General features: G+C 39.4%; 5 protein-coding genes and 1 long non-coding RNA gene across 10 annotated transcripts; 4 read left to right on the forward strand and 2 right to left on the reverse strand.

Annotated features, from left to right (window-relative positions):
- The first annotated feature begins 37,036 nt into the window (after positions 1–37,036).
- On the forward strand, positions 37,037–49,837 carry gnl2 (G protein nucleolar 2). The gene is made up of 16 exons (XM_042490719.2): positions 37,037–37,257; positions 37,628–37,712; positions 37,823–37,917; positions 39,385–39,524; positions 41,807–41,991; positions 42,122–42,188; positions 42,296–42,454; positions 42,574–42,687; positions 44,345–44,473; positions 45,952–46,056; positions 46,658–46,816; positions 47,722–47,829; positions 47,927–48,405; positions 48,766–48,848; positions 49,133–49,212; positions 49,353–49,837. Exons 1-16 carry the CDS (start codon positions 37,194–37,196, stop codon positions 49,494–49,496), a joined length of 2,196 nt encoding a protein of 731 aa, XP_042346653.1. The 5' UTR covers positions 37,037–37,193; the 3' UTR covers positions 49,497–49,837.
- Positions 49,838–49,840: 3 nt separating this feature from the next.
- Positions 49,841–53,069, reverse strand: dnali1 (dynein, axonemal, light intermediate chain 1). 2 transcript variants are annotated; one of them, XM_042490720.2, is made up of 6 exons: positions 52,879–53,069; positions 51,196–51,332; positions 50,947–51,116; positions 50,519–50,697; positions 50,086–50,250; positions 49,841–49,978 (listed from the first exon to the last, which is right to left on the reverse strand). In XM_042490720.2, exons 1-6 carry the CDS (start codon positions 52,957–52,959, stop codon positions 49,943–49,945), a joined length of 768 nt encoding a protein of 255 aa, XP_042346654.1. In that variant the 5' UTR covers positions 52,960–53,069; the 3' UTR covers positions 49,841–49,942. The 2 variants fall into 2 exon arrangements, with proteins under 2 accessions (XP_042346654.1, XP_087940397.1); XM_088084271.1 differs by having other exon boundaries at positions 49,864–50,250.
- A 610-nt stretch (positions 53,070–53,679) lies between these two features.
- snip1 (Smad nuclear interacting protein) lies at positions 53,680–56,878 on the forward strand. The gene is made up of 4 exons (XM_042490090.2): positions 53,680–53,997; positions 54,283–54,418; positions 55,406–55,941; positions 56,144–56,878. The coding sequence occupies exons 1-4, from the start codon at positions 53,837–53,839 to the stop codon at positions 56,397–56,399; spliced, it is 1,089 nt and encodes a 362-aa protein (XP_042346024.1). The 5' UTR covers positions 53,680–53,836; the 3' UTR covers positions 56,400–56,878.
- Positions 56,879–59,194: 2,316 nt separating this feature from the next.
- LOC121945592 (mitogen-activated protein kinase kinase kinase 5) lies at positions 59,195–81,823 on the forward strand. The gene is made up of 28 exons (XM_042489839.2): positions 59,195–59,685; positions 59,780–59,919; positions 61,464–61,651; positions 61,829–61,997; positions 63,035–63,141; positions 63,315–63,485; positions 65,004–65,116; positions 65,751–65,910; positions 66,105–66,255; positions 66,512–66,616; positions 66,979–67,028; positions 67,618–67,713; positions 69,265–69,349; positions 69,717–69,850; positions 70,872–70,999; positions 72,010–72,146; positions 72,271–72,376; positions 72,495–72,652; positions 73,962–74,163; positions 74,399–74,567; positions 75,319–75,484; positions 76,754–76,939; positions 77,049–77,154; positions 77,257–77,503; positions 77,805–77,917; positions 80,391–80,488; positions 80,589–80,665; positions 80,874–81,823. The coding sequence occupies exons 1-28, from the start codon at positions 59,349–59,351 to the stop codon at positions 80,968–80,970; spliced, it is 3,996 nt and encodes a 1,331-aa protein (XP_042345773.1). The 5' UTR covers positions 59,195–59,348; the 3' UTR covers positions 80,971–81,823.
- Positions 81,824–94,598: 12,775 nt separating this feature from the next.
- map7d1a (MAP7 domain containing 1a) lies at positions 94,599–141,930 on the forward strand. Of its 4 annotated transcripts, XM_042489644.2 has the most exons (19): positions 94,599–95,005; positions 112,513–112,719; positions 118,262–118,330; positions 119,121–119,141; positions 122,327–122,490; positions 122,780–122,891; positions 126,185–126,289; positions 127,598–127,720; positions 127,836–127,981; positions 128,393–128,523; positions 130,350–130,588; positions 132,528–132,810; positions 133,581–133,761; positions 135,346–135,450; positions 136,978–137,028; positions 137,118–137,178; positions 138,310–138,385; positions 138,736–138,971; positions 140,948–141,930. In XM_042489644.2, exons 1-19 carry the CDS (start codon positions 94,936–94,938, stop codon positions 140,956–140,958), a joined length of 2,391 nt encoding a protein of 796 aa, XP_042345578.1. In that variant the 5' UTR covers positions 94,599–94,935; the 3' UTR covers positions 140,959–141,930. The 4 variants fall into 4 exon arrangements, with proteins under 4 accessions (XP_042345578.1, XP_042345579.1, XP_042345580.1 ...); XM_042489645.2 differs by lacking the exon at positions 119,121–119,141; XM_042489646.2 differs by lacking the exon at positions 126,185–126,289 and having other exon boundaries at positions 94,600–95,005.
- Positions 120,265–127,731, reverse strand: LOC148188256 (uncharacterized). Its single transcript, XR_015777918.1, has 2 exons — positions 127,592–127,731; positions 120,265–122,451 (listed from the first exon to the last, which is right to left on the reverse strand). It is a non-coding gene; the product is annotated as an uncharacterized LOC148188256 (long non-coding RNA).
- Positions 141,931–144,179: the final 2,249 nt, after the last annotated feature.

Raw genomic sequence — 144,179 nt, forward strand, 5'->3', positions numbered from 1 at the left:
CCAGTGGCAGATCTTGCTACAGGCAATATATATATAAAGTAACATTAGGTAAAAATGATCTACATGATCGGCCTGTAGTCGGGGTACCTCACATAGATGTTTAAAGAGAACTGGGTACAGCTTTGAACACGGGGCCCACCTGAGAGTAGCTTAGTGGCGCATGAAGCCAAATTGGTTTAGTTAATGCATTAAAAAATGCACTACACAATATGGAGTTCCTTACGTATTGTGCTGCCCATAGAGCAGGCGCACTAGAGACTTGTGATGGCCGAGTGTAGCAGAATACTTCTGAGTATTCCCAAGTGCAGCCAAGTATGATCGAGTGAGGCCAGGTGGCGAACTTGTGCCAATCCAACAGTTAACTTGGATGAGGACTTTTGAAAAGTTACTGGACCAAACTGATCAATTCCTTATGGTGAAACGAATCATTTCGCAGGGTCTGTGATAATCAAAAACTTTAGCCACTGATTTACAGATGTCTCTTTTGCCATGTAACTGAATGGGGGGGAAAAGTATTTTTGGGCTGCAAGGCATCACATGTTGGTGTAATTACACTGTTTGGCCACAACAAAACTGGGCTTCAAAGCCCAGTGCACTTTGGGGCCTGGTGCCAAGTGGCACTGTTAAGTACACCCCCTGTAGAGTCCCACAGCCCAAACAGGAACCGGCCCTACCGATTATTATGAAAAAGATTAATTTTAGTTGGAATTTTAAAATAGTTTTTATTATTATTTTTCTTAAACATTATAGGATGCACGTCTTCATATCAAAGCCATTATTAAAATAAAACAACATTTAACAAATGTTTAAAAAAATCTTTGCTGGTCCATAGTTTTTTTTTTGTTGTTTTTGTGGGGCCAGGCCAGGGCCTCAAATGTGCTAGGTCCGGCTCTGCCACCACCTAACATTGTGCATTCAGACACGCTATTTATCTTCAGTTTGAATAACCTCTTACTGCCTTAAGAGGAATTTTAAAAGTAATGAAAGTGACTCCTATTGGAGCAGCAGAAGGAATCTCATCATAAATGAAGTTTAATGCTACTATTTTACATTAAGAAGGTAAATGACAAGTGGCGCTTCTGAACTGGCTTTTAGGACTTTATTCTTAAAGGATTTCTGAGTCACCTTGACAGCCCGTTAAGTCATGAAGACATCCACCGCCTGCCAAGAGACGGCCCATGGGAGCCCTAAAACAGAGCCAGACAGTCTTTTTGTATCAGCTGTAAGATGCTTATGCATGCAAATATTGCAGAGTCAACTTTATTGAGGTCATAATTTCTGTCATAACCGAAAAGCCAAGGGTAGTTATGGGCGATCTAAAACCTCCAGAGCAGACTGCAGAGCAGCCAGTTTCAAGAGAGACCTGGGGATTAATGATGACTAATGATAGGTTTATGACTTCAACATTGTGACTGTGCAGAACGGGGAGAACGTCATAAGAAGAAATACGGATGTTCTTCATATCCATCATCCAAAAATAAAAATAATACCACTGTCCCGTAAAAGAATTATAAATCAAAAAAAGAACCGGTTTTCAAACCATATAATACGTTGCATTTGGTCATCAATCAAACTGCACATCATACAGTTTTTAAACTAAACAAAAGTTTGAGGATGTACATGACAGGATTTCCCCTCACTGTCCTCAACTGTAAAAACAAAATTCAGATCAGAGATCTGTCTTCATGCTGTCTTTCTTCAGTGTAAAGGGGAGAGATCATCTTTCATAATTTATGCTATGGACATGTTAATTTGCTTCTGAAAACTGATAATCTTGACAGGGTGATCTTGATTTAATTCCTACTGAAGCACAGGATGTCAGTGAGGTCCTTTATCTTTATCACTCCAATAACGTCTTTGATTTTCTGTTTCTGTACGGTGCTGAAAAGCTTCATGTCTTTATACCCACTGTATAAAGCTATTTTATGGATAACTTTGGGATAAAATAATTAACTGGGAACACAGTACAAATTATTATAATCCTATTGGAATTAGGAATTAAGTGTCCATGAAAAATATGCTTAAAAAACCCCTACCAAAACCAACCTCAAAATTGGCATTACTCTCAAGGCATTCCTTTCTTCCAACACATTTTCATACCCCGTAAAAAATTATTTCAGACTTGGCAAGTCTTGCAGGATGTGTCAAACATAAATGGTTGAGTTAAACAGGGGTTTTGCATATTTTGCGTGTGTGCCATTCTGCGCTGTAACGTGTCACAAACTCCTCATCCAACAGCTCTTTACCACATTCAGTTCCCTCCTGCCTGACAAAACCACAGCAGAGGCCCGCTCCAAAGTCAATTATCTCCCCAGTCATCTGTGCAGAAATCCTCATGACCCCCGGGCTATTGTGTCCAGAGTACACATGAACTGTAGCTCAGTTACAATGTGCATTTTACACAGTGTTTAGATGGACTGCAACCAAATGCTTTAAAATAAGATAAAAAAGTGAAAAAAATAAGACAGTATTTGTGAGGAGAATACAACTTAAACAATAATACACAAATCAGGACAGAAAAAAACAGGAAAAAACTGACTGAAAGTACTCTAACATATGAGGGAATTACTGTGTGTACTTTCCAATGTATTATTCATTATCAAAGCGGCCTTTCATTACCGTTTCATCTTTTTGACAGCTTAAAATGTAAATCAAATGTGGTGTACTATTACATAGAACAAGCAGTACCCACTGTCACCAACTGCTTTATTTCATCAAGTGACAGTCTGGATGACATTAAAATCTCACACGGAGTGGTGTTTTCTACGTTTTCTACTTTTAAAGAGTGAAACCAAACAGCCACAATTTTGGCTGGAAATATTACCGGCATCTGTGCAGCAAATGATAGAATTATTTCAGATGGAATAAAACACACAGAGGAAGGACAGGCCCGGGCAGGCAGCCACTCACCATAAAGCTTTATAACTCAACATCATGAAACAAAATCCACATTATCATCAGCAAACAGTCACACTGCCTATGCTCATATTAATGGTGAATATCTAACTTTGTGCTTAGTGGACAGTAATGCCACTGCACAAATTGCATCTTGATAGCTTGACACATGAGACTAAATTATGAAATGTTCTGGTGTTGATTGAGATCAGTCTGACTGATTAATTACCACTGAGTCATTGACTGAGCAGATGTTTGTCACAGCTGTACATTAAGCTATTTTTCTCTGCTGATTCTTTGCAGTGCAAATCCAAAAAGTAAGAGCTTAATGTCAAAACCAACTCATTTGATTAAGTCAATAGATCAGTTGCAATGCTGAAGGGGCTGTATAGAGCCTGAGAAAACAATAATAGGATTCAAAACAAAAGCGTACAGCTTGTCAAAAGAAAAAAATGGCGTTAGGAGCTGTAATCTGTCTCTCTCTCTCTCTCTCTCTCTCTGTATGTCTCCAGGCGAGTATGACTACTTTATTGGACTGTCGGCAGTACTAAAATAATCACAGGGATCAGAATTTTCTGTGTTTGACAAACAGACAGAAGACAGAAAACTTTGATTATGGAATTTCAAAATAAGAGGGATACTTACCGCTATGCAGCTCCACTGTAACTTTATAAGTAAACAAAGAAAGATATCCTGAAATGTTGGCTGTTGTTTATTGTTACACCAGTCTTCTTGTCTACTCTGTCCTGGTGAAGTGCAGACACAATAATCCACCCTGGGAGAACCCACACCATTTTTGCCATAGTGTTGATAGATGGGTGGTTACATGCTGTAATCCTAGATCTCTGAAAACAGCAAGAGACTGCTAACAGGACTGCAAATATTGACCACTCATCCTCATGGATGTTAGGATCAACTAAAAAGTTGCATGTACCATAATGATATAAGCACAATGCATGCATTCACTTAGCTTACATCTTGGGGTCAAGCAGCAGCGCAACAGAATTGTGACTGGCCCTGGTGCAAATATTTTTCTTGGGCCCTTCTCGTGTGCACACATTTGCATGGACATGGAAAACTGTTTCAGACAATTGCGAGACAGATCATATCTATGTCACCATGGAGAGCCTCACCACGCAACTCCCATCCTGCAAACCAGCCTTTAATCAGCACCACGGACAGCAGCCAAAGCGCCAAATTTAGCAGTGCTAATCAAACAGCTGGACACTAACCACAATCCAATCACCAAAAAGGTAGTTTACACAGTATTTTACTACAACAAATAGCCGAGAAGGCCAGCCCACCTACAGTGCAAATGTAAAAATGCAGCAAAGAATCAGTTTCCTACCTGACAGTCTATGCCATTGAACTCATGTCCCTGGCATTCATTCATTCATTCATTTTCCGTAGCCGCTTGTCCTCATAGGGTTCGCGGCGGGGGGCTGGAGCCAATCCCAGTCGTCATCAGGCGGAAGGCGGGGTACACCCTGGACAGGTCGCCAGACTATCGCGGGGCCGACACATATAGACAGACAACCGTACACGCTCACAGTCACACCTACGGGCAATTTAGAGTCACCAATCAACCTGAGCTGCATGTCTTTGGACTGTGGGAGGAAGCCTGAGACCCCTGAGAGAACCCATGCACACACGGGGAGAACATGCAGAACCTGGTATTCTTAGACGAAAAATAGCTACACACTTCTATCTGGTTCCTACTTCCTTTATTTTGACGGCATCATCTGTGAAGTGGAAAATTGATAACGCTGATGTGTCAATGACAACATGTTCTGTTATTACTTATTTTCTTGGTTTTTGGGTTTCAGTTTACTGTGTTTTTTCCCTCCTGTGTTTATTTGCTGCCTGTCACTCATCTACCTGTCCTGCATCAGCCTCGCTAGTCCTTCCCTGCTCCTCATTTTCTCCCAGCCAATCAGCTCCCTGCCTGTTCCTCTGCCTCATCACCTTATTCCCCTGACCTGAGCTTCACCGCCTTTTTTTCCTTCACCTGCACTTCATCTCCATGTGAGTGTAGTTTGTATTTAAGTCCTGGTTTTCAGTTCAGTCCTTGTTTGATCCTTAATTTAGTCATGTGGTTTTCTGTTTACTGTTTCCCTGCACCAACCTAGAATTAAGAGTTTTCTGTTTGAGTCCCTGTTCTCTGCTGTCTTCTACATTCGGATTTACCTGCTCTGAATCTCATGACATCAGGTCTGTTTGTGCTGTAAATCAGGGCTTTGGGGATTTACCTTAGGATGGCTAGTTTGGTCAAAACATCATCTTTTGGATGTAGATTAACACAGCACCTGCAAGAAAATCTACAGAACTATACCATCCCCCTGAGGATTTTTTTTTAGAAACATCATACTTTTGTGATTTCCTTTTTTTGTTGCATTTTCACTGTCATTTTGACACATAAAGCATCCAATTCATAAAAGCAAATTTAATCTTTAAAAACAGCACATAAAACAAGTATCTTGGGCAAAGGTGCAAATACATTCCTCAGAATTAAAATCCAGTTGCCAAAACAAATGTTGGCATTGTATGTTTTTGCAAACCATATGGCATTTGTAAGTTGTTATATAGAGGATATATTGAAACTTAACATTTCAACAACACTGTTGATTATGTTGATTAAAAACACTTGGTTATGGTTAGGAAAAGTCAAGTTTGGACTCAAATTACCCAGTTTTGGTGGCACAATCACAATCAAAAATTCCACAGATGTCTTAAAAACACCCGCTTTTCTCAAACAGTGATCTGCAGCTGGGCAGTCTCAGCTAGGTGCTATGCCATCCCGCATTCCCTCTGACTTCTGAGAAGTCGGCTCTTATACATGTTATGAAAACAATGTCACTTTGGAAATCTTGATACGAGAGAGATGGAATAAAAAACTCTCAGTGCCAGCTGAATTGTTGTGATGGGTTATGGAGTCGTGGTGCTAATGTGAGGGCATTATTTGTTGTTTCTTTGTTATTGGCTCCGTGGGTGACTACATCATTTGTTTGGAGACAAAATGTTAACAGATCTTATCTTTTTTGATGACTCTCAAATCGTGAAAATAACTGTTGTGTTTGTAAAATGTAGTATTTTGTTTATGATAAGGCTTTTGTTTGAAAAATAATTCTCCACTTGAACCTCAATCTTAACTCTAACTCTACTGAAACCCTGTCAAAGCTATGTTTACTAAAGAAGAGAACTCTCCCATATTTGGACCTGCGATACATTCATGGCCATCTAAAGAGTCACAACATGTGCACAGCAATTCATCACGACAATGTCGTCAACATCAACATTATGATTGAGAATGCTTCACTATAAGCCGTCCTGTCAAGTGAATACAAGATGTATGTGTAGCTCAAATGTTATGGGAAGCGTTTTCTTTGAAACTCTTCCCGCTACTTGAAAAAAAAAAGATTGATCACATTTGAAACAACGTGCCCAGAGAGTTAGCTGCTGCCAACATGTGTTTGCCATATTGGTGTTCAAATGAGCAACCAGAATATCACCTTATTTTTATACACGCGAGGCATGTGGTTCTTTTAAAAGGATGTGCAATGCCAATCACCGCATGCTCTTTACAAGATAGCTTATATATTGCACATGCCTACATTGTACGGTTAAATCTGTAGCAAATATTATCTGCACTATTATCTTAATGTAAAAATGTCAAATTCATAGGCTGTAATTTTGTGTATAAGAGACCAGTTTCTTTTAAAGTCTGGCATGTTTGTGGGAAGACTCAATGTTAGCATGCAAATATATAATGAATGTCTTTTTATTTAGGAAAAAAACAACTCCAGAAAGTATTTTAGAGCCTCTTATATTACAAGAGGAATATTCACTTATTTTGAATTCCCTTTGGAACATCTTCTTGGATGACACATAAACATTTTGTGTTATTCTCAGACAATATGAACCAGGTGAGCTGCGTGCTCTAAGATTTCAACTGAGAGAAAAGTCCCAAAGTAAACAAATTTAATTTACTCACTACAAAGGATTCTAAATACTCATCTGCAATTTGATCTTGCTCCGTATGATTTGAATTACGGTAAAGATAAGTTTTATTTTCAGGGTGTCAGCCAATGTTAGCTAAGACCAGGTGAAAGAGTCTCATGTCATGAAGATTTGAGACATAACATCATTGAGCCAGAGAGTGAAAGAGGCCTGCAAATACACAAGACGAATAGCTTGACTTCAACAGATGTTTGAACAATCCAGATGTGAAATATAGACATTGTAGGTGCTCTCAGAAAACTGGAGATGGAAACTCCTCTGCTTTAAGTTATAAAGTTTCTTTCATGATTCAGTGATAGCCAGAGAATGTATTTGCATTGAATAATAGTTTTTTTTTATTTTTTATTGTTACTGGGGGAGTTTTCCCCTCCTGTGGAGTGTTCCTGTTTTCCTTTTTTAAACAATATGACGTAATGAATTTCTCGGTCAAGCGTTTGTGTGGGTGCCTTGTAAACAGTTACTTCTCTTATGTGGCATTTCTGACAGAGTAGCAGCTTAAAGGGTCACTTAACACCAGGCTAAAGAGCAGTGATTCACTGCCCTTCATGAAAGATTGAAGTCTGTTTCACCTCTGATGACACAGCATCACTTTTTAAAATGGCTGGGTGTGGTCAGAAAAGTAGTCTTTTGCTCGTGTAAACACCCAGTGGTGATGTCACTGTGTACTGACCACAGCCAGGAGACACTTCTGTGTCAATGCAGCAGGGTAAGAAGTTCAACCATTTTCTGGGTGTATTAAGTTGTGCTTTAGCATGTACCTACTGACCCTAATGGTCAAAACAAGTACCCCTTTATACAGAACTCTGTATTACTAAAACACACTTATCAACAGCATTATCAACAGTAACCACAGGTGCTGCTAAATCAGTCAGGCTGTTCTCATGCACTGTTCATATATATACCTACGAAAAGTAATGTGGCAGAATATAACCCACGTCATCATGTGCCAGTAATTCATGTCTAACCCACGTAATCAGAGAGGCTGCAATGTGCTTAAGAGAGTAAGGAAGGAAGTATATATGTAGTGAAAATCCACATAATGGGACAGCGTGGGGTGGTCAAACAAACACAGGACTTAACCATGGAAGAAATCACCATGTTTCTTTCACTAAACTTAGCCTATGTAACTGTAGGCTACATTGTGTGGTGGGTTGGAGCTCAAATAGTCTTGGATTAACTTGTGTATGTTTACTTGAAGAGGAAAAATCTTCTACAGGACTCAAATTAAAAAATAAGGATAAAACAAAGTACTTAAATCCACAGTTTTGTGATCTTTACAGGAGTAATCAAATCAAGTTGTCCTAATCAATAAACTATAATACAAATAGAAACCCATATGGCTCACTCCCAGATTGAGCCTCAACAGCCTGATTTCCCCTTGAAGCAAAAATGTTTAAAAAAAAAAAACAAAGAAAAAAACCCCTCTCTCTCTCTCTCTTAAAATGACAGTCACTTCACTGCCAGAAAGCTACCATAATACTTTCTTTTACAGAATATCTCTTGAATCAATACAAATTACATTAAAAGATTTTAGGTGACTTTAAACACATTTTCAAGGGCTTAACTTAGTCAATGAACTCAGCGATTTATTTCTATTAACATGAACTTTCAAACAAAAATACATACAAAAATTGTACTTATTGGCCAGCAATGTGTTGGAGTCACTTAACTTGGCTCCCGCACATTGCTAAACCTATCGGATATAAATTTTCTTGCCTGAATCTACCCTACATAACTTTACATTAAGTAGTTTAAATACATACCATAGTGACACCCAACCATGCTTCTTTTTCTGAAACTATAACTTGTCTAAACCTAACCTACAAAGCTTTATAATAAGTATGTCACTTTAGGGTGTCATTTGTAGGGAAGCTAAATCATTTGATGTCGTACAAATTGTTATATGAGGGTTCTTTAATATAAAGGATTATTATTTTTTTTTTAGATCTATTAGCAATCAAATGAGTAATGAAAGTACATTTCCCTTTGTATGCTGTATGTATCATTTTAGGATCTTTCAGCTAGTTGTCTTGGTTTTATGACCCACAAGTGCTGCATGCTTAACCAAATAGTAGACAGTTGAAGTTAGTTGGTGTGAAGACCAAAACAGAGCTAAAAGGAATGTGGAAATGTGTAAGGTGGACAGAAACATGACTCTAGGTTAATGTTGATATTGCTCTCTTGTCTGCTGGATGTTTAGATTGACAGCCATTTGTTGATACAAAAACAATAAGCAATGAGCTTTATAAGGTGATAGTATGTCAGTGTTATGTTTACAGCTTGTTCTGCTGCCCCAAGTGGCCAAAAACAAACAGTATCCCTTAATTCAGATTAAGGGATACTGTCTCCTCAAATAGCAACAGTCTATACAGAAGTGTTGGCTTTTTTACATCTTGTCAAATTGATTTTATTTGACATATTTGTAAAATCTACGAAAAGGAATGTCATATCTGCCTTAACACAAAAAGTGGCTCAAAACAACAAACCCATCATCTAATTTCATTTACAGCAGAGAAGTACCAGATGATGTACTATGAGCAAGAACCACTGGGTGCAACTTTTTTGACTGACAGATCCAAAGCAAAGAGAAAGGTATTTTAAGGTGAGCATGGTCACGGAGGTCAAAGCCATAAACCTGCAGTTGTGGTCTGGCAGGTGCACAAAAAGATGATGTATATTAGCCAGCGGAACATAAAACAATAGTTCTTTGGGATTTTATGCAAAATTGATGAAGGCACAGCTAATCGCTGGTTAACATTTATTCCATTGATCATAAAAAGAAACATGTGAACTGACAAGTTGGCTGCTGGCTGCTGCCGAGATTCCAGTCAGTCTCATATCACTAAATCTTGTTTTCATTTTTATACCATCCAGAAACCAGCTTGAGACAATCCTCCCAGGCACTCTTTAATGAATGTGTTTATTTTACTTTATACTTTCCTCTTGAGTCCTCTGAGTCTACTGAAAAGTGGACATGTAACATTAAATTTGCGTCTATCAAAAATGATCAAGAGTGGAAAACTCTTTTGCTTGATGGCCATCTTCACGGTGGTGTGAGTAAAGCACTTCATCAGAGAGCGCACATCTGAAATGAAGCAAATATCGCTGCTATGTTCCTAATAAACAGCATCAGTTGTATCTGATGGTTGATTTGATATGGTCGAAATACATTTCATATGTGGTCTGTAAGTTTAAAAGGCCTGTTTAAATTGAAATAAGATGCCAATATTTGACCGAATTTCACAGAGCAGTCATACTTATCCATAAAACAAGTATGCAACATGAAATGTAAGCCCTTAATAGCCATATTGGATGGAGTTTTAAAATATGTGCAGTGTCAACGAGTGCTGTTGCAGTCTCCTTCCATGTTTAGCTGTGATGGATTTTACAGAGGATCAAACTGGGAATGCTAACATCTGTTAGGTCTGTCAGAGGAAAGACTGATTTGATCCAGTAATCTTTACAAAGATGTCGTTTCAATTTGCCTGCTGGCGAATTCGTTTTCCCTTATCTGCGTCATTAAAAAAATGTGCTACAGATCAATACAAAAGCAAATAAGACTTTCAAGAGAGGAGATGGCAGTTGTCTGTGTTGGATTGAACATTTGATGTTTTTGGATTTGAAGAAGTGAATGCTTTAAATGATCAGACAAGCCCGCAAGTTTGTCCTCCGTTCTTTCTATTATGATTGCACTTCACTGAGCCACTAGAACACTCAGTTCTTCAGTTTAATGGATGTCCACGTCTAAATTTTACTAGAATGAGCTCAAAGAAGAAAAAATATTGCATTACAATTATGATCCTTTTAACCATAATTTGTAGTTCTCCATTCTTGTAACAGACTGCTGTCGCCACGGATACTACTACCAAATACTGTGTTTTAGATTTAATAATAATCCCTTGTGAAGCTGGAAGCACCGTGAATGATCATTTATAGTTAAAAAAAAAGTTTGATATCAACCCCTCGCCCCTTATGGTTTTTGGGTTCCAGTTTACTGTGTTTTCCCCCTCCTGTGTTCCTGTGCTGCCTTTCCCTCATTTTCCCATCTACACACCTGTCCTGCATCAGTCTAGTTAGTTTCTCCTTGCTCCTGAGTTCTCTCAGCCAATCAGCTCCCTGCCTGTTTTCCTGCCCCATCACCTTATTCCCGTCACCTGAGCTTCTCCGCCCTTTTTCTCCATCTGCACTCCATCCCCTCGTCAGTCTAATTTGTATTTAAGTCTTGGTTTTACAGTTCAGTTTTTGTTGGATCATTGTTTTAGTTGTGTGATGTTCAGTTGTTGTTCCTGTGGATTAAAGGATGAGGTCCACCTGCTCCACATTACATGAAAGAGGCCTATGAGGAAATTAAGTTGTTCCACAAAAAATAACAATAGGATGCAGTCAAATAAAATTTAATCAAAATCAAATTGACTCTAAGCAAGTATATAGCAAATAATTATATGAATATACACAACAGTTCCAACAAAATAATGCATTAAGCAAAAGAGAAATTGCAGTTGCTTAGCTGTTCTACCGCAAATCAGGATAATTGCCATAACAGTATAATTTGTATCAATAAATACTTTCATAACTCACTAAACAAGAACCCATTTTCATACACAATGTTACAAAATATGCTGTTGCCCAGACACACTATTGGCGTATCCAATAAAAATTGCTGGATACAAGCTTTGCCAGACACTATTGTTTCTTGATGTGCCACAAATGTTGTGTCATGAACATTTTTGCCCTGTTAGATATCCCCAATATTTTTCTCAGATAAAAATGAATTAATTGGCTGATTTTACATACACAGATAAAGTCAAGTCTGAATAATGGCTCCAGTGACTATAGGCCCTGCAGCTGAGAAGCATTTAAAAAGAAAAAAAAACTTAATTTAACAAAGTCATTTACTTTCTGTCAAATAAGTATCCAGATGCTATGCAAGAAGACTAATTGTTTTATTCAATAACATGTAAATAATAATTGTGTCTGACGCAACCTGTATTTTTTTAATGGTGCACTAAAAATTTGAATAATTTAAGAGCCTCTGAGGGGCACATTAGGAGATTATACGGTTATATATCTTGGTTTTTGCAAAACTTCTCTTTGTCTGCCTCTGCTGCTTCACTCTCTCTGCCGTTCGCTCTCATCCCCTCTCCCTGCATGGTGCATGGATTACGCTGCTCCAGTCGTGTTTCTACTCTCTGACCAATATTGTTTATGTTTCACTCGACCGTGATTCGCCTCCCACAGATGTTCTGGAACTGTCCAGGGTGTTAATCACAAGTAACATCCTCCATAGTGTAAAGGAGCCTGGCGTCATTTCAACCTTCCCCAAACGTCTCTATAAGGCCGATGTGTTTTTCTTATCCAGAGGCTAATGAGTTCATTAATGCTTGAAACTGAGAGGGGCCCCTTAAAGTGTCTGAACCTACTAGACAAAAGACTTATTACTGACATCAGTCACTAATGTAGAATATAACAGTGTTTTTCTGCAATATGTTAGGTGTAAAAAATGACTTAAAAAGACTTGCCAGTACGCATGCCTGGGATTTCTATTTAGAATTTTTATTCCAATGTCTTTATAATGTCCACTGCTGTCGTTTTTCGTTCTAATATTTTTACCAAAACATTATGATGCTATTATTCCTGTTTGAAATTGATTTATCAATGCCATAATCTTAAAACTTGACACAAACCAAGCTATTGTCCTTTAAAAATACTAGAATTACCAAAAGTTACCAAATGTGTCCCCTTCTATTCTGGGGCTGTGATGTTGAACAGTGGCCAGAAGGGTCTTTTTGCAGAACATTATGATTAGCACGTGAATTCTTAAGTTACGGAAAAAAACATGTTTTGTGAACATTAGTTTCTGTAAATACATTATGACAATATACTGAATGCCTTGAGATTTTTTTTAAAGTTCTTTGAATACTTCAGTATTTTTAAAAAGAGGTACTCCAGTACTTTAACTTAAGTTATTATTTTATTGCAGTAATATTTGACCAGAAGTATCTGTACTTTGGTTCTTTGTCCACCACTGCATGTCTGATTTAGAAGATAGAATAAGGTTTATTTTCTTCCTAGCTAATGAGATATTTTTCACATTTTCTGAAGCATGTAAGCACCAGTCCCAACTACAATTCCCATGAACCCAGTTCTATAAATTTATTTAAAAAAAAACATGTCACAGATGTATTGTATCACTGTTGTGTCACTCATCAAAGGGCACATTTGGCCTGTAGTTCTGACATTTAACAAGAACCATTCAAATAAATAATCTGAGTTTCGGTGTTTACAGCTCAATAATTGGCTTATAGAGTTAGTCAGCTGAAAGACATGAGCAGCTGTGAGATTCGTGTTGAACTGCAGCCTCCCAATACTGCTTGACTAGGCAACAGACAAGAAAAGCAACCAGAGTGAAAAGTTTTATTTGAGATCCCTAATGGCATGGTCTGATGATGTCAACATAAAGACATTGGATTTGCCTTGCGTGACTTTGCGAAATTGCTGTCAGTTATGTAACTTCCACCCCTCTGATAGCTTGAACGACAACCAGAAGCCACAGGTCTGGTGCACACCATGGTTCTATGAGCCATGTCTGGAAAGCTGTTCTCATTAGGGTTGAATTGTGATTTAGGGAACATTGAGGACAGACGATATGGCTGCTGGAAATGTGGTAAGACCCCCACGCACTGTGCGGGCAAGAGAAGGCCAAGTGGATCTGCAGAGACATGCAGTTTGAAAGAAACTCGTATAAAATATTTGTAAGGAACCCTTTCCAACAGTTAGTTCAATAGTTCCAGATTGATTTATTTGAATCAAAAAAGGGACATTTTTAAGGAATCAAGGAACATTACAGCTGTGATTATATTTGATTCATGAGAAAATCAAGCATTTATGTTGACACTACAGATCGTGGAAGGATTACTGTACGGGCCAACTGGACAAAGGCCCAGGGGCCCAATGTGTAAGAGGGGGGGCCTGGCCCTCACCTGCAAAATGTCACTCAAAATTACATGTGCTGACAAGGAGGAGAATCAAACTGACGAAAAAGAGCTGCAAGTAAAATGCAAAGAGACACAAAATAACTACAAAAATGAGGTAAAACAACCACAAAGAGTGACAAAATGACCGAACAAGACACAAAATTATCTTAGAACGACTACAAGAAACACAAAACCTCAAAAACGATGCAGTACAACTAAAATGTGCTGCAATACAATGACACAAAAAGAGGCTAAACAACTATAAAGTGTGTGTGTCTTGCTCCTAGGTAGGAGAGGTGAGGGGGCCCTTGTATATCTATGCTCATCAGGGTCTGATGTAAGGAGTGCGGAGACATTTTTTTTTACCTTTTCAGTCCACTTTCTGGTGCTACTAATCACAGCCTGGTCATGCTCAGGTTTTATACGACACTTTTGTTGCAAGTGAAAATTAATTGTGCTATTTCACAGCTATTACTGGCGTTTATAGCCCACAAGATAAATCATAGCAGCATGTATCTGTTTGAAGCCAGCGGTGGTGCATGTCTTGCACATTTGCACCCATCATCAAATTGTAAAAAGGGTTGACACTCAATAACTCTTTTACAGCAGAGCATCCAGATGGAACAAATGCATCTGTAGCTATTTAATGGCTTCCACTTGTCACATGTTGTCAGTGTCTTCATCGTGATCAAATAGGTAGAACCTGCTCAGGGAACGTGCTTGAGAATACACATCTTGGGACAGCTACCGCTGACTTACTCAGTTAAATATGTAGCCACCATTCACGTGGCTGTATCCTCATATGCCCTCCATTTCCAGGATGACCTTGTTCTCCCACAAATTGTTTTAATTTCCCACAAAATAAGGCACTGGAGAGAGAGCAGCATCATAATAGAAAATCACTTGTGTCAGCGGCCTTGAGCTCTTTTAAGTCTTGGCAGGGGACACTGTTGGTGTTCCCCACTGTGGAAGCTTAGGTTACCTTACTGGAGTTATCTTTGAACTAGAAATATTCCATCCTTGAGCTCTCTTCAGTACCAGTTATTGGGATGTTCTTGCCAGTTTTGACTTCCACAATTTACAACAGTGTCTAGATATGAGTAGCTAATTTTGAGATAATTGTATTTTTTCATGTTCTTTTGGAATCAGAGGGAAGACTGTAACAAAGTTTGACTAATGCGATCTCAAAGGCCACATGGTAAAAATAGCAGGATATGACTCACAGAGATAGCCATAACATTTTTAAAAAATGGGTAATATCATGTTTTAAGCTGTTTATTGAAGATGACATGAGATGATTTGTGACTGGGTAGATTTTGCCAGAGGCAAATGTGTTCACCGTCATCTGGTCTTAAACAACTTTCAGGAAAAACATTCTGGTTTGATATGAAGTTATCTTTATCTCTAAAGTGTAGAGAATAATTTGCTGTTAAAATTGTTATAAATTTTAGCCCTGCTAAGAGCAGGTCTCTTGGGATGTCAGTCTCTCAGTTGTAGTTAATCGGTCCACCACATTATTCCAGACTGAAATATCACAACAAATATTGAATGAATTACAAAATTACATTTTGTTGGTATTCATAATCCCCAGAAGATGAATCCGGCTGGTGATCCACCAGTGATATATCTCAGCATCTACAGTATAAAATGGATTGGTGCCAAATTTCATAGACATTTATGTTTCCCAGATGATGCTCTGACTTTGGGATCCCCTGATGTTTCCTCAAGTGCCATGCATCATGTTGACATTTCTGGCAAAATATCTCAAAAACTATTGGATGGATTACCATGTAATTTAGTACATATATTCATGTCTCCTGATGGATGAAATACAGACTCAGAGTTATTAGCATGGCTATAGGCACAGAGGTCAATTCATGGTTGGCACGAGGGTCCATGTGGCATAAATTTCATCATCTGCCCACAAAGTTCAGCAATGCCAGTAGCATACTAGCTGTGCAGGCACTAGAAAGGCAAACTGGATGCTTGTTTTGTGTTATGAAGCACTAGTGAAAGTTTAGTCAGTCACCTTCTTGGTTAGCCTATCATCTTGCTGCTTTTTGTTTTAAATATGGTTCTCCATCAGCGCCTAGTCTTCACAGATTCATCAGCATCATCAGCCACCAACACAAGTGTCTGAACTCTATGGGGGATTTCTGTTGTTTGGTTACAAAAGGTCCAAGGACCAAACTCTTTCTGTCAAATCATCTGTTAATCTGTACACCTATTTCTCCTGATTGAACTGTATATATGGTCTTTATTCTCAATCCATGGTCCTATTCTTGTTAAGTGGCTACACATACCTTTTTTAAAAAGATTTTTTTCTTGTTGTTCAGCTCAACACAAAAAAATCAAAGGAGCTCTTTTTCTTGCTGTTTTGAGGTTGCCATCTTCTTCTCAAGTGCGCATGTTTTGGAAAGTGTACACGGACTCCCAACTGTAGTGTGTAACGTGTACATGTCTGCTGTGACATGCCAGTCTGTTGCTGTCCATGTCCATATTGAAGCGTGGTCAAAGCGTTGCTTCAGTATGACTTACAAATACCACATACCTATTGTTCACATAAAAATATCAGTTTAATTAGCTTTCATCTGACTGATTCCTAATTTGCATTAGTATTTTTCATAGAAATCTCGATCTCGTAGAAAACAGCTACAAGAAAAAAATGCATTTTGTGCTCTTTGTCCAGCCTCTGTATCCTCTGAAACAGGTTTTGGGCAGATCGAAATAGTATAATATTTCTTTATTTCTAAACTCAGCTGTTAATCATAGGAAACACTTTAAATATTCATGCTTTGTTGATAATGTAGTGATAAGGAATGAATGATAGTAATGTGGAAATGGCCCTGATCATGAGGCTAAGCGCTCGGCCCTCTGTTGAGGGAAGCTGTGACTCACACTTATCCTTTTCTCAGATACGAGATCTAAACTTGAATTTGAGTTAAATTGCTCCTGAACTGTGGGGTTATTTTATCATTCCTGTCTATTTCTGTGTCTTATTAAAGCACACTGATCGTCACTGATACTAATCTCTGTGTTCAAACATTAAAAACAAATAGCATGTGAGATTCCAGCATTTTTCAGTTTCCGATTTTTTTGAGTAGGTTTCAGGAACATTTCAGAGTTCTGCTTTGTTAAGCCAAAGGTCCAAAAAACACTCCTTGAAAAAGTGATCCTCGAGGAAAAAAAAAGGCCAAAATGATTCATACCAAATTGTGCATTTGACTGCAGCACAGCATTCATTATATGCCATGAAATTATATCTAACCACCCTGTGTTGTTCTTTTGTGTATTAACAAAATGTAAGTACACTGCCACTCAGCGTTGAAATGTTTTCTTTCTGTGGTAAGGCCATGCATTTTAGGACCACTAATTTGCAATAAAATGTCTTTTAAAGTACTTTTGAAAACATGTTTCTTATTCTGTGCGATCACATCTTTGAGCAGGTCTGGAGGCAGCACTGTGCAATTTACCTGTCTGTTGCATATACTTGACAACTTGTTAGGATTGGAAAGACCATCGAAAACACATTCCAAAATAAACACATTTTTGTAGGTTAAGTCCTTTTCTTGGTTGAGCCAGGAACAGATGTACAATCTGGCTGATGAATCGGAACCATCTGAAACAACTCTTTTAGCCTCAGTTCAATAAATATACCTTTCAACACGTTCGCAGGAAAAACATGTGGAGTCACAACACAGGCTTTGCTTTTGTGGAAGCCCGTACCTGTAACCTGCAGAGTTCTTATGAAGTAAATTGCTTGCCTATTAATAAATATAGTGTATATTGTGTTTTTTAAACATTTATCTAGCTCTATAGAAACCGTGAAAAACTTTTTAAAAATCTCAGTTGACACCATCACCGAAAACACGCTTGTAATCGACCGTTTATAGGATTTTCACGCCAACTGTTAAACAAGAACAGAATTTTGAGTGCTGTGGTGGTGTCTCCTCAGGCAATGGAAGGAGAAGAGAGTTCTTTTCTGTCTTTCATTTGACATGGCTCTTCCCTGTTCATCGCTGTTGACTTCTCTCTGTTGAACCAGTGTAAGACATGTCAAACAGACATTTTTGTATTTTCTGCATCTGTGGTCTAAAGACACTGTTTTGAGGGCCAACGCCATTCCAGACTCTCCTCTAAATGTACAGCTTCTCTGTACATTTTTATTTCCACTAAACAGAAACAGTCTTAAGAGTGATTTACACTGCCTGTTTAATGCAGTGTATATGGCCTTTCTTTATTAAAGGTACAATTGTGGAAGTTTGGAGTTGGATTACCAACTTTGAAAGTTGCCATCAAAATCCAAGTTGGCTGCTCAGCGCAACAACAGTAGTGAAAGCTGCAGTAATATACTAGCTAATATTAGCACTTCTGTCTTATATGTGTACAGCCCAGTGCAATTCAGTACAGTCCAACCTCTATCTGTGGACATCTTGCTGGTGTCTGTATGCACAAAATGCAGCGTAATGCAGTGTTATCAACTATGATTGCTAACAATGGCTTACCTAGAACCGGTATTGCAAACAACATCTTGGTTTTCCAACTTGTTGTACTGGGGCACCATCATCTTGGGTGTGACATCATTCCCAACTCCGAACCTTAGACTGTGAACTTCTGAGTTAAATGGAGCGCAGCATTATTCCACCATTGGTTGATTCTGCATAGAAATGCAAAGGAGGCATAAAGAGGGGACTTTGTAGCAGCCTTATAGCATGATCTCTGTATAAATAGGGCTTTAGTAAAGGGTTGGATCGAGTGCTACAGGTGTTTCACACTGAGGGAAGCATGATTTATTTTATGTAAACAGCAACCATTACCAGCTGTGCATTTGAAAGTGTTAGTATGCACGTGTGTGTGTATGTTTTGAGAAAAAATAAATGATCCATATGCTACAGACTCACTCTTTGAAGATGCACATGTCTCCCACTCAAAAGACGTTTGGTAGCAGAAGTCATTAATGGGACTTGTTTCCCATCTGCACAAGTAAAACAGAAGAGGAGCTGCATGTTGGAAATCTGAATGTGCTAGTGATTTAGGATGTCACTCTGCAGTAAACACCATGATTCAAAACCCCATACGACCCCCTACCGTGCAGAACTCAGAGCTGATCACACATCTACTGCCGACATATGCACCCCCAATGACCCTTAAATAAACACGCCACATTTGTCCTAACAACTCCTTATCGACCCTCAAAGAATGAGTTTGATTTGATTTGCATGTGAGTTTGTAAGTACGGGGAAGGGAAAGAAAAGAGGAAAATCTCTGACAAGATTCGGTTTCTCCCAAAGGGCTTGAGAGTCAGTTAAACTGTCTACAAATTGCTCACAGCCCAATAATTGAGCTCAAGTGCTCCAGTAGGAGACAGACCCTATGGAGGATCAAATAACTGATTACTTAGGAAAAGAAAGTGAGGGTGCCAGTGAAGATTTGTTGAGGAACCAAAAGATCAGTTTGTGTAACAAAAGATATGGCACAGACTAGAAATTCCTCAGAATCAAATGTGTATGAGATGAAAGTTTGGGAGAAGTACGCAGGAACGGGTGCCATCGCTGCTGTTGCACAACTTCTGTAGAATGTTTTGGAGTCTAGAGCGGTTCTTGCTTCCTTAGACAAATACGTTATTGTCAGCTTTCACTTAAATGTATTAATTGGCTATTTAATAGGAATTTTATGCCACTGCAAATCACCACAGAAATGGTCATGACTACAACCAGCCCGGCACGGCAATCTCAATAAGTGATTGACCCTCGAAACCTGGAACAACATCAATTTTCTCGTGCCGCTGTAACACAACTTTCACATACATTTAAACCTTTGAAACCTGAGCAAACTAGTTTGATTTCTATTGAAACCATGCCTGAAAAGGCAATGAGAAACTTGGCAAAAATGTCCTACAAATTGCAAGAAATTAGAGGGAAAAAAAATGACCAGAAAATTTCTTTAGAGAGAGAGAAATTATCAGAACAGACAAAAATGTTGGCATCTTACATTTCAGCAAAACCACTGATACGTTAGATCCTGTAACATTTTACATATGTAACATATGTTACATGTTTCATATGTATCTTATCAACATTTCTAAAGTAAAGTAGCCTTCCAAGGTGCAGACCACTGCTCAAGACCAACAAAAAACAAAGCTGATTGTTTGTGGCAAGTCATCACAACATTTTCAGGACCTTTTTTTTTTTTTAACACAAAATGTGGGTGGATTTTAGCCACCAGTCAATGTTCCTTCACCAGGGCTAGTGCCATGAAAAATGTTTGTTTTTTTTAACTGAGACCTGCTGCTTTTCTTGATGGGATTGTGCCATCAAAAGTGGGTATATCAAGTCAAAACATGATCTTTTCCTAACCATAACAAAGTGTTCTTTGTGGCTAAGCCAAACCACACGCTAACCACACTCTGTTGAAAAGTAAAAACGAAACCAAAAAAATCATGTTTTCACATATCTTCTACACAATTAAGTTCAAATTTAGCATATCTGTGATTAGCAAAAATGCACAATGTCAACATTTACTATGGCAATTAAATTGCTGACAAGTGATAAGCACAGATTTATTTGGGTGAGCAAAGGATTTCTGTTCTACAGATATGAATGAAAAGATACAATCAGTGCAAAAACAGAATAAAACACAAAGGCGCTGAGACATCAATGAAATCCCAGACTTGCACACAAAAGAACAACAGGACACTGATCCCAGCTTTGCCAAAATTCATCCCAGCTGTCTCAAATGGAACCACTACTTTGTTGCTAAAGACAATTCAATATCCTGAAACATGGGCTGAATAGACTGAAAAAGCATTTTTACACGTCTCATATGCAGAGACCTTTGACCCAGTGCTTCCTTTAACATACATGTGGACTGATGGTATCTGCTGGGAGGATCAGCGCTCTGCATTCTGATCATTAAAGTCTCCTCTTTGAAAGAGAATTGGACAGCTATTAAGTAGTTTGACGATTCTCATGTAGTAGTTGGACACCTTGTGACTGTTAAATGTGGGGAAAAACCAATTTGAAATGGTTGTGCATGTTTAGGGAATTAAGGAATGAGGTGGATAGATGTTCGCTTCAACTGCTTCTTTCCCAAATACAATTTGGTAAGCTTGCCATATTTATATCGTCTTTCTTGATTCTATAATATAATACAATATTCAGTGTAAACGAAAAATAAGTAATATTTCGCCTGATAGGAAATGTTTTCCTTGTGGACAGTGGTGGAATGTTACTAAGTTCATTTACTCAAGTACTGTACTTAAGTACAAATTTAAGGTATTTAATTTATGCTACTTTATATTTTTACTCCACAGTTCAGAGGGAAATATTGTACTTTTTACCTCACTTAATTTATCTGAAAACTTAAACCACTAATTACTTTGCAAAATAAGATTTTTGCAATAAGAGAACATAAATATGTTTTGTTATAAATTAAATTACCCAACAGTTAAACTGCTGAAATGATTTGTTGATTATTTAATTAGATGCTTGCAAAAAAATAAATAATTTTTCTGCATATGTCTTTGATAAATATTTAAGTCATCTTCTAATTTATTTAAAATTATTTTGAGTTTGTCTGTGGTTTGTTGTTGATGGGTTTTTTATCTAGATTTGTCTGCACTGGGTACTTTTACTATTAATACATAAAGTGTGTTACCTATTATACTCATTTATTTTTTACTTTAGTAACATTTTCAATGCAGGACTTTTACTTATAAGAGAGCATTTTCACAGTGTTGTAGTAGTACTTTTACCAGATACTTGTGTTAGTTCTGAATACTTCCTCCACAGCTGCTTGTAAGGTCACAAATTGCCAGGATTTTAATGTGTTGCTACTCAGTGTTAAACTTACTTAAACACAGATGGTGTTAAATAATGGGAGGCATATGTCTATCCCAAAATATGTGTTCATATTTTATTGTAGAGGATTTAGACATAAACTTGACACAGGAAAAGACAGGGATGAGGTTCTGATTTTTTTTAAAAATTTTTTAGGTGCAAAAAAATGAATCTTTGGCAGTGTTTGGCACATTATAATAAAAGCCGAAGACTACACCCAAGGAAACAAGGCAAGTAAGCATGTGTAAAAGGCATTTTTCATTTTGCGGTATTTTTAAAGAAGATGTAATATCGACGGATTAGAACAAAACCATAAAGGAGCATGAGGAGTGGAGAGAGAGGAAACGAGGGATGCATGTTCCACAGATTCTCCGGTTCCACATTCCTGCAGTGCAAGGAGGTGTAGTTCACACATCCTATCTGCTCGCTCAATTTAAATATTTTGCTCTGTTTTAAGTGCTTCTTAATTTTTCAGGGTTTCCAGCCCTTCCAGCTGATCCCTTCCAGATGTGGTTCAAGTGGGAGGTGAGTGAGGAAGCAGGGGCAAACACACTCCACCCTGCACACACATATACAGAAGTTTATATGCACACACACAATCTAAAATTCATCCTTTTCTACACTCATATAAAACAGCTTCACCCCTTTCTTTATCTCTCCATTTCAGGTCAGAAATATTTATCAAACACACAGCAGGACACACACACACACACACACACACACGCAGAGGCAAGGGTATGGAGGTCATGTCCAATGTTTTCCTCAAATTATGAGGGAATTACAGATAAACTTGTTTAAAAATTGTTTTTAAAAAAACCCCACCAAAATAGAGAAGGGAAAATGATTCCTGCAGCGGTCGAGCAGCCACAAACTCTGCCGCGTGGGCCAATCACTGTCACGATGAATGCAGACATGCCACATCTTGATCAATTACAGAAAACCTCCAGGCTTATTTGCTGCAGGGTTCAAAAACATTCTTCCAAAGGTCTTGGAACAAATAAATGATCAACTCCGGAATATTGTAGAGGAGCTCACAGCCACACAGTCACAAACACGAGGGAATGTCCGTACTCATGAGAGAGTAGGTTTTTGCCTCCATTTTTGTTTGGATTCACAGTCATATCCAGTTACCTTTAATATTAATTCTCCTTGATATTGAATTGAATTAAAGTGTACGTGCTTACTTTTACAATTTTGCATCGCATGTATCTCCTGCTTATACATCACACTTTAAAATTTTGAATCTTTTACCTTTGCTGTATTACTAACCTGCAAATTGCATTAAATTACCCTGTTGTATGAAATGTCCAATACAAATATAATTGCCTACTCACCCTCAAGTCAACGACTTTGTTTTAGTTCAGCATGAGAAACTACTCATATATGTTTTTCATTCATTCCAGTGAGCATTTAGACAGCCTCTTTTTATGTCAGTTTTAATATTTTCTTATGTCCCACAGTGTACATTATGCTATTTTTAAATAAATATTTGTAATGCAAGATTTTAGATGCAACTTTTATGTGTGCTTTGTCAGCAGCCACCTCACAGTCTCAGCTGTCAGGTTGGAACTGAACACAGTCAGTCTTCTTGCAAATGCACCAAAGACTTCAACATTTTTACCCCAAAACAAAGTGACAAATGTTCGCTGTGATTTATTACCAATAAATCGCTGTAAGTTGAGTTTCACATTGTCTTGACTGCAGTGAATTAAAACCAGATCCTGCCTGGAGGGTAAGAAATAAATCAAATAACATTTTAAAAAGATACTTTGGCTTATTAGAGTTAAGTGTTCGTCATTTGTTAGAATAGGCTTAAACAAACCAACAACATGATCATTTAAATCCCCTTAGGCGTCGTAATCATATTTCTAAAACCCCAAAGTTTGTCCTTCAAAACATAATTCAACCAGCAATCAAGTGTGTAATGTTGATGTTTGTCTTAAAGTTTTAGTATTTCCTTATGTCAAACGTTGGTAGATTATGGGCAAAATAATCTGCCTCACATATTGCATGAGACGGCGTGATGTGTGTACTTGCTATACTTGCTAATTTGGGGATTTCCGTGTTTGTGTCAGCACATCAAATTTGTCACTGTATTGTTTTATTTTTGGGGTTTTTTTTCGTAAAGTTTTTTTTTTATGTAAGTAAGTTTTTTAAAGTACATGATAATGTAGTGTTTTAAAGCCTCTTTATAAAGCTAAAGAGAGACATATGGACTATAACAGGTACATTATGTGATGCATGTGACTGACTTTCAGCTATATCCTGCCTCTGTCCTGAAAAAGTCATCATCTTTGTCCTGGTATTCCCCCAACATGTGCTATAAATGCCATAGACAGACAGCTATATTGACCAGATACTGTCTATAAACATCTCCACCAAAGTTTTTGTTGATCTTATGTTTGCCTGCGAACACACTGTGTGACCACAGTGAAGAAATGCAGTCACAAACGTGTCAAAATTGCATCCAAGATTGGGAGGCTGGAAAGAGTGATCTAAGAAATCTCACATCCATCTACACCAAACTTAATGGTGCACAAATGATGGAATGTTTTTTAAAGTAGGTGAGGCATGAAAGAGCCCATAAATAGGCTACCAGGCCCAGGATTTTGGAGAGGTTCAATGCAACATTACCCCGCTGCAAAACAACACGGGAGCAAGCTGAGTGTCTTCATCTCTCCTCATCCTCTAAGACAGACAGAGTGAAAGGAGAGGCACATCGACCTCAGTAACACCAAAACTCTGCACAAAATTTATGGGACCCTGCACAGCGAGACAGTCTGGATGGTGCCAAATCCACCGTTTTTGCCTGCCCAGTTAGAAAACACCATTAGATTGCTTCAGTCAATTCATCAAAAAACAGGGGATTTGGGGAGCTTGTCTAATTTACAAGTCCTCAGGCCCACCATGGAGAGACTGTTGTGGTTGGCTGGGGATGCCTCAGCGCCAAAACTGCAGCCAATGGCAAATTGTTCCTCTCTCTTCAGGTCAAACTGAAACCATTAGAGAGGAAGGGCAAGGCAGTAAAAGAACTGAGGTCAAAAGTGTTCCTGAGAAAATATGGCACTAACGAGCATCTGCTGGCCACGGAAACAGGGTTTTTTTCTTCACGTCCTACCAACACATCCAACCAACACTACAAATGCTGAGTCATGTAGTTAATGGACATGGATCTTTTAAGAGCAGAACCTAATTTTCTCAGCTCAATGGACCCAGGGTGTAGACTCGGGCACAAAGACGAGTGTGGAGAAGGAAGAGGGGGGGGTTAGAGGGCATAAGGACTACATGGGAACTAATAATCCCCTCACAATAGTCTGCGCGTCTGGGTTCTGATCTGCACCACAGAAACTCTCTATGGTCTGGAACATTCCTTCAGACTCAGGTTTAGTTCCTCCTGGAGACAGACGCAGGTTGGCTCTTTATCCTAACTCCCCTGTCGAAGCCAATATTTCAGATCTCATATAGCTCATGGCAGGGGGCCAGCAGTCTAACTGCTTATCATTTGCCGAACAATTTTAGGCCACTATTATACGGAGTTCAATAAAGTGACCAAAGCAGTCCATTAAAATTCAAGGGAAGTTTTCTCGCCATATGTAAAGCAAGCATTAAGCTTCCCCTGAGGACCCTCTCTTAAAAGACTGTCTTGCTAATCTGTCTGGGTGCCAGATTTTCTCTCTGGCCTCAGGTATAAGGGAATTGGCTGTGTAAATCATTGTTCTTGCATATTTGTGGACAATATTCGAAGCTCCAGCCAAGCATGCCAAGAAAGTGTTTATGATGTTTTAGATTGCATGTCATTCCTGACTTACACTGTGAAGCTGTGGCCTCTGAAGACCGGACTGAAAAATAAATTCAAGCAACTTAGCCACTTAGCACTCACACATTCAAATTTGACTATAGCAAAGTGATTTTGAAAGATTTGATTTAAGACAATGATTCTTTTGACTGCTTTCAATCCTGCTGAATTCAGAAAACAGTGCGCTCAGTTATCTCTCTATTTAGGTAGCCATGTCAACATTTCCTCACACCGCATGCAATGCCATGAATTGTTGATAGAACCAAAAGGTAACTCATTTGTCTTTTTACGTGACCAACTTCAATAGAGTGCCTAAGGAATGACATTTTGCTGTAGGCCAGTCCAGAAGTAATGCCGATCCTTTTCAAAAAGTCTGTAGGAATTTTTCAGTGGATTTTGGCAAAAAATGAGCCCTGTGGTAAACAAATAATGATACTTGCATGTTGTTAATGTAGATAATTGCCACAAATGAACACCACTTTCAGGATTTTTTAGAGCCTATGTTTAGTCACTAAAGTAAAAAGCGGATCAGAATCACGTTTATTGGCCAAGTTCAACAAATAAGGAACAAGGAATTTTTTCCGGGTTGGCAATGCTCACAGTACAGGGGAGGGAAATAAGTTAGGGATAAGAAAAATAGAAAAAAAGACAGACATAGACATGTAATTGTATTTACAAAAGGAAGAGATAGAGAATATATACAAATGTACAGTATGTCATTCAAAATTATATATATATATTATATATAATGACATACACTATGGTAATTTTCACTGCTTTTTTTGTCTGATTCAGCATGACGTATTGCTGTTGGAGAGGGCAGAGCCTGTCGGTGAAAGAATTCACTTTGATTGGCAGTTCAGCTCATGGAACAAGAAGAGAAATGGAAATGAGGAAAGGAAATGACTAAAGTCAAGAACAAGTGAGATCGAAACAAAATCCTTGCATGAGGAAAGAATTTTTTTTTTTTTTTGCAGTTGAGCTCTTCAGCAGAAATGGTTCGCAATTGTTTGTTTTAATTTTCACCATGAATATCTTTTTTTCTTTCAACATCAGCTTGTGCTGTTAATAGGCCAACTGGCTAACTAGCATCTTGAATCTGTCTTGTTGGTCTGCTGGTTTCCCTTTGTGGATGGCAAATACAGACTATGGCTGCATGAGTTGATTTCTCCCATTCTGGTGCAGAACATACGTGCTCATGTGTCATGCTAGTTGACAGTTGGCTGCAGTCCTTGTGGCATTTTCATGTGCAACTTTTTGGCCGAGACAGAAGGGACACGAGGCGACGCAATAGTCGGCCCTCTTTGCCACCAGTTCTTTGATGGAAGTTTGGTGTGTCTGGGCCTTAAACTTTTTATTCAGTCTTGTTTTTCCAATGCAGCCTCTCAAACAGTGATACATGCTCAACAGAAATTTGGCCAAGTGGACCAGTTGGACGTCTAAGAGTACTCATGGGGTGCTAGAGAAGAAAAAAATCTCTCCCTTCCCAATTAATCTAGTTATTTGATCAGCTTAAAGAATAGACACTAAAGAAAGGGTCACTGCAATGGAATCACAGAAAAACAAGTGAGCATGTCTCACAATCATTGTTCGGGTTGAATGGATGATTTTGTTTTTTATGATCACATTTAAAGCCAGAACAACAGCATCATGGTTAGCAGGACCACAGCAGCACTTTGGTAAACATGTTGTAGAGCTATGTAAAACAGCGCTAATAAAGCCCTGCTTCTTTTTCTTGTCTGGTTGCTGCAGGTTAGATACGGCAGAGGTTGGGTGGAAACTTACTGTGATGCTCATTCTAAGTTGCTGTTTCCTTAAAAGGTAACATTTGAACTATAGAGACGCTGTACTTTTTTGCCAAGGACACGTGGTTAAGAAACAATCATATCTAGTAATAACATGGGACACAGATCATAAAAAATCTGAGCTAGTGGAAACACACATTCCATGTCTGTTTCTGTTAGTAACATTTACTTCCACTGATGTTGAGTAACACAAACCTAGCTCGCTATCTACCACAGTGTCATGGATGAACGCAATGAAAACAGAAACAATCTAAACCCTCAGGTCTGAGACATCTCACATTTAGAGTTTGTGTAGACTGACTTTTGCTGGACATAAGTGTTTAACATTTATAGATTATTGAACTTGCCGCTACCCTTTTGCCTTTGCTCATAAAGTGCTGAGCACAATCGTCCTGCATGCATAGGAACAGACCAAGAAAGCACCAAACCACAAAAAGATGCAATCAATATGATGTTTAACAGGTTTGGTATGGCCTTAATAAAGTGCACAAAATGGATTTTTCATGGTCCTGTAAAGACTATGTATACCACTGCCATATGTACAAAATATTGCCCGTATGCATGCAAAATCAATTTGTGTGCAGACATATTTTCAGACCACTAGGAACACTTTTTGCATCCCATTCCTTTTTTTCCAATGTGCAACTTGTAAGAGTTCTCGGCCATTTACACAGTCCCCTGCAATTCAGCACCAAATGTATCCTGTCTTTTCTCTTGCACTGAGTACACATTTGGGTATGTTTGTCATACTGTAGAAAGAGGGGAAATGTGTCCGCCAAACCACACTACTGGCCCATAGATAGGAATTTAGGAGCTAAATGGTCCAACGTTTTACTTACTCTTGTTACGTCCCTCTGTGATTTGCTGTATTTTTCCATATTTCTTCACTTTCACAGCATTTAATGCACTTAGGTGAAATTGCTTTTACTGCTCAGTTCAGAGATATTTAAAAATACAATTATCGTTCCTGACTAAACTGTTGTCTATGTAAATGTGTCATTATTATATTATTATTGTCACAAAACTTTCAACACAGGACTTTCCCTAGGAGACCTATGTTCAGAATAGTGTAAAACCAAGGATGGTTACCGGTACTCAATTCATTTCTAGCAAGCCCTTATTTCCCATTGTTTTTGGCTTACTTGAATGCATCACCTGACCTGGCATCTAAGGATCCACTCACACCTGGTGTGTTAAATTAGTCAAACAGGGAACCGCCATGTTTTTGGTTAAGTCTTAATTTTTATTGTTTGATAAATGAATGTATTGCCTCATTGATTTGGACTTAGTTTTTGTAATAGCCTCTTCATTTTTGGGGAATGGTTGTTTGGGTTTAGTCATTTCATATGAATGCAAAAGGCAGACAAATCAGTTTAGCGTCACACAGCAACTCTCCTCACATTCTGCAAATCAGTCGACACCCAAAGAACCCTTGGACCATCACTCAAAAACAGCACTCAAAAGTACAACCCAATGCAGCAAGTTGGTCATAGTTACCATGGCGTTTGTGGGTGGCTATTTCAAGCTTATTTAATAGACGCAATAGTATCAACCAAAATGATCTTGTACAAAGTAGTATTGAAATGTCTCCTGCGCAGCCAGACAGATTTTCACGACTGTCCCCGGCGCAGAGCTCACATCTTTGCAGCATCTACAACCCATGCAGTCTGTGGTGTGGTGAAGTTGACCACGATGTATTTGATGGCTGTGCGACACACCACTCCATTCACATTATGGGTAAGGAATGAAGTATTCTATCACTTTAAGGGCACTTAAAGTCTTTAATGAATAGAGTGTCCCGGCAATGAGGTTTTGCTGAAAGCCAACCTGGAAGCTAACAATTCCCTGGTTCCTTCAACAAAAAGCCAATGGGATTTTTCCATCGGATTTTTGGACCACTGCACAAAATAAACTCTGTCGTAAACAAACTTTTATGAGTGGGCACTAATTTGTTGGATATCATACGAACCATTGTATGTGCTTTTCCTAAAATATCATACGCACTGCTGAACGAGGATGTGATGCTAAGCACGATTATGTAGAAAATACCAAGAAATTAAATGAAATGTGAGTAAAGGGGGTGTAGGCTTCTTGCGCCCTTTCTATGCCTGGTCCTAACTAATTTAACCAGCTTTCATGGGGGTCCAGGAAGACCTACCAGGATGCTTGGGCCAGAGAGACCAATTGTTTAAGTATGGCGACCCACCCTATTCAGCCCTAATCTACTTAGATTGTACCAGAGATATATTATATTTAAATGTGACACTGAATGCTTGGAAAAAAAATCACATTGGAAGCAAAGGAGGCTCTTCACTCAAAGAGCCTGTGTTCTCACGAAGATCAGGATGGGAATGAGAGGCACAGTTCTTATGTGCCTTTTCCCAGAGCCTCTCATCCCTCTACAGGCCAAGTCTACTGCCAAGAGAAGTTCCAGGTGGTCTCCAGGCCGCCTTTGATCCTCACCAACAAGGGTCCCTTGGACAGATCAGTCAGTGTAATCACTTGTGTTTCAGAGTGCTCGGGGGAAACAGTACTGCTCCATTTCCCTTTCATGGCATGACCTCAACAGTGGCAGCCATAGCCTTGAGGTGACACAGACCTCTGTCCAAATAGGCTTCTCTGTTGTCCCTATCTAATTGAAAGGGCAGCAGATAAACGTTAGAGACAAGCTGCCTTGGTGAGGCACAGAAAAACAAGCAGCGAGAGGAGAGAGGGGTGGCGTTGCCCACCTCCGGTGAACACTATTTCGATTCAAGTGGGGAAGATTGCTGGCGAAAAGCACTGTGGCACACAGCCCGCCTGAAACTTGCCATGCAACACTTATTTTTAGTTGACCCTTCAAGTTTACATCATGGCCAAACCAAGTCCAGTTACTGACACTCAAAGTGTTGTAGAGGTTCAAACCGTGTTTGCACGAACACCCTGCGTTGGCAAGGTGTAGCTGGTGCTGCGGACCAGCTGCACAGACACTGTGCAAAGAGGGCCCTGAACTCCATGGCAGCTCATCTTTGGACTCTGGAGCGAGAGGAGCGTGTTTGTCTTGGATGAACTAGAGACAGACCTGCTGCCAGCTTCTTTGAGCAAGTGCTCGAGCAGCAACCAAGTGGGTTTGGTACATAAAGATTGCGGGCGGGGGAGCATTCTTGCATTTCACTTAAGATTAGTATTAAGTTTCTGAGAAACGCTTGACACACATATTTATTTTATCGCAACATAGTTATTTTATTGTTCTGTTAAACACCATGGGATAGGTTGTATTCTTGCTCTCTTTGTGCATTTTATTTGACATTTCATGCCACAAGGAAGAAAAGACAGGCTTCAACTATACTCGTCTCTGTCTTTAAGAGTGCACGAGTACTCTTCGTTGATGCTCCGTTGCCATGGAAACTGTAAGACACAAGCCTGTCTCTGTTAAGTCAGTCATGCGCTGTGGTTTACCGTTATAGAGGCCCTTACCGTTGTCCCATTAAAATCCCTTCAAACTGTGGTTATTTAGACCTTTTAGGCCTATTTCCCAGTAATAGTTCCCATATGTTTCTCAAGAGATATCAATCTTATCAGGCAAAGTACTAACCAAAAGTAAAAAAAAAAAAAAACATATTTCAGGTAACCAAAGTTCTTGTAAAACCCCATATTTCCATAAACCACATTAACTTATTACCTTCACCTTGAGGCATGACTGTGGGATTGCCAAGACATTTTTCTTCCTTTTTTACTTACCTTCAGAGGTTGTTCAGAGTTGCATATCAATTATAATGAAGTGATCATGCATGCATTTCCATTAAGTGAGAAATGTCCACGTTAAAATTTGTAAACCTTTTTCTATAGGTTCTGTTGAGATCCTCGGTGACATGAGATAATAGTAAATACTTTGCCTTGACACTTATATTACAACTCAAACTGAAGGTAAATGACTTTTCACATGGAAACTGACCTGAATCAGTGAATCTGCAGCCTGCAATGAACACACTTACAAATACATTTTTACCTTATTGTGGCTTATCTCAACCCAAAATGGTAGTTTACATGCCACAGATTAGCACTCATAAACACCATTCATTAGCAGGCTCTGAGAACGCCTCCCAAGGGTCCTTGCCAACAGATTATGCTGTGATTTATGTGGTGTGAAACTCGTGGCCGCGACAAGCTGTGAACTAAATAAGTGGAAGATTAAGGTCTGGTGAAAATAAACACAGAGGATATTGCGCATTAGTGAAACCTGTTCTGTTGAAAAACAACATATTCCATCACTTCATCTCCAGCTGGGGTTTTCCGGGATTGGTTTTCATTTGTTTCGTGATTCATGGTTCTCACTTCTCGTCATTCCCTCTTTTGCCTTTTTGTAATTTAAAATCTGTCTAATCCCCTCTTAAAACTGGCAATAGTATATCTATTTATAAATTAGGTGCAGGTGCTATCTGAAGACAGGAGCTCCTGGGGAGAGTGTTCAGTTCTTTGAGATGAGAGATAGTGGCTTCAGGGACACAAGAGTCTTGTATTTGTAATAAAGACAGCAGTGTTTACAAATGTCCTCAAACCTAAATTTAGAGACTAGTTGGAGAAATTTCACTGATGCTGCAACATCAGAGATTTTTGTCAACTAAAGGGTTTATTGTATTTGCCATGACATTCTCTAAAAGTCAGTCCACCACTTTATTCCAGGAATATCTTAACAACAAATAGATTCTGTCTTTCACGGATTGCCTTGAAATTTTGTACAGATACTCAGGTTGTCCAAAAGATGTGCTAGAAAAATTGCTGAAAATTTCTATCTATCTATCTATCTATCTATCTATCTATCTATCTATCTATCTATCTATCTATCTATCTATCTATTTTTTATGTAACATAATTTTAAATCTAGAACGATAATAATAATTAAAGATATAGTTTTGTAGACATTTCTTTCTATTTTTTTTTTAACAAGTTGAAGTTTCTGAGACAAAAACAAACAAAAACAAAACAATTTGCTCAGGTTTCAAAGGTTCAAATAGCTTGTGACAGGAGTCTGAGTGCAGTGAAGAGAAAACTGATGTCGATCCAGGTTTATAAGGGTTAAAAGCTGCATGTTTGCACTGTCTTATTGAGCATGTTAGCATGTTGATGTTGGCATGTAGCTCAAAGCACCTCTGCACCTAAGGACTGTAGACTGTCTTGTTTCCACCTAAAGAGCTTGAATGTATTTCCGAATTATCACACCTTTGTTGCAGCAGTGAACCTGTCTAAATACAGTAAAACTTGATGAAAGGGCTCATGACCCAACAGTGACCACCAGCCTTCAGCACTTCAGTAGCCCATCAGTTAAACCACGAGACAGAAATGGAAGCTTTCTTATGCAGCTGCTCTCAACAGTGAGGATATAAGGAGGAGCGACCTTCAGGCCTTTGACAATTTTTCTCTTTTTGTTTAGTCAGGCCGGCTGCAGGCTGTGCTCTGTCATCTAGCTGGTGTTCCAATTTTGATTTAAAGCAGAGACTCGGCAAGTAAGCCAGGCTGAAATACTATGCTCACACACACATGCGCACATTCACATGAACAGCTATGGGGGACATCAGCACACTGCTACTGACGCATGAAGCAGCATCTGTCACACTAACCCAATTTTACTTATTCCCCACTCACTGTGTACTGTAAACTTGTGTACCTTTACCCACTGAAATCCTCTGCTTCTGGTGCTTCTCACCAAGACAGAGGGCATGAGGGGTGGGCAAAAGTTTTTAAAGCAAATATTTATAAGTCCTGCCACATCTTATTATATCCTCACCAAGCAACAGTGGGGATGTAGCTTAATTACATTGTTTATGATGAAACATTGGTTTTACAGCATACTGTAAATTTTTGACAGTTGTAAGCTTGTTAGAATTTCATTGTTTTCCATTACAGAAATCCCCTTTTTATCCCTGTTTATTGTGTTTTCTATTAAATTCTAATTCTTGTGGAAGATTTTCCAAGTGTTACTCTAGGTCTATTCCCTATTTTGAAGTTAAAACATTTCTTCTTTTGATGCTTTTCATACCATTAATCACTTTGAAAGAATGTTTCAGTTTTTCAGAAAGTGGACATCTCGTCATTTATTTCATTTCGAAATGAGCCTCTTTAGCAGAATATGTAAAATCTGCAAGACACATGCTGGGATTGAAGTATCAATCTGCAATAGCCTTATCAAACACAGGTGTTCTGGTGCTAACTGTTGACGTCGCACTCCCTTCAACTCCTGAGCTGTCAGTCTTAAATGGGGAAGACTGATTAGCTGAAAGAGTATCTGCCTGAAAGATGAATACAGTGGATTCAGAGGTTGGCTTTTAGACAGAAACTAACAAGCTCTACCTGTGATGCTCCATGGCTAGAATACCAAAGAGAGGAGGCAATTGGGGAAATTTTCACATCATCTGTCAAGTGTTCTCACTCCAGCATCTTGATTGTAAGCCAAAGAACATGAAGTTCCTCTGTTTTCAACCTTTCTTCTGTTATATTGCACTATAAAATCTAATAGAATCACGTGTCATGATAAAAACCTGCTCCTTTAATATGCTATTTATTGTAGTGGTTTCATTTAGAGCTGTTTTTGTTTTTTTGTAATTTTATATCTGTATGAGCAATGGACAGAAAGAAAAACTGCTGGAGCATTATGACAAAAACCTACTGGATTGGTACAGAAGTGTTTTCATATTGTTGAGTGTCTTTTTGTTTAAGCAGCACATGTATCCTGTCATGAGTTTTATTGGTTTAAAATTGCTTGTAAGCTTCGCTCAAGTCTGGTGTTTTTCCTGCAGCTGAGGACATCAATCATAAATTGTGGTCACTGTGTCACAGATTTTAGATGGATGGTCTGTCCATGTCCTGTTGCATTCCTGCATGTAAATTCTGATTAATGCTTGCCCAATCAATTAGGCTTCTTCGTTGTGGCAGTGCTTTGCCTAACGGCGCGCTTTCATGCAAATCAAGGTCGCATGAAGTTCAGCCAACCTGTTGGTTCAGCAGCTGTAAAACGCACAACCGCTGGATACAGATGTGAGGACAGACAAAATATACTCTGCAGTCATTCTGATGACAGAATGACTGAGACTACGTTCTGTAAACTGTGTTTAGTGTGTCTTCTAATTGAAGAGGTTAACTAGCGGTGGCTTTTTATGAGGGGAAACTAAATGTCCTAAGGGCAACACAAAAATCATTTTTGTTGCGGTCATTGGCTACAAATGATTCAACCAGTGCTGAGAATAAGAGTTTCAAACAAGCTGTTATAAAGATGTATTGGATCTGAAGCCACTACATGTAGGCATGATCATTTTTTGAGTGTTAAAGGCATTTAACAGAGTGCACCAGGTGCAAAAAGATACAGACAGATAACTACTACCTGCAGACCTGCAGTTGTGAAAGGTTTGCCAAACCAGAAGGTTCTGTTCAGCGCCGTACCGAGGCAAGCTTCTAACTATTTCATCGGGCCAACTCACAGCCCAAGGGTGGGTCCAGTGGCTCAGGTAAGCTCGTTAGAAAATATTGCAAGTTTCGGGCAGGCAGGTCATTAAGCGACAAAGCAGCGTTCTAAGTTATTTATAGGTTTATTGGGCAATTATACAACTTCCACCTTCTCTTCCCCTCTCAAGTTCTCACTCTCCGTCTCTTTCACTCAACAAGCAGCAAGCAGCTTTATCACCAGTGCTGCTGCGTTCAGTTTCCTGTTATTTGGTTTTTGACGGTGAAAATCTTATGAAATCCGACAAGTTTAAATCTTCCCAGTCTTAATGTCTGGTAAAAACATTTCCCTCTCCAATAGTTAAGGCCGAACATTTTGCCCTAACTGTGAGACAGTCCCTCTCTGCCATTTCCCTTATGTTTGATTTTTTTTTTTTTTGTCAAAAAAGGGGGCAATAGGGCCCATAGGTAGCTGCATGTTGCCTATAGGAAGATCCACCACTGTTTGTGTTAAGCATTATATTGTCAGTGATTAAATTTAAATGTGAAGATGGTGAGAATTTGGAAGGGTCCGCAATCTCGGTCTGCTACAGTTTGGGCTTAAATAGTATTGGCTTGAAATAGAAGAGATTTAACAGTATTTGTTTCTCTCCTGTCTGCATAAATATGATTTGTTGGATGGACTTTTCTATTGTAAATGTAGATTTCAGAATGGAAGAAAGATTTAGACTCTAAACAGTTTCCTTTAGGTTTTTTTCTGCTTGGATTTCAGCTTTAAGAGGAGGGAAAATACTTCTGATTTCAAAAATCATTTATTGCAGCGGATTGCTGATGCAGTCAGTTCCAATTTCATCTGTATGAAAATGAACAGAGAACATTCCTCGGTCTCCCTGCTGTATAAACTGAAAACTGGATGGCGCCTCTCCAGACCGGAGTCTCTACGAACTTGCCTACCTTGGCTCTGAGCCACACTTGTGTAACATAGCGTACACACTGTAAAGGCAGCATCATCACAGGCAGAAAAAACTTGGCCTTTTGTGCCTTTTGGTGTCAAATCGGCCTGCAGAAGTCATGTATCAGTTCTGTGTAAATGAAAATCATGTTGTCCTGGGAGTCTTTTTCTCTTTTGGAAATCAGCTTAGAGCCTAACAAATTTTCATCCCAATTCGTCGAATATCACCGCTGTGAAATTCGTGAATATAGGGCAACATTAAACTATCTGTTCTGCTTATTATCAGTGATGTGTATTTGTATCTTTGATTTGGCTATTTTTACATTTCATAAGCTGGGTCATAATTACCAACCAGGACTTGGAGGTTACGTCCTTGGCATGTTTAGCTCAACAAAAAAATAAAGGATTCAATATGTCCCCATCAGAACTATATTTCTTGAAGTGTGGAAATGGCTTTGAACAAGCATTTTTACATCTTTTTGCAGGAAAAAAAACAAACAGAAAAAAATACATAATTGATCGGCTCACTGAGCAAACAAAAAAGAAAAATCATCTTCTGGTGAACTCTGAAACTCTTTATTTATAAAATCCCTGGCACTGCTCTGATCATGAATTATTTGTCTTGCCTTATTTTAGCCAAAACACATTTATTTAAACACCAGGGCTTTCTTATCGTGCAAAACACATTTCTCTTTCAGATCTTAAGCCATTTATGACCTTTATTATTTACTTCTAACTGCAGACAGCAGCCTCCCAGGTAATGAAGGGCTTACGTCAGCGAGGCAGACCATGTGAACCCAGCAGGGGATGAGCAACTGACAATAGAAACTGTATTGCACCCTCTTCTGGAATAAAAATAGCATAGCAATGCAACTCATGAAGAGCAGTAATTTATCTCTAGATTCTATTACATTTCTCCTTTTCCCTCCAACATAGACAACTTGACAGCTGGTCTATTTAGACTAATGCATTTTATCTCTCAGCCTGGATCTATCTATACATCTATCTGTTATGCCTTAATGTACTGTAGCTGTAACTGTACATACATTTAATTTTAAAATACGTCCTAAAATTAGGACACGAATATTACTTTAGATTCACATACATAAATTACTGATTAATTTTATTTAAGGTATTTTATATAGTATATTTACAAAAGAGATTTAAAAAAATAACTAAATTAAAAATATTTTGTAAATATGAAAACATGAAAATAAGAACAAGCATTCAGAGGAAAAAAAGTATCTTCTTTCAGGTGATTCGGGGTTAAAAGAAAAGTTAATTTTTCTAAAAGCTAGATACTTCCTTTCTTTCTTTTTTTCTCCTTTTTTTGTCGCTGTCGCTCAGCCGATGACGTCCTTCCTGTTTCGCCGTATCAACACGTGTGCGGTGTTCAGTCTGGAGCTGAAGGGAATAACAGCAGCTAAACCTCAGCTTTCAAACACCTTGGTGTGGTGTCTTCATTTTTTGTCGGGGGAAGGCTTTGCCGACTAAGCGGTCAAAATGGTGAAGCCTCGGTTCAAGGGGAAAAGCTCGATAAACCCCTCTTCGTCCAGCAGCAACCCCGGTGAGCTGAGCTAACCCACATTAGCCACACCGTTTGTTTACAGCTAACGCTAATTGTTGCTAGTTTGGTGATACTGTGTTATGGAAAAGACATTTTAGTATTATTTTCCCTTGTTAAATTATCTTAGTCACTGACTTTAAGTGTGCAATATGTCAAAATGAAATTCATATTTCGGGTTGATGTAACTTCAACTAAACCCTGGCCCCTTTTATAACGTGTCGGGTGAAAGTGTTTAAACTACTTATTCTTAACATCTGCAAAACAGCTGCTGATATTAGATGGTCTAAGGATGTCTATCGGTGCAGCTCTATATTTGAAAAGCGAACTGTGTTGAACAAATGGTTAAAATAACTGTACATGTATGTAACAGATCGACCCAAAGGTGCTGGAGGGAACAACATGAGGGACCGAGCCACTATCAAGCGTCTGAATATGTACAGACAAAAGCAGAGATGGTAATTTATTTCAAAGATTTGCATTATTCTTATGAGCTACTTATTGGCTGTTTTTCTAAGTGGCATAATTAAATAACAGGTGCACACTGATAAGTATCTTGTGTTCCCAGTAATGACCGTGGGAAGGTTATCAAACCTCTGCAGTTCCAGTCCACAGTGGCTCCAGGGACTGTAGCCAGAGTGGAACCCAACATCAAATGGTTTGGTAAGTGTATTTTTGTGTATGTTATATATGTTTTTAGCAATATCTGCTGTGGTAGTCGTGAGTATATTGTGTTTTCGATGTCTTTCTTAAATGTGGAACTAACGTGGTACAATATTATAACAGGAATAACTGCTTTGAAAGGGTAGAACTAGTAGATGAGTGCAGAACATGTATGAAATATTTCTTAATGGGTTATTGATTATTGTGTTCAAGTTTGGTGAAAAAGACGACAAGACTGAGAGGATGTTTTTTTTTTCCTGCATTATGAACTTCGAAACCTTAATATGTTCCTACTTCTGTCAGACTCATTTATGCTTGACGTAGTTTGGGTACTGGACACTATTTACTACTTATTTATAGGCATTTTAAGTGTTTGTAAGCTTGACATCTCAAACTTTTTTTTAAAAATGTATTTATCTATTAATATTATTAAGTGCAAAGGGCAGTACAAAAAATAATAACAAAAACAGAGTATTGACAGGTAATGCATACAGAGCAGCAGAAAGCCATGCGCAGCGAAAGTGAATCTTACCACTGTGGGAAACAATGTGACAGATAAACAGAGTTTTTTTTATTCATTTAAAATATTACAGCTTATTTCCATAGCAGTGTGTTAGAATCATCACTAACCATATTACTGTTTGTTGACTTTAGCAAGATGTTACAATAGATATTAGGTGCTTGCCATTAAAGTGTAAAACAATACTAACAGTACTGCATCACTAGAGTTCTGTAGATTTATCAGGTTTGATAGAATTCAGAACGGCCGCTGCAAGAGGAACGGTCTGATGGTGGACATGAGGGCTGTCACTTTCTCAAAAAAAAAACAAAAAAAACATTAATTCCAATGCAATTCATTTAGCCTGACCCCAGAAGCCTTTGTAGAATTGACATTGTATCATTGATTCATGTTGCCTCAGCTGTTTCACTTTAGTGATGAGCTCATTTTACTTTGAGTGAATTGGGTTTTTATATTTGTGGCATCAAATCCAAAACAGGGTACCCGTGTTACTCCTCAGATGGTTTTGATGTCAAGATTATTCGTTTAGCACAATTCGTTTGTCCTCTGCAGTTTGTGTTAGCAGCAGCGTAGTGCACTGATATGGCAGTAGGGCACGCACTTACACGGACCTTTTAGGAACACCTATGGCAGAAATATATACAAATGAATACATTAGAGTATTTATTCTTTGACCACCAATCGACACCTTAACCTGTTAAGTGAATACATCAGTTTTTCATTGCAACGATGGCAGATGTTGAAAGACAGATGACATTATAATCTTATGTTATATTCACGTGTGCACTTTTAATTATTAAGTTAGAGTACACCTGATATGACTAATCAGAGAGTGTGAAAGGAAACTAAACTAATAAGACAAAGAGTTGCAATTGTGATTAAAAAATATGAAGTCTGAACTCAAGATGCCACACTCACAATCTGCATCTACATGTTCTGTATTTCAGCAAATACCCGCGTGATCAAGCAGTCGTCCCTTCAAAAGTTCCAAGAGGAGATGGGCGCAGTACAGAAAGATCCATATCGAGTGGTGATGAGACAAAGCAAACTCCCCATGTCCCTCTTGCATGACAGAGTCAAAGCCCATGTGAGTATAGAGCTCAGAAAGCTCTTTTTAAAAGAAAGAACGATTTCTGTTTTTTTTGTCCTGTGCTGTTTGTGTAATGGTGTGTGTCAGGGAGGCTCTTATGAGGGGATGTGGATTGTTAGTGTGAATTATCACCTTTTATACATTTTATGATGCGTATACTGGCATATCAAGCTAGTAACGTTTTTACCTGACTAATATTATTCGGAGCAGGGGGAAACCATGGCTCTGTTTCCCTCAGTGGCTTATTTCTCGGGATTTTATGAGGTGAGACGAACATGAGGCCTCACTTTAATCCTCATTCAATTCTCACTCTGCCCCTCTGTGACCCTGAGTGCACGAGCGCTCTGTTTGGCTTGGAAGAGTTTCACTCTGCCAGGCTTTAACTTTTTCCACCCCATAACCAACACAATTCTGAATAACATCAAGTTCTTCTTGTTCTCTTTCAACACGGTGGGTCTTTAGTTTATTTTTTTCTGCACACTGGAGTCCCTCATTGAGACCTTCCTCAGAGTTACTGATACTGTGTTTCCTTAACATTTGTGTCTCATTATTGATTGACAAGTGGCCATAAAAGCACCTGTCATATTGTAGTTCTCATATTATCATTCATCATATTTGTACTATTTTCCATGAAGACACCATTATCTACTAATGTGCTTTTAGCCAATTCATGACCTTGATAAAACACTTATGAAGTAAAGAAAACGCTCTTAAACCTGGATGTCTGGCTGCTGATTAACTAGTGGAATGATCTTTTTCCAAATGTCAGATGAGTTAAACCAGAGTTTGCGGTTTGGGAAGGGAAATGCTTTTTCAAAGAACTGGGGAGTCCTGTTGAGGATCTTGGCAGATTATCAGGCAACCTGAAGCCTTAAACATCATTGTTTCTGACAAACCCCATAAACTGTTTGTCCCCCCCAACCCCACCTTTATGGCTGTGTTGCAACAGAGGTATGTCTCGTGATTAAAATCACTGGAAGTGCTGGCTCAGGTTTGGCTCTTTTACTGGCTTACTTAATGCATATTTGGGTGTTCTGTTTACTGTATGCATTAGTTTTGTGATTCTGTCTGAAACCCCTGGAAGGACTGCATCGCTTTGACTGGATCAAAAATTGGTTGTAAAACAGACGAAAAAACGATCTTCCTGTTTCCCATATGTTTCAATACAATATTACTGTTCTGTGTGTCTCGTCAGTGTAACTGGATTCGTTTTTTCTCCATTCATGCTGATGTGAAGATGTTGCCCAAACCTTAACAGTCATAACAGATTCACACTGATCATTCTCTCTCCATGTTATATCCATATCAACTGATACACTAGTATCTCTGTGCTATTTTATTATAAACATAATCCTTTATTATGTTTTTTTCCATCTGAATGAAGTATCTCTTGTCCGAGTTGTAAAATCTAATCTTGCCTGATATCAGACAGAATTGTAAACCAGTTACACTCTGCTTCCATCTTCAGTCTGACATTACATCTACTCTAACTGATTTCTGATAACTGAAGACTGACTGATTTTTCCTAACCAGTCACCAGAGCCCAACCTATTTGCCCAAATGTAACGGGATTTTAAGTCCACACTGATGCGTAGCCATGCCAACATACTGGTTTAGCTTGAGTTTTTAAGGTCCAGTGTGTAGGATTTAATGGCATCTCGCTTTGTGGATGCAGAATTGAAACTTCTTCAATTTGCCAAGCTTGTAGGAGAGCAACGCTTGCTAATGCAAAAATGTCTGGAGTCTATGTTTGATTTGTCTTACTGGGCTACTGTAGAACAAGTTGGTAGACTCCATTGAAGAGGACCCACTCCATATGTAGATACAAATGGCTCATTCAAAGGTTACACAAACACAACAATTCTTATTTTCAGGTGATTATTCATAAATTAAAACATAGTTATGAATATTGTATTCCATTTCTGCCAATAGATGACCCTAAATCTTACACAGGGGACCTTTCGGGCGACATTCAGAGACGTGTCAATTTAGAACAGCCTCGACAGCAGAGTCTATATTGTCTGTAGCCACTGTCATTGCTGTTATAACTCCTTAGTGGTGCCAGCACAATGCTTGACATAGTATGACAATGTCATTTGTCTTGCTCATTGCACGGTTTGACTTATTGTTTGCCCCCCCCCCCATTAGATCGATGGATTGTCAACTGAGAAACTCCTGGTTCATGTCAAGGTTTCAGGCGAATCATTTCAGTTGAGTGGGCAGATTCAAAGGTCTGGGCCCAGAAATAGTCTAATCTGTTTTTTTTTGTACACCTGCAGAACTCTAAGGTGCACATTCTAGACACGGAGGGTTTTGAGACCACATTTGGGCCCAAGGCTCAGAGGAAGAGGCCCAGTCTCGTGGTGGGGGATATGAAGGACCTCATCGAACAGGCAGAGGCCTCGGCCCTGACCTATGATGCAAACAAGGACAAAGACCTGGTGACTGAGGACACAGGGGTCAGGTAAGACCCTCAGAAGAATTTATAATCAGTCCACTCTACTGGATACTTTACCTGAATAGCAGCATAGTTACTGAATTTTAATATTTAAAAAGACAGACATACTCATTTTTTATCCTCATTTTTGCAACAGGGAGGAAGTGCGTGAGGAAATTTTCAAAAAGGGTCAGTCCAAGAGGATCTGGGGAGAACTGTACAAGGTATCGTTTCCATACTCCTCTCAGCACTATGTATTGTGTTAATGTAGAGTTGGGACACTGAAGTGTTGGCGGGTTATTCCACACTCCTGACGGTTTTATTGTAACAGGTGATCGACTCATCTGATGTCATCATCCAAGTGCTGGATGCCCGTGACCCCAATGGAACGCGCTCCAAGAGCATAGAGGCGTATTTGAAGAAGGAGAAATCCTGGAAACATCTCATCTTTGTTCTAAACAAGTGTGACCTCATCCCCACCTGGGTCACGGTAAGAAAATCTACAGCATTGTCATGTCTGGTTACCCATTAGATTGGGAGTGATTGTGTCTGTCTTTTTATAATATTCATTTGTGTGTGTCTCTTTGTCTCGACTTATTCCTGAACCAGAAACGGTGGGTAGCAGTTTTGTCCCAAGAGTACCCCACTCTGGCTTTCCATGCCAGCCTCACCAACTCATTTGGAAAAGGCTCTCTCATCCAGCTGCTCAGGCAGTTTGGCAAGGTAAGCACATGCCTAAAATTCAAAATATCTGGTGCTGTAAAACAATGTTTCAGTGCAGGTAAAAACAATTTGGTGAGTGGAATTTTAAAAGTTTCATGCACCAGTGCACGTACCCTGTAGCCCTGATTTAATGTGCAAAAGAACTATTGCTTTGCTGCTTGATTCAAGGCTTCGGTTTTTGAAATTGTGCCCTCTTTTGATTTACGAGTGTACAATTGTTATTTATAGATCTCATTATGAAAACAAAAATACTTATTATATTGTCGGAGTGCTCAGGGTCCAATTGTCTGTTTCTCATTATTTTGCCCATCGCAAAAGCAAGTCGTATACTGTATGGATGGAAATGGTTTACACAGTGTATTAAATAAAATAACACTTCATTAATACCACACTTGGGAAATTCACACGATACAGCAGTTCAAGAGTCAAAAGCAGAAAACAATTCAAAAAAAGTCATTTGAGTATGAGTACAAGAAAAGGATAAAATATTACCAAATACAAATGAGATAAAATATAAAAATAAAATGAGATAAAAACTGTACAGACACCATATACAACATTGATTCATGAAGGAGTATTCATTGTTTTGATTTTACTGTCATCCCGATCCATTCAATCTTAGATGCTGTGTAAATGAAAGAAGAGATCACAGCTCCTAAGTAAAAGCCATGTTTATATCAAAGCTTTTGTACTTTTTATCCTTACACGCATAAACATGAACAGTATTTTTTTAGTAACATTATAATATGTTCGTGACAAAAGCACATACAGCCAGCAGCAGTAGCGACCCACCATCTGACACTGACACACTGTGAGGAGGGAGGACGGAGACCGACACACGTGTTGGCAGCCGTGGGAATGTAAATGAGCTGGGCTCATGGACAGAGGGCTGTTGTTAATGAATGCCGTATTAAGCGAACTGCCGACAGCTTTTAACTGACTTGACCAGCAGACTTCGAGACAGGCTGATGTAACGGGTGACGTGTCTTATATTTTAAAACCAGCCACTGGCGGCTTGACAAGTTGAGCTGCAGTTGACACCATCAGACGGTTTGAGTCAGGATGAGATGGGCCAGTTCACACTGCTGCAACTTTTATCCACAACTTTCTAAAATGGTGTCGTCTCGCCGCATAACTGTGGTCTGAACTTGGCTTAAGAGATCTGAAAAGTCAAGAAATCAAAAGGGTTTAATATTTTATCTGGAATGTTCTTGTCTGATTTAATATTGTGATTTGAAGAGGTTTTATGCAAAAGATTAAAATAAACTTCTATGTTTGTTTTTTTTTTTTTTATCCCTGTAAAAAGTTTTTGTCTGTTGGATGATGTTCACCAAAAATTCAGGAGATAAGGTGAAAAACCTGTTCCAAAACAGCCTTCAGAGTTTACCTCCTGAGACAAAAATGAAGGATGGTTATATTCTCTTGTTTTAAAAGGATTTGTGATTATCTTGTTTACATAAAAAAAATCCTTTTAAAGATATCCTTTGGTATGTGTTTTGAACAAACTACATTGTAGTTCTGGAGTGATGACAAGTTCACTTGGTTTATTGCTAAAGGCAGTAGAGCCCCATCTAAAATTACCGCCGTGAACTGGAACAGACTGAGGTTGTTGTTTAGGAAATGCAGCATTCTGACTTTATTTTTTGGCCTCCCACAGCTCCACACAGACAAGAAACAGATAAGTGTGGGTTTCATTGGCTACCCTAACGTGGGAAAGAGCTCTGTCATCAATACACTGCGGTCTAAGAAGGTCTGCAACGTGGCACCGCTTGCTGGAGAAACAAAGGTGAGGTTCATGGGTCGTCTCGACTATGCAAATCAAATTTAGACCTGTGACAATCAACGTGCAGCGGAGGAAGTATTCAGGTCCTTTATTTAAGTAAAAGTATCAATACCATACTTTAAAAAAATACTCTGTTACTTGTGAACGTCCTGCATTGAAAAAAACAACAATTTAACAAATCATCAAAAGGAAAAGCAACAGGTCTGCATATTTGAGAAGGTGAAATCATGAAATGTTTTTCCATGAAAAATTGTTTTAATATTATCAAAATAGTTGCTAATTTATTTTCTAATCAACTGACTATTTCAGCTGCACTTGGAGATCTTACGGTTTGTGTGCAAACGTCTTTCTTTGTAAAGTCACTAGTAACTAAAGTTGATGTAGTATTTATTTATGTTTTAAGTATAGTGGAGTAGAAGTAGAAAGTGGCATTAGATTAAAATATTCAAGTACAATGAAATATCTTAAATTAGTACTTAAGCACAGTACTTGTACCTACAAATTAAACCACTGGCAATGTGACAATGGAAAGTCCATCTAGTCATTATTACAAGGGACGGTCCTGTAAAAAGAAATTCTTTTAAAAGAAAGTTTTAAAATGTGAATTTCAGAAGTTGCGGATTTACACAGAAGACAGTATAAAGACCTACAATATAGAATATTAAAAGAAAAGATCTGAGTAGTACATAAGCACTGCTAATAAAGTGAGAATGGGAGCAGAGAGGGGAATGGTGCTTTTGTGTGTAGTGTGAAAAGGAGCTTTGATTTAGTGGTAAGGTAATGTGAGGTGAAATGATGCATGTTCCTCTTCTTAACTTGTAATTGTGAATAGCTGCAACAACAGAAGTCGCTGCACTCCGAGTTCTTAACTATATAACTAAAAATCTAAGTGAAGTTTGGGCCAAGAGAAAGAACAACCATTTTTATCCTTAATTTCCTCTCTCTGGAGCTGCTTATCCAGTTTGGACACAAACAAGGGTCTGAAAACCCCAATGTCCACAGCAGGGTCAAGGGGAAAGATCTTATCTTTACTTTTCCGTGCTTGGCAAAGCTGTGAACTTGGACCACAAGAGAGGGGAGATTTTTTTTTTTTTTTTTTTTTGCACACCGAGCCAATGAATCTGATGGGTCTGTAGCCAGCACACCTTTATTACTCACCTCGCTCTTTGATTCTCACCACATAACCATAATCAGCCAAACAAGCTCATGATCCACAGAAATGCAGAGACCCTCATTCCTCCTTTTGTTAGAATAGGTGTGTGTTTTTGTTTACACAGAAAGTTACATTACAATCCCTCAGATGAAATCATGAACTGGAGAAATTGTAGCATGTGGAGAAACGAAAGGGAGCCGTTCTCACAGTTCTTCGTCAGATTTAAAACAGTCTTTGCTTTTCCAAAAGATTTTTTAAATATTTTGCTTCCCCACTCATCATAGTTGACTTGACCATATAAACAGCATTAATCTCATTCATTCTTTAGGTGTGGCAGTATATCACTTTGATGAGGCGCATCTTCCTCATTGACTGTCCTGGTGTTGTCTACCCTTCAGAAGACAGTGAAACTGATATTGTCTTGAAAGGAGTGGTAAGCATTGCTCTCATTTTTTTCTTTTATGTTCCAAGATTTTGTAATATCATCCTTGCATGCTTCAGCTACCACCCCAATAGTCTGCTTGCCATATTATTGTCTTATTATCACTTTGTGTCTGTAGGTCTTTTTATTGCTATGTCTAAATGTGCTGCTTAGTATACATTTATATATTTCTTACTATGTTTCTTTTCATTTAGTTATTATTCTAGAATTCAGATTATTTTATATCTTAAGTTGCTCGTACTTTGATTTTATGCTTGTACTATATTTCAATGTGCAGGACTTTAGGAACACTATCAGTAGCATCTGAAAAACGGCAATATCACATTTTAGACATAATGTTCCAGCGAATGTTAATGTGGATTTCTTAGCAGCTCGAGCACCTGGTGTGCCATGAACAAAGAAATGCAAGTAAAATCCTGCTGCTAATACCCAGCTGTTCAAAAAAAATGCCATAATCAACTCTGATTCTGATCCCCTAAAGTCTTATCCATGATCGTAGGTTTAATACATGGGACACACAGGCCCCCTAACTGAATGATTGCAGGTTCACATCTTCTATTGCATGCCTTTTTTTCCCCCCTTCCTCATAAAGGTTCAAGTGGAGAAGATCAGGAACCCAGAGGAGCACATTGGGGCCGTACTGGAGCGGGCCAAGCCAGAATACATTCAGAAGACCTACCGCGTCCCCACGTGGAACTCTGCTGAAGACTTCCTTGAGAAGCTTGCATTTCGCACTGGGAAACTTCTGAAGGTCTGATTGTTCTTCTCTCTGTTCTTCTTCTCGCTTTCAGGACATTACAGGCCATTTCTAAAACTGTGTTTTACTTACTTTTTTTACGTACTCCCCCCCCCCCCCGTTTAGTTTTGTTTTTGCATTTGCCACTATTGTTCATGTTTGGCACATGAAAGAAGTTTCAGTTTATTGCAAGCTGGAACCTCATTACAATGTGTCAATAAAAATCCTACACACTACACCTTTTAGGTAATCCATCAGGGCCTGTATAGACAAACACTCAGAGAGCCCCTTAATTAGCCTTAAACATTTCTAGCGAGGAGTCATAGCTTAGGTGTGATTTAGGAAAATTATGAGCAAGGAAGTGACAGAAACTTCGACCTCACTAAGGAGATGTGGTTGATGTCATTGCTAGGTGTGATGCATTCTTTTAATATAATGAATGGTTGTGATTGAATGATTGGTTGTCCTTTTGTCCACCTGCACAGTGTGGACATCCAGTGAAAATGAAATGAATTGCATCACATTATGAGACTGTGAAAGTGTTGTCACTGTTTTGTGATCACTGCTGATGGCAGGCTGAGACAGACCCAGGTCTGCTGCATTTCTCCAGTTGCCAAATATCTTAGTGTTGTGATTACTTTCATTTCTGGCATTACTGCGATGGGTGGAAGATGTGAATATATCTCTAATGGGATTGACCACAAACATTACCTCTGCATCATCTAATCGGTAGAGTTTCCATAACTCACTGTTAGTTAGTGTTATAGCTCCTATCCCTTTGTCTTTCCACCATTTTCTCTACTTTTGAAACTCTTAAGCCTCATAAAAATCCTTCTCCATACTAACTTTTTTTTAGGTTAATATGCAAAGTGTATGTCAAAAGTTTAAAATCCTAACCTTGTATTCTTTAAATTGTGCAGGGTGGTGAGCCAGATCTCTCCACAGTCTCCAAAATGGTGTTGAATGATTGGCAGAGAGGACGTATCCCCTTTTTTGTAAAACCACCTGGACCTGAGGGGGATCAGGAGGTAAGACTTAACTGAATTTTTTGAGTTAAGGACTTTTTTAATATACTACCCTGTGCACTTTTTGTCAACCTGTGTTTTGTCCCTGTAATTTTTCTAGGACAAGGAGCTTTTGCCAGTTGAAGGACCCTTAGTTGAGAATGTGCAGGAGGAGCAGCCAGACAATCCAGATGCTGTCTCGGAGGAGCATGAGGAGCATCAGCAGAGGCAGCAGAGACAGAAGGAGCAGGTCCAGAAGATTCTGGCTAATGTTCGACAGAACTTTGGCAAGATCAACGTGGCACCCGAATTCAGTGAAGAAGACTTGGTTCCTGTGGAGATGCCTGACCTGGGACTGTCTGACATGTCTGGCTCCGATGGCGAGGAAGAGTGCGAAGAAGAGGAGGGAGGAGAGGAAGACAGGGCCGATGCTGAACCAGCCGATGGAGAGACAGAGGACTCTGAGTCCACAACCGCTCAGACTGGCAAAGCAAACAGCAACAAGAGTTCACACGAGGTGATTCGTGCGCTGGATGAGAAGATCTCTAAGTACAAGCAGTTCCTGGACCGGGCCAAATCCAAACGCTTCTCTGCAATCCGGTCCGTGTGCTCTCACCCAAACCTCACTTACATATTTCCTTTGTTATGTGTATTGCCGTTATTACATTATTCAGTAAAGTAACATTAAGTTGTCAGGCAGAGAGATGCCATGCATTTTAGGTGGTCCGTGCTGACCAGCCTTTAATCCCCTGAGGACAGCAGTCATCGGTTTGACGCTCTGATCAGTGGCTTATTTCCATAACTTTTGCATGTCATTGTGTTTTTTAAACTTTTGTTGAATTTCAGCCCACAAACTGCAGGACAAAGTCAAATAACAGTTGTATGAGCCTAAATGAATTACTGTTCATTTCAACAGATCCCAACAGGAGTAAACCGTTCTTTTTTGTCTTCTTTGGACAGGATACCTAAGGCACTCTCTGACAAAGCGTTCACAGACATCAAGACTAAACAAGCGGCAGCAGCGAAGCAAGCACAGAGGAAAGGTAGTCAATCTACATGTTTGTCATGACTTTGTATGGTGCTGAATGTAGATTCTTTTTGGAAGAGATATCAGAATTGGTGAGGCTCCAGAAAACACTTTCACCATTCCTCAGAGCAAATAAAAAATGCAAACAAGCATGCCATCTTACTGTTATGTCTTTTAAGTTTGACACAAATACCTAAAGACTGATTTTTGCCCGTAGCTATACAAATTAAGTAGGTCAAGTTGATGTTGAAAGCCCATCAGGTGCTAACATCAGATTTGTTCATCTTTGCTTGAATTCAGATGCAAACCAGAGGAGTAAGAAGAGGAAAGCTGCGGATGACGAGGAGTCTACTCAATCCCACAGACTGACGTCTAAACAGGTATGCAGTGTTTGTTCTCTCTGACGTCAAACAGATCCGTCTGCGGAGACAAGTTAGGTGAATGTTGCTTTTACTGATGTAACAGGAATGGAGATCAAAAGCTCATTTTTCTCCTCTGTTCTCTTTATCCATCCCTACAGAGAAGAGCGATGGAGCGTTCTAAGAAGGCGAAGAAAGTTGGTGTACGCTATTACGAAACACACAATGTAAAAAACAAGAACAAGAACAAAAAAGCCCCGGCACAAGCCCCAGAACGGCAAAAGGCCAAAAGATCCAAGCACTAGACTGGAGGCATAATAAAGTCTGGAATAAATCTTTATTTAAACTAGCTAAAAAGCCACTGTTTTATTGAAAATGTAGAGTTGACAGAAGGTGGCATTCTAAGTGTTAAATGACCTTTATCATGTGGCTACTTGATGCCTTATCTTGACTTTAAAGTCCTTTTGGAAAAATGACTGTCTTGGGTTTTCAGTTTTGTTTCCCCTTCAGCCCCAATCCGTTTTTGAATGACATTTCATTCATCATTTACAGGTGTAATGCTCTCTTGATGTTCAAGAGAAATGTACAGTTATTGTTTGAACTGTACTTGTCATGCAATGCTGTAATAAAATATTTGCTAATTCAACTGGGTTACATTTACATTCATTGATATCATTTAGAAATAAGACAAAAGGAAGACTGAATAACTTTCTGTAGTGGGAAATGGCTGCTGGGTTCTTGTTTGGCGAAGTTACTTCTTTGGTGCAATGATCCCTTCCAGTTGGGTCTGAATAGGAAGACAAATATGAAGATATTAAGGCAGGCAACATTGCTACTGCTGGTGCTCAATCTAACAGAAGTCGTTGTCTTTGTTACGTAATTTCGAAACATCACCTTTAGCTGCTGGTTGGATCTCTTCAGGAACTGAACCTCTTCAGCGTGCTTCTTCTCCTCCACCTGTCGCCTCTCATTTTCTCTCTTTTCAATTGCATCACTTTTAGCTTTCTGTTCGTTCAGCTGCTTCTTCAGCTCTTGTCTCTCCTCTTCCAGATCAGAGATCTAGGTTAGAAGGCACTCTTTGTTTTGTACCAGATAATGCAGGCTCAAAAAAGCCACCATCCTTATTTTGCTGTAACTGCTAAAGAGAAATGGCGCCCTCTGCTGGACATAGAGCTGAAAAACAGTTAATAAATCTATTCCTGTGGCTTTATTGAAACATTCAAAATATACAATATCTATTATCTATCAGGTGTAATAAAAAAAATCTGACTTTTGTTTCCTTTTGCTATTACTCGTAAGTCATAACAAAAGAACTGCATGCTCTTACTTTCTTCTCCATGTCAGCCTTGCCCTGCTCAGCCTGCAGCGCTTTCCTCATTCCAAAAGCCACACTGCTTTCGTACAGAGTCTGGTAGGCAGCGATAGTCATTTGTATTTCATCTCTAACCCGCAACAGCAGCAGACCCCTCTCTGCACAGTTGATGGTCACCTGTCTGATCAGCTCATCTTTAAGAAATAGAAATTCAGGAGAGTCAGAAAGTTGAGTTAATGTCAGTGTAAATGTGAAAAGTACCTTCGTTTGGGTGTAGGAACATTGTTATGTCACAATAAAGCCTAACAAGGTAAAAAATAAATCCAGCTAAATGGATCACAAAAATAATATGTGTCCTTTAGCTCTGTTTGTATCGTGTGTACAAGGCAGTATGTTTACCACAATGACCTCAGTTATCACCGGCACTTGCGCCTCCTCCTTACCAAAGCACTGGGAGTAGAGCTCCCTGCGGATAGGACAGATTCCTGTTTCTCTGGCCTGTCTTTGCTGCAGCTTTTCATCCAGCAGTTCTTCTAGGTTGATAACATCTGTTCTTGTACAAGGTGCACTAGACACTTGCTGCACCCACAGCTGGTTGTCCTCTATCCATTCCCTGGAAAAACCGAAGTTGAATTAATTAGAGAATGGTTTCAACATGCTGAGCAAGACATCGTCGATGGGAAGAGCTATACCTTGGTGGAAGGATTGCGTTCAGGATCTCCTCATTTTCCTGCTTGGTGCACTCAGCAGTGGCTGATTTTGGTTTTGGGGGTGGTGGGACAGGGAGAGAGTTAGCAGGTTGCTCATGGCTCACTCTCAAAAGGCGTCCCTGGAAGGGAAGAGATTTTATTTTGCATATGCACTGCAATGTTTCTACAACATTTATTGTCCTTATTATATATTTTCTAAAATTGCCTTTTAATATTCTACTTTGGAATTCACTCATTACCTGTTCCAAACCCAAACTGTGCATTGCTAAAAAAAAAAATAAACAAGAAAAAAAAGGACAGTAGTAACTGCAGTAGTCAAGTACTGCAGATGTTGTCATGCTGATGTTGCCACACAGGTAACAGAAGTAGCTGCTGCAATTTTAATACTTGCACCATCTGCATGAAGAGAGTGCTACAGCTTTTTTTTTTTTGGCTCTTTTTTCACAGTTTACAGACTTGAATCACCTTTTAGATAAAATAAAATAAATACAAATACTATGGAGTTTGTTGCAGTAAAACACAGTTTGAAGGTTATGTAAATTAGTATATTTCATTGAACATCAATGACTCAGGTCACATTATACTTTTTCAGGCACTTTTTCCAGTGGTGGACAAAGTATTCAGATCCTTTACTTGGTTAAATATAATACTACAGTAACCAGTAAAAGTCCTGCATTCAAAATCTTAAGTCCAAAAGTATTAGCGTCAACATATACTTAAAGTACAAAAAGTAAAGGTACTAATTATGTACAATGGCCCATTTCAGAATCATACATATGATTTAATTACAAATACTGATACATTAATGTGTTCATCACTTGAATGTTGTAGTTGGTAAAGGTGGAGCTAATTTAAATTGCTTTATTACTCTGCTTTTGTTGGCTGAACATATAAGAACATATGATAACCTATTTTGATACAAAATAAATAATCTAAGTAACTTGTTACTTAAGCTTTAAAATAAATGCAGTAGTTTAAAAGGGCAACATTTTCCTCAGAAATGTAGTTTAGTAGAATAACAAATTAGCACAAAATAGAAATACTAAAGTAAAGTACAAGTAGGCCTGCCTCAAAGTTGTACCCAAGTACAGAACTTGAGTAAATGTACTTAGTTACATTCCACCTCTGCAGGATAAAGGATAGATGGATAAATGTGATTTATCTCCCTTCTACCCTCTCTGTCTTACAGACAAGTGTGACTTGTTTGGGGGTGAAGGCACCTGTCCAGATGATGCCTTATGTGTCCATAGTTACAGCACCACAGGTTTAGGATGACTTAATGTCACTGAGTAGTGTGAATTCAAACAAAGAAAACAGGGTCCAGAAAACCCTCTTAAAATTCACGGTAGACTAGATATCGTATTTGAAACCTGAATTCACATCATTTTTTGTGCTGCATTCAGACGCCTATTGCAAGCTATTTAATGCTTCTGAACCTGAGCAAATTGGTTTGATTTCTTAAAGAAAAAAAAAAAACATTTGGGGGAAAAATGCTTTTGCCAACTTAGCAGGAAATGTCCCACAAATCCCACAGCTCTTTTTGGTGTCACTTTCTTGTTAGTTGTTTTTATTTATTTTTGTCTTTTTGCTTATTTTCAGGTAATTTTCTTGTAACTTAACGTTAACTGAAGTCGGGTTGTAGTGAAGTTTACTTGGGAAACTCACCTTTGGTGACTTTCTGTCTGTGGTTGTCCTGACCAAAACTGGATTGTCGTATTTCAGGAGAGACGCGGCTGGTGTAATCATTGTGTTTACCTAAAAAACGATAAAGCTTTAACGTTACACTAAAGCTTTGATGTTACACTCAAACCAGAGGCTTCTTGGCGAGGTTTTCGGTTGCAGAAACTGTTTGCTGTTGTCATGGCAACAGTGTCCGGGCGTTCCATATTAGTTTTTCCGAGTGGAACCTGCAGTTTGTTTTTATAATAAATTTTGGTGACCCAAAATATATCATAATCGTACAAATGTTAAGGCAACATTACCAAATGTAGTTATTAAAGAGTGTCATTTGTATTACAAGAAATGTAGTAACAAGTTTACTAGTGTTGTTTTTGAATCTAGGGTGTTTCATGATCATTTCTGATCGGTTGTTTTTCTTGTAGAAATTTTATTTACTTTCAACATGAATCCCCCTAGTCTATTTAGTCTTTTATTTGTTGTTTTTCCTTGTCTTCTACTAAGTTGACAATTATTTTGTGTTTGTGGTTGAATGGAGTTTACATCCTCTACAAGACATTATATGTCTATACTTTGTACGTTTTTGAGGGTTCAATAAAATAAAAAAATATATAGATATATCATAATCAACACTATAGAAGAAGCTTTAGTGGTAAGGACCAAACTTTTATCCGGTCACAAGCAAAATTTCTGCCACAAAATGTTGCTGCGTGAAACAGCTAATACGGTGAACTGTCGTCATCCGGAACCAAATGAAAGTTGGTAGGGACCACGCCGAGATAAATTCGGGGCGTACCACAGGAAGCGGAAGTGAGTAATTTGAGCATAACAATCGAAGTTTGTAAGCGCAACGTTTTTGAGTTTGTTTTTGTTTTTTTATACGTTTAGGGTGGACAGCGATGTATATTTAGTAACATAAGGGTTTGATTAGAATATATATATCAGAATGACCAAAGAAAAGCGTCACAGGAGACGGGAATCACCGGAGCGGGAGCCCAAAGTTAAGATAAAGCAGGAGCAAGTGAGCCCTGTTAGGCCACAGAGATCACGCCGCTCCAGGTCCAGATCCAGCGGCAACTCAAGTCCACAGAGGAGACGAACGAGCAGGTAACATCGATATATATAGTCATTATATCACTTCTCTGCCACGTTTTTTTTTTCATTATATCATGTTGTTTATGTTTTACCTTCACAATTACGACAAACGTGTTGGTCAGTAATACTTTGTAGCTTTACGAGCTAAGAAGAATGTTTTCTTTTATCCCTAGCCTTTTTACAAACGCAGCTACAGCCCATACAATACTCTGTATTTAAACTACAGTAGTATGGCAGTCATTAAATATCTATTTTAAGTCCTTTAACAGTGTTTTTGTGTTGTGTGTGTAACGTTAGGTCACCCGTGAGGCCGAGGGACCGCTCCTCACCTGGTAGAAGAGAGACATCTCCTGCCAGACGAGGCAGCAGATCACCCAGAAACAGACGAAGTCGCACTCCTCCCCATCGTGGTGCTGATGTCAAAATAAAACGGGTGATTAGGTTCTAAATTATTTTAAAAATATGCCATACGGCTTTGATAGTTAAATAATTATTGATTTGTTTCAACACTGGCATACAGCACTAGTAGAGTATGTCACCTGTATGTGTGCTACTGACAGGTAGCACTTATCATTAGCATACACTCATGAGTGTAATGGTTTTGTTATTCAAACTTGGTATGAGTGTGACAGGCGCAGAGTTTAAGAGCGCCACAGTAGCAGTTTAACTTTCAGATAACTGCTAACATGTAACTGCTGACTGGGAGTTTAAAGTTCACAGTAAAAACATCAACACTTCTGGCTCAAGGCGAGCCGGGTGTATCAAAATGAAAGCACCAGTGGTTCCACTTTGATTTATTTAATTAACGATATTGTATTTACTTCATTATAATTGCATTTTACTAGACTTAATTCAAACAGTGCATTATTCAACTGATTGATAGTGGCTACTTATGTAACTTTACTGTAACTGTAGTTCATTTAATAATTTAGCATTTGACTAGCCTACGGAAGTTTAGAGGAGATTTAAAAAGATCAATAAATATACCAAGTATTGCAATATAGCCTAAAAATATTGCAATATTATTTTTAAGCTATATCTCGTAGCCCAAGTGGAGAGCCAATATTTGGCTACAGGTGGCCGTGTAGCATAGCTGCCGTGAAGGTATGAGCACATGAAAACTGCCTTTGAGAGGCAATGAATATAATCTACTCATTATTACCAGTTTTGAACAAAGTGTTTTCATGGAATGTTGTAGCTTTCATTGTAACCACATAAACTTACAGTTTGTACCAGTAATTAGAAGCATAGTCATCAGCATCATACACCAAATACAACAGTGACACAGCAACGGGCACTTTTCAGTCTTGTCAGCCTGACTGAATGTAACACAAAAACACTTCTTTAAAGGATGAACCAAACTGCAACTTTATAAACTAATAATCTTTCTTTAAATGTCTTCTTACCAATAATCTCACAGGAGCGGGAGGAGCATCGGGCTAGTGGTGATGACCGGAGGAGAAGAAACGACCAGCCAGAGGAGAGGCGTAGCAGGTGGGAATCGGACAGACCGCGGGAAAGAGATCGCGACAGACACAGAGAGCGAAGTGCACTTGCCTCTCAACAAGCTGAGAGGCAGCAGCACGATGAGAGGCGCAGAGAAAACCGTCAGCGGCGTGAAGAAAACCAAGAACAAGATTTTGGACAGTCTGGAGGAGGGAGTGACGACAATAATGACCCACCTGTTGAGAAGGAGAAGCCCAACTTTGAACTGTCGGGGGCTCTGACGGAAGATACAAACACATTCCGGGGGGTGGTGATTAAGTACAACGAACCACCTGAGGCTCGCATTCCCAAGCGCAGATGGCGGCTGTACCCCTTCAAGAATGACGAACCCCTTCCAGTCATGTACATTCACAGACAGAGTGCCTATTTGTTGGGGCGACAGAGAAAAATTGCCGACATCCCCATCGACCACCCATCCTGCTCCAAACAACATGCGGTATTCCAGTATAGGTAAGAACAAAATCACCGGCATAGATAGAAAGATCGATAGATACTTTACTTATCTCAAAGGAAATTCACGCAGGGGGCTTGCTATGCTTTAGAAATCTATAACCATAGTCTGCATGAATTAGACAAACTCCAGTCAGTGTTGCAATGTTCTTGGATGATTTTGCTGCTGTATGAGTAATACGTGTGTGCTTTATTTCTGCAGACTGATGGAGTTCACACGTGCAGACGGCACAACTGGTCGCAGGGTGAGGCCTTACATCATCGACCTGGGTTCTGGCAATGGCACCTACCTGAACAACCAGCGCATTGAAGCCCAGCGCTATTACGAGCTCAAAGAAAAAGACGTTATCAAGTTTGGCTTCAGCAGTCGCGAGTACGTCCTGCTGCACGAGTTTTCAGATACAAGCGAGGTGGACGCCAAGGTGGAAGAGGAAGACGACGAGGGCCTCGATGAATAAATTGTTCCCATAAAATGTATTGCCCAATTCAGGTTAGGTAACATCATCATCAACTAATAGTTGTTTCTGCAGGGATTGGAACAATTTAATGACCTGTTAAATGTAGGACTTGATTAAAATAAAGGAACAAGGCTGGTTTGTATATTCTGTAACTATTGCTTAAACCTGCCACAACTGTCTCAAGAAGACTTCCTATTCTCAGGTTGTTTGTGTAATGTCTGTTTGATGCATGATTGATCTCTCATTTGACGGCGCTCCCGATACAAAGTGCTCAGTGCCAGATAAAGAAATCTTGCTAAACACAATAGTTTATTTTATATTTTTGGATCACAGTGCTGAGCACAAAGTATAGCAGAAGACTAATTTCTTGTCAGTGTCCAGGCTGTATATGTCATTGTACAATACGTGGAATGTGAACTCTCCATACAACTTTTAAATACATTGCCTTTTTGCTTTGTAGTGCAAGAGGAAAAATAGTTCATGCTGTTGTGTGATTTCTTTGACCAGTTTTAAGTGTATTTACCACTTTTATTTTATCTTCTGAAGGCGACAGCATTCATAGGTGGGTATATCATAAGAATCTGGCTTTAAAGGTCCAGTGTGTAGGATTTAGGGTCATGTATTGGCCGAAATGGTATATAATATTCATTATTATGTTTTTGTTTGTTTATCTTTTGAAACTAAGAATCATTTTGTTTGCATTACCTTAGAATCAGCTGTTTATATCATACAGAGGTGCTCAAGAATTGGTCCTCTCCCACAGAGTCTGCCATTTTTGACAGCAGACAAATCCAACACTGGCTCTATATAGGACCGTGCGTGTTGTTGTGTTCTGCATGCTTGGCACGTGGTAGAAGTTTCAGCTCTGCAATCTCACCAGCTAGATGCTATTAATGCTTTGTTGCATTTCCCTCTGAGTTTGGAGCTGGGAATGACGTCACACTTAAGTTGGTGCTAATATAGTGCCACAGAGATGACATCATTCTGTAGGCAGATGCGGGAGTTAGCGTCGCCGTGGTTCCCTCGTCAAAAAGTCGATGGGATTTTTCCATTGGATCATTGTAATAAACATGCTCTGTGACAAACAAAAATTTATGATACTTAGACATTTTGTTCCAAACAATCATCTTCACAAATGAACACCACTTCTATGATTTTTGAAGGTGAAATACAATCACTGGAAATAATAAGCAAAAGTTAGGCTGTAAATGATTTAACATCATCATTACAACAAGTCTGTAAAGCCATGTTCAGTGGGGCACAAAACACAAAACAATTTTAAAAAAAAAAAACAGAGACTTTGACTGGTTTTGACTTAGAGACGAGGGGTCCGGGAGTGCTGAAATAACTCATTATTGGGTTTTAGGACTCATACCTGGGACATTCTATAAACAGTACATTATTACAGCTTTTATTACCGTTGATGTGCGAAGCAGCCATATTGGGTTTTGAGGTCAGGGTTGGTTCAGGTTCCTTTCCTCCAGGTGACTTTCTTTTTTTTTTACATATGATTTATTTATGAGATTTTCAAGAAATTTTTATACAAAACTTCAAAAACACAAACTTCAAACTTCAAAAACATGTGTAAGGCCATACATGTCCATAAAAGATAGAATTGGCAGAAAACTAGATAAATAATACAGCAAAGCAAGGTTGTTTGTAGAGACATTCATAGAAAAAAGGAACAAGCAGTACAGTCTTAAAAGGTAATCATAAATAATAACTACAAGGACAACAACAACAGCAGGAAATAAGAAACAAAAACAAAGACAAAGACAAGTAAACAGACAAAAAAAAAAAAAAAAAAGCAGATAATAATGAGTGCATGCGTAATCACAAATGCAAAATGACCTGCTCAATGCAGATGTACCACTAGGACTGGAAAAGCAGGGTTAGCAGGCCAGAGGGTTCAGGATGGTGGTACAGTGGCGGGGGGCGCACCACCGATGGGGACAATATTCAACTGAATGGACCTGACATGTTCTAGGAAGGGGAGCCAAATTTTAGAAAATTTAACGTTGGAACCTCGAAGACAGTGTTTTATTTTCTCCAATTTCATAAAAAAAAGGGCGTCTTTTATCCAGTGAGAATGGGAGGGTGGATGGGGGCTCTTCCAATGCATCAGAATTACAGGCCTTGCTAGTAGTGTCAAAAAGGCAACAAGTTCAGAAGAGTAGGATGGCAGCGCTCCAGGTGACTTTCTGAGATGAAAATTTAAATTTTGGGGGAATTCCAGTTAAAAATTTGAACTGGGAATTTAGAATTGTTGACTTCCTTGTACAAATGTAGCATAATGTACCATAAATCCTACTCACTGGACCTTTAAAAGGATCCCCTATAGGTTCAAATCAGTGTTGAGCTAAATTACAAAGTACTCACTGACTGTACAGTGCTCTCTCTTTAAGTTTTTTAAAACATTTATGGGGCTTTTTTTTTAAATAAATTAAATAGAGGTATGGCTTGGATGAAGATAAATACGGGACGAAACACATCTCCCAGTCCACCTGTTGTTTTTTTTTTGTTTTTTTGGTCTTGTTTTTTTTTAAACAAAAGACTTATGTTGGTTTATTTTTTGTTCAATGCAAAAGGAGAATTTGAAATTCAGTGGCTCTACACTGTGGCACCAAGAGGACACACAAACCACTAAATTACGTCATTTTTCAACAGAAAACTAATGTAGCGGAATCATAGTTTCCCCACGGCAGAGGTCACGAGAGAGCCGGGGCTGTGTGGCGGACTGTTTCGGTGAAAAAATGTCAGCGGGCGGAGCGGAGCAGGGGAGGACAGAAGGGCGGGTCGAGTGGAGAGGAGTACCGGGAATGACGGTGGATACGCGCTGTAAACGGGGCGGCGACACACCTGGGGAATTACAAGAACAAGCAACCGTGTGTTTTTAATGGAAGTCGTCCTTACGAAGGTCATGTCTTGAGTTTCGGGATAAGACAGGACATGTACACGACGGAGCGTAGGCGGATGAGCCTGCACGAGATGCGAAGGAAAGACCCGGTCCGGGTGTCAGCTGGAAGTTTGTGGCAGGACGCTTTGGCTATGGAGCTGAGCGGCACGAGCTTGGGTAAACAGCTCGTTTCTCCTCGGAATCGCACGCGAGCTGTATCCGTGGCGTATATTATCAACGAGGACGCGTCTGTGCCGCAGACCGAGGAGAACTTGTCCCTGAAATGTCTTAAGGAAGCCTGCGCGGACGCACACGCCACTTTAAAAACTATTTCATATGAGAGGATATCCCTGGGCACCACCGACATACTGGATAGTTTCTACAACGCAGGCAAGTGTAGGCATGTTGACTGTAGAGGTCACAAACAAGCAGTACTACGCAAATTACGCAAACTAACCCGTCCTGTTAAATTTCCCCCCCACAGATGTAGCAGTGGTTGAGATGAGTGACTCTTTTTGCCAGCCTTCCCTTTTCTATCACCTAGGAGTGAGAGAAAGTTTCAGCATGACCAATAACATCATCCTGTACTGTTACAAGCAAGATAGTGATCTACAGGCTATCAAGGTAACTTAAGGGACAATTCATCTCCCAAATTAAAAATACAATTTTTTTCTTTTACTTGTAGTGCTATTTATCAGTTTTGATTGTTTTGATGTGAGCTGCAAATTGTTAGGGATATCAGTTGTAAAGTTGTCTGATTCTTTCCTGCAGGCCTGTAATGGAACTAGATGACACTAGGCTTTTGGTGCTCAAAGTGTCAAAATAATGCATTTTAAAAACTCACCAGCAATATTTGGGTTTTTTTTTTCCAGAAGTTATGACCTGTTCACCCACGATAATCCACAGATCTTGTTGTGAGCAGTTGGATGTAGGATCTATTTTCCTTATACGGAAACACACCACTTGTCATTTGTATCACCATGCAGAAGGGAACCTGCACTTACTCATGACAGCACAAGTTGTAAACATAGATTCTGTCCTCGGCTGAGCTGTAACACTAGCTATCTCACTGTTGCTAGGTGAGCTAGCAGTTGATGCACACTTCCTTTTGCAGGGTGATAGGGTAGACAGGTGTTGTTTGGTAGAAAGAAAATAGTTCCAACATGAAACTGCTAACAACAAGGTTTTTTGATTATCTTGGGTAACCAACTCAAACCAAAACAATCTAGATAAATAAATAGCACTACAGATAGGAGGACAAACATGTATTTCTAATTTTTGGGTGACCTGTCTGTTTAAAAAGCAATAAATAGGCCTACTTCTTTTTATTGTCATGAATTATTCTAATAATTAAACTGGGGCTGCAGACATGGATTACAAACTGCCCCCGGGGCCCCAGAAATCAGGTACACTGTAATATAGTTAATGATAATTGAAAAAAAAGTTGCAGAATATGAATATATTAATAAATTTAGTTTTGGGACATTCATTGTTTCACAAAACTCAGACCAAGTTTTGCCAGCAGGGGTGTACTAATTGTTCTCTGGGGCTGAATGCAAAATAACATCAAAATGTATCGTGTGTTCCACTGTGTGCACTGTAGTTATTTGGAGGTAGAGTTAGTGGAGCCAGTAGGGGCCCATAATGGATTTTTTTTTTGTCCCAGGTCCCCTTTGAATGTTATTCTTGTCATGGCTGCAACTAATAATATAAGAATATTTTTATTACTAATTAATCTGCTGATTATTATCTTGACTATTTCATTGATGGTTTGATTTGTAAAATGTCAGAAAATGTTGAAAAATGCCCATCACCATTTCCCACCTGTAAAACAATTTTTTAAAAGATAGCTTGTTTACATTTATATAAAGAGTAGAACATAATTAGGAATAATTTCAGCTCTAAATACAGTAATGTGGATGTGAGGTTTGATAAAGGATGTATCATTTCTGCAATAAAGGCCAAAAATAAATCCAATTGATTTGGAACTGATAAAAATCAGTTGCAAATCAACTGGATTTATGCAAGGGTATAACTTAAATTAAACATTAAACATTCAAAGCAAAAACACAGAAAACTGGTAAATGATGCTTGAGCTCCATTGAGGCCAATCAAGATCTCCCAATATATATGTGTCCCAGTATGATTTACATGTTGTGTCCCTTCAGGAGCAGTGTGGCAGCTACACATTCATCCCTTATGTAGTGTCACCTCAGGGCAAAGTGTTTGCCTGTGATGCTACAATGATGACTGGTATCAACGAATTGATGCAGCCCAGTTTCCAGCTGGAGCCTCTGCTGACCCCGCTGGTGGAGAGCCTGGTGCATCTACTGAACAATATACACGTTCAGTCCAGGTCAGACATAAACTGCAGGGCTTTGTTCACTATCGTGTGCTTTGCCAAAAACATGATCATGTCAGGTTACACCTACATTTGCTTACGCTGTATCTCATTTTCCTCCATGCTGGCTGATTTATCAAAACATTGTGAAATTATGGGATGTTTTTACTCTACTGCTCTTTGTGCCCACAGCGAGTACTTCCGGGAGTCAATCAGGCATGAGATTCGCATGGCACGGGAGAGGTTCAGCGGCCAAGCCCTGAGCCAGGAGTTGAGTCGCATCCAGAAACGCCTGGACAGTGTAGAGCTTCTCACCCCTGATATAGTCATGAACCTGCTGTTGTCCTACAGGGATATTCAGGTGTGTGTTTATGTGTGCATGTGAGGGAATGCCAACACATGGAGTGTGTAAAAGTTCATGGGCTACGACCAGTGGTTAATTTATTTGTCTGTTGTTCTTTCAGTTATTATTCAGTACAAGAACCTGATAGGTTGCCATTTTATCATTACTTATACAGGCTGTCTGCAGGTCCAAAAAAAAGTCTTAAATTCAAATTTAGAAATGGTCAACAAATAGTATTAAAGTTAGATTTTTCTAGGTTTTAATTGCTGCAAACATTTTAACCAATTTCATTTGTCTGTCCTTTTATGTCTTTTGGGGAAAATGAGTCAAGCTTTTTTTGCATTAAGTCCACATTTCAGTGATACAAAACTTTAAACGTACCACTGAAGTTTATGCTGTCTTTACTTGCTTAATTGTACTTACCTGTAGGCAAAATGGATTAACCCAACTCACTCTAATAACAATAATCCTAAATAAAACCTACTTCTGGATGAAACCACATAATAATACTTACTTTTAATGCTTAAATAACAAAAAGATTACTTGTCAAAAACTCTGTCTTAAAGTTGGCTAAAAATTATCTTAAAAAAGTCTTAAAAAGCATTCAAACGTTTGATAGCTGTGTATACCGTTATATTATTTGAGGAAAATATTTTTTTAAAAAGAAAATATTTAAAAAGGGTAACATTTAAGGGGGAAAAAATCACTAAAAATATTTGGCATTTTATTAGATTTATAAAAACGGTCTATTGATCAACTCATTGATTAATCAAAGGAACTTTTAAGCACAAAATATGCATTTTTAGCTTGACATTAAAAGCAGTGTTTCATTATAAGAGTATGACTGTTAACAACACTAAGCCGACACATTTGGAAGCCTGCAAGGATCATGATAAACCAAAACCCAGGGTGAGATAGTGAGGGTGAGTAACAAAAATGACTACTGAGAATTAAACTGTTATTAGTAATAAAGTTGTAGTGGTTTAAATTATTAAAGGGCATTAGATGCAAACTTGGTAAATAATACATTGTAATTCTACACCCTTTTCTCTCAGGACTACAATGCCATGATCAAGCTGGTGGAGACTCTGAATGAGCTGCCCATGTGTATGGTAGCAAGACATCAGAATATCAAGTTTAACTACATATTTGCTCTAAACAGGTACCCAGATGTTCAGTAAAATAAAACTTAACCCAAGTTAACTGTTTTAAACTTATCTCTTGTTTCTTCTGAGTATTTTGGGCCATTCTTGGCCTGTAGTCATTATTTACCAAGATATACGGGTTTTTTTTAAAGCTCACCACTGCTGTTATTGTCAAATCTACCCTCGACAGGAGGAATCACCCCGGAGATCGTGCTAAGGCCTTGGAGGTAATTCTGCCCATTGTTGAGTCAGGGTCCAAAGTGGCATCAGACGTCTATTGCTTGTGTGGACGGATCTACAAAGACATGTTCATGAGCTCTGGGTTCACTGATCACCGCAGCAGAGACCAGGCCAGCTACTGGTATGACCTCTTTATGTTTGTGGGTCTGATCTTTACAAAATGGTCCACACCTAATGAGAAAAGTGGCATTTGTTAGTCTTTTGTGCTTCAGAGTAAAGTTTGTTTGTTCCTACATTTAAGGTCCAGTGTGTAAAATGTAGGGAGATGGTTTGGCAGAAATTAAATAAAATATAATACATATGTTTCCATTAGTTTATAATCATATGAAAATAAGAATTGTTTTGTTTTTGTTACCTTAGAATAAGCCCTTTATATTTACATACAGAGCGGGTCCTCATCAACGGAGTAGGCTTTGTTGTTTCTACTGCAGCCCAGAATAAACAAACCAAACACTGACTCTAGACAGGGCCATACACGTTTTTGTGTCAGCCACCGTAGATATCCTGCATTCTTGGCATACAGGAAAAGTTTCAACTGGTTGCAATTTGCAACTCATACTGCTAGATGCCACTAACTCCCACACAATAGATCAGGCATGCCCATGACCAGCCTGGGGGCCAATGTGGCCCTTGAATGGATTTAAAATGGTCCTCTGCTTGACTTTAAAAATACTCTATATGTGGCCCACCACACACTATAAGTGAATCAAACAAGATCACATTTTTTTCCTTCATGTCACAGTGGCAGAACTATTATACAGTTTGCAGACATGCATCAAGTAGGAACCATGCGGGCAGAACTGATGAGTTTTCATAAACAGACAACAGGAAATGGAACAGTTAGCTACCAGCAAACATTTTCTGATAGGCAGCACACAAGGTCACCGCAAATAAGCATGAAGTCAACAGTGAAGACCGCCGCTTTCAGGAGCAGTGGAAAGTTCTATTCATTGAATGATGAAACAGCTGTGTTTATCTAATTTGTATAGGATTTTTTATATTTTATTTTTAAGTAGCCCATTTGATGCAAGAAGCAGCTGCCCCCCTCCAAGTATTTTTCAAGTTATCTAATCTGGCCCCCATTCAAAAAAGTTTGGCCACCCCTGCATTAGACCTTTAATAGTAGAGCTGCACAATATATCATTTTTTTATATTCATTGCAATTTCAACCTGTGTGATAAAAACATTGTGAAAGACTGCATTATTTCACTCAGGATTTTTATCAGCATATCAGTTCGAAACTGTGCTTCAAAATGTAACTATCATTCATTTTTATTGGAGCCATTTGTGTTCACTTCAGGTTGTTCAATAAAAGTGTTTTAAATAGTTTCCTTTCATAATTCAGTTATGAAAACAAGCAAATTAGTTGTATTTTATCAGTATAATGAAAGCAGCAGAGAGGCAGAAATGAGCACACTTTAATTTGTTTATCTCAAGTAATAACATTATCAAATTATCCAACATTACTGCATATCACATATTTTCTTTATGCAGCCATACTAAACTGTACTTTTCTGGATATTTGCTGCTCATATGTGTTTGCAGTTAATGTTGCATTGTTATTCTAATGTTACTGATGTCTCATGTCTCTCATTGTTCTTGTATAATCCATAAGTGTTGTTTTCATATTATTTGTCAGGTATGGGAAAGCTTTTGAGATGGAGCCAACTCTTCACTCAGGCATCAACAATATTGTCCTCCTGATGGCAGCTGGCCATGAGTTTGACACTTCTATTGAGCTGCGCAAAATAGGTGCTTAATGCTTTCTGCTTTCTTTATCAGAGAAAACAAATGACAAATACTTGCTTTCATGATTTAGAGAGAACACAAATCTGCTACAGGTCTACAGACTCAGTGTGCCGTTAAGTTTATATGACTCATGCGCTACACTTTATGTTGCAAGAGTGTCAACATTAGGCTTTGCTATGATGCAACTCACAATTTAAATTTGTGAGGCCACAATTATGAGTAGATTTGAAATGTTTTAAGGTACAATGCAATATGAAGAATGTCACTTGACTTCAAGTGCTAACTAGTACAGGTAGGAGAGTGTACTTCTACATACAGTACTTGAGCTGCATTTCACAAGACACATGGTTATATGTGCTTTCTATTTACACAAGTAGGTAGTCTTTAGAATTGATTTATCAATTAGAATCAGTGTAGTGTGAAAACCCAATTGTCTTTTTTGTGCATTTTTAAATGCACTTAGTGTTCTTGTATTGCTTCATTGTTCCTGCTCCACCTCAGCGCCTGGAAGATGAGTTCCTTGTTGTGCACAGGGCCATCATCTGATGATGCACATTTGAGTCTATTAGTTTGGAAATCAGTGATTTATATGCATTTGTTAATGAATTGTTTTGCTCTGTGTTATGTTGGTGTTCAGGTGTGACTCTCAGCACCCTGCTCGGTAGAAAGGGCAGTTTGGAGAAGATGAAGGACTACTGGGATGTTGGCTTCTATCTCGGAGCAAACATCCTCGCTAACGAGCACAGAAAAGTCATCATGGCTTCAGATAAACTCTACAGACTCAATGCTCCTGTCTGGTGAGGCTTAAGTGAGGCACCAGCTCTTGATTAGCAGTCATTGTGCGGATCGAGGAGTTTAATCTTCCCCAGGATTCAGTTTGTCGAGCGTATTATTTGAATTTGATTGCTTGGATTAAAAAATCAATAAAACCCGATGATTTTTCCATACTAAAAAATTTAATGCAGATTAATGAGTTTAGTGTTTCTTTCAGGTATGTGGCATCCATTATGGAGACTTACATCCTGTACCGTCAATTTGCCAAGCTACCTGAGGTGAGATCTCCTAAACAGGACATAGTGGACTTCTGGATGGAGCTGCTTTTGCAGACCTGTAAACCCACTGACTCCACAGGCCGCTGCCCAGTAAGATAACACTGATAACCTTAACACTAATTGTAACAATAGACATAAAACTGGACTTGGAAGCTAGTATCTGTTAATGAGGACACAGTTCTGCCCGTTTCAGTCTTAAAGTTAATATGTTCTGCTGTAATACTGTTACAATATGGTCAGGAAAAACTGGAGAAAGAGACAGTCTTGACCTCCCATTGCAAATAAATGAAGGTCATGTGGCTGTTACAAAAGACTGATAATAGAATTTGATTTTTCTGCATCTTAGGTGCTCATTCTGGAGCCCAGTAAAGTCTTCCAACCAGCTATTGTGTGTGTGAGCGAGGAAGATGAAAGTCACACTCTCCAGTTGAAACATGTTACATCCTTAAAGGTATGTGGACCCTTGGTGCCCCACCCCTGGAGCCACCTTCTTATCTGACATCATGTTGACCTGCCATACATACAAAAAAATGCAAACAATACATGACAACATACAAAATAAATTGTGCAATGAAAGGAAGAACCAATGTTTCTCACCCTGATTTATGGTTCAGTGAATGCTAAATCAGGTGAGTGTGTGGGTGTGTTCTTTGAGCGTCACTGTGTGTAAAAAAACAAAAAAAAACCCAACCTGCTTCATATCGCAGGAGTGTTTACTTTGTCTGTACGTACATGCAAATATAAGCTGCTCTGTCTGTATGAGCAGCCAAACTGTATTCATCGAGTGCTTTATCTTTGTTCTCAATTCCACAGAAAGGCTTACACCAGTGGACTTTCCCAGCCTCTGCAATTCGGGGAGTGAGGTAAAGAGGAGTACAGCATGTGCTAACATCTCTCAAATATCTGCTCTCAGTTGTGGGTGTGTTCAAGCCTACAAAACACAGAAGATCTTGGCTGCTGGTCAGATTTTTGTTCTGTCAATATGGTTTCGGGCTCTGCCTCTTTTCGTTTTGTCAGTATCATTTCGATTCCTCTCTACCACTGTTCAGTGTTAATGTGTACTTAAGCCCTGTCTTGTCTGCCGATTTGCCGATTGGGCAATTTTCAGCAAATACACCAAACAGTCAGCTACGTGGAAAAACAGCAAAGAAACGACTTTATCAGATTGTTGCATGTTTGAGGAATCAACTGTTTTCTTTTGTGCAGGGCTTTTCTCTTCATCTGCTTTCACTGAATGAATCAATTTTTCCCCCTGTTTGTTTACTTAAAGCTGATACCCTGTGTTATGCAAACATTAGCTGTTGGTTCCCAAGGGTCTGATAGATACAGTCTGTTTAATCCCATGTGCTGCAGAAACCCTTTAGATGGAGATTTTGACTCTGTCATGCACTTTTTAAACAAATACATCAGACAGTATGACAAAATCTTTATTTGCTTTTTTCCCATCTGAAGTGCTTCAAAGATTGATGAGAGGAGCTGCTTCCTGTATGTCCACTACAACTCAGATGACTTCCAGCTCTGCTTCCCTTCTGAGCTTCACTGTAAAGGGTGAGCGACTAATACGTTACAAAGAAACAGCGAGGCTGAGTGTGTGTGAGGCAGTCTGAATGACTTCCTAACTGACAAAGATATTCAGAGGTTGGGCAAAGTGGCAAACTAGCTTTTATGACAAAGTTTAGAAGGTGGCAAGAAGAAATGGGTGTGATGCAGTTGCACTATGAGTCATATTTGCCTTTGTTGCTCTCTAAAAATCCCCCTAGGACATATTTTTTTCACTCTTTCTAGACTCAGTTGACCCAAATCACAGAAAAAATGGTTTCCTTTTAACCTCTTTTGGCATCTGTCACTGCTGAAATCTCTGTGGCCACCTTAATATAAAGGAAGTGAGCTCAGTTTTTTTGTGGTGTTGAAATGACTCCATATAGAAAATCCTGGTTACTCAGGACTGTAGATAGTTTTTCTGGGAACTTCCTCCCACAGACAAAGTAAAACTTAATTATCCACATGGCTACATAGGGAAATTTCGTTGAAAATAAATTTAAATTTGTAAATTTTGTTCACCCTATTGTAAATAAACATTGTGATTCATATTCTATACTACATAGACTTTTTAAAACTTGAAACATAAACATTGTAATGGGTTCCTTTATATTTCCTGTTGAAATGTTTTTCATTGTCTATAAATGACATCAGCTGACAAGATGTAAACATGGACCCAAGCTGTTGATTTGCAATGCAATTCCAGTAAAGCAGTCTATAAAGGGAGAAAGCGCCTGTACAGTACTTTTACAGTAATTCCCTGGCTGTGATGACAGTGCAGTGATGCAGAGAGTGCAGATGTGGAAACACTGACCAGGCTTTTTGGGAGGGGAGCTTACATTCACATTGCTAACATTTAGGCAGACAGTAAAATACAGTGTTTTTTGAACATTAAAACGTATAACCATGTCCTATTTGAAACCCAAAATACAAGATTAAACGTGAAACTCTACATCTTATCAGACCTTTAAAGTCGATTTGTGGAATTTCTGGTAAACAAACAAAAGTTATATTTAAATTCAGTGTTTTGCACCAAAACTGTGTGTATCCCTGATGTCTAACTGTTAAATGCATTGCCTTCCCCACAGAACATTTGCAAAACTGACCTAAAAAAATACAATAAATCTTTCATTGTATACATAAATGCTTAGCTGCCATTAGTCTTCTTTTATGCTGTCATTGTTGATGCAGTGTTTGCTTGTGCATTACTCATGGCAACTGTAGATCAGGGGGATAGTGTGAAACCTTTACAGGACTGTATATCTTGTTGCAGTTGTGCATGTATCCTGCATGTCTTCACGTACACTATATAAACAAAATGAGCAACCACTCATAAAATCATTGCACCGTGGTCAAAACCTTCACAGTGAATGTTGTTGATTGTATTCACAAAGATTATTTTTTTGTATGTATTGGGCATTTTCCTTTTATGGGTAAATTCTTCAGCAAAAGTCTACAGGCACATCTGATGTCATATGTATTGTCTTTACTTTAACAGAAACTCCATCAAGAGCACATTTTCATCTACATGAATGTCTCCTTACTCTGCTCTCTTGCTAGTTTCTGTGAGCTGGTGAACTCTCTGCTTCAGCAGGCTGAACACCCTGCTCCGGACCTGAACCATGTAGCTGAGGGATTACTAGAGGTCAGTCACAGTCTTCAATTCCTCTGACGCAGAGTTTTCTCTATTTAGGTCTCAACAAGTAGAAAACAACTGCAATTGCGGGGTGAATAATCAAATGATCTACCACAGAAACATTCCTGTAACATAATGTCATATTTCCATGTAATTTTGCATTGTGTGTAGTATCTGTTTATGTAAAGAATTAAATACATTCATATTTAATTCTATATTTATTCTTAGAATTTGTGGGTTCTGTGTTTTCCTGTTGTAAATCTCTGAATGAAACGTGCTCTCTCAACTCTTCACCTTTCTCTCCTCTGCTTGTGAAATTCCTCACAATTGCTCTGATACTTTCAGTCACTGGATTGTCATTCATTTCTCTCTCCAGTACATCTATGAGACCAATGAGAATGGCAACAAGGTTGTTCTGGGTAAAGGGACGTACGGTGTGGTGTACGCTGGGAGGGACCTGAGCAATCAAGTTCGCATTGCCATCAAGGAAATCCCTGAGAAGGACAGCACGTATGTGAAACAAACACTAACACAGCACTGTTCTTCTCCCAGAGCTATCCGTTATGGAGAGACGATAAGCTGTCGTGTTTCTCACAAGAATGTTTTTCCAAAATCACTGTAATGGGAAATGATTTGGCAGAGATAGCACCTACTGGCATGCTCTGAATCCCCAGACCCTCTTTAGGAATCTTGGGGGAGATTGATGAGTGTTTAGACTTTTCAGTCTGTGTTTGTTTCTTTATAATCTGCACAAAGAGCCCAGGCTCGCAGTGCAGTGTTAGGAGGAAATAAAGCGTTCCGTCAAAGGAAATGTGATATTTAAATCATTTTTAAGAGTTTGCCAAACCCTGCTGTGTCTAAGACACAGAACAGGATGTATCCCTATGTTTATCAAGTTGTACTCTTCAGCAAGCAGTTAATGAGATTAAGTTACGTTTCAATCTAGTCGGTAGTGATAATCCAGATGATAAACAACAAAATAGAGAAGATCCCGAACCAAAGCAAAGAGAGGGAGAGAGAGGAAAAACACATTTAGAGTATTGCAATAGCAGCTGTCATTTGACATAATGTGTAAATCTTTTTAAAGCTTTTAAAGGAGTTCAACTCCCCTCAACCATTTCATTTATTCAATTAAAATCCAAACCTGAACAATGTAAGACTTTGCTACACCCTCTATACCAACCACACACAACTGGAGCTTTTGAGAAAAACATTCATTCAAACTGAAAACATAGTTTATCATGCACAGTCAAGACTATTTAAACGTGCTTCTCCCTGAATTTTTCATGTTCTTTCTGACCAATATTAAACTGATTTGTTTGGGACTGGGGAGGTGTGGAGACACCAGTTAGCCTTTTTTTTCCACAAATATAGTGTGTAGATTGTGTTTGCATGTATATGAGTGCTTGTGTGTTTGGCCATCCGAAATACTTTCTGCACGTTTTAAAACAATGAACTGTCATATGTAGCATTGTATCCTGTTGTTTCGACCATCTAAAATTAAAAAACTTTTATTCCCTTTATCTCTCAGGTACTCCCAGCCGCTCCACGAGGAGATAGCTCTGCACAAGAGGCTTAAGCACAGAAATATTGTCCAGTACCTGGGTTCTGTCAGTCAGGATGGTTTCATCAAGATCTTCATGGAAGAAGTACCTGGAGGTATGAATCCTAAAATTGAAACTTAATACTAATAGCTTTAAAGAGCAGTAGAGGGTAAATGTCCATTACTGGACATCCTTATCCAAATCCATACACACACATACAGTAACAAAAAATAAGGTATTAAAAATTGTCTTCTCAAAAAGATTTAACTGAAATTCACCCTGCAGTATTAAACTTAAAAAACACTGTATTTCTTAAAACAGGAAATTGTCTAGAATTGGGTGATGGTGTAAAATTTGCTCCGTGCTACACTCAATTAAAAAAAACCCTAAAGACCAGCTTTACACAGTGACAGTTTCATTCAGTTTGTTTATATTCATTCACATATGCGTATACAATAACTGATGCCTTTTCACTTTGATTTTACATGGAGACCCAGATTAATACACTAGCACTCTGTTTTCATTTAATCTAGAAACCAATAATTATTCGTTGGCTAATTAGTTTTAGTTTACCAGATGATCGTTGAAACAATGGAATAAAAACAGATTTGCAGAGCAGTTATATCTCAGCTCCTTGGAAGTGCCAACACAAGGAAGCCCTGCCCCAGCAAGTCTGCATTTCCTCAATTACTGTGTGGCTCTGTTACCGGAGGATGTCTTTATTAAGCATTAAGGAAGTCAGAGTCTGTCTTGTGTGCATGTGTGATTGTGTAACATATACTGGAAGCCAGTTTCAAGAAAGTGGGTGGTTCCAACATCCTGCTCATTGTAGAAAAATGTCTTCAGACAATGACATAATTGTTGGGAAAAAAACAACTGAAGATATGTGAAAAATTCCAATCCATAGCTTGGTTGGACATTGCTACATGGCTCTGACTAAAAAAAAACTTAAACAGAAGTTATGAAGCTATTACAGAAGGCCAGTGTGACACATACAGTAGAAATTATATTTTGTTTTCCTCTCCCTTCATGGTCATGTGAGAATTTTTTTTCACTTTTTTTTCCTTAAAAAATTGAAATGAAAAATGAAATCAGCTTGTATGATTTGACATTTACCGCTTGCAGGAAGTTTGTCATCTCTCCTGCGCTCCAAATGGGGTCCCCTGAAAGACAATGAGCCCACTATCATCTTCTACACCAAACAGATCCTCGAGGGGCTCAAATACCTCCATGAAAATCAGATTGTCCACAGAGACATTAAGGTGAGTGGGGCACCCTGGGATTACTGACCATTTTACTTTCCAGAATGATTTCATCCTAACTGTATGGTATGAGGGTGTACTGTATGTGAAACATCTCAGTGTGGGTAACTGGTCTTTGCTGCAGGGGGACAATGTGTTGATCAACACCTATAGTGGAGTGTTGAAGATCTCTGACTTTGGAACATCCAAACGATTAGCAGGGATCAACCCGTGCACCGAGACGTTTGCTGGTAAGATGCTGTGTGTTTAAAAACCTTTATGACTCTGTGTTACTTTGTCAGGACTTACTGTATTTTTATCTGATTGCAGCAGCTGTATTTCAATTACTTTTTTGGTCATTTTCAAAAGGAACTCTCCAGTACATGGCCCCAGAGATTATAGACCAGGGGCCTCGGGGTTATGGGAAGCCGGCTGATATATGGTCCCTAGGGTGCACTATTATAGAAATGGCTACAGGCAAAACACCCTTCCATGAGCTGGGAAGTCCACAGGCAGCTATGTTTAAGGTAAATAAGGGAAATTTTTATATTATATCGATGTTACATATTTCATGTTTACATGAGGATGAATTGTAATATTTCTGGTAACTTTTAATCTGGTGCCACCATCAGGTCAAAAAGTATCAAAAGTATTACTTGTTCTTTCTTTTATGCTTCTGGCTAATGTTAGTGAGGGCTGTACCAAATAGTTGGCTTTGAAGCTTCATTTATAACATCATCATTGGAATTATAAATCGACAATTTAAAGATTAGCCAACAGTAATAATATTAGTAATATAATATGTAATATACTATTTGTAGAAATACATTTTAGTGGTTTCTGTGTAGTATTGTTTCTGACTTGTGTGAACCAGACATTTCCAATACTTCCAGGGCCTTATTCAGTTCAAAAGAAAAAAAAAATTGAAAAAAGACAAAAATTCACAGCTTTTTTTTTTCTTCTAAGAAAATACTCTGCTTCAGTCCATATTTGTGGGTGTTTTACTTTTCAAAAACATTTTCACCACTTTCAAAAATCTGTTTGCTGTCCGGAACACATCTGTATTAATGAGGCAGGGTAGCAGCAATCCAGCAGCACCAAAAATTACATTTATTCAACTACAATAACAAAAAAATCTATTGGCTCGAATACTATTAGGCTTTTATAAATGAGTTAAGTAGTTCACTTGGTGCTGCATTGAGATGCCATTTTCATATCAACAATCACTGTAGAAAGAATGTTGAAGAAATCAACAGTTATTTAATCGGATTAATAACTTTATTCAAATTAAGGTTTTTGTTTGAGGATTTAAAACATCTTTTAGGGTAATGACATTATAAAATTTAATGAAAGACATTCAAGCTTTGTTTGAAACCCAATAAAAACTTCAAATATATATAAAAAATACATTCAGTGCAGCTCTAACATAAGCATACAAACACATTAGTCTAAGAATGTGGCCAAGATAAACTTTAGCATTTTAGCTTCTTTACTGTGATCATGTTAGAATGGTTCTGCTAGCTGACTTGTGCCACCATATCTATTGAATGTGATTTTGATTACATAATCTGAATGATGGTTTTTAGACTCTTTTATTGTATTTAGTGCCAAGTTGGATACATAAGAGCTTTAAAAAATGGTTTCCCAGTCACAATTACAACTTGGTTGTTAATGTGAACACTGTTTAGAAGTGGTTATTTAATTACCATAACATGAACGCAGCATCAATGCAGCTTCACAGGGCCACTTCTTTCTTTTCTCTTTTACAACACAATAATCTCAAATTACAGCTGTTTAAATTAACATAACCATTTTCCTTTAAACTATCCCACCCAGGTGGGCATGTTTAAGATCCACCCTAAGGTACCAGAGTGCATGTCGGACAAGGCGAAGGGCTTCATCATGAACTGTTTCGTGCCGCAGCCCGATGACAGAGCCACGGCTTCTGAGCTGCTGAAGAACCCCTTCCTCAGGTCGGCCCCCAGGAGGAGGACCAGAGCTCCGCAAGAAACAGAATCGAAAGACGTCCTTTCTCCTGGTGAAGCTTCAGTACACTTCATACTGCTCTTCTTTCTCTCATATGTTGTCAGTTTTTCATCAGCTCGATAAATTAAATTGCTTTTTGTTTCCATTGCAAGTCATCTCCCTCCTTTGCATCATTATAACGTTCAAACTGTTATTGCACGTGTTATGACACTTGTTTGTTGAGTATTTTTATGAAAGCAAGACATTTGGTACACTGACTATCTAACCACAGCCTTGTCGTTTTGCAGTGGACTACCAACGTAGCATGTCTGTGCCCGTCTCCATCCTCGTGGAAGACACAGATTCGGACTCGGGTTCAATCGACCTGTCCTGTTCCCTGGACCTGAGGAGGGCCCAGGCCGCCGTCATAGAGGATGAAATCTTAGAGAGCCCAGTGGGCTCCAGCAGCTTCCTGGCGTGAGTAAGACTATTGCTCAACAGAAGACAAAAAACCTTATTATCTTTGCATCAGCAGCGGTTCTACCGTATCTTACATCAATGTCAGACCATAGCGGTTTCAGTCACGTGGCTTTTTGAGGCTACATCCTGTGAGAGGGTTATAATGCCACCCTATCAAATGCTAGTCTACCTACAACCACATGTTACTTACATAATGAATCACTGATATCTGTATCTCAATTTCTTTTTTGTTTCTATTTCAGTAGTTATGTCACTTTTTTGTGATCGACATTTTACTGAATTTTTGAAAGACATGAATATAAACAAACATAAAACAAGTACACACATTCCATCCTGCTGAGCAGGGAGACGGATACTCATTCATATGCTGCCACCTTAGCAAGCAGATTATGCCACTCTGTGATTGATGGTGTGTGAGCTGACCGCCATTGTTGGAGGAGCAGTCTCCTTACCAACACAATGGTGGTCTGGACCCATTCGGGGAGCTGTATTTTAAGTCCCCCAGCAGAAATATACTGATGTAAAAGGGGACCATCTGACTAATAGCTCTCTAGATACAATCATGAACAGGTGTCCAAAAATCCCTCACTGTGGGGCAGTACCTTAAGACAGAAGTATCCTTATCAGGGCACTTCCAGTACCAGTGGTCACTTTTAAGTTTTACACTTTACAATACAGAGGACACTTTACCTGTATTTTATCTGTTGATCTGGTGTGATTGATCTCTTTATTGCCCCCTACTGTCCAGAATACCAGAAGATTCTGCATCAGACATGAGCAGTCCAGCCTCAACGGAGGAGAATATCGGTCTGTTTATGCTCAGAAAGGACAGTGAAAGAAGAGCCACACTGCACCGAGTCCTCACTAACTACATCAGCAACGTCGTCTCTAACATACAGGAATCTGTGCCTCAGGTGGGTGAAGAAAAGTCACAACAGCACAGGTTAAAACATTGTGAAGTCTGTTAACTGCTTTTTGGTTAGGCTTTAACATTTAGATTAAAACATTAAAAGAACAAATTCTAAAGACACAGTTACCATACACTTGACAACAACTCTTAGTTAGATTATCGGTTTACTAATAATTATATGCCTGGTATTATAATTCATCGATGCCATTTCTTAAAACTGCAATTATTAATTGATTAGTTGTCAATTATTAAATTAATTGCCAATTAGTTTGATAATCGATTATTTGGTCTGAGTTATTCATCAAGACATAAAACTCAACAGCTTCTTAAATGTGAATATTTTCTTTTTCTCCTCTCCTCTATGACCGTAAACTAAATATGTTTCGGTTTTGAACAACACAAGACATTTGAGAAAGTCATTTGGGCTTCTGGAAACATAGATTAACATTTACCATTTTCCAAAATAAAGTTACAGCCCTTCTGTTGATCAGTATCTGCAGCATTGAGCTAATAGGCAAAGACATAATGTGTAAATGAAAGTCTGGTCCTCTTTTTAGTTTGACATTATGGAAATTGTCCAGACATGTTGCCAAAAATGTCAAAGTATGAACCCACAGCCATAACTGTCTACAATGGGTGCAAAGTAAATATTAAAGTTGGCTTGCAGGTTAATGATTTTGAGCCCAAGGGCCACTTATGTCTTCGGTGTTTGAATAAAAAGCAGTCAGTAAAAACATTAAACTAAACTCTTGTATGTATAGCACCACAGCTGGAACTTCAAAAAAGGCAATGATGAACTTGGTAAGAAATATTACACAAATTGCAAGGAATTAGCAGATTTAGAAAACTGTTTTTAAAAAGCTAGGGAAAAATGTCAAGAGAAAAAAAAAACAGGAAAAAAAACTATATTGATAATGATCATAATTACAATTTCTTTGTTTATTTTATTTCTTTTTCTTTATAAATTTATTTATTTATTCATTTTTCCAAAAAGAAATCGCTAATTTTTTGGTCATTTCTAGTTTTGTTGCTCATTGCCTTTTTTCAGTTTTTGAAAGAAAAACAATGTTTCGAAGGGTTAATATAGATAATTAGAGATTATTGGAAAATCTGTTTTACTGTTAATATTGTCATTAGTATCACATTGTCGTTCCCTTGTAAATTGGAGAGAAAAGAGCACTAATTTCAGATACAGTATGTAAGTCTTTAAACACCTCTAGAGTGACAACAGTAGAGGTACTATCCTTAATTTCCCAATGTATTATTTTTAAAGCATGGTGACGGATCATCGCTAACTGCAGACCACATCGCTGAGCTGATTAACTGCCTGCGGGACAATATCCACTCCCCGGACAGGAAGCAGCTGACCAGCAGCTTGCTGGAACTTCGAGCCAAGCTGCTCACTGCCGCAGTGTCACCAAACAGCCTGCAGGCGGTACTGTTCAGCTTCCAAGATGCAGTAAGAGACTCCAGCATCAACACAGATTTCCTGGTGGTTCCACTATTGTCAGCAATAGGCCTAATGAGATTTTTGGGTTTGGATCATCATTCCTCTGTTCTGTTTTTAGGTGAAGAAGGTGTTGAGGCAACAGCAGGTGAAACCTCACTGGATGTTTGCTCTGGATAATCTGCTGAGACAGGCAGTACAGGACGCCCTCACTGTGCTCCTGCCAGGTAGAGCTTCATCCTGCACTGTATACGTTCAATTGTTTGGTATTCTCTTTGTTTATTTATGGTCATTGTTTCATCCATTCGTCCCCTCCACTCCGCTCTCAGAGCTGAAACTCCAGCTGCAGTCCTCATTTGAGATTGAGGACAGCACTCCTGAGGAGCTGCCTGCTGACCCAGACACTCCTGTCGTTACTGTCCCTGACCAGCTGTGGGCGCCAGCAGACACGCAGCAGACAGCATCCGTACATGAGATCCTGCCCACAGTGAGTCCCAGCTCCCCCACAGAGCTCGTCCTCAACAGCAACTGTCCTCTCAGTGAGAAACTGAGAGACCTGCGACTGGAGACCAGCAGGTAGCATTCAGTTGTTGTTGTTGTTTTTATCATTAAGCTCATGTTAAAGATGCATTCTCTGTACATTTTTAAGAGATTTTGTGATGAACAGCAGTTTGCATCATTGTCATGTCCACTAAGTAGTTAATTTTCAAGGCCATATAGCAGAAATTTGCATTTTTATATGATTGTGATCTGAAATTCTGAGGAAACATAAACACCTTAAACACTGGCATCTCTGTAAGGCAGTACACAGTGATTAATACGATTTTTTGAGTTGCACTGCTTTGTGCTAAGTAATGATTGAGGTTTTGTGTTTCAGACTGCTGAATCAGCTAAATGAGAAGGAGAAAGAGTACCAGGAGCTACTGAGGAAGTCCGTGCAGAAGAAACAGGAACAGATAGATGCGCTGAAGAAAGCAGCAATCATTGAAGGTAATGTTTTTTTTTAACCACACCAATTTCTTACATACATATAGGGAGCACAATAACTTTGGGATGAGTCCCAGGTGAGTTTGATTGTATGTGTAAGAAAGCATCTGATGAGAGTTTTTGTTTGTTTATTTGTTTTTTGTTTTTTAAGCACATTTCAGATACTGTAGTTTTGATAAAATGTTAAAAAAAAGTTGTACATCTAATTTAATACAATACCAATATGTCATAAATATGTTGAGGGAGTTATTGGTCAAGGAGAGAAGGTAGTGCAACTACATTGCCGTGTTGTCAAAAATCTAGATTTATCAAAACATATCGTTCTGAATATTTGTACCAGTTGCTCTTTCTAACTGTTTTTACATTAAAGTATAATACAGTCAGTCTACAGTCAATTTTCTGTTCTCTGCTGGTAACCAAGAAAAGAAAAGCTGTCATGTTATAAGATTCTTATATTTATATTTTAAATTTAAAATGTTAAATTGTATGCCTTCAAAATAGATACTTTTCAAGGTATTGTATAGAAGTTCAAAATTGCAGTATCGTGACAACGTTACTACATTGTGGGGAAGATCCACAGTCCTTGTTCGTTGAACAGTCTTAAAGACAGCGTCTTTGTTTCGATATTTACATATTGGTTTATTGCCGGTGTTTTTTCCCGACTGTTTACCTAACTGGATGTGTCCTGTAGGAAACACTTTCCAGGGAAACACAGATAGGGATTTTTTTTCAATTATCAAAAAGACTGCCGTTGTGGAATATACCCACTCAATAATGTATATCTTGTATCACAATCAGCTTTCCTGTAGTGAAAAAATAGATGCATGTGTGAATATATATATATATATATATATATATATATATATATATATATATATATATATATATATATATATATATATATATATATATATATATATAAAATAACATTAAGTAACAAAATACAAGTTAGACTTTTTCTGTAAATTTTAAACACGAATACAACAGTGCAAGGGGCAGAGTGCAAGTGTACTGGAATAAATAAAGGTGGTTAATTTCAGCCCATTAGTCTTTCTGTCTGTGCTCAAAAAAGGAAAACTTCCACATACTGTGTTTATGTGTGTGTGTGTGTGTGTGTGTGTGTGTGTGTGTGTGTGTGTGTGTATGTGTATGGCAATAAAAGAAGTGAATGAAGGGGGATCTTCATTTGTTTCTGTTTGTGTTTTTTTTTAAGATTTCTTTTGGGCTTTTATCACCTTTAATGGACAATTTAAGTGTGAAAGGGGGAGAGAGAGGCCGGAATCGAACCTGCAACCATTATTGCGAGGATACAACCTCTTTACATGGGCGCCACTCTATCCACTGAACCACCAGGCGCCCCTGTTTGTGTTTTTATCAGAATGTGGATCTTTCAGATCATTTTGAAAAGTGCCTATGGTTTGCACACTGTATGTTTTATTGTAAGTGTGTCATGCAGTGTTGGTCTTGCTCTGGTCTCCGTTCTGGGTCTTGGTCTATACCCCTCAAAGTCTCGGTCTTGTCTCTGTCTCAAGACATTCTGGTCCTGGTCATGACTTGGCCTTGGTTCAGGTGGTTTTACGACAACGCCGACAGTATGCATGTATACATGTCATTTGACAGCAAATATAGTGTGCTTAGATTATATTTGACAATGATGCTGATGATATGTAACAACAAGTTGGTATTCAAGCTGTAAAATATATAATTTATAATTTGTAGGTATTAAAATTAGGTTGAAAAAATCTGATGTTATTCTTTGAATGGTTTTCACATATACATATTCTTGTCGAAAGTACTTTATGCCAGTAGTTTGACTTGAGTCAGTGAAAACCCATCTATCCAGTACTCCAAGCAGTTCTAAAGAAATTCTCAAAAATATTTGCTCATTCTCTTTGATCTGAGTCAAGTGTCATCATGTAACCTGTAAATCCAGTTAAAATAAGTCTGTTTTTTATGATTCCCACAGTGTGTAATATTTAGTTAAGAAAATATACCAAATTAAAATGAAGGCTATTCAGTGAAGATAATAATATTTTTGTTATGTGTATTGTATAGTATTTTTGCCAGCAATATGAGGAGTGAGCTATAATGCAAGAGTTGGTAAGAGCTCAGCCGATAGTCCAATGATTAATTGCACATGCTGCAGCATGATCAGTATTGCATCAAGGGACCAAGCCCTCTTTGGATTATCAATATACTCAGTGATTTTAATTACTGTTTCTCAACACTTGTGCCAGTCAGTCCCCACCGCGCCTCAGCTTCAGGCTCTGGATTTCTGCCTGACTGGTTCTTGTCTGAGGCATAGACCATCAGATCATCAGCTAATCTGCTCAAACTTGACTTTTCAGTTGGGATAATGATTATAGAGTCTGCCTGCGGAAACAGGATAAGTGTTTTTGTTGTAACATTAACACTATGAGAAACAGCATGTATACAATTTGCACCACACAGTCTGAATGGTTGTAATCTCTTATAGATGCCGAACAGGGTTCACGGAAAAGCTCTCATCCAGAAGTGAAGGCTTTGGTGTGCTGGCTCAGATCTGTCCATGTAGATCAAGACACTATCAATAAGGTAAACTCAACTTAAGCTCTTTGTTTATTTGCTCCTGAGGCTGTTTGGCATTACTCATCAACCCACTGTTAATCCAAACCTGCGTGATCCTGTTTTTTAGTTGCTCTTTCATGAGTTCACCTTGGACTGTCTCTTCTACATGGCCTCTAGGGATGACTTGATGTACTGTGGAATCAGGTAAGCTGTCTCCACACATCACCCTCACACCATCTGTCCATGCAGAAACGAAAGAGGAGATTGTCCTCACTCAGAGATAGTGGTGCAGACAGGATGCCTCGTTAGTTTGAGTTTTCATCAAAAAAATAAGAAACAACAACAAAAAACAGTGGTGTTAAAAGCTGGTTTGTAGCACTGTATTTAAAGCTGTCCGAAATTGCTGTTTCAGAGGTGGCATGCTGTGTCGGATCTGGGCAGCCATCACAGCTCGCAGGAAGGCCCAGCTCAGCACACACAATGAGGACAGCGAGGACACTCCTCTTTAATGGCTGCTGATGTTGTACATCAAAGGACAGATTTATTGACAGGCTGGTCCTGTGTCATCTGGAGGAAGTGAGGCAGTAATGAACGCAACTGTCTCTGCAGGGAACCGATGCAAGGCAGAATGGATTTTGGTTACATTGTTGAACTGTGAATGTATTTTCTTGAAAAGATACTGACCAGTTCTTCCAGTTTTAGTTCATGCAAGGTAGAATGTAAAAACTGTTCATTTAAAAGTTAGATTTTGCCAGCATTTTTGCATAATTTCTCAGGGCTTTGGCAAGTGGGATTGTGTCTTACTTTGCTTTGACTTACCTTCTTGAGTATTGATTAGTCTGCAAACAAAAACGTTAAAAGCTATTTTAATGTTGCCTCCTGACGACGCTGTTTTACTGTGTTTTACAGAAAACTTAGCAGGATCTAAGTTATTAAGCTAATGCTGTATTTAAGATGAATGCCTCTGCATTCTGGGGAAAAACAGTTATTTTGTACTGTTTATCCTGTTAAAACTCATTCAGATAATAAACTGTAAACCTAAATCTGTCAGACTGGCTTGTTATCTGCATGCAGCCATTTCTAACAGTGACGAAAGTTTTTTTTAGAGAGAGTGACGTACGGTGGGCTGGAAGAAGTGATGAAGTGGTGAACAGTCTTAAAATTCCACACGTGTTCCCTCATCTGTTTTCACAGTGTTGACATCTCCGTAGAAACAGCAACACAGATTTTGCTCGTGTGTCTTTGTCTATGGTATGTGTTTACTGTTTTGCTGTGCTTCTGTGCTGATCTGCTGTTTGAGTTTTAGACTTCTAGGCAAGGAGTTGTTTTTGTTTTTGTTTTTTTAATAAATCATTTTGTGTAGTCCTCTCTTCGTTTGGTTTAGACAAAAATATTAGGAGTGGGAAAAAATTAGGGGAGGGGAAGGTCAGGGTGTTAGGAAATGACCCAGGTGGCAAAAACATTTCACACATACAAAAAACATCTCACACATATCTAATTTATATTTTTCAGTGTGTCAGTATTGCCTAGTGATGTCAGTGGTCCTGTGTTAGATCGGAGGATGTTCCTTATTTTGATAATCTCAACAGAGACTTGTTAAATGCTGTGTGATATCAGCTCCAGTGCTCTGCCAGTTAAAACATGAGTCATTTCATTGAGAGACAGGGCTTGGCTTCTAACAACCATGGCACTCTTTAAACAATTTAAACATCTGGCTGGAAGAGTCATTTTAAAGGGTGTGTTCTATTACTTTTACGTGACCTTGTGTGACCTCTTTGTGCCTATCTGAGTGATAGTCAACTCATGGATGAGAGGCCTGTGCTTGTGACGGTGCAAAATGAAAACATTAATGCTGCCTTCAGCTGAGCTGTAACATTAGCTAACTCAGTGATGCTAGGTGAGCGAGCAGTCGATACATGCTTTCCTCTGCACAGTGATGTGGTTGGCTGTTGTTGTTCATTATAAAGAAAATAGTTCCTGCATGAAACTGCAAAAAATAAGTTCTGTGGAATTGCTTGAATAACGAGGGTTGTGCACTGAAAGAAACATTGCTGTTGAGTTTTTTCAAATGTAACTTTTGGAACTTTAAGCACCATAAGCTGAATGCCATATAGGTCCATTATATTTGAAAAAGGCAGACATATCTACAGCCAATATCTCCAGCACTTGACAACTCCCTTTAAAATCAGCTGCAGTGTGCTGCAACACATAAACAACAGCAACTTCTACTATGATTTAAATTTGGCATTCCCCTTTCCTGTCTTCATAGATTCATGAAACCCTTTATTCATTAACATCATAGAAAAAAATCTCTCCATCCCTTTTGGCCAAAACCTCTTTCAGTCGTCTCTCAGTGAAGATGACAATCTTGATTTACCTCTGCAATAATCCAGAAGGCTGAACAAATCAGAGGGTACAGGTTCAATAAACAAAGCCACGCATCTGTCTCCTCTGTCCTTGGATGGTGTCAGAAAGGAAATTAATAGCCAAAAGATATCAACTAAATTCAATTTTGCATCATCCTGTCTCCTCACTCCACTCTCCTGCCTCCCTGTTATTTGCATGATGAATTAATCTTGTGATGAATAGTCAAAGAAATATTTTTTTATGTGACATTTAAAACATCGATCCTTTGTGAGATTTCTACATGCTAGTGATCAGCATGTTAAAAATTTTTGACAATATAGTATCCTAATATTCATCCTGCATTTTAAAGGCTCTGATACTGAATGAGTGGATATTTATATCAAAATAGATATATAAAGCTGTGCTGTCTACCCACATTTCACTGAGAGGGAGATGCTTGCAGATTTTCTGTCACAGCCATAGAAGATAATATGAACGATTACTTGCTCTTTTCTGATTAAAACTGCTAGTAAATGAGAGTGTGATATAGGGTTCAGTTAGAATGAAAACCTGAATCAACATGGCTCTCTTGGAGCTCATGCTTTTTTAATGTAATCTTGAAAAAAATTATACTCAACTAGAAATAACATAGAATTCTCCTCTTTACAGTTTGTAGATAAAGCCTATGTCTTCTACACAAATTGGCATAAAGTGGCTGTTGTCATGTTTGGCATATTAATGCTAATGTGCTACGTTGACTGAGAGTCGTAGTGCCTTACAGCGACAACGCGGGCAGCAGCTGTCACCTCAAACTCATTTCCCATTACAGTTAATTGAATGTAATGTAAGCACAACCCCCTGAGTCTCCCTTATACTAATAAGATTTATAACACAATAGCATTAGGACTGTCCGGCTTATAGGATGCAAACTGTTTTTGTTTGATGAGATGTAATGGTGCACCCAGTCAGTGTCAACTGGCTCATGTCAGAAAATTGATCTATTTGCAATGGAAAGTACACAGACAAGGTTACAGCGTCTTCTCATTGTTCACACTGATGATGGCACTTTAATCCTGAAGCTCACATTTATCGACTTGTCATCATCAGGATGGATTTTTCAATTCTGGCTCTAGTTTCCATGTGCATCAGAGGAACTGAAGGATGTAAGGGAATCATGTTTGTGTCTTTCGTGTTTCTCTGTTCTTCCTTCTCTAGTCCAGAATAAATCCCTCTATCTCTGTTCTGTCTGTGAGTGAGGCTAAGCCACTGATAGGCAAATAATGAGGACTGCTGTCAGGGGGATTTTGGCAGGGTCTTGGGGGGATTGAGGACGCCACACTGGGAGGCCCAGAACCTAGGGGATTACTGAGCTCACCCTCTTCTTTGCCAGCTCCCATAGGACAGGTCACCCCCACTGTCCTGGACTCAACTTGTGCCAACACGCATAGGGAAAGCTAAATTTGACCATTCCTTGCACGATTTGATTAAAAATGCAGCAGTGGGGTTGCAGCATGAATCAGACTTTTGCTTCTGCTCTGAAGAGCAAATCGTGTCTCTGGCCTTGAGTGTACCACTTAAAGAGCTTGTTAATTACCATTTCATCATTTGTTATTTTAACATATCATTAACAGCAGAGCTCACTAACAAGCTCGCTGTCGTGCTTCTGTTACTGATGCTCACATGCCTGCAGGTGCTCATGTTTACTACATGCACACACAGATCAGGACATGGCCATTCTCCTCATTATTTCCTTGCTAAACTGGTACACCTCTCTCCTTACCATGCTTTTATTTTTACAGGGTAGAAGTATGCAACATGATCACATGAGAGCTGATTATCAGCACATTCTTTGCATTGCTGTCACTACTCTGAGTGTCAATGACACTTAACTGCATTGGAATTTGGACATGTATATAAATAGTACGATTTAGTCTCAGATTATGTCACAGAAATTTAAGACTTGTCAGTACTTGTTTACATACACTACTTGTTGTTCACAGATTTGTTTTTAGGAAATATTTTTAGCCTTGTACACTGTATGCAACTGTTAATTGCGGCTGTGGTATTTGTCTCCCCAGGAGCGTTTGATAGGAATTTCATTATCTGTATGACCCGTAGGAGGAGGAAGAATTAATTTTACAAGCAATCAACTCGAAGCCAATTATGTTGTGTTATCGCTTCTTTTACTCTCAGGCTCATTTTGGAAAAGAATAGCCTCTAAATAGCAGCTACTATTAGAACAGGCCAGATACAGCACTAACACCATTGAATGAGAGCTATGATGGTTATAACTGGACCGAAATATTCCCTCACCAGTTCAGAGGTATATAGAATTAATCCTGGCTATAATCCAGGGAGTTGAATTAAAACAACTAATCTGTGTGTGTGTGTGCATACACATGTGTAAGAGCACTTGTGTTTATGTGTATGTGAGACAAAGCTTCACTGATGCTTGACCTCAAGACCTTTCAACCTTTGTTTGTCTCTGCTGTGTTTGTGTCACTCTGAAGGCCACCCATCCATATGACACAGAGCCAATGATTTCTATCACAGAGGAGTGAATTTGTGACCTTTTAAAATTAATGAGACCTTTTCAAATGGTAACAAAAGATTTTGCACATATGCTCTGAGAGTAGACATTGCTGTATATTGCTTTATGCTCTTTGATTCGTCCTTGTTTTCTTGTTTGTAGCCATACTAGTGACTTAACACAGGGATGCCAGTATCGATCAGTCTGCAGTTTGGAAATATGAGAATGGAAGAGATTTATAGTCTCCAGAGGATGAAAAGTACAGACTTTGGTAATCCCCTGACTTTTTCCTCTCGTGCCACCATAAGGTTCCCGTTTTGATTTTAATGAAATATTTCAACAACAATTGGATGGATTGCCATAAAATTTGGTAGATATCTATAGTTCCCAGATGATGGCTTCTATTGACTTTGTTGATCCCCTGACTTTTTATCTCGCACCACCAGGTAAAACTGTTGACGTATCGATCACAAAATTTTATCTACTTGAGGCAATGGCTTAAATTTAATACAGACATTCATGGTTCAGAAATGATGTACTGTACTTTTCAGGTCCTTTATTTTTCCTCAAGTGCTATTATCAGGTTGACGTTTGTGTATTGTGTATTGGGTGGATTCAGCTGGTAGATTTCCATAAAATTTGGCACAGAACCATGGTGTAGTGGAGGGTATTTGCAAGTCTCCAGGGTATATCTAGTTCTTTTTCTGGCCACTTTTTCACCTATCAGCCAAAAACTTTATACCATATAGGAAGGTATAACCACTTCCTTCTCTGTAACCTACCAATCTATTTTTACCCCGACTTCATCAACCGCCACTACACCACTGGTACAGACATATACACCTCCCTCAGGGTCAATTGTGAATGTTGGCCTAATTTTTTTATCTATTTCAGATCAGAATTTTGACTTTGATTAATGAGAAAATACCTGCAAAACTAATGAAATTCCCACCATCTTCAGTTGTAACCTACGTTGTGTTTAGTGCTTATTATAAAAAGTCAGAATGCTAATGAGCCGACCTAAGATGGTGAACATGACAAACATTACACCTGCCAAACATCATCATGTTTGCATTGTCATTTTGAGCACATTAGCATGCTGATTTTAGCATTTAGCTGCCTTAATGCAGCTTCACTCGGCTGTTAGCATGGTTGTAGACTTTGTTTTGATTGATGTTTTCTTAGACTCTTTTCTGTTTTCCCGTTATTCCTCCTGTAAAGTACTTTTTAACTTTTTTTTATTAAAAGCACTGTACAAAGTTACATTAACTTGCTTGCTCAAGAGGCACCTAGTATGATGACTGCGCAGTGCTGATGGTACTCTCTTGAATGGCCAGTTTAACCTCGCTGAAGCTCAGGCTGAGAAGGTTTCCCTCCTTACAAATGGAACCAGAGGTCAAGGGAAGGCACTCCCACCCTCGCATTCACGTTTTTTCCTGCCTCTGCTATTTCCCTCCTCTCCCTCTTTCTCTCTCTCTCTCTCTCTCTCTCTCTCTCTCTCTCTCTCTCTCTCCTCATTGTGGGTTGTCATGGAAATGAAAGCATAGGGAGGGGGGGCTTCTATTATTGAAGCAGTTGTGGGATTGGTAGTGGGCTGGGAGTTGGGGATAGTGAAATGGAGCAATTCATGCACTCATAAACAGAGAGTGCGGTGGAGCAGAAGGGAGGTGGAGGGGATGGGGGTGAGGGACAGAGAGATGAGGAAAAGGAGAATAGAGAGGGGCCCCTGGGGGTGAGCGGAGAGAGGAGCCAACTCCACGTGTTTCGGCCCTGCTTCTAACTAATAGCACGTTTTAGGCCATTACGTCATGGTCTGCAAGGCTCTCTGCTGTTTGAGACATACTGCTGCGGAATCACATTCCTCATGGAAGACAGAGAAATGAGCTCCTGGTAATGCCACCTGTTGTCCAAGAGGTCAGGGGAAACTGTTCAAGGGAAATCCGTGCAAAAGGCATTTATGAGCAGTGGACTGTGTTAATTACCATCTGTACTGTAAGCCATATGGAGAAAAGTTTAAAGTAATTTATTTTAAAAATAGACTTGTCAAATCCATGAATAAAGTTATGCTAGTTATTGGTGGATGCAGCAAACACATGCTGCTGTTTAAGTTATCTGTTCGTCTTTTGCCTTGGATAGAAAAGTGTACATGCTGAACCCGATGCCAGAATGATAGATAGATAGATAGATAGATAGATAGATAGATAGATAGATAGCACAGCACAGCACAGCACAGCACAGCACAGCACAGCACAGCACAGCATAGCACAGCACATTGGGAAAAAATGAGATTCAGGAGTTTTTACCCTCCGAGCAGAGGGCGAGATCAGTTGCCATATAAGAGGATTAGTAAATCATTGTGATTGCTATGGTATTCCAATGTTATTTTTTGGAAAGCCCTGCAGATGTGAATGTTATATGGCACACTAGAGGCCAACGCTGTTGTGTTTAACACCACACCCTCTCATGCCTCTTCTGCTTCCATGATGCTGGCATGCTGTCTAAGATCACACACCGGAGTGGCATGATGCCGTCATTATTTGGGTCTGTGTAAAAATGCAAAGGCAGCATTAAGAAGGGATTTCATAGCAGCCCTACAGTGTGATCTCTGTGTAAAAAGGGCTATAGATAGATAGATGGATGGATGGGAAATTCTTACAATACAGCAGCATTTTATTTTGGCATTGCACAAGAACAGGAAAAACACATTAACAGTAACCACAGCATACTCTAAAAGTACGATATATATCTATAGAATAACTATAGAATGTAATGTACTGTATATATACTAAATACAAATACTAGAATATGAAATATATTCATAGGACAACATACAACCGATATATAAATTAAACAAATGTGCAATTTGCTCAAATTTTCATTTTTAGAATGCTATGAGATAGTATGGGGAAAATTATTTGCAAATTTACAGTGTGCAAGGTTATTGTAATGCAAATCAGCGTGCAGTTTAGATGGGACAGCAAACTGTAAAGTTGATTCTGTTAGACAGAGGTGCGGTGTTGTACAGACTAACTGCTTTGGAAATGATCATGACCGTTGCATTATGAAAAACATAGGATCCAGTGTTTATGGGGCTCGACCTGTAGGCTACTAAGAATGATGTCAGAATACCTTAACCTGCTTCAGTTTTGAACATTACATCTTTCATCCATCTCAGAGTTCGCCAGCTTTTTGGAAGTACAGTACAAAAATGCTGAAGTACTCCTTTAACTATTTGATAATTTTGATAGATAATACAAAGATATAGAGAGATGTGAGGTACTTATTCAAACCAAGAACTTAACACTGAAGTTTAGCCTAGTACCGCTTTAATACAATGGGTCTGCAGCATTCAGTAATTTATCTACAGTAAAACATGCAAATCACAAGACCTCCCTACTCCCTAAAAAAGATCCCAGTCTACAATGAGAGGCAGACTATATGACTCAGTCTAAACAGAGCTCTTTTTTCCCAGCGCCCTAGAGAGAAACACAAAGAAACAGGGAACTCTCCCACACTCTATCTCTCCCCACCTCTCTGTCTGTGCTTACACACACATTTTTCCAGTGTGACATGTGATGTAGTGTCTTATTAAATCACACTACAGGAAACAAAAGACAACATGATCGTAAATTATATGATTCTACGGGCCCCCTACAGGTGCAGGTGACCTTCGACCCTGCTGAGTTAAGGCAGTGACGTGGTAACTAAAATAGTGTTGCTTTCTGAAGCCAGGACAGCAAACTGCACAAGCACCTGCACAAGTAAACAAACTCAACTGACATCATTAAAGTGTGTGCAACACTGTCTTTGCTAAATGTCTTAGCTAGATTGAGCGAGTGCCAAGAAATATATTTCAGCAGTAAAACCAAAGTAGGTAATTATCCTTGTATCCACCCTTCCATCATGCTACACCACCCTTGCTGCTTCAATGCTAGTATTCGCTGAAGGCGGAGATAGTATATTCGGTAGTCTATATAACATAGGCTGCGTCCATGTTCTCTGGGGACATTCTGAACATTCCTGCTATTGTTGTTTCATTACCAGGCTGAGGGTTACCCTTGCCATTCACAGTGGCTGACCTCTAGACTCACTGGCGGTGCTGCTGGTGACCACGCTCCTTGGAATAGAACGAGGAGCTCTTTCCTCTGCAAATGTGAGGTGCAAAAATGTTTTGGTAGGTGCTAGAACAGCTATAACTCTTGTACTTTTTTAGCACTTTCTTAAATAACCAGTTCACTTCAGAGCCTCCAAAGGGTCACAGGGGTTTTGGGTTTTTTGTAACTACTCATTACTTACACTGGCTGTGTTAGAGCAGTTCCAGCTGCTGTTTCTTGGCTGTGGTGGGTGCACAGACTGTAGAAGATAATGGATGTAGCAACTGTGACGTCACCCATTGGTTTGTGGACTCCTGTTTTGAAGCCTCCGGTTCGGCATTTAGTCCGTTGCCACTTTGTTTTGTTTTTTTTAAGCCAGAAATTACCATATTTGGATAATAAGAAAGAGCTGCAGAAGAGTGAGTGATGGATCTGACTCACAGATTGTAGGGACCTGGCAGAACAGCCTGTCAGTTAAAGTGGCCACGCCCTTAAGTATGTGTAAGTTTAAGCTGTAATAAAATATAAACAAATTAGTTATATAAAAAATCAGCAAACTTTCTCTACGGATCTTAGGGAGTGCTAAACACAAAATCCACTGTGACTCTTCAGGGTCCCCCTAATTCATCTTTTGCACAATATGTAGACTTTTATTCCAACTCTAGGATGGATTGTCATGACATTTTTCCCAGCATTAATGGGCCTCAGGAGATGATGAGCATGAGGGCAATATTTGTCGTTTTGAATAAAATTTCTCAACTCTAGGATGGATTGCCATAACTGGTTATCCATAAATTGGATAACTTTTGGTACAGCCATTTGTGTTACCCTCACAATGAAAAGCAAAAACTAAACTAAGATCGTTAACATGACAGTCTATAGCCTAGCCGTTAAACATCATTATGTTTGCATTCTCATTGTGAGCAAGTAAGTATGCTGATGTTAGGAACTGTAGTGCTCTTTTCACTCCTGAACACCCACCTGGGCTTCACGCAGGTTTTTGTTTAGTTAAGTTTGGTGTTGTAGCTTCTTCACTTTCACTTCTTCTCTTCACTTCACTTGGTTGCATATGGGAGAATTTAGTCATCTTTCTGACAGAAATCTTTTAATTTCACCCCTATTCCTGATCTTTTTACTATCCTAATCAAGAAAGGGCTTTCTGACAAAAATCCCCAATGGCAAATTTCTCCCAACAGCTACTTGGTTACCTCTAAGATGACACATAACTCAAAGAGGTGGAAAAAAAGAGAGACGTCAGGCTTCAAAATACTATCTTTACAATGATAAACCCTCATCAGCATTGCTCTGTTCTTCTGCGGTATCAGTTGTCCCATTGAGTCTGCTACTGGATCAACACTCCCTCTTCCTTTTTCCTTTAAGCTTTTTTCCTTTGCTTTCTTATCTCTTCAGTTAGTTCCTCTTATTTGTGGGGTGTGTATTTACTGATGAAATCATGTCCTCGTAGTGGTAATGATTTTTGTTTACTCTTTTATTCCCAGTGTTCTCTGTTAACTGCCTTTTTCAGGGCATGAAGTGCTTATGGCAATCAGTGGCACTTTAATGAAACGTGTATGTGTGTGAGCATGTGTGTGTGTGTGTGTGTGTGTGTGTGTGTGTGTGTGTGTGTGTGTGTGTGTGTGTGTATGGGGGTATCTGTGTGTGAAGTGAGGAGTGCAGCTGCAGCTCCAAAATCAAGCCCTTTCTTGAGCATTGAGGGATGGATAGAAGAGGAGGGGGTCCTCCACTTCCTGTGTGCAGTGAGGTCAAACAAGTGGTTCCCAAATGGAGATGATGACATAGGCTCACAGGTTGATTACAGAACTTGGCATGAATTCAAAGCAATAAATGGAGAGGAGTGTGACAGTAGAAAGGAACTTTATGTGTATCTTCATCAGTCACTGTTTCTGTCAGCAGGACTTTAAAAAGACATGCATCATTTCAGCACATCTAAAATCCACCGAATTGACACCAACTGTGCAATTTTCTCCTATTTTCATCCACCTTTATGGCTCATTAGCACAGCATGGTGCAGTGATGTGTAATAAATGGACACACGTCTCCTGCCTTTGATGTATGCTTTAGCCTAATGTCCTTTAATTACCTATCAGACGGCTGGCTCAAGCACCTGGTCTACTGTCTGGTGTGCAGGGTTGAATAGTAATGGTTTCTTTGTAACACTACCATGTGCTCTTTTAACATGCATGGTTATCCTTTAGAAACCCAGAAACCCATTTGAATCATCGCTATTGTGCATTTTTTGTTTTGTTTGTTTGTTTCTTTTTAGAAAATATGTTACATTAGAAAATATACCCACATTGGTAATTGTCATACCCACTCTTAATTGTGTTAAATCCACTCTGTTTTGATATTAAAATTCATGAAATAAATTGTGACAAAAAGACATTCTGTGTTAGATCAAGATAGCTGTTAAATTAAATATGTCGACATTTTTATTTAAAAATTAATGTTGCTTTTACTTCACCCTGCAAAGGTGTTTTATATTTTATATTTTCCAGAAGTAAATGGATTTATTTGTGCCTCATCTGATTTTTGAGGTTATTTTTATTTATTTTTTTTTAAGAAACAGTCATACTCTAATTTCTCTATGTCTTATCACTGCAAAAACATAAAACAGCAAGCTCACTACCTTATTAGGGCAAAGATTCAGTTATATCCCTTTTATAATAGAAAGTGAATTGTTTCATTAGCTGAGTTTGCATGTTGACGTGTAAGAATTTAATGACGCTTAATAATCTGTCAAGGCCATAAGGCTCTTGTTATAAGAAAGAAGTATTGCTTCTACTTTTCTGGGTTTTGGACAAGGTGTTAAGTTATTGATTTTTCATTAGCACTCAAAGACACTCCTGCTCGCCTTCTTTCCTTCCTTTCTTCTTTTCGTGACTTGAAATGAGTGGAAATTGACTATTTGTTGCTATTTTTCAGTAAATGATATACTACACTTCTGTGATTCAATTACAGGTAGCTGTTGAATCGACTGAAATTACTTTTCTTTAAATCATGGTGTGAACTCATCAAATGCAATTAGGAAGAATATGACAACAAGTACAAGTTGATGTCAACACATGCATGTTAAACAGTCACTCTTCTGGCTTTAATTCTGCAAAACCACACACTCTGCAGCATGCACACCCAACCCCCCACCTCCTTCAACATCCCCCACTTTCCAGTTGCAGTGACAGGTGGCTCTTGGGGGTTTGGGGTGAACACGACTCAACAGCTGCACAAAAGAACCCCACTGGGGTCCTTTTGACGGGGTGTCCCCTCTCAAGCGTGCCGATCAGCCCCTGGCCCAGCCCCCACCTTGGCAGATGCTCTGAGATCCACAGGTGGCAGATGAGAAGACACTCTGAAGTATTTAAAAATGTTATATAACCAACATCCCTTTTAGGTTTTGTGTGTTGAACTGGGTGATGTTTACTCTGGTTTTCAAGAAATCCATATATATGACTACAGCAGCTCGAGCTTGGGTGGAGTAACCTGTTTTGGCATCAAAACATCTAAAACAAAAGTATCGCTGACAGGAAAATCTAGTGTTCTCTTTACACTGAAATGACATGCATATACAAATCATTAACAGTACGTATCGGTTTGTCATGGTTGCACACTCTGAGAAGTCTGCCCTTACTCAATCTGAAAGTATGCTGACATACACCATTAATATGCAAGCACGCATGTCGTAGAGGGTACATTTGTGAATGCTTCTTCTCTTAAAGTGCATCCTCTTTAAATTTCCAGATCTTTTTTTTTTTTATAAAAATGTCTCTGAGATATCCTCATTGAAAAGCCTCAACAGATAGGGTGATGTTTTTTAGTTTGCTGTGAAGGAAAATGAGAGGTCACCTACATGCTGAATTAAAATGACTGATTTACAAGAATTTCTAACTTTGATACAATATCTTGAAAATACCACAATTCAATACAATTTTCTATATCACAGGGAACACTGACTGTGTGCATACAATTTCACAGCTAAAACAAGGGTATAACATGACAATGATGACTTCTTTTCTTGGTCAATAGCAGAGAACAGAAGAAAGACAGCAGTAAAAATTTAATCTCAAGAAAGCGAGAAAGCGTAGCTGATGCCTGTGTATTGATACTGCATAAAATGAGTATTGGCTGTTACAAATATTCAAATGGATATGTATTGATAAACTGATATTTCTGACAACAGGACACTGACTATAGCCTAACATGCTTCCAAAAATGTTTTGAAGCAAATTCTGAAGCCTGTTTTAGACTACCTTAAAGGTCAAAACTTTGATGCAACATATTTTTGGGACATTGCAATATTCAATATGTTGACTACCTCTCTGTTTCCTTGTTATGTTTCTTCTATTCTGCCCATAAATATGTACTGATTTAAAATGCTAAAAAATGCATAGGAGTTATAAAGAGTAAATGAAACGTTTTATTATAGGCACGTATTTGCCCCAGAAAAATAAGTGAAATCCTTGTATGCTGGTTGTTTACTGCGGTGAAATGTTACAGCAATCTAAGAATTAATAAGATTTATTATCAAGTAGGATGTCACTTACAAGGTATTTGCTTTAGTTTTAGTGCATACATTAAATAAGAATAGGGCAGTGTAGTTTACGACAACACTCAAGAACATAAATATAGAATAGAAAGGTTATGATAAAACAATACAAAATACTGTTTTACAAAGTACTATAACAACAAATATGTGCAATATAGCTGCCTTAGAATGAGAGCATTGCAATTTGGTGCAGGATGTTGAAAAATAGGTTTTTCGTATTGGTAGACCTCTTTACTAATTCTGTATTTTAATTAGATCAGCAAGCTTTCTATATTATCCGTTAAGTGTTTTCCAAAGGAAAGATTTATATTGAGTGTGAACTGTGAACTAGCAGGGTGTGAGAGCATTGTAGTTTTGTGGATGGAGGACCCAGTCAGAATAGAGGGGGGGAAATATTTTCCTCACATAAAAAATAGTTTTATTGGTGAAATTTTACCTTAAGATTAAAATATAGTAGCACTGACAACTAAACATTACTATGTATATCTTCCATAAGTTTAAATCTGGGTAGAATTTGACAATAAATACTACAGGTAGCAGCCGCGCCCCCCTCCTGGTAATGGTACAGTCCGATCCGGAGGCCAGTCAGGGACCATCCGCACAAGCAGAGGAGCATCAGCTGTGGTGCGTCGGAGAGTGAAACTTCCCTCACTCCTCCTCCCCTGCTTTCTTTCTCCCAAATTCCCTCCGACACCTTTTTTATGTAATTCCTCCCAGGAGCAGCCGCAGCCACCGGTGCCTCCATCAACAGGCGGGTACTGGCTGGGGTTTGTTTAAATTTTGTCCTCTCTGTGGTCGAACCGGACGCTCTCCGAAACGGTTTCCTGCCCGGTTTGTACAGGACATCGGGTGCAACTGGAGTGACTCCACCAAGTTTCCCCCCCTTTCTGCCTGAGGAATGAGAGGACTGCCGAAGAGGAAGAGCAGAAACTCGCACGTTTGAATGAACAAAAGCGCAGAAAGCGAGGGAATTGCCGCCAAAATGGAGGAAAATACTCTACCAGGAGACACATGTAAGTGTAAATTCACGGTATTTCAGTCTACCTTTGAGATGAATTTGAATTGTTTTGAAAAAATGCACGAGTGCTTTGTCATTCATGTCCGTTGTCACGTTGTAACAAAGTCATTTGTAACGCTGTCTTACGAGTGTTAACTTTATTAGTTACCAAGCTCATTCATGGGTTTAGAAACACTGTTGCAGTTTAGTTAAAGCGGTAGAGAGCGGGGTCGGGAAGGAATTCGTCTGATACATTATGAATAATCCATTTGGAGGTGCGGATACAGACAGTCCACAGATCATAAAGCTAATGCAACCTTGTTGTTGTCCACAAGATTAACACCTAAACCTCAAGCCAGATTTGAATCTGTGTGAGAATAAAATTATGATTTACCAGTTTGCATACCTTTTTGATGACGAAAACAAAACACCGGTATGATCAGTAGCAGATTGGTGATGGCTGTCTGTTAACAATATGTTGCAATTTCTTTTGCACAAAGCTCAGCCACCAGGGTTCTAACAACACAATTTGCGTTAGATGAGGTAATCTAACTAGTACCACCCCATCCCCCTCCGTAAGTTATGTTTAGCTCACTACTAACATGATGCAGTCATAGGCAGCTTGGCATCCCTTCCTGTCTCCTCTTTGCTGCTGCTCCACCAAATACAGAGGGTATTTGTTGTGCGCACAGGTGCAATGGAGCTAATTTTCTGCTGGTGCAGAGATGCATCAACAAACAACTGAAATCGAGAAAATTTTAATGAGAGGCTCAGCTCAGGGCCAAAGTGCAGTGGATAAAGAGTCCACCTCACACTCCAGCCAGATGCGGCTTACTGCTTTTATACCTGCTATTACAAATATGTGATCTTGTGATCATGCAGTTCAAGGCCAGTGTCCTATCTGCACCACTCAGTTATGACAAATATCTCAGTTTGAGACCAGATGAAATGTTGGAAACTTACCACTGTGCAAGTTGCACCCAACATTGCTCCAAAATTTGAACCTCCATGCCTTAAGCATTGTGCACTGACATGGTGCTTGCTTCTGGAAATAGAAGGGGACACACACAATGTAACCTCCTCCTTCTGACAACAGAAAACTTCCTTCCTGCTGACAGGGGTCTTCATGGAGGGAGGTCGGCTTGTTTTGGCTCTGCATCAAGCAGGAGTAGAGATGCGCTCCACCCTGATCGTGGGAATCTTGACCAGTAGACAGAAATGTCTTTAAACAACCATGTTCTGAATAACATAACGTACGTGCCATGAACTTGGGAGGGACTGTCGTTATATGTTGTGACTCATGGCAGAGGCACTGACATCATGCCTCTTGTTTTGTGGGATTTTGAGTATGTCGGCCAGACTGTTATGCTTCATGTGCTTACCGATAATGATCAAAAGTTGTTTCTCCAGCTCTTTCTTTATGAGTCATCAGTGGTTTCAACATAACTCAAAGCTCCAAGTGGGACTTTTGTCTCCAGCTTGATGTTCTGTGATCATGTTTTTCACGTTTGCACAGCTGTATCAGATACAAGTCATTATCGGAATATCACTTAACTGTTGATCTTGAGGAAGACTGTATCTTTATGTCTCAAGGACATAATGCTCTTTTACGAGGAAGAGAGAATACGTCCATCCTTAAAAATCTCTGATAAGAGATATGTCTTCTTGCCATATCAGCTCCCAAGAATGTGTGTTGCCCATGTAAAACATCCTTGATCAAGATATGTGAACAACACCTGGAAGCAGCAGTACAATTGGAAAAGTCTCCTCCTTTTGTTGAAATACAGGCACTAAAGAAATCTCACTTGATCTGTCGTGCTTGAAAACTAGCTCTTGGACAGAAGCAGTTGAAAGCCGGGCCCAGCATTGTGAAAACCTGCTGTCAGGACTTATGGAGAAGACCCTCTAATCCCTCTTTTCTTTATGCAGGCTTTCTTCCCTCTGCGCTTTCCACTTTGCCACTCTTTGACAGCCGCCTCTGTTTGGTCATGCTCTTTAATCTCCGTACCTGAACAGCTAAGCTGTGACCAGCTGAGATGAATAGAAACTTTTATTTTCTTTTAAGATTTGCTGTTTCTAGCATATTCAGACACCCCGGGGAAATTGCATTGCTCATATCTCTGAAATTTGTACAGGAGGAGCCGGATGTAAACTGTAGAAGAGACTGAGACGATGGTTTGAATTGTTAATGAGCCATTATACAAACTTTGAAGCAAAAAAGACATGCTGCTTCACCACAGATGTATTGAGAGAAAACGCCTCAGCAGACTGACAGGAAGAGGGATCATAGTGTATCCTTGTCTGTCGTGTAATATGGGAGAATTCACCAGCTTTGGCTGTCAAGCCTGTACTGTAATGAACAGGATCAGTAAGCTGCACATAGTCAGCCACAGGAGTTCTTATGTGATCAGGGGGATATGTGCGACCTCGTCCCATTTTTTTCGAATGTCTTTGTAAATTAGGAGTGGGCAGGATCCCATGGGACCTTTGGGATTCACTGCCTAAATGAAACGTGATAACAACGGGAACTGACATTGTTTTTGCGCAGGACTAATTGTGAGCAGTGCAGTGGTGAAGTGTGTTAATGTGAGATGTTTTCATGTTCTGCAGGAGATGCTGTGTTTGACTCTGACAGGTTAGAGATATACGAAATCACTCGTGTTTAAAATGTATCATTTAAAGTATGATTGTATGTGAAATTATGAGCAGAGTAATATACTTTTGGGAGTGCAAAATTGTTGCATGCTACTGTAACTCTGTATACATAGATATGAATCTTACTGTATCGGTCAGGCAACAGGCCTAGTGATGCCAGTATTCACTTTATATATTCTGCTCTTTGGCCTGGAGAATGTGAAGCTTTAAGTCATTTATGCAGTGAAATTAAATATTTCTGCATCACAAATGAATGCTACATTACATTTATGCTGCTGTTCCTGCTGTTTTTAATCTCATTCATAGAACTGGGTGGTGCACACAAAAGGTAGCAACCTATGTGTGGGCTCCATTTTGCATAATCCATTTAATTCAGTGTATGTGGCTGCAATCACAGATTACTTTGTCAATCAAATGGCTCTTTCCAGGCATGCATGACTAAAAGGATTAGAGTAGCAAACTGAGAATCATTATACTTTACCACATCTTTTCACAAGATTTCTTTTGGTGTATAGATTGATTGATTATTCCTTTAAAGCTACTTCAGGCAGCATTGTTGGCGTAGGAAACAGAGGGCTTCCCAGTTCCTGCATGTTCAGATATGTGTAGTGCCCATATTCAGCACATTTCTGTAGAGGGGAAGGGACTCAGCTGTGTCGCTGTGAAGTTTGGTGAGAGAAGGGAAAGGAGCGCTGATATCTGAGTCCCAAAGAACCGACTGATGTCATGCCAGCACTGTGCCATTGAGGTCTGCTTTTCAAAGTACAGTGCAATTTTTAGACAGTGACATATTTTCACTTGTTTTGGCTCTGCTGTGCTCCAGCACATTAGATTTAAAATGAAACAGTGACTGGGGTGAAAGATGGAGTTGCAGCTGTGAGGCGCTTTGAGGGTGTTCACATCATATTAGTCTGAAGAGCTTTGGAATGCCCTTTTGTTTTGATATAGTCCCATGGTATTTTTAACAGCCCTGTGTGACAGTAATAGGGCTGCAGTTTTTTTTTATCTGGTTGTCACCCAGTATTGATGGAAACACCTTTAATTTCAAACTAAAAGTTGGCACTTCACCTTTCATTTTAAATTCAATATTTTTGAAAACGCAGACAAAAAATCATGTTGCATGTATGCTCTTAACCCTGTGCCAACAGTTAGGGCCTTGTTCAGACTGCCCCTGAAATCCATTTCTTGGCATATACAGGTTGTACCTAGATTGATTTTAGGAACTATGAACAGCAAATCCTACATGAAATGCAGTTTTTACAAATTTGATCCAAACCACATTTAGAGGTTGTTTGAAATCCGATTCCAATTGTGGGGACGACAGCAAACTTTCATTTTTAAAAAATGCATCCGTTTTCCTTTGTATCATTCTGTGATCTCATCTCTAAATGTGGAGGACTTTGCAGGTCTGTTAACACAGAGCAAGAGGAGCTCTCCATGAGTTCTTTTTTCCTCAACAGAAGTTTGTAATTCGGGGCTGGATAATAAACTGTCAGTCCTTTAAGAACTGATCAGTCGATGGACAGAAATGGTTAGGTTTTACTTTCAATGCGACTGATGTTCTGCTGCTCCATCTGTGCCCAAAGTACGAGCCAACAGGTACCACTACTAATGAACGGTCCAGCTCCAAAAATAAAAAATCTATTTGTGACAGCAGATGTTTTAATGGTGGTGAGCTGCCACAAATACATGAATGTGTGGGAGAGCCTGGTTAAATCCAGAGTGACAGAAGTGCTGAGCAGATCCATGTTGCGACTGATGGAGCGCCAAAGAGGACAACATGTGGAACAACAGTCTGAGGACAGACACCAAAATAAATAGTTTGAAGGGTGAAATTATGGGCATCCATTTCTCTTGCTTACGTTTTGTATAACCTCGTAGTTATTGATGGCTGCGTCATTACCTCAACAAATCATGCAAATAGGTTGGTGATGTCTGGACACAAAAATCTGATGTGATTACTTGCAAATAACAGTGCGGACAGTCTGTCTTCAAGATCTGATTTAAGAAGCAAATCTGATTTACCTGCAGTCCGAACGTAGCCTTAGATTAACCATTGTATAGGAGCTCTTAATGGATTATCTATTTGCAAGCTTTTATTCATCCATGTTTGTGTCTAGTTACAAAAATCACAAAGTGAAGCTGAAGCAGAATCCTGCTATCCTGTTAGTGCATGACAGTGAAGTCCCATAAATAAGAAATCAAAAAGGAGAGAAGACTAAAGCTATAAAGTGAAGACAGGCAGAGGCCACAGGATGGCGAGATATAGTGTAATGTGAAAAAGGTAAAAAAAAAAACTGATTGAACTACTTTCTGGAGATATCAACACCCGACATAGGAGAGGCATCACATCAGTGCCAGTCCACTCTGTAGCACCCAGATGATGTAAATCACACTGTCCAGACACTGACCTAATCGAGGTAGATCTCTGACCGAGCCGGCACTCTGGAAGGCAAATAAAGGAAAAAGCCTTCCCATTAACCAGCACTCAAAGTTTGCAAACTCTCAGCCTCTGCGGTATTCTACCAGGAAATTGCTTCTGAAAGCGGTCAATAAGTGCATGTAGGCACAGTTCATATTTGTATTTGTAAACATAATTGACAGACATGACCTTTTGAAGTTATGTGTGAGTGAGTTTTTTATTTTCAATTTTGGAACGCACATTTTAAATTCTTTAGGGCAGAACAACAATATGTGTTTACTCTGAAAGCATGGATTAAGCTGGGATTAGAGTCAAATACTCAAATACAACAAAAAATTTGTGTTGTCACTCAAATACCAATAAATGACAATTAATTGCTTCAAGCTTATGTCTTCTATGCCATCTGCATTATGCATTGTGATTATGACTCCAGTGACTCTCTCACTTGCCATAGCCCTATTATGTGTGTTGTTAGTCACACTTAAACCAACTGAGGAGATAATCTTCTAAAATGGCCCGAAGATCCGTGTAGCTTCAGATTTTGCCCCACAAGCATGTCTGTCGGTGTTTGAAGAAGGACTTTATGATGTAACCTGTCTTCACCTCTTAAGCTCCTTTGGTCTTTTCCTCATAACAAGACCATTTGATATTTAATACAGTTGATCATTCAGAGAGCTATGACTTGTCAAGGACCACCTGTGATTACTTTGAAGTGAAGGACTCAAAGATGGTAGCAGTGCCTAAAATTATAAGTCACTTAGTAAGCATGTTATGAGCCCCCTTTGCACTGCCTGTTGAAGGTGGAAATATTGCCCTGGTATGCCTCCTTGTTGTACTTACTAAAAGGTATGATTTTCGAAGGGGGGGGCAGAGTTGTTTCATCTTCAAGTCGGCAATGGAGGTAGTAATAGCTCAGAATCAACATCTGTGTATCAGTACAGACGGCAGGACAAGGTCATAGGTGGGACGGGTGTCAAGTTTTTATGGCGTGTTATGCAGGAGATTTAAAAAACATCTAGCAGCAGTTCACAGTTAACTCAAAGACAAAGAGCGGCGGTCGTTAATGTCAGTAAATTGGGAAAACAATGAGATTAGGGAGCTCCTTACCTTCCAAGCAGAGGACAAGATCTGCTAACATATAGCAGAGACTGTAAATTATCTTTACTGCCATGCTATGTCATTGTTATTGTTTATAACGCAATGTGCATGTTATATGTCACACTAGAGGCTGACGCTGTTGTGTTACATCATGCCCGCAAAGCCTCTTTTGTTTCCATGATGCTGGCTGTCCAAAGTCCCACACTGGAGCTGCATAAAGAAGGGACTTAGTAGTGGCCCTCTGATGTGAACTCTGTATAAAAAGGGCTATGAAGTACAGGAGAATTATTTTGGTGCAGAAATTTAAAAATATATATATATTAGGATGATTTAAAAAATAGTTGGATATTTTGAGACAATTAAGTTTTTAAAGGGATATGAGATCTAAGGTGAGCTGAGTGTTAGAAGGTGCTGGTTGGCGGGTTTTGTTACCTTTAGATGGAGCCAAGGTAGCTTTTACTGCCTGTTCCCAGTCTTAATGCCAGGTAACACCAACTAGCCTCTCATCTAACTCTCAAAAAGCAAGCATAGTTCCCAAAATAACAAACTATGCTTTTATAATTAAAATGGGCAGAGACACAAAAACACAGAACATACAACACAGAACACAAAGGTGATTGTTACCAATAAATTGGCTGCACCAGAGCACAATGAACCAGAAATGATGCAGAGTTTGTTTATGTTATTGGACCAAGGAAAAGCAAGTTTATTAAGAGCACTTGATGCAAAAAGGCATTTAAAATAGCTCATAATGCATTCAAATGATCAAATAAAGATCTAGGCTAAGACAACAAGACAAAAATTAAAATGATTAACTCTAGGTCCACAATGCTGCACAGCTGCAGCAGCTGGGCGGTAAGACAGTATTTGAATGCCAAAGAAACATGCCGTTCTCACTAAAAGCCCACAAAACATACACATGGGCTGTTTGGAAGGCATCTGCGTTTCCTGACGCCTTTCTGTCTTTCTGTCTTTCTGTCTCGACTGTGGCACACAGACAGAAGGCTGATGATGATGCAGTGTTGTGGCCTAAATTTATTATCAGTCAGCTGTGCTGTCTTTCTCCCTGGGACACGAGAGGAAGGACAAGGGGGAGGGAAGTCTTGATTTGGACCGCGACGCTTGTTCCTTCCACCTCCACCAAGTCTGAAAATATCCCAGACGGCCTGCTCTGGGTGCTCTGGTCGTCTGAAAGTTCCAGTCACCAGACCTATCCGCTAATATTAGACCCAACCCTGTTCAGCAAAAGGGCATGCTCATCACACTGTAAACACATCTTGATATCCGCACACATTCTTTGGCAGGTGTACCATATGTTATTCTGAGCTATTGTTTGACCCATATTCACAATTATTTTAGGTATAGTGGCATGCTTGCTCTCTAGGAAATGATCACTGCAGTTTTGTGTTTTGTTGGTGGATTTAAACTTCGTTGCTAAGGGAGTGAGCATTTGCCCTTGTTGTCACTACCTGTGATTATGACACCTATGATTGGACCCTTGTGCCAGCAAAAGAAAATCTGGCTTTTTGTGTGGGGAGACAAAAATCCAGTTAATGATAACTGTTGGGTGTAATTGTATGTTGAGCAGGCACAAAATTACTGTCTGGGCCTGCTACTTGCTTTAGGTAATGTTTATGAAAATAGCCATATTGAAAAAAAAAAGACAAACAAGAGCTCTGTGAGTTACTTCAGATAAGGATACACATATGCAGTCACAGCTCTTTCAAAATGTCATCCAATCGTATATCCTGTATCTAACAGTTGATCCCAGTGATGCTTCAAGAACAGAGAAGGATCTCTCCAGACAGTTCACTTCATTTGCTCTGGCTCATTGTTCTTTGTATTTGCAGCATGGTGTTAAGTTCAGCACAAAAGGGATATTAGACTGTCACATGGATGAAAAATTCAGAGGGGATTACAGATACCTTAGATCTTAACAGTAGTTCGGAAGCCCATGATTAGCATTTCTAACCTAAAATGAATATTTAAGCAAAGACTCTGATACACCAATCTGATGGTCGGCCGTTAGTCAGTGTAGAGCTATTGGTGAGCAACTGTTGCCCTAGTTTTATGTGTAGTATTCCAAAGCATTGGCCCTTGTTGGCCCTTATTGGCCCTTATTGGCCCTTTTTGTCTTTATTCGGCTATTTCAGCATGTTGGATTTACGTTGGAAACAGTGGTGAATGAAATCACTCTGATTGACAGTTCAGCTCAGTGCACAGGAGGAAGAAGGGCAAGAAGAAGAGTGTATAAGATCAGGCAAACATGTTACATCAGGTAAGATGGGTTTTTTAGCCATTGAGCTCTTTTGCAGAAATGGTTTGTATTTGTTATTGTTTGCTTGCACATGGTTAATAGTCTTCGTTCTTTAAAAATCAGGATGTGTCGTAAATCTGCTAACTGGCTAACTAGCACCTTGAATTTGTCCTGTCAGTCTTCCAGTTTCCCCTTTTTAATGATGAATACAGACTACTGCCACCTGCAGGTATGGAAAACTATTTACTCTCACACAGGCACAGAATGTACATGCTAGTTGTCCGTTGGCTGTAGTATTTGCAGTGTGTTCTCGTGCAACTTTTTGGCAGAGACACAGGTTATAAGAGGTGATGCAACAGTCGGCCTTTGTTGCCACTAGCTCTTTGATGTGGGTTTGGTGTGTCTGGTGCAAAGCTTCCCATTGGTCATTAGTAATAAATCTTGACCGTCCTGCTCTTGAAGCGGCCATGAAGACTTGTCCTTCTAGTCAATAGAGCTTTAGTACATTTTGGGGATAAGGCAAACCAAATTGCCAAAGGTTAAACTCAAATGGTTCACTTCCTGCTCTGGCTGAAATTGGTCTTTGATGGTGACAGGGGAACAGAGAACCAGCCATTGAGACCAGTGTGAATTAGATCGTGCTGTCACTTCCCATCCCCCAAAAGGGACAAGGTGGAAGTTGCCAGGAGCAACTGGCTGGTATGCTGATAAACTGCTTCTAGTTATGAATGGCAGCTTGTGCGTCCCAGAGATCCCTCCTCGTCCTCTGATGTCATTGAGAAAGTTTTGAGTTTGGCAATGCCTGACACACTCCCCACACTAATGATCAGACTGTCTGTGTTACTTGTCCCTTCATGTAGTAGCATGTTGGTGGCAGTAGCAGATGCAGGGTCCCCAGGGAGCTGATGCTAGGTCAGATAAGCGAAGCCTTTCATCAGCGCGGTGGCTTTGGTGCATACGCCAATTCAGGAGAGAGCAGCAGCAGCAGCAGCTAAATGCCAGGCATTGTTCTCAGTCTGGGCCAGGTGATGGCATGAAAGCTGCTGCAATCACTGACAGAGACATCAGTATACACAGGCAGATTGTCATGCGGCGAAGGAATGCAGTCTTTTTAAATGTCTTTAACTCTGTTGGTTGGTATGCAGAACCATTGTTGACATTACAAGACCAATGTCAGCTGTGGCCTGATGAGTGGGTTCATCAGTCTGACTCAGGTATCTTTGACTTGTTATTAATTAATTCGGTCTAGAGCTGAATCGATCAGTGGTTTTGAGGAAAATTAATCTGCAAATGTTTAAGAATTGATAAGTAGTTCAAGTCAGTTTTCAAACAGCAATACTAAAGAGTAGTTCATGCTTCCCAATTGTTACGATTGTTGTTTATGTGATAGCAGATTCAAATCTGGCTGGGCAATATATCACTTTTATATCGATATCGTGATATGAGACTTAATATTGTCTTTCCTGTTTTCAAATGCTGCATTACTGTGAAGTGATGTCATTTTTGGAACTTACCAGACTGTTCAAGCTATTCTATTATTTATTTGTTTCTATTATTTACTTTTCCCACCTAGACATTATATTTACATTACTGATGATTATTTATAATTGTTTTAATGCTTTATGAAAGCACAAATAGTCAACCCTACAATATTTCTGCAATGTCAATGTCAAAGTGTTTGGTCAAAAATATTGTGATATTTGAATTTCTCCATATCGACCATTCCTTAATTGAAAAACTTTCGGATTTTGGACTTCAGTCAAAAAGCACAACACATTTGAAGATGTCAGTTTTAAGCTTAGGGAGACTGCGAAGGACATTCTTCAACATTTTCTTGGCAATTTAGAGGCTATATGATTATTGATCAACCAAGTAAATATGTGAACAGACGGATTAATAATGAAAAAATGTTGCAGATTGTGTTTTCTCAGTTGTGTTATGATCACAATGGTCATACAATCAATCAAGAAGAAGATTAGCCATTTAAGTTGTTCATATAGCAAGAATACAAAAAAATCTCAAGTTCCAGCTAAAAATTACATTAATTTTGAAACACTGTACACAAAAGATGATTTTTAAAATAAATTTAATAATATATTATTACAATGGTTATTATTGCTGGCCAAGGTAAAAGTAGCTTGACAGTATTTAAGTGCAGTTTGTGCACAGAATTTGTTTATCTCAACTCCCCTTTAAAATTGTAGTCCTTGGTTGTAAGCACATCTAATGAAAACTTTGGTCTCTAAACACACACACACAGGGCCTGGTTTGGCACAAAGTCAGTGCTTGTTGTTTACACTGCGCTTCCTGTGTGTCTGGGCCCCCTTGCTCTCTTACATCACCCTATTCGGAGCAGGAGGGACACAACAGGGTGAAGGGGCGACGGGTTAGGGGGGTAAGCGATGAGGTAGTTCATTAGTCCCCTAGCCCATCCCAAATGAGATGCAGATCCATTCTCTGTGTGTTTCCCTGAGTTCCTCTTTTCTTTTTTATGGTTGCCGCCCTTTTCCCTTTCCAGTCTTTTGATTTCACACTCTGGGTCTCAATACTGTTTCCTTGCCTGTTTGCTTCATTTCCATTTTTTGAAGAGAATGGGCTGCATTTCCACCCTTTTTACCAAGTATTTTTTAAGAACAGGCCTATTTAGAGATTGCTTTCTTCCTAAATCATTGTGTTACAAACCTTTACTTGTTCCTGTTGGTGGTCTTCTCATTTGTTTGGCACGAGACAGAAAAGGTTGTGCTTAAGAGTGAAGCTATTAGCTTCATAAATATTCCATGTCTTGCCCTATATTTTTACTCTGCACAGTATGGAGAGGCATTGGCGGTGCTCTGAATATTGCATTGGGAATGAGCAGCAGTTGTTAGTTGTATTCATCATGACCGGTTGCTATCATCAAGATAATTTTACAAGCTTTTTTGTATCTACTGTACACTGTGAATGGATACTTGTTTTTGTATCAGGCAGTTTCACATATATTGTTGCTTTTTTACTGTTGCTCTCAACCGAAAGTACCCTCCCTTTGCTGTTAATGAGCAAACACAGTCATAAGAATGTGCTGTCATAGTTTGCTGATTCTGTCATACAGTGAGTCATGTGTTTTGCTGTGCTGTGGCAGATCCAAGCTTTTGCTTATCCTGATTCCTGGGTCCCCTTTGAGGTTGATGAACAGGTAGAAAAATAGCAGTGTGGCACATTGTCTGAACCCTGTGCTTAGTACAGTTGCCTGTCAGATCCTATAGCCTGTGTGGAGATAATGTGGGTACATGTTGTTCCAAGGACCGACCCACTTGTGCTTCTGCTTCCTTATATTCCTTTTAATGGAATTCTTATTGCTTGTATCTAGATTTTCATATTTCATATTCATTAAAATAATTAAACAGGAAAGGCTGTTGAGCCCTGCAGTTTTGGAGGTGACTATATGAGTACATTTGAATTGCACTGGGGCAGCAGAGTGGGTATTTATAACCTGCACTAACAAAATAATATGCTGTGAAATTGGAGTTCTGCTAAATCACATTTTGTGTGGCAGAATTACCAGATGTCCTAGTTTTAACGTGGCTTTTTACTCTTTACTTGCAATGTCATCAGCCAAACTGTAAAGTACTAAATCCCTTTGTGGTTGCAGTTTGGGAGTGAATGAACAATGAGCTTTGCAGAGCCTGTGCTACATTTTTCAAACCAACACTTGACGTTGCACATAGATTTAATCCAATCTTACCTAACGTGTATCTGACTGGGAAATGGCACAGAGTCTGTGCTAATTACCTGCTGATTCCCAACCTGCCATTCTGCTTCCACACTGTGCTCGTGCATGCATGCATACACCCACTTCTGCAGGGGTTCCTTCCCTATTTCTGCTGGCCTTTACAGAAATCTTTATTATATATAGCACTTTTGTATGTTGATGGGTTCAGCTGAGTGCCTCAGGCTTTGTGACACCTGCAGCTAGAGAGGCCGCATGGGGGCAACTGAGTTGTGGCGCAGGATAACAGCGTGATGTTCATGACCAACGATCATGCACAGCCTGCTGGAGATACCTGAACCTCCTCTGACACACTTTGTAGGGTCTCATAGTTGTCAATACTCACTCGATAGTCAGTATAGGAGGATAAAACAAAGCAACCTTGAATGACATCACTGCTTTTAGATGCTCTAAAGATTGACTTAATACTACCAGATTAGTAAGATATTATGCAATTGGCAAACTGTATGTCAATTTTAGTGGCACTGAAACTTGAAAAGACTTTGGGGTCATGTCTTTGAGTTGTTGTTGATGTTTGGAAAAAAACACCTTTAGATGTAAGTATGGTTTCATTTAATTTAGCTAAATGCAGCATATCTCTGGTATCATAAGCATACCACCAAACAACCATCATCACGTCCTGATTATTCTTTTCTAAGGCTATTTTGGAATGTGGCTCCCCACCAGCTATCAAAACCAGTGTGAAGAGCACAAACAGAACACAAATTCACAAATCTTGGATGCGAAATAAACATGTCGAACCCTATTGTGTCAAGTAAGAAGCCTAGCTTTTCAGGATCTCTAAAGAAAGACAGGTGATACACACCAAAATATTCAACATGCTTGTGATCTTATAAAGCTTTTGAAACACTGACCAAATGTTTGTACTGCACATTTTTCTCCCCTGGCTTCTAACAATAAGCTCCACCAAAGTGTTTTTCCATGTTAAGGCTTGACTTGAGTGTCTTGGAGGAAGTAGGTGTGCATTGATTTATGAATATGAATAATGTAAGTGATGTCACAAGAGGGTGGTCTAATGGCTCTTGGCTGAAGTCATCCCCTGGGTGCAGGGTCCCTGGGAGGCTGGAGTGTAAATATGCTAAAGAGGCAGTTACTCATATGATCAAAGGGATAGACCCCCTCTGTTTGAGTTGTATAAATACAGTAATAGAATTCGGCTGATATTCCTGTTTCTGAAATGATGTCACACATTAACACAACACATGAGGCCCAAACAAGATGATTTCATAAGCTTGGTTCAAGTTTGTTTTTTGTCTGTAACAGCCAGAGCACAGGGTTCATAGATTGCTGAACAAATTTTGTCATCACATTCAGTACATCTGTGCAAATATTACTTAAGCATTCTCCTCAAAGTACCGCATCAGTATGTCCCAATCTTGTTTGCTGTAAGGGGTCACTGTGTCTACAGTTTTCCAAATGCATTTGTACCCACCACTGTGTCAGCTCAGGACAGACAAACGTCTTGGATTTGGAGTCATTACAAGTAGCAGCCTTGTTTTTTTTATTTATGTTAAAGGTGTCCTTTGGAGGTTTCTTGTAAACAAACAAAGTTATGATTACATCCGCTGTACCTGACCGAAACACATCATGTGTATCTTCAAGGTCTGACAGATGTGGTAAATGTATTTCCCATCCAGAAAACATCTTGTTTTTAAATATACCTTTTTTTAAGGCTTCATCCACTCTAAAATGTTTACAGAATAAAACAGTGTTTTAAAACAAGCACTCTCCATACACAGTAGCTTTTTGGCATAGTTTGTGAGATAATCTCTGTACATACTAACGTGTCTGAAAGCCGATATAACATGACCATTTCCGTACACTGAGTATGCGCATGACAATGTAAACAGGAAAAAGATTGTCTTCATCAGGTTGCGTAGTTAAAGAAAATACGATGGAGATGGAGAGAAGTAAGATCAAAGATTTATTTATGTGGATCAACAAAGTGGTGGAGCTGCTTTTGAAAGTAACAGTAGTATAGGATGGCCATAGTGGTGTAAAATAGATTGAGAGCCATTGCAAAGTAAAGACTGCTATATATTAAAATGCTACTTGCTAATGGCAATGGTAAAAGAGGAACGTCACTCATACAAAAAGGATAAAACCACAAAAGGTGGACTTACCTATAATGTCTTGGCTTGACATGTCTTGACTGATAAGACCAGTCAGGACGGAGATGTGGTTGTTTGCATCATCGCTTTAAAACGTCTCTGTTTCCGCCCGTTTTCAGAGGTCTTCTTTTCAGGCGTTACAAAATGCCTTTATCATATGTATGCTAGATGTAAAGGTAGCAATAGTTATGCACTTGAAAACAAAAATGAATTGTTGTGGATGTCCTCAACTGTGCTTTGTTTATGCTTATGTTTGCTGGCATGCAGTTTTCTTTTTCACTGCCTTTGCTTGCACCAGTAAAAACACTCCTCAGTAGTGCTACTACAGGTCAAAAACTCCACAGGGTACCTTGAAGTAGGAATTGCGGTTACAATTACTTCTGAAAAGTTAAATAATTATTGGATTAAAAGAAAATTAAGCACCAACTATTTGAATAATCAGTTAATGTGCACATTACTTATTAAGCAAATGCCAAATATTTACAAGTTCTACCACCTGAAAAGTGGTGATTTGCTACCATTTGTATCATGGCGGATCGAATTTCTTTCAGTGCTAAACTGAACATTGGATAAAATCAATTTGAAGAAGTCACATTGTACACTGAAAACTTATGATTGCCATTTTTTATTTACAGTTTATAGACTAAACAAGCACCTAATCAAGATTAATCTGTTATGAATGATAAAATGATCATTAGTTGCAGCCATAGTTCAAACTTTGTCTTACATTCTCCAATTTTTTTCCATTAACTTTGTGTCATCTATCGTACACTCTGTTCTCCCAGCTGTCTGCTAGCCAGACAGTCAGAGTGCTGCATCAATCAGCCCTTGTTTCGGTCTCTTTCCACGCAGCAGCAGTCCTCTCCCTCAGCTCCCATCCCATTTTCCTCCAGAGAGCTTCAGGTTTCATTGGTATTCATTGTCAGTGCCACCAACATACCAGAGCATGTTACATTCTCCTTCTCTTCATCATTGACAGTATAGATCACTATGATTGTCTGACCAGTCGCCCACAGTGCTGTCAGACAGCCAATTCTTTGTGACTCCAGTTCTCAGGTGTATTGGGAACTCTCACAGCATGTGAGGCAACACAATACCTGTCTGTTAGAGCAGCACTTACTCCTATCACTTTTGGCAGCGCAGTTGTCGTATATGCCCCTAGGGATCTGTAAGAAAATGGTTTACTGAAATTTGATCAATTCAGAGAGGAGGGTTGTATGAGTCATCAATGGTAGGCCTGGGGTTGTGTGTAGCATCATTTGCTTGCAAAAATGTTGTCTGGATTTTGTTGATAATTGCAGATTTCACATCACAGAAACTTCTCTTTGTAAGGATTTACCCTTAAAATAGCAACATGGACGAATAGAGGCGCAAATTCCAAGAGCAGGCAGTTTGACTGGATTTAGTTAGTTTTTAATGAAGTTGGTCACAAGCCCGGGGTGCCGAGTTGTTACATCGAATGTTTTCTGTGGGGAAACAATTTAAATTTGAATCCCTGAATACATTACTGGCCTCTTGTACTTTCCGTTTATCTCACAACCATTCTCCCCTCCTCCCTCTCCCCATTCGCTGTCATCGCAGTGTTTTGGCCGCTGTCCCGTTACCATGAAGAGACCAAAACAATGGCTCCTCTCTGTCAGAGCACATCGCTGCCCGAGGAATGCTTGTTTAATAGTGGCATGCTTCAACAGGGGAAACACAATGTCTTGTCTCCCAGCTGAACTCTTTCATAGACTCACACTGCTTTTCTCTCTGGACATCAGGCATCATCCAACTCAGGGTCATCATCAACTGCCTTCATTTCCCAGTGTGATCTAACAGAGCCTTTCCATGTGCAGAGCAGAGAATCTTTCCTATAAGGCCCAATATTGCACTGAATGCTACTAAGTATTTTAGTTGCAGTGCAGAGAAGTCGGCCTGTATGTTTGGCCTCAGCTGTTCATACAGATCTTTGTTCAGCTTTGTGTTTCTGAGGTTTTATAATAATCAGAGTTTTACTTACAAGGGAGCAGTGCGTGAGAAAATAGTTTAAGGCTTGTTTTTGAAGGAGATGTTTATGGCTCACAAGGCACACTGTACAGTCGCACAGTCTATAGAAAGCTATAATCAATTCTCTTTTAAGCCGCACAACATTGGCCTGGCTGCTCATTGGTGCCCCTCTATGCAAACTGTTGAATAGCACAGCATTTGTAGCATAAATCTTGAGTGCATTCACTTACTCAGTGTGACAGCCCCCTACTGTCTGTGTTGTTTTTAGCCAAAGTTTGAATAATTTACAGCATGTTGCGCCAGTGTTTACCTTCATAGACTATGCAGAAGAAACTGTGATCCAACACGGTTCCACTGGGAGCGCAGGGGTACAGTGCTGAGTGGACAAAGCCAAGAGTCCCTCCCATGAGGGTCTTTGTTTGGCCGTCAAAGCCTGGGTAAACTAATGTTTGAGTAGGAGATTCAAGTTCAGCAGCGTGCCAAATGTGAGTCATGGTGCTGTGAGTGAAGCTGCTGTCCCAACAAACCGACCCAGCTATTCTTTTATCACAAAACTTTCAAAATCTCAGAGAGCACAGATGACTCATGGGCTTGAACTGTCTGTCTGCTATCAAGTAGTTTTTATCAAAAAGAAATTTGACTACTTCTGGGAAGACGATTACTCTGATTCTGTTTCTCTAAGCAATTCATTTTACCTCAACAGAATCACCGGGATGCCAAAAAGCAATTACTGCATTTTTGTTCTGCCAGGGAGTCAGGCCATTTGCTCGGGCTGGTCTGTCGATAAATCAGCTGCACAGAGCAGAAGATGGTATTAGGTGTACAGTTTGATAAGCAGACTGAAGACTTTTTATTGTGTTCTTCTGATTAAATAGTGTAATCTCTGCAGAATATAATGTTGCTCTAACAACAAAAAGAAACATTGTACAGAAAGAGAGGAGCTTAGATTGTTTCTTTGTAGGTGTCTGTTTCATTGTTTTTGTTAAATCAAATTGAACCGTCTCTAAAAGAAAACAGTCTCCTCCTTACAACCATTGACTCCGCCCCTCATACCAACCTGATACATGCAGCTCTTGAGGAAGTTGACGTCATCCAAACTGAACAACTTCTTAGGCCCAGTCGTGACAGGAATGAGGACCAACTGGTTGAGTTCCATCTCTGTGCTTGTTCTTACCTCACTCACTACCTACCTCACTCTTTATTCTGTGTCTTTCTCTTCAACCAGCTCCCTGTTCAGACCTGAACACAAACCCCACCAGACCTGACCCGGAGGGGGAGAGCAGCCCCCCGAAGATGGACAGCACAGAGAGAATGGAGCCTCCAGCTAAGAAAGATACAGACCGGAGATTGGCTACTCCCACAAAATCTGACATCATCTCTCGATCACCTGGGTCACCCGCATCACCTGTCCGCAGGTCGAAAGGTGGAAAAGGTAAATAGAGGTTTCACTTGTGAAGTGTGTGTGCTGCTTGTAGAGAGAAGTGTGGTTATGATACTAGATTATCCAACTTTGATACAATCCCTTGAAAAATATCAATATTCAATACAGTTTTCGATACTACAGAGAAAAGTAGACATTGAAGGCATAAAATGTACATAATTTATTAAAAGATGAATATAACAAGGCTGTAATATGACAGTGCTCACTTTTTTTGCTTTGTTTAAGAGCAGAGAACAGCAGAATGACATTGACACATATTAAAACTTTTTTACATTAATGAAAACAATATTGTAAAAAAAAAAAACTATAATGTGCTGCAAAAGCCTAAATGCAATTGGCAAGAACAACTGACAAGAAGAAAGCACTCTGAGTGAGTGAGTGGAGACGAGGCCACGGGGGCACTGCAGCGGTTTGTGTCAGCTCACTGTTGGACAGAAGAGAAAGCAAAAACTAGTATTGATTATATGGATACTGCTGAATATGAGTATTGACAGCATTTTAAATATTCATAATTAATATGTAGTGATAAATCAATATTTTTGACAACACTAGCATTATGTTCAGTTGCTTAAAGAATGTTTTCACTGCTGGAAAGATAATCTTTTCAGAAAACTCGGCTGTCTATATAGTAGAAAGACACAAAAAATGTTAAAATTGGTGCTACATGACGAAAGAAAAAAAGCTGTGGCATTTGCTTTTGCTCAAGATGTAGAAAACCTACAACCACCACAAAGCACTGCGGTGCTGCAGACCTTAAAACGCTCCCACTGGTAGGTGACGTAATGCAGACTTGTCCGTTTCACGTAATTGGTGGCCGGCTGGTACACTGATATGATGGAGGGAAGTTTACCATGGTTAGCACAAATACCACCCACACTGTTGAAAATCGGCGAAGTATCCCTTTAAACGTTTAAGCTAAATTTGGCCTGACATGAAGCTGAGCTCTTACAATGGTACAATTACATTTTCAATCTGCTGAAGTTAGGTCAGCTCTCTTGAGGCAAGGTAATGCTTCAGTATCTGTGTAATAGTGACCGCAAGCTTTCAGACGTGAAGCTAAATCCAATAGAGTGGCTGCAGTTGTCTGAACAAATATGGAACAGAAGCTAAGAACATATCAAAGAGTTCAGGCCGAATTAAATTAGTGAAGAAAAAGCTCAGTAAAATTCAGATGAATGAGCTTTCTTGGTAAGTGGGAAGCTAATGCTGATCACTGCCGTGGGCTAGTCCTAAATGAAAGGTGGACAACGTGAATAGGAATCCCACTTCAGTGAGCGATGCCAAGTGGGCATTTAGTTTGACCCGGCCGTTGCACCATAGCCATTTTCCACAATGCCACTACTTGAAGTCCTTGCAGCCACTGGCTAGCAGCACATGCAAACTCTAAGGAACATGTTTGAGGGTTTTTGGAGTCTAAGCCTCTTTTCTCTGTCCCCTTTATTCTTTATCCATTAATCCATTCACTGTGGTCATGGTCTTTATTCCCTTAGCGTGAGGTGACGAGGATAAACCCTTTCAAAGTCTCAAACTGCTCCCAAAGCTATAACAAAACTTCCATTTTGGATACTTTGTTATGACCTTAGCCATGTGTGTTATATCAAGACTTTTATGGTGATTATTTGCCAAAGTCTGGTCTATTTTAGAGAAATATACTGTTGAGTCTTAAGTCTGCTGACCCACACTTCCCTTTTGTCCCCCCAAAGTTCCTTTTCCGCTGGTTTTGTAAAGCTTATTACTTGTGAGGTTTTACACCACCCAGAGGGGCATAATGAAGATGAAAAGCACTCTGAAGCCCCTTAATTAGTAAAATGAAATGGTGAGGCTTGTAGTTCAGTTGGGAACTGCTGCTTCTGCTAAATAGTCTGCTCAGTTGCATTTTGTAAATTTCAAGCATATTTCCCGTGAAAGCAGACTGATTTGTGATGTGTCGAGGGTTGTTCCACTGTTTGCATTGAGCATGTTGAGAGAAAAGTTGAAGAAATCTACCAGTAAACATGTTCTTTCTTGTTTCTTATGAGTGTCTATTACATTTGCACAATAATGGTTGCACACCACCCTCTACAGTATACCCTGCTCCTATTGTACTCCAATTTAGAGGCGAACCAAATAACACAGAGCTGACAATTTGAGTGTGTGAGCTCAGTCTGGAGCCCAAACACTGTGCCTTGCAGTATTTTCTGGGTTAGTCAGTTTTTGTGCATGTGACATTATGATTTACACGGTGGCGAGTTGCAAACAGGAGCACATCACACCGATCAACATTGCACACATGGGCCATAGCACTATAAATATCAAAGTGGGTCAGAGGTTTTTCTTGAGGGTGGCTGCATGGCAGATTGTTTTCATCTTTGTAATTCATGTCTCTACCTATTAGATGTTGCTGAAGGATGAGTTCCATTGTGTTTGATGTTGAACATCTGGTCTGTGGAAATTGAGGGGGATGATATAGCATGAAGACTCCAGAAAGATCAAGACTGCAGCCTGACTGTGCCAGTGTTTGCTGGTGGTGGATGAGTTATTTGTGGTACCAGGCATTGCAAATGTGTGTAGATATGATTTTTCTTTGGGCTGTTGTGATAAATAGACATTTTAAGCTAATTTATTTTTGCAGAAAATAAGTTATATTTTTTTTTACGTAAACATCTACAGGCAAAAACTTAACATAAACATAAAAACATCACAAGATTTTTGAAAAAGAAATGACCCGCCTCAGACTGCAGTCAGATTTACAGGATTATGTTGTCCAGCTGCAAGTCTGTTTTATGAATAAAATATAACTCAGTATTTTGAAAGCATTGATTAAGCTACTGTTATTATATTTATGCTGTAAATAGGGTTGCAACTGACGATCATATTCGTTATCGATTAGGAGTGGGAATTACCAGAGGACCCATGATGTATTCTTGTAGCACTTAAGTCACGATACAATAATAATGTGATTTAAGCATTTTATAACATGCTTAGTATTGCAATAACATATTGCCATTAATTGCAATTTTTCCAACTGCAAATTATGCCCCCAATGGTAAACTTGTCAAGATCTGTTTTAACAGCAAAAAGTTTAAATGTTTTATCTGTAATATTAACAATTTGTTTCAAAATGTTCAGACATGGAATCTGATTATTTATACAGTATTGCCATGAAAAAAAATTCTCAATACTATGCTGTATCTTCTTTTCACTGCTATCATTGATTCATTTACCCATTGTTATTTCAATCAGTTAATCAGTTAATTAATTTGGTCAATAGAATATCAGAAAAAAGCAAAAAAAAAAAACCCCAACAATATCCCAAAAAATCTTCAGTTTACAGCAAATAACCAAATTTAAATAAAAGCTGTAACCAGAGGGTATTGGTCATTTCATCTCAAAGCTACTTTTTTTTAATGTAATACACTGAAACTTTTTTGCATGTATCTGTCTAATCTGGCTTATTTCGTTTAGTTTTGTTTTTGTATGTGTTTTGTGTATTTTTTTAGTTTGTTTTGTAGATGTTACTTTGCTAGTGATGAAAATTACATATGATATTAAAAAAAGTTAGAATTGATGCATTTAATTATTGTTTCAGCTCTAGTATTAAAATATTGTCATTGAGATGTTCTGAGATGTACACAAATGCAATATGTGCCTTTGGCAAATCAGAATGACTATTTTTCCCAGGACGTAGAACCAGCCATCATTAAAGGATGGCTCAGTTCAGTGTTTGCTTGCATTGCTGTTCCCCTCTGCCTTTTTCACTGAGTGTTTCCTCTGAGGTATTTCGGAGGAATGTTATGTGTGAGCACACATCAGAGATGTCACAGAGGGAGGCAATATATATAAGTGCCCCCTGTAGTCATAACGTATCACAATCAAACATACACCCACGTCCACATGGCATGGGAGATTTAGCTGGCCTGCCACATGCAGCAGCTTTTATTTAAAGAAAATTGGCTTCCATGAAGATTTTAAAAATGTATTCTGTGTGTCTTTTTCCTGATCCATAAAATACAGCATGCATCAGCCCCCAGCTTTTGTTGAGCATCAGCGGTGAAATGTTGACGTTGCCAGCTTCCTGTCATTGTCTTGTGGCATGCATTTCCTTGTGGTGACATTTAAAAGTCAAAAGCCTCTGCTGTGCTGACTTTGCAGCAGTGAAGAAAACATTTACTCATATGTTCATGTTTTTCAGAGTGTGGGTGCATCATCCATGCCGCAGGTCAGTTTTGGTTAGAGGGAGGTTAGAAGGGCAACGGTGAAGATGACTGCACACAACATGATGTGCAAATACTAATACATTTACAGGATTTTGAACTTTTGGTGTTACCATTAATTTAAGTGCTTTCATTTTTATTTACTTAACAAGACATAGACTATGTGCTTTTCATCACATAGTTGACATGTAGTTTTGTGGAATTGTCCAAATTATATATTCTCTGTTAAACACTAGTCATCCTAAATGAATGATTCCAACTCAGATGAGCTTGACTTACCACCTTTAACTGAGCTCTTAGTAAGAGATTTTCAATATTTTTAACTGCCCATTACTACAAAAGTGGTCATTAATGTCATTAATTTTACAGTTATATATTTTCAGATATTGAACATCTCTCAGGCTGTGTTGCTGTTGCAGATCAAATGACATTCTGTTTGTTTTAACCTGCAAGGAAACATAAAGAAATGCCAAGTTTTAAGAACTCCATCCAGAACATTAAAACGACGAACAGGTGAAGTGAACAAAAATAATCATCTTGTCACAGTGTAATGTTCTGTTGGTGAATCTTGGGCCCTGTGATTTTTGTGGATACCACTTGACAAGTATCACCCACCCCAGTACTGTTGTAGACCAAGTGATGGCCCCTATAGCAGTGGCCACCTCAGCAGGACAAATGCGCCATGCTGCACTGCAAAAACTGAAAAACTGCTCAGGAATGGCCAGAAGCTTGTAACAAAGAGCTCAAGGCATCAACCTCTACATTCCCCAGATCTACGATTGGGCCTCCTTGGACTGGACTTGGCTCTGAACTGTTGAGGCATGGGCACAGGACCTCTGGATTGTGCTGTGGTGTCCGGCACCAGGGCACTGGAAGCAGATCTTTCAAGTTCTCTGGGTTCCTGAGGATAAGTGAATGGATTGGGATCTGGGGAATTTGGAGGCCAGGTCGACACCTTGAGCGCTTTGGTCATGTTCCTTGGGTCACCTCTGAGTAATTTTTACGGTATGGGTCGTGGATGCTCTGCTGAGGGGTGCACTGCCATCAGGAATGTTGATGCCATATGGTGATGTAATTCGTCCGCATTGTTATCTTGGTGGTGTGTGTCAAGTGGCATCCATGTGAATGCCGGGACCTGAGGTTTTCCAGCAGAACATTGCACTGTAATGAGATGATCAAGGTTTTTCACTTCCGCTGTCAGTGGTTTTAATGTTTTGGTTGATTGGTTTAAATGCTTTGTGACAGAGGTCAGATGAGACTGAATGGGCTGGACTTGATATGACACCTTTCATTTACTCTCCCTATTTTTCTCCTTTCTCTCTCCTCCATTCTCATCTCAGATATCATGAAGTCAGAGGAAAGACAGAAGCTCGCCAAGGAGCGCAGAGAGGAGAAGGCCAGATATCTCGGTAAGAGAAAATAAGGGGTGGGAGGATAAGCCTATTACACAGGAAGAGGATGCCCTCTAGTGTTGGGGTGAAAGAGATTTTTGTTTGCAGTTGAGACGCTATTGGGTTGACTTCAGGCTGCAGATGGCATGCACATGCAACACAGAAAGGATAAAAGGGGAGTTTGGGCTTCTGCACAGAAGTGATTGAAATCAGCAAAAGCCAAGCCACCATTTTAAAAAAGACAAGCAAGCTTTCATTATCTGCATGCACGCTGGATTTAAAAAGCAGCATTGTCAAAATGTTTGCTTATTGTATGCCTGTTTGACATATTAGTGCTTTAGCTCACCTCTGCACTAAAATGTATGCTAATGCAATTGTAATTTAAAAGACATATTTCTCACATCGACAAAAATATGAAAAAAGCATGCATTTTTTTAGTAAAGTCTGTTGTTTTGGCAATTTTGAAGCTTTTTGCAGTGTGATCAATATCTCTTATGACTTAATGTTATTTGATATCTGTAACAGCACAGAGTCATCAAAATAAAGAAACATATTGCATTTTATCCCCAACTTGAATTCATGTAGTTTTATAAATTGGTGCAAGATTTCCTCAGTGCATTGCACTTTGGTGCCATAACAACTGATATGGCTGTACTTTTTGTGTCAACTGATGCACCTCTTTGCCTGAGTCCTCTTTTCTGTTTAACACACGGCTGTCACATTGTCACTTGGCTACACGCTGGTCGTGCACTGCTTTGCATGACTGACAGTTGCCTCTGTCTTCTCTCTCACTCCTTCCTCCCTGCAGAAGAGCTCAGCATGTTACAAGGTAAGCCACTCACCTATGTGTATGTGGTGGTGGTGGTGATGGTTTTAATGGTGGCGGTGGTGACCCATTTTGACCCTTCTTTCATATTTAGATGTCTTTAATTAAGTTCAGTAGAGTTGGGCAATATACCAAACCAAGTGCCATCATACAGACATTATTAAAGAACCTGCAGACCTGTTGTTACTGTCAGTTTAAACATTATCAAGGTAAAATACATAGGGCAATCAATTGAAATATTATCAAAATTGCAATATAGCATAACAAATAATTATAACATTCAAACCACAAGTGCTGAATTATTTATTTATATTTGATAAAGGTAAAATTTGCCACAACATACCATAATAAATGAAACATTGAGGTGTTACAGAGATGCTCCTGCCTACAAATCATAGTACCAACAAAAGGGAACATACTTGTTTGATACAGATCCCAGAAAAAAATCACATCATCATAATTTTTACATTTTTTCAGTGAAAATCAAATGCAAAAATTAACATTCCCACTAAAATTGCAACTCATATCACAATTGCAGTAACTGTCAGAAAAATTGCTATATGATTTCTTTTTGCACAGCGTTCAAATTGTTATAATACTGAGTTTTGGTTGTATTGCCCAGCTCTAGAACACTTAAATTCATTTAATCCTCATGTTGTTCCTTGTTTCAAAATCTTGGCTCTTTCATTTATTTTTTTCTTAATCATAGAAATCTCATCTGATTGCAACTTTTTCTCTCTCTGAACATCATCAATGTGTCTTTGACAAAAACCATGTAGGCATAGACTGATCTCTGAACTAATCATTTATATGTAAACAAATGTTATTGTTCATGAAGCAGTAGAGTTTAATCTCACTTCACATACTTTAGAAGACCACGAAGCGTGCCTTGAGTTTGAACTTTGTTCGTCCACATGATCATGCTTCAGACACGTCCTAACTCCTTGGATTTTGTATTTAAAGATGACGTTTTTGAACCACATGCTGCAAAACCACTATGGTTACCATTTTACTAAAGAAATTAGAGGTTATAGAGACACTGCTGCAGCCAGATTTATCTTGGCTGCAAATTCATATGTAAACAACTTTTATAATGCCAGGCAAAAAAAAATCACATGGGTCAGAATGTTCTGAAATGGGAAAATATGTAATTTAATGTTCACATGTTTAGACACAGGGCTGAGTGATGATACATTTTCACAACTTTGGCACAATTTCTTTTCCTTTTTTAGCTATGGTAGTCTTACAGGGTGTGTCATCATCATTGTGGTATTTAGTGATAGACAGAAATACTACTTAAAATCTTAAATCATGCAGTCTGAGTTTTTTATTACCTTAGAGTTAGAGAAAAATTGGTAAAATAGAGTCTAAAGATGCTATCTTGGCTACTGTTAAATTTGGGTTTTCTCCCAAATATTAATGATTTAGTAAACATTTAGGGCATAATCATGATTTCTATCCTGACATGACACTGATTTATTTAAGCTATCATACTTGTACTTTCAGCAATGCCACGTTGTCTAATCCAACTATGTGCTCGACAGCAGTAAGATGAGTTTGACACACTTCATAGCGTGGATCAGTCTAATTGGGCGATCACCGGGCCATGCCAGATGGTACGGGTCTGATCTAATACTCTCAGTTAGACCTGGATATAAGATAAGATCCTGCCAAAGCTTCTGTTTACAATATCAGCTTAAAAGAGATCTTGGCTTGTCAACCATCACCAGTAGTATTCTTAGTTTAGTAGTAAAACGGGCACCATTGGAAAATCGCAGCTTGCATCTTCTGGGTACATTGTTAAGCTTAAGCGAAGCTTTGAAAGACTTGCATCAGGGGATTGTCTGTGACTGCACAGATGTTGCTGTCCAGCCTCCTCTGTGTTTGGTGGGATGGTATAAATACTTCATAAACATGGGTGAGAGCAGCACTCTGTTTATGATTATTTAATGGTCATACCATCGTAGGTTCCAATGCTGCTTGCTGCGCTGATCACTGTCAGTGCAGAGATTTGACGGATGCAATTAAAGCAATGTCAGTTTAAGATATTCTGAATTGGGCGCCCTGGGATAGATGTCTGAATGGATGATGATGATTATATTATTCAAATCAATAAACTATTAAATTAATCGCATACTAATGTGATGAGGGCTGCAGGAACCTCAGCAAGATTTAAAATTGCATAAAGTGCATTAAAGAACCCGTTTCCCCCTCCTCTGTTCTTATCACAGTACAATGATTAAATTATGAAGCATTTAACATGCAGTAGCACCTCTAAAGACTGGTAACACTGGAAGGTAAAGATGTGGCTTCTCTTAAATTGAGACCATCGTGCTGCGATGAGCTGAGATACGCACTGCAGCAGAAATTTTCTTTGCCGCAAGGCTCTGGCAAGCAGTGCATCCATATAAGTCAGCTTTCTGTTCCCCTCTTGGATAAAAGCTGAACTCTGTGCCTCCCAATAAATTTTAACCCCTCTAGCCTCCAGCATCTCTGCAATGATCCGTCACCATAATCTGAAATCCACAACCAGTTGCTTTTGTTGCATCAAGTGCTTTAGAGAGCTAAGCCTCGCCTCCTTGCAGAGGCCGATTCTTCATGGAGGTTTGACTTTGTAGTTTGAAGAAATATGGTGAGTTGTGTACACAGAGAGGCAGCTGCAAAATGCTTCTTTATGCCGTCTTTGAATGGCTCAGGGACAACAAGATGATTTCCATATCAAAGTGTGTGTGGTTTATTGAAGCTGACATGGAGGCTTGATGCTGTTAGTATGGTATAAAAGTGTCACTTCAGAAGTACTGTATCTGTCAAACTCAGCTTTACGCCCATTCTGTGGAAAAGTCAAGTAATTGAAATTATTTTTTCCAAAAACAAAGTGGGATTCAGATGAAGGGCAACATTTTTATTTTCAAAGACAGCTTTAGATAAAAAATAACCATCAGAAAGGCTTGACTTTTTGAATGTTTTTTGTCAGCTTTCAATTGGAAAGCCTTGTCCTTGAAAACCCAAAACCTTTCAAAAGATGCTTTCAACCTTTATCACACTGCTAAACAGTAACAGACCTTTCAAAGAGAATGTGTTCGTTAGCTACAGTATCCTGAAAGGAGAAGGAAGAGAAAGGTCTTCTTTGTCTAGCAGTCTTTCGGTAACATCTTACTCTCTTGACCATGTTTTCTGCTCCATTTTAGCTGCTAAAAAGACCCAGTGGCTGGAGAAGGAGGAGAAGGCACGGCAGCTGAGGGAGCAGCAGCTGGAGGAGCGCCGCAGGAAGCTCGAGGAACAGCGGATCAAGGCGGAAAAACGGCGAGCTGCCCTGGAGGAGAGACAGAAACAGAAACTGGAGAAGAATAAAGTAGGTTTGCGCAAGGACATGTTAAAAATAATCCATTCAGTATGTGATAGTGTTGTTTTAGTGCTGACAGTTGCACATACTTTCTCTCTCTTATACTGTGTTGAGGTGAAATGTAAATTGCTCAGCTGCAGATGAGGGGATTTGGGATTTTACTCAATGGCACCTAAAGCCAGGCAGGGTGCTTGAATACTTTTTACCTGAAGGATGAACTATGCCATGCAGTTCTGCATATTGCCTTTGAAGCATTAGAGAGTTTAAATGACTGATATCTCTTCCTGTATCCTTCCAGGAGCGTTATGAGGCAGCTATTCACAGGTCAACCAAGAAGACGTGGGCAGAAATCCGCCAGCAGAGATGGTCCTGGGCCGGCGCATTAAGCCAGAACTCCAGTCAGAAAGAAGGTGAGTACACTGATCCAGTATGGATACACATCCTCATGAAATACTAACTGAAGGACCCACCTGCAATCCTTCAACAATGACCGACTCCTATAAGTTATATGAGGCAGTTAATGGATGTTCTACTGGAATCGATGCACTGCATTTCCACTTTTACCGGCCATAGATTCTGTCTGTTATAGGTATTTATTCGCCATTATTGGCTCTTTAGTTTCAGGTACATTAGCCTCTTAAATCTATTATAGGAAAATTATTTTAGCATCAGTCTGCCATCATGCAGCTCAATGTTTTCACTGAAGATTAATCTTTTTTTTTTTATTTTAATAGATTCACCTATGAACTCAAAAGCAGAACTGACATCACTGATTTATCTTCCAATGATTGACCTGCTATAGCTGTCTAGTGTCCTTGCAAATACTTCTTGTTTCTTTGAAGGGAGATTAGGTGAGTTAGGAGGAGATGAGTTATAAATAAACTGTTGTGACCGCACTCAGTCATTTAGTTTGTTAAATTTAGATAGATCTCAGAAAGTAGGGAAAAATGTCTCATCTCAGTTTCTTTAAGCTAAAAGTGGTGTATTCAAATTGCTTGTTTTGTCCAACCAACAGACCACAACCCCCATGCCTTGTGCTAACCTGGCTAAATGTTGAATAACGTGCATTGTCTGTGTAATTTAAATCTGCGTAAAAATAAATCAAAATAGAAAATCCTCACATTCAAGAAACACAGCAAATGTTTGGCATTTGCTTGATAAAAATCTACACTATTAACCAGTTTTCAAAATTGTTTTTGTTTCATTTTCTGGTCTTTTTTCTTTCCACTAAACCATTCAGGTAGATGTAAAAGCATTGCAGCTTAAAATTAGTGCATTATCATCTCGCTCAGGTGAATTATACCAACATTGTTTTAATCCCATCTGCAAATAGATGGCTCAGTTAGATGTACTGTGTTTTATGCTCACTGCTGAGTTTGGCTCACAATGTTGGCAGGTGCGTAGTCAGGAATGCTGCCTAAACAGATTTTGACAGCACTGGAGGTTTAGTTTTGTTATATTTTAATCTCATATGCCTTTGCTGCATCATTCACACTCTTTCACCTTAACGTACCATTTCCTAAGTGTCGGCTTCTACAGCTCTGTCGCAGCAGGCTGAGTGTCTCTTCAACATTACATCAGGGTCATTAGCCGCTGATCACGACCATTTATTGATCACACAAAGTGAAAATGCATTCAGATGCTTTATTGCATCAGTTGCAATGCTCAGGCCTCAATCGACTAGCAGCAAATTGGATATGCTGTCTAATAATGCAATGACTGCAGAGGTTAGGTAATCTGTAGAAATGATGTTTTAACAGTTTGATGGATGCCTCTATCCTTTGTGCTGCCCTTCCACCTTGAAGCTCTAAATGTGAGGAGTCCTGCGCTCTACTTCATGTCGTGTAATCGCCTCTGCCATATGCCAAGGGAATTATTGACACTCTAATCAATCTCTGCCTTCCTTCCTCCCTCACCAGTCTGCCGTCTGTCAGTTGACTAAAGCAAACAAGCGTGAACAGGCCGCAGTGGAATGGCTGACAGTTTGGGATGCTATTTGGGAAATGCTCCAAAGTGCCCATGATGGCTTCTGTCAGAAGAGCATACTGCCTTATTGTCTATTCAAATGGAGACATTTAAATAGACAAGGCCCGCTTTAATACTGTACCTCCATTACCATTATGTTCTCTGAATCATGTCTGAAGACTTTTGGGGAAAAGAGCAGTGTTCATTGATTGCAGTGTATTAAAGGGATATAGAATTGGAAGAGATGCAAGTGTTGCACATGGATGGTTGCAAGGATTCGAGGTTTTGCCCTTTTCTTAAGTGCCAGTTCATGTCAGCTACTATGAAATGTATATATGTTTCCTAGCAGCTTCTGTCCTGTTGTTATGGTTTTGAAGTATCTTTTCTTCTTTGAATGTGTTGGTAGCTAATAAAGCTGCTCTTTTAAAGGTTCCTCCTTAGTGTGGTTTACATGCTTTTTGGAGTTGGTGTTGTAGGCATGACATTTCAGTAATCTCTGATGTTAAATTTTAAGAAGGACCTTAAAGGCTCATTTCACCCAAAGATATTTTGTCACTTACCCTATGGTGTTGAATTGAATGAAGTTTGGTGTGCTCATAGCAATAAAAATCTAAAATATACCAGGGTTCCTGCAGAGTCTCAAAAGGTATTGAATTCATTAATCTATAAAAACGTCTTCAATCAATCTTTCAAGTCTTGAAAATGCTAACACATGGGAAGAATGTTTTATGAATTGTTTTTTGCTGACATTGCACTGTAAATTCTCAAAATAATCTGTAACTTTTTTTAAAAATAATTTACAAAAATTGGCAGCACGGCTGAAACTGGTACAAGGTGCAATGCTCATGACGCTTGGTATATTTCATATTAAAATGTTTTCAAACTAGTAGTCAAAGGAGCCAGATCCTACATGCAGAGTAAGAAACACAGAATTGCTAAGTATTTCCAAGGTCTATTCTATTCCTGTCTCTGTGCTGCAAAAAGTTGGGGGGTTATTGTAAAATTGGTCTTAAATTTCATTCCAAGTGGCATTAAAATATTCTTAAAAAATCTAACTTGCATTAAACTGTAGGAACCCTGTGTTCATTGACAATTTATTTTTTCCAGAAAAGATGCCACTGCCACTCTGGATAATCCACAAACCCACTGCCAACTGTTTTAGCTGGACCTACTTCTCTAGCAAAGACATAGTGCCAATGGAAACTGTTGACAGTTCACGGTGCAGATTATATATGGTAATGGGGATTTCTGGGAAGAAATGTTGCTGAACATTTTTAAAGGTCATTTTGTAATAATGAAAGCACCAAAGCTAAATTCCATTCGCCTCAATTCTATTGAGGTTGTGGAAAAAATCTCCATTTTTTTTTAATTTTTAAAGTGCCGCTTTTTAATTTGGGTGAACTGAACCTTTAAAAACTGCAGCCTTTTAGACATGTTTTATTCCATGGATGCTGCCTACACACCTAAAGGCTACCTTAGTTGAACATATGGTGTAGTGTGTGCATGTTTGAGCCAGTGGATGTTATTATAAACATGGTCAGCACACTCAGGAATTGGCTTTAATGGGGGTTGTTCACATTACAAGTACGTACTGTTGTTGCCTTTGCAGCGTGTGGGCGTATGTTTGTAGAGACATCAGTCGAGCGTAACTCATGACGCCACAGAACGTCCCCCTCTATTCCTCTCTCAACCATGTGACCTGTGTGAACATCTGTGTGGCGCTCTCTTGGCTTTTTAGGCAGATGCTCTGTGTCAACGGTCAACCTGCCCAAACACGTGGACTCTGTTATAAACAAGCGACTGTCCAAGTCCTCCGCTACGCTCTGGAACTCCCCCAGCAGAAGTAAGGCAACATCTGGAATGCCCTCCCCTCCCGTTAAACTGTGTCCATCACTCTGCCACCGCCTCCGAACCCGTCCATCATCGTCCTCTATTTTTTCAGTTCTTTCCCTTCCTGATTTTTAGTTCCTCTCGTGTGCCTGATGGTTGACAACTGACCCATTTCCATCTTCCAAAACCACTATGATTTCTTTTTTTTTCACTCTCCAGAATTGGGTCAGGATTTTGTTTGATACACTGCATGCTCATATTTTAATATGGGTTATGTACAGTGTTTGTTCTTTTGTCTTTTTACTATCCTTTGGTTGGGTCATTTTGTGGTAATTGTCATTTCATGTGTTTGTACAGTCAAATTGATCCTTTTGTGCTCATTTTCACTGTAACCTGGATAAGGGATGTCTTTTATATTGCCTCGCATACATTATAAATAGATGACATGGAGGTGGGTGTGATTTATGAATGACAAGTTCTTTGAATCAACCTTTCTTCATGCTTTGGATGAGTGCAGCTCTTTTTTTAAAAGGTTTAGGGTTAACCAGGTCACGGTGTTCTCCTGCAAAGAAGGAGAAACTTTGAGGCTTGAAAAAAGTAATGTTAGCAAGTGAGTCAGCATTTTTCAGGAGATAATGTATTCTGAAAACTCCCCCGGAGCAGGTACTGTTCCTCTGTGCTGCTGGAGAAAATAGATAGGTAACTACTCTGCCCTTCTTGTCGTTCTCCTCCCTACCCGAGCGCACTTACACACCCTGTCTGTTAGCATTCACTGCAACATCCTCCTCGCCCTACACCTTGAAGCCAAAGGAGGAAGTTTCTCCCCCAAATAAATACTGATGAGTCTCAAGTCTTCTTCTTCTCTGCTTCTCTGCTTGTATGCTCAAGGCTGTGGTTATAAATAACTGACTCACTGTCTAGACAAGCATTTCAAATAACTCTCTCTCTCTTGGGTGGTTCCACTACAGCCCAAGGTTATAGTAGACACATTTACTGAGCTCATTTTCTGTCTCCCGTAATCTCTTTGGGTGGCGCTGAGGTGTCTTTAGTGGGGTTTTGTATATTTGACCGGGTCTTTATGGCTTGTAGACATGTTGCAACATGTGCCATAACCTGAATAACTGTATTTTTTTTTTTTTTAATTTCAACTCTTTTTTATCACTGTGTCTGCAAATATTAATTCCATGGTCCTTCAGATGTGATCACAGTTGGGGTGTGATATATACTTGCAGCAAAGCTCTGGTTCAACTGAGGACATTAATTTAAGACATATTTTTGTAGATGATAAAAAAAAACAACATACTGTTTTTCCTACCTGCAGCACGTAGCCTTGCTCTGAGTCCATGGGAGAGCAGCATAGTCGACCGGCTGATGACGCCAACGTTGTCCTTCCTCGCTAGGAGCCGAAGTGCTGCCAGCGTCCTCACCAATGGCAAAGATGGTCGTAAGTTAAAAACAAAAAAAGGACATTACTTTAGTATGTTTTACAACAATTACAGTAAATAATTCTACTGTGTGAATGTTGGCAGGCTTTAATTTTCTGTGACATTTGTCTGCAGACTCTCCTCTCTGTCCCCGTTCGGCCTCAGCCAGTCCCCTCACCTTGTGTGCCCACCAGCCCCACCACCGCTGTTCCGACCGCTGGAGAGTGACATCCAGCACACCCGACATTACCCAGCGCCAACACAGACGGAGCTCCACACCTGTAAGTCTGACTTAACAGCTTTCTACCTTGTGTTTGTCTTTTCTGACAGTCAAGTATAGTCCTGGTCTCCAGAAAGACTTAAAACAAGTGAACTGTTTTTAAAAGTAGGAGTGTAGCTAAACAGCCATGAAATTTATAACAGCTGATTCTGTTTCTGCGAGTGAGTTTACCATTCATCTCGACCTGAGTGAAAATTTAATGTTGGTTTTGTTGGATTGTTGTTGAGAAAGGGTTGCCAAGAGAGCAAAACATGGCCCCCGATCAGACTCCTTTTCCTGCATGTTGTTTATAATAACTTATAGCATATGTTAAGTAATTTTCTGCTTTTACATTAACTGAACATTAGTTTTGAAAGACACATGAAAAGATTAAAATTTGTCAACCTTTTCTGTGTTCCTTTCATCATTTCAGATGGATAAAAACAAGAAAGAAAAGAAGGACAAGGAGCGGGAGAATGAGAAGGAGAAAAGTGCCCTCACCAAAGTGAAGGTGCTTAAGAAGAGACAGTCTCTACCGAGCATGAGACACAGACCCGAACCAAGGTAAAACATACATCTTAATGCTACCTTTCTATTACCTACACAAAGCAGCAGGATCATGTGAAAACTATTGGCTCAAATTTCATGGAACTAGGATATTGTTCACTACCACTGCTGATGTTGGGAGTAGAGTGATAGAGCCATTTTCTGTTAAATTTAATATTGTCATGGGTTGCTAAATCTGCCAAAAATTTTCCTTTGATTCATGAAGTGACACCTAAGCAATGTGATAACTCAGATGATGATCAGCTGTGATAGAGGGGGGTGGACTGAGTCTTTTGTCTTAAAAAAAACAAGTGTGTAGAACAGGGCATTGGCCCAGTCTTTGACCTCACATTAGACAGATTAAGTTTTTCTTTTTTAATTTTCTCCCAAAGTGACATTTAATTAGCTAAATCAAGGCAATGGAATGAGCAACTGCAGTGTTTAATTTGGACAGTTTTTTTTAATGTGTGAGTCAAGAAGCAGAGCCCTATCAGGATTAAAAGACTTTCAAAGAACGAGCCATAACAGAAAGTGACTGACTCGTTGTTGCCATCCAAAGGGAAAAAGGTGAGCTGCAGTCATTGTCCCCTCACCTGATTTAACATTGCTCCCAATTTCCCATTCTATTATATACCATGAAGACACATGGAGGTTTTTATATGTTTAGGCCTGCAGTTAATCATTTTTTTATAAGCAATTAATTGATTTGTTTATTATCTTCTTCAGTGCAGCAGTTAGAGTACAAAGTGTCAAAAATATAATTAAAAGCTGGAGCCCAACACCAAAGACAGTTTATTTTACAATAATTAAAAGACAATTTTTGACACGTGATTTGCTGCTCTTCTCCATTTCGTTTAATTGAATATCTTTGAAGTTTGGACTCTTTGATGTACAAAGCGAAGTTGACGAATGCCATCTCGGTTTTCCATATTTCTGGAATATTAAATACAGTGCACGTCAATCAATTGAGAAAACTAAAAGGCATGATTTAAAAAAAAAATCATCAGCCCTCAATAATGGAAGCTTAGGTTGAATATGAACAATTGAAACTAAACTTTATGAAAGCTCCAACTGAAAAGCACACCAGAATCACCATTTAAGGTATATCATTTAAAGCAACCATCTCCACTTCAAAAAATATATAAATACTTTATACACGGCATACTAAGAACCAAGTGAATAATCTGACATATAATGAGCTGCTGTTTTCATATTTATAGACATGATCACCAAACCCATATTGTAAACAAGGTTAACCTTACATCCCCTTGACTTGGTCGACAGCTGGGTCAGCCAGAGTGACCATGTTTACGTCTGCATTGGTAATGACTGCATATTCATGCACTGTTTGAGCCTAGGCATTAAGTAAAAGATCCCAGGACAAGTGGTCATTTCCTCTTGTATCCCCAGGCCATTGAAATAAATGACATCCATGACAGAAGGGATGGAATAGGAGAAAAAAGTTCCTTTGACTCAACAAAAAAGGCAACAAAGAGCTTGGCAGAGCTGTCAGGGCCATCAGTGCCAGAGGCAAGGAGGAAAAAAGCATCTTCTTCAGCATAATGGATGTTTCCCCTTCAAGTGTTGCTCTGCCTGAGTACAGAAGGGAAGCTGACCAGTAATGCACTTTAAGGGTGATGATGCAATATTTGAGTGCTTTGTCTGCTGTGAACTTGTTTGTTGAAGTCAGGTTTCTTCAGGACATGTGTCTGGGTTGAAACAAACATAACAGCTCAGGTCTAAGACAATAACGCTTCCCACTTTGCATAAATGCATGAGAGAATCATTTTTGATAAATTTCCCATCAGTCTTAAATTTTACCCCTGTATTTTCCTTTCTTCCAGTCCCAGTCCTTTATCGAGACAACGGCCATCATCGCCAGCTACGCCAAAGGGCAGAACTGCCTCTCCGAGCCCTGCTGCCTCCCCCAAGCCTCCATCAACACGTGGAAGCCCATCGACTCCTAAGGGTCGGCCCAAAAGAGCCAGGACCCCTGCCAGGATAGACCATCGCACCTCCTCCCCCATCCCCCTCGAAAGAGTGAAGGAGCCTCGCAGGCCCGCAACTCCCGAACAGAGAAAGAGTGAGTAGAACAAATTATGGTTATAATGGCATTTACTTCAAACTGCACTGGACTGAAATGCTAAACAAGCATCAGTCAAGACTTGCTATTAAACTCTGGTACTATACAAAGTTTAGCTCCTGTATGATAGTTCAGTGCACAAAAAAGGAATTTGTGATGGTTCAGGTACTTTGTGAGGTGAAACCATTAAAATTAAGTTAATTTTGTTTTTAATTTCTTCCATGCACAGTAGCATCAGTTATTGTCAGCCTATTCCCTAGCAGTAATAATGTTATTCATACTTTTTTTTCTAGAGCTTGAGTGTGAAAATTCATGCTTGATCTTGGGACTCTTAATTCAATGAAAAATTCATCCACTTTCTAGATTTTTACATAGCTTCCAACCAGCTTTTATACTCTATCAGTAAATTAAGACCACATCCACACTAATAACATTTTTGTTTAAAACCCATAACTGTTGCTACATTTACGCGTAGTATCCATACGGCACTTTGGCATCCTAAAATGGAGACCTTTTAAGAGGCTGCTGACGATATTTTAGTTTGAACTCCAGGCTTTAGTCTGGACAGGTGAAAAGTGGCACTTTTGAAAATGATGGCACAGACACTCATGTTTGCTTCCCAGTTAGGTCTAATCATTCACAATGTGTCAAGCCAAAACAGTATAGATAGACCTACATACTTCTGTGATTTCATCCTTTCTGTGTGGGTACTCCTTGTCCAGTGCCATGACTTCCTTCCGCTAATGGATAATGCTTATAGTAGTGCTCTGATAGGTCGCTGTGTTTGCTTTGTAAAGACTCTCAATCTATTTTCTGCCATCTTGAAGGCTTTATACTCTTGTCACTTTCAGTATCAGGTCTACCTGGTTGTCAGTCCAGGCAAAGAAAACTTAAATCATACTTTTTGCTATCCCTGATTCCATAGTATTTTATGTAACTAAGCAACAAACTGCTGAGCACACTATCTGCTTCCTGTTAATACTGACATGCACATGCTCAGAGACAGTAATGGTCATGTGATATAAGGTTTCAGGCATGTTATTTTGGAGGAAGGTTGTTTTTTAAACAGTGCTAAAATGGCCATTGTGCAAAGGGGACATTTTCAAACAACTGCATATTAGTAATAAGTTTGGTCAGTTGACATCACTTGAACCAAGTATGGATCTTCAGTCGACCACCTGAAATAATGTAATTGAAGTTTCTTGATAAGGTCACGTGATGACCAATGAGAAAACTGATCAAGATGATAAAAAAGCAGTGGTTGGTGAGTTATATTTTTTTCTTGGTAGAGCAGCATACCGCAGAATAATCTGTATTTTTTGCAATTTGTCATCTCCACAGTGATCAACTGTTCTTTTTGCACAGTCTAATGATACAGTATATCTGGATTTGAGGTAGCTTTCCCCCATTGCTGAGTCATATTGAATTTTATTTTCTGTAATATACCCAAATAGTTCTTCCATGTCTGGCTTGGCCTCTTCTGTGACTGGCCAGAAGAATGTATCTAATGGAAAGACTGAACAAGCCTCTGGAAACTCTGTATTTCTTTCAAGGAGCAGTAGGCAAAGATTACCATCAGGCTTAATTAGCCATGAAAACAAAGGGAATGTACTGAGCGAGCCACACACAGCAGTAAGAGGCTGCACTAATCAGCCTTAATGATGTAATTACCAAGTTCTTAGGCTGAAGCTTTGACTGTTTACATTTTCCAGTTGCTGGGGACATAATGTTTCACAGTGCATGTGAGGAGAAAGAGCTGCAGTTGAGTTATTAATAACGGATAATGGTAGATGATCAATAGGCATCCCTGTGATAAAGCACTACTTAAAAAGTTGTTACTTGTGGGGAAGCATAAATGATCACGTCGGTTTTTGTTGAGTTACACAGCACAATATCTGTGTTATTGTCTCCTCTGTAATAGTAGTTTTCCCCTTTTTAGGTTCCCCTGTGGTTCCTGCCCTCGTAGTAGCCTCAGCCTCCGCCTCACCGGATGCATCAAACACGCCAATTAGAACCACTACTGCCTCCCCCTCACCTGAGCCAGTCCACTCAGCTCCTTCTGTCCCTGCAGCATCACCTGCACCCTCTCCATCAGCCAAGCCGATGGCAGGCACCAATGACCCCGAGGAGGCCGCTCGCATCCTGGCAGAGAAACGCAGACAAGCCAGAGAGCAGAGAGAGAGGGAGGAGCAGGAGCGACGTGAACAGGAGGAGAAGGAGAGGTCAGAGAGTTTTTTAATATGCCTTAAAACACAACCAGAGACAGTCTGTGCAGTGTTGATATTGCCTAGTCCAACATCTGTCAAGTTCTTTTGCTGTGGAACAGAAAAGAGGAATTTTAAACACGTCTGTGTCCACACTGAATGACAGTAATTCCCAAGCTGTGTTCCCACTCATGAGTTTTGGTCTTTTAGGTGTCCGTTACTTTATTTTTCCCAGTCAGCCATCTCAAGAGGCCTTAAAGGGTACTACAGGAACCATTATTAAAATGCATAGTTGCAATGACACCAGTATCATTTAATTTTTTTCCTTCAAAACTGATGTTTATTTGTGTAGAATATGCTGCTGCGGCTTTAATCTTGTAAAACAGACCTCACTGAGGACATCAGCAAAACTAAACAAGAAGGCTCCATGCAATTTCAAAGCACATGCATGTCTGAAAAAGACCTCACTCAACACTGGCCATGATGTGTGGAGGCATTTGAATTGGATAGCCTGTCGGCTGGTTCTAACCACAGCAAGTCACTATTTACAGCTTGGGAATTGATGTGATCTCGTGTTGGCACTCATACTTCCAATTGTTTCCATCCCCTTAAATAGTTTTGGTTTCCTGTTGCTTGTGCTTCGATGTCAATCAGCAGAGAAAGTGTAAACTAAAAAAGGAAATGTCTTGTCAATAGAATAATATACATTTTAAATAGTTTACTGCATTCAAAGTGTTTGGCACATGATTTTGTGGAAAGTACTTATCCTTATAACCAAACTCTTTTAGGATCCTGAGAGAGGAGCGAAAAGCGAGGGAGGCAGAGGAGAGCCGTCTACGGGAGGAGGAGGCCCGTGCCATGGCAGAGGAGCAGCGGAAGAGGGACGAAGCACAGCGCCTGCAGGAGGAAAAGGAGGCTGAGGAGAGAGCCAAAGCAGAGCAGGAGGAGAACATACGCATGCAAAAACAGGTATACTAACTGTTAGCGCCAAGCAAGCAGGGAAAGGAATAATTCCATCTCCAAATTATCATTTTTATATCAGTTATTTCCTCTGTCTTATGTTGAATTTGTGAGGAAGTTAACTTTTTTTTGCATGCTTCCATTGTGAAGGAAGACTCCAAAAGCACAAAATTCTTGATGAATTAAAGTCAGAGGGGATCACATTTAACAACAGCAAAACTATATCAAAATAGCAGTTTACAAACTCACACAACTTGTGCAGTATAATCAAAGTCTCATTTAACCAGTCGTATACTTATTACTTCCCAAACACATGGATTTTCGGTAAAACCTTACTATTAAAATACTTCTGCATAAACAGTGCAGGCACACTAACTGCCTGTTCTTTAGACAGTTTATGCGGACATGTTTTAAATGGTAACGGTAACGCGATAATGCATGCATTTGGGAAATATTTAGCATATGACTGGATAAATGAAACTTGGATAATACAACGCAAGTTGTGTTAGAGTTTTTAAACTGATGTGAAACTTGTATAGTTCAGCTGACTTCATTTCATCAAAAAATTTCTCTGTTTATTTGTTCACTGTGGAGGAAGTTTCCTTACTGAAAGTAACACAGGGTGAGTAACTGATGTACTGAGGATCATTTAGGGGTGAAGGACTCCTTTAATGAGTTGCAGTGCAGAGGTCTGGTTATTCAGATTAGGGTGAAAGGAACTTGCACAGCAGCGAGGACTATTAAGCACCACTGTGACAGTTCTTACTGCCTTTGGAATAAAGGTCAAGACACACATGGATGTACTTTTCACATCATTCCCAGGCACTTTGCCTTTTACACCACAAACTTTAAGACATCCCTGTCTTTGGCAAACAAGTTTGTGGTGTTTTTTTCAAAGGCACTTGTTTACTGTCTCGGCTCAGCTGCTCACCTCACACTGACCTTTGTTGATAACAGGCTGGACCAAAAGCACAGTTCAGTTTTTCCACATCAGTGGAATGTTTCTGTTCTTAATATGCAAATATTAACCTAAACTGATGACCAGGTAGCTACAATGAATGTGCCCTTTTGACTTCTCAGTTTGTCAAATAACTGTAACGGGCAATACTGACTCTTCCTGTGTTTGTGGAGTAGCTAAGGGGAAGCAGAGGGGAATTATGCTTAATTAGTAGAAACATTTCCACTGAAAAAGGAAATATGGATCTAAATTACAGAATTAGTTTATCCGGTAGACCTGTAACATGATTAGTAACATGTCTTATCTCTATAAGTGGTATTAGGTACTTGCGCTTTGCCACCCCCTTGTGGTGTATTACTAATAGTGGCTTTTGTGGTTAAACATGATCCAATGTAATTATGCAAAGGCTTAAGTATTGTATTTCAGTTTGAATGGTCTTCATGAGGCTGTAAATGTTGAAAATAGATCTTTTTGGCTCATAGGTACAGGAAAATATCCCTTTTGTGGTTGTAAACAATCATTGCAACGAGCAACCACACCCTTGTTACGTAAAAGGCATGTTATTTTGGCTGAGTTTTTTCTCCCCCTTCTGCCGGCATTAAGATTGTGGTCGGATTCTCGCCTGTGTATTTCAGAAAGAAGAGGCTGAGGCTAAAGCCCGGGAGGAGGCGGAGAAGCAGCGTCTGGAGAGGGAGAAACACTTCCAGAAGGAGGAGCAGGAGAGGCTGGAGAGGAAAAGGGTAGGGCAATACGTCTGTCCTCCCATTATTCTGTCAGCCAAGTTTTTAAGTCACCCATTTCAAAACGGAAAAGCACAATTTTAAAATAATAAAAGTAGACATTTAATCCTTAGTCCTTTTCCAAAAATCCCTACCTAGATTTAAATCATTAAAAACCCTATAAAATGATTGATTGATTGATTAAAAGTTCCAGCTCTGCCATCAACTCCACACAACTCAGAGTAACACAAAATGAATACTGTGATCAATTTCCAATAAGCTCTCTTCCCCCAGTGGAGGGATCATATTCTTGGGTACATTCACTCTGTGGTCTGCGTTTGACATGACAAAAGCAGGCTTGAAAGTTGAGTCCCTAAAACCAAGATGGATGATGTTTTTGGCTTATCATGGATCGGTTGTCTGCATGCCATGATTTAATAGGGCTTAGACTGTGTGTCGAGCATGAAGCTAAATATAAACTTTAATAATGGAGACCTTGCTGTGCCAGTTATGTGTGGGTTTATGCACGTATACTATTGTGTGTTTGTTCTGTGGCCATGACTATCTACTCAAGTATGCCACCCACATATCCAGTAGCCTTTCTTTTCCTCTCCTCATCTTCTCTCCATGTGAGGAAGGCTCTTATCGAGGCTTGCCAGGTCTGGCTCCGCCAACCCAAGCTTGGCTTCGTGCTGGAATTAGCCCACAAGAACAGCATGTCCTCTGCCCCAGAGACTTGCTATTCACAATGTACAACACACTGTTACTGACTGACTTCACCAAAACTGACTGTAGTAGCCTGAACAAAGAGAAGTTTGTGTTCAGCATGCACAGGTGGTTTTAAGTACCCAGCTTATTAGACAAAGAAGAATCTTTAGTCCTGAGGCAGAGGTTTTGCAGCGAGGCTAGATGCCAAAGACATAAGTGTGTTTTGTCCATGAATAATCTTAGATCTTAAAAATGCTCCACTTTTATGAGTGGCAGCTGCAGTTATGGTCTCTCTGTCCCAGGCTAGCTGTGTCCTCAGATGAAGGTCGCATCTTGCATCAAACCTTTGCCTTCTGTGCATACATATTACACAGAGAAGATTCTATTTTAGCACAGTATAGACTTTTCCAATTTCCTCCATCCTCCTTTTTACTGTTCAACCATCCTACACTGTTATTCCAGCTGCATACACACGTGCTGCTTCATCATTATTGACACAGCCCTCCACCTGGAGACATAAGAGCCTCAGTTTGACTCGGAGCATTCACTTCAAGCATAATGGCATGCAAAACACAGGGAAACCTCTTTAAGCAATGAACAGCGAAATATGCAACCTCTGTTTTAGCAAAACAGTCTTTCAAGGTGTGTGGGCTAGGCCTAGTCCACTAAACCCAACCCAGTTTTTAACAACCTGGCTGAAATCTCTAATCTCTTTCAAAACACATCTACCCTGATCCATTGCACAAAATGCATAGAAAATCTAAAAACAAACACTAAATATGTTCTGTTTTTGTTTCTATGTGGCACTATCCTCGGTCTTATTCGACTTTTTTTTCTCAGCGTCTGGATGAGATCATGAAGAGGACACGCAAGACGGATGGTGGCGACAAGGTATATATGCTGTTCAGTTAAAACCAACAAACAAACAACAGTGACTTTCCAGTAAAAATGACAATGACTACTATCTCCCATTTGTACAGAAAGAGATAAAGTCTTCCCCTACCATAAACAGCAATGACAAAGAGGCAGAAAGCAGCAAAGGTAAGCAGGACATTTCTCTTAAACAGTCTGCCTTTTACAAAACAGCTGCAAGTAATAGAGGACATTCATTAACCACAACAAGCCTTTAATCTGCAGGAATCGTTCAGGGGTAACTGTCCTCACTGAACTCCTGTTAATGTGTTATCTGTGAAGGGATTTAGAACAAAGTAGATGATTTGTGGCCAGAATCCATTTAGAAGGCGATTTCTAATTAGCAAATCCACATCAACAGTAGAGTTCAGACAGTGTCTGACTCACACCATTGCAGATGAACTCATTCTATTTATCCCACCTTTGGCCTGATACTTAATGACTCATAATTGCACTATATCTCCTCTGCTACATCTTCCACATGTTAGAATAAACAAATTCACAGGTATCTGTAGTACTTTTGTTTTCATTTCCCATGTGAATCATTCTCACATCGGATAATTTTGTATAAAAGGGTTATTTGATTATATCTGCCTCATATCCTGCACAGCTGCAATTTGAGTTCCTCTTCTCTGTACAATAGGACCCATGTGTGCTTGCTTGCAGTCCAAGCCGTGGGAAGAGTGGGCAACAGCAATAGCCCACAGCAGTTATAAGACACTTTTGACAAAAGCAATAATATAAGGACCCATGTGATGTTATAGAGGCCTTACCCATATCCTTTAAAGTTGTAAAAACAACTTCTAATTGTTTTTAACACATTAAGAAGCATATAACATGCGCACACTCCACGTCACATAGTATATGAGTAAGATGAAGGGGATCAATGTGGTCTGGGAGATTTGCTGTTTGTAGCAAAGTTCCCCAACTTCCCCAATGCAGGAAGACATTAGCCAGCATCTGATGTGGTCAGAGGCCTGGCAAGCGTGCTTCCATTCTAGTCTGGGGTGTGGAAATCTGTCTCAACCACAGCCATGTCCTCAGCATAGCTGAATAAGGGGTTACACAGGAAGGATGCCCCCAGGAAAATTTGGCATCCATTTCCTGCCTTTTGAAGTTAGCCTGATACAGTTTTATGATTATCATTAATGGTGTTTGTCGTCCTGTGGTTGATCATGCATGGCAGAGACCGAGGCTGAATGTGCGTGATCGTGTTGGTGTGTGTAATTCACACTGCATAAATGGCTTTGTTTACTCTAGCATCTGCTGAATATCAGCCAAAGACAGAGGTGCCCAATATCAAGACAGAAAATGGACAGACCATCGTCAAAGAAAGGTAAAACTATTGCTCCTTTGTTTTTTTTTGAAAGTTTCTTTGTGTTCCTGTTGATGCAAGACCACCATGAACAGTATAAAAACTTGGGGCCAAAAAAATTATCAGTTAAGTCTGCAGGACGTTTGTATTGTTAGAAACTTCAATGGAAAACACAAGGAGCCACACGATTCAGGCCAACAGTAAACAATTGTAATACTGGGAGAGATTCGGTTTCTTGAAATGTTTACTCTTTGTATTTGAATACCCTTCTTGGGGTAGATTTTTAAAAGACTCCTGTAATTGGACGGTGGTGGAATGACTCACTCATCATAACTAAAGCCATGTTCCTCCTCGTCTTTCCTCTTTAACAGCCCTTCAGTCCAAGTAGTCAATGGGGTCCAGCCTACGAGACATGAGAACGGCCTGTCTACTAAAGGAGACACTGCCCACTTTGGAGATATCATTCATCTCGTGAATCATGGAAACACTACTAATGGAGCACGGGATAAGTCTGAGACCAGCATGGCCACCGAGCCAATACTTACGTTTGACAGCGAGGAGCCATTCATGAAAAAGGCAGGCCCAATGAAGCCTCAGCATGTTGCAGGTACAGGGCTGCAAATGGGAGACACCACAATACAAACCAAACATGACGACAAAGTCTTTAGACTTAAAGTAATCTAAAATTAACAATAAAAATGTGAAAGGAAGAAGACGAAAGGAAGAATAAAGCTAAGAAAAATAATCTTACCAACTCAAGTCTGAAGTGTTTAGGTAGTGAGTTCCACAAAAGATGGTCACATGTCTGTACTTAAAATATGAAGCTATGACTAGCAGGTGATTAGTCTAGCTTAGCATAAAGACAGGAAGCAGGGAGAAACAGCTAGACCACCACCACTTGTAAAGCTCACTAACCAACACTGTAAAATGTTTGTTTTTTTTTCCATATAGAAACAGATGCGTAAAAAAAGGTAATTTGGGGGGTTACAAGGAGGTATATGCTACAGGAACTATTTCTTGGCCTCTGTTAACTGTTAGTTAGCAGTTAATGGGTGTCAGGCTACAGAAAACAACATTACTAGAACTGACAACCCTTGTGTAAAGAGCAATGCAAATACAATGCAAATACAGCCAATTCCTGTGAATGAGGAAAGGGCCTAACTTGGTCCAGGGTTTGAGAAAACATAAAGCTTATTGATCCAAAAAAGGAGAAAATTCACAAAAACGTGTTAAAAAAAGTATAATCAAAAACCCAACTACAGGTGCTATCCTAAATATTATGTGCCAAAAAGCCACATTTTGAACTAAATGATTTGTATGCTTTGTTTTCTGGTCTGTCCCTAATAAAAAGTAGCAGCAGGCGGAGCCATGGTTCACTTGATACAAGTTTGTATGCTTATTTGCACTGAGCTGGTTTTACACTTGGCCAAGTTCACATTACCCAAAAAAGACTGCAGCACAGACAGCACTATAGTTAGTTTTGTTGTTCTTGGCATGAGGCGACCACGAACTTAAACTTGTACTTCATCTAATGTGCAGATCATCTCCCCGTGGAGAGTGAGTACCCCCTGAGGAGAGGATGGTGTGGCATGGAGACTCCATTTACACCCGCAAAGGGGTGGAGATGAGATATGGAAGAAATAGTGTAGGAAAGGGTGAGGAGACGTTGGGTATCTTTATACTGATGACAGCTTTTATTCAGCAGCTCCACTGACTTGGGCCTGCACCCAGTGAGGAATTCCTAGAATAGCCGAGGCGATGAAGAGACCCTATCCACAAGTGCTTCACTGCTAGGGGTTAGAAACAGGACCCCGAAGCAATTAAACAGCATATCACTCTTCACTCAACCCCCCTTCCCAGCGGCAATGTCAGCAGCACCCTACTCCCTTTTTCACCCTAACCTTCTTACTTGAGCTTAACCTTCACCTGTTGGCCTGAAGAAAACCAGCTGTCATAAACACTGCGAAAACCAAACAGAAAACCTTCACTAGTGTCTGAGGTCTTTCCTGAAATCACATTTCAGTGAAAAAAAATGTCTTTGTTTTACTGCAACTGGCTTTAACTTGGTCATACAACAAGTGAACATTCTCTCTTCTCATTTTCACTCTTGTTAATGTGGACACTTAAGACACCATTGGCCTGGCGGGATATTTATGAGGGCTGCGATGAGGGTTTATTGATATATGAGACTGATTGAGTGTAATTTCATAGGTCGTCGATTTATTTCGTGGCGTACTTCCAGAGTTTAGTTGAATGTTTGTACTTGTTAAGAGTGAAGCCCATCTCTGCCTCACATGTGCTGTTGTCAGTCAGCTAATTCAGTGTTAGATCAGCTGCAAACTTGTTTCATATTTGACTATAAAATGACTTTCTCTGGAGGCCTTCCATCACTCCGTTGTAAACAAGACAGTAAATGTTACCGGGGTCATGCGTTCTGTAACATGTTCAACATCCTTTTCCACTTAGTATTGTTACCCGGTCAGAGGTTTATGGACTATGTCATTACTCATATCAAAGAGGTTTACTCTGTTTTGTCTGTATGGCTGCTGACCCTTAACCCTTTGCTCTCTGCCTTCGACATAGAGGTCCTGTGACACGTCCCAGTGTTGAAGTGCTCGTCGCCTAAGGTCACTGACCTTTCCCAGCCCTGCCAACACTCGCATGGGGAACCCTGTGACCTGTGCCAACCTCTCTCTAAGCGCCTCAAAGCAAACATACTTCTCTCAGAAGATGAATTGGGCCACAGGAGATGACGACCAATCATCAGGACACAAAAACAGGATGAAAGGTGTTGCTGCATACCACACAAGGTGCATCAGAGTTAACATTCGTAAAAGATCTTTGTGGCACCGATTTCATGCACCTTAATTCTCGACAGTATCATCCTTTGTACATTACAATACAGCTGAGTAATTATTACAATAAGCTGAAATGTTTGTTTTCTCTGTTCTTTAGTTATTTAACTGAAAGAGAAATATAAAAGACTGGGTACATTTTTGTGAATAATGTAAATTAACTGCGTGTGACGGACAAAGGAGGGACGGGTCTGTGAATTTAAGTCGCATGAAAGGGAGTCATTTTATGCTACTCTGCTGTGAGTAGACCCTCTAGGTTAAACACAGGTATTATACATCCTGGTCTGTAAAAAGCCACCTGTAACAGTTTTTGTAAAGTTAAATTGAGAAATCTGGAAAGAGATTTGAAATGTAAGTTCACAAGCAACAGCTTCTTACTGTGCGTAAACATATCGTCCATTCAAACCTCAGCTATGATTGAATGTACGCAGAACTGGATGTAAAAATAAGAGTGCAACCTTCACAATTACGCAACCAGAAGTAATTTAAGGTCAAATCCATGTATGAGGGATTTACTCCATAATTAAACAGTAAAAGCTGTTTTTTTCTCTCATGTGCAAGCATGGCTAAATTTTCTCTCCTTTGCATTGAGATTCCATGGACTCATATGTATTTGAAATGCTGGTGCGTGTATATGCTCTAATTATTTTGATGTGCGTTACAAGGTCATTGGGAGCATCTTAAGTCTTATTAAAGACAAGTTGTCCAGTCTGCGGTCTCTAGGTTGAATTTGTCTTGAATAACAGTGCATGTGATAAATCAGGGAGAGAAAATGATACAGATGTTCCGAATTCACTGTTGAATCTCAGTGTTAAGTGTTCTCAGGTTCATTTATCTAAAACAGGCAGAGGAATTCATCATCATTTGTTATTAATTTGACCGTGTGGAAATGTTTTGCTCTATAGTTTGACCTGCTTACTCCTGAGGCTCAATAATATTGTGAGGTTTGAGGGGAAATACCTCCTCCCACTGAAAATCGTGGACTGCAAACTAATGCTAACCACAGGAAAACACATTTAGAGATGGTACCAGAGGGCCTTACAGTTGATGTACAAGGCATGTGAGCTGGCTCAGCTGTCCATTTCAGTTTGGGTCTCTCTTTACAAAATCCCTACAGGGGGTGCATGCCACTCTATCTGCTGCCCCCTTTCACTGTACTGGGGGCCAGCAGGGGACCTGGCACACTGTTTCAAGCTGACTACTTCTTTATAAACACAATTTATGTCATGACACACTGATCATCGTGTAGAAGTTACGTGGTACAAATGACTTATAGCTGCTTGTGAAATGTAGAGCGCAGTAGGAAGGGTTTGTTAACTTGAACCTGTGATGCACAGACGATTTCCTCTTGACTCCCACTGGGCTACATAAGATTTGATCACCATGCAGTGGAAAGCTCTGAGCAATGCATGCAAACTCCAGTTTAACTAACTACCTTTCAGAGGGAAATGCATTAATCAAAATGAAACAGAAACCCCAAAGGAGGAAAACAGGGAAAAGGCTAAGATTTATCAGTAAGGAGACCCAGCATTCATGTGAAGAAAATTAAAGTAAGTGAGACCTGTACTTTTAAAGCTATTAACATGATGTAACGTGACAGTTTTTTTTTTTTTTTTGGAAACTGGTAAATTTGCAAACGCTATTGCAAGCATTTGGCTGATTTAGGGATAATTTGTAGGTATAGTATTGTAAAAATAACAAACTTATTTTCCAGTTTTGGCTGCATCACTGCTTTGAATGCTTTTTTTCTGTAACTTCAAATAATGAGGCATTATTATGTCCATTAGATTTGCAAAGACATCCCCTCATACAGCTCACAGCTTGAATTTGCAACAGCCAGTTGGCTTCCAGAGCTTGCTTGAGAAAGATGTGAACCCCTGCTGACACTAAGTGCAAGTTTCGACAACATGATCTCAGTACTTAGCTACCACAGTTTTCCACATGCTGTTAAAAGCTGTATCCATCAACCCCACCAGAGGGTGCAGCACCGTAGAATGGAGGTGACAGACAATATATCACATTTCCCTGGATTCATGCCGAGTCTTAAATTTGATACAACATGGAAAATGCTCACATGCAAAAATCAACAAAAAAACTGCAGATATATTTAAAATTATCAATCTCTTTTTTGGTATTGGTGTGGTTGATGTGCTGGTCAATCCCTGGTAATGTGTAGTGCTTCTCAGAGGGGACCTGAGGATTAGTGGGCACTATTTTTAGGGAGGTGTCAGCGAGGCAGTGCACAGTTACAGGCTGAGTAGTGCCAAGTCTCTGAAGAAATTCACATAGATGCAGACTTTAAAAAAGTATTTGTCAATGGGTAAAGGTGATCCAAAAGCCACTAAAGATAAATGAATGAATCTGCTCTCTGTCAGTCAGACTACCTCGTAGTGCTCCCCTCGCCTTTGTTCATGCCACTTTGATTGATTTATTATCTCCCTGCAGAATGCGCGTGTGCTCATGGGTCCATTGGAGGTGTCACAATCCATGACTATTCTTACTCTGCTCCTCACTGGTTGAGGATGAATAACTTCTTGTTAAGGGTCATATAAAAAAAAAAAAAGAACACCACATGCTGTCATGTGTGAGGACTTTATGGGCCTGTTGTCAAACCTCTGTGTTTATGTATTTAATGTAATAAGCATGCAGCCAGCCTGCTTATGGACACAAGCTCACTGTTGTTTCAGACATAAATCTCTACACTTGAGGACTGAGAGGAATCTTGCAAATGTTCCAGAATGGCAAGTGCGCCTGCTCTGCCTTCATTTTAAGATAGATGGGTCAGGGCTCGGTCACACCTAGGAGTCCCACTCCAGATAAGACTACCACTGCTAGTTATGAATACACCACAACCATCAAAAGCCCACTGCCCCAACCTCTGTTTAGTGTTTATGCTCACGCCCCCTCCCTGTCTCACATTGACCTGTCTTTATCTGCTCAGCAACAGGCTCTCTTCACAC

This window comes from Plectropomus leopardus, chromosome 11 (assembly GCF_026936395.1).
Source record: "Plectropomus leopardus strain MGB_pleo_1.0 chromosome 11, ASM2693639v1, whole genome shotgun sequence".
Lineage (NCBI taxonomy): Eukaryota > Metazoa > Chordata > Actinopteri > Perciformes > Serranidae > Plectropomus > Plectropomus leopardus.

Excerpts from the sequence above, each read along its gene's own strand:
- snip1 (XM_042490090.2), top strand. The coding sequence starts at position 53,837 with ATGACCAAAGAAAAGCGTCACAGGAGACGGGAATCACCGGAGCGGGAG. Across the intron at positions 53,998-54,282 it reads CAGAGGAGACGAACGAGCAG|GTCACCCGTGAGGCCGAGGG; the intron begins GTAACATCGATA and ends GTGTAACGTTAG. Across the intron at positions 55,942-56,143 it reads CATGCGGTATTCCAGTATAG|ACTGATGGAGTTCACACGTG; the intron begins GTAAGAACAAAA and ends TTATTTCTGCAG.
- map7d1a (XM_042489644.2), top strand. The coding sequence starts at position 94,936 with ATGAACAAAAGCGCAGAAAGCGAGGGAATTGCCGCCAAAATGGAGGAA. Across the intron at positions 130,589-132,527 it reads AACTCCCGAACAGAGAAAGA|GTTCCCCTGTGGTTCCTGCC; the intron begins GTGAGTAGAACA and ends TCCCCTTTTTAG. Across the intron at positions 138,386-138,735 it reads CAGACCATCGTCAAAGAAAG|CCCTTCAGTCCAAGTAGTCA; the intron begins GTAAAACTATTG and ends CCTCTTTAACAG.
- dnali1 (XM_088084271.1), bottom strand. The coding sequence starts at position 52,959 with ATGATTACACCAGCCGCGTCTCTCCTGAAATACGACAATCCAGTTTTG. Across the intron at positions 51,333-52,878 it reads CAGACAGAAAGTCACCAAAG|GGACGCCTTTTGAGAGTGAG; the intron begins GTGAGTTTCCCA and ends CTTCCCTTCCAG. Across the intron at positions 50,251-50,518 it reads AGGCTGACATGGAGAAGAAA|ATCTCTGATCTGGAAGAGGA; the intron begins GTAAGAGCATGC and ends CTTCTAACCTAG.
- gnl2 (XM_042490719.2), top strand. The coding sequence starts at position 37,194 with ATGGTGAAGCCTCGGTTCAAGGGGAAAAGCTCGATAAACCCCTCTTCG. Across the intron at positions 46,057-46,657 it reads ATATTGTCTTGAAAGGAGTG|GTTCAAGTGGAGAAGATCAG; the intron begins GTAAGCATTGCT and ends TTCCTCATAAAG. Across the intron at positions 48,406-48,765 it reads AAACGCTTCTCTGCAATCCG|GATACCTAAGGCACTCTCTG; the intron begins GTCCGTGTGCTC and ends TTCTTTGGACAG.
- LOC121945592 (XM_042489839.2), top strand. The coding sequence starts at position 59,349 with ATGTACACGACGGAGCGTAGGCGGATGAGCCTGCACGAGATGCGAAGG. Across the intron at positions 67,029-67,617 it reads TCTGCAATTCGGGGAGTGAG|TGCTTCAAAGATTGATGAGA; the intron begins GTAAAGAGGAGT and ends TCCCATCTGAAG. Across the intron at positions 71,000-72,009 it reads CATGGAAGAAGTACCTGGAG|GAAGTTTGTCATCTCTCCTG; the intron begins GTATGAATCCTA and ends TACCGCTTGCAG.